Consider the following 122,436-nt stretch of genomic DNA (forward strand, 5'->3'; position numbering starts at 1 on the left):
TCGTGTAAGGGAGTGGTGGGGAGAGTTTCATAATAAGTGGAGTGTGTGTCCGTGAGTTAGTGTTGCAAGGTGTAGGGTTTTAGCACACTAAATACTAATTAACTTACTAACTAGGATTAGGCCTATTAAGCCAATCAAATTAGGCACATTAGTCTTAATTAGTATTTAATTAAATCATAAAAAATGGTTTTGATAAAATAAGTTTGTGAATTTAATAGTCGGGTTACTGAAAAGTTCATATTTTTGTTGAAAAACCAACACCGCTACAATTTACGTCTTGACGTATAAAATAATCTCAAAACCCCATGTTTTCAAAAATATGAAAAAGCAACAATCATATTTTAAATAATTAAAAACAATTATTTAATAAAAATATTTTACGTTTTTCAACCTTCAGTCCCCATTCCTCGATCGTCACTTGAATAATCCTTAAAAATACAGTTTTATGCATGATGATAATAAAATCATATTTAACATATAAAGATGCATATCACACAATCAATTAGAAAATAAAATCAATTAATTACTCATTTTTCATAATTCCTAGATTTGCATGCAGTTGAGATTACGTCGTCTTAATTTTGGATCTTACAATTCCTCCCTCCCTCCCCCCCTAAATAAAATTTCGTCATCGAAATTAGAACTTACCGAATAGTTCTGGATAGCGGCTCTTCAATCCCTCTCGGTTTCCCAAGTAGCTTCCTCCTCAGAGTGATTTAGCCACTTGACCTTGACCATTGGAATGACTTTGTTCCGCAATCTTCTTTCTTGCCTTGTTAAGATCTGGACAGGTCTTTCTTCATATGTCATATTTGGAGTTAGTTGAAGTGGTTCGTAATTTAGTACATGTGATGGGTTCGACATGTACCTCCGCAGCATCGAAACATGGAACACATTGTGAACTCCCGCAAGCGTCGGTGGCAATGCCACTCTATAAGCTAGTGTCCGTGAAACGTCCTCATCTCTTATTGCTTTAAAAGTACAAGAAATTTTTTTTTTTAAATCACTTACATTTTCGGTCATTGCATGCACATGCACATAAAAATAATCTTGCACCATTTTAAAGTAAATCATCCAACTAGTATTTGAAAATTGAAAGGAATAGTCAAACCAGAAATCGTAAAACGTTTTACCAAACCTAAAAAGCAATAAATATTGAAAAGTGTAGCCCATAGTAAACTCTCCAAAAACCTCTCAAAAGCATAAATAAATGGTCTTAAAATCTTTTAAAAGAAATCATAAAGCGTAATGCGGAAAATAATGCGCTGGTCCTCGGGTTGTGTGCGCCATCAGTCCAGTAGTATCACTCATCAAGTCCTTCCTCAGAACCACCTGCATCCATCACACCTAGTGAGTCTAAAGACTCAACACACCATAATATTTATAACGAGTAATACATAATACAGTTAACATATAACGGTGAAAATTACTTGTAGTTAAAATATCGTTTTCATGAAGATGCATAAACGTTACACCTACACATTTTCGTAAACATTTTCATGATGCATAAAAACATTTTCATAAAAACATAAACATATTCATATTCGTATTCATATTCATATTCGTATTCATGTTCGTATTCGTGTCTGTTGAATTCAGATCGTTGATTGTGACTTTCATATACGTGTTAGGCGATGGATTCATCTACATGTAACTACAGTACTGGGCGGCGGGGGACACCATCAACACTCTCACCGGTCAACTGGGCCCTGGCCTTACGTAATATCATATCATCATATACATATACATATCCGTGTCCGAGGAAATACGATCGTCGGGCTCCCACTGGGACCATAACCCTCACGATATCTCCAACATATCATCGTGTTAGTCACAATCCATTCACATCATTCAACATGTTATCATCACTTAATAAAAATCATGCTTCTAACATTTTTCATTTTAAACCACGCATGCAGCATGTCTTATACGTTAACGTTTCATCATTAAAAAAAATCCATTGACATTTAAAATTCCATAATCCTTTAAAAATAGCATTTTTGCATATGCCATCATAAAAACATCCATATACATTTAAAATTCCATGTTAACATATAAAACAGCAAATAGGGCACTGCCATGACCTTTACTAATTTCCCGGTGTAAAAAGACCGTTTTACCCCTGGACTCGACTTTTTACGAATTCGACATTTTTCTTGATCTCATGACTCTAAAATGTCCCAAATAATTATTTAAGCTTACATGAATTTTTCCGTAATTTTATTTGGCTTAAGACTTAGACCTTTTTCAATTATCTTTTCTTAATTGTTTTAACGGTGTTTTAATCCCGAAAAATACCAAACTTTAATATAAAATTCCTAAATTCTAGATTTAGTCTTTTTATATTAATTTAGCACTTATGGACCACGACTCGACCCCCGTGAGTCGTTTTCCAAATTTTTCTTATTTTAAAACTCGTTTTGACACCTAAACTTCAACCCCGAGCCATCTCTTAATTTTATCGAGTTACCCCCGAACCATATCGAGCCAAAAGGTGCCCAACACGTTAAAGTTACCTACTGGACTCTAAGTTTGACAAGGAAACCACCCAAAACCCAAAAACGAGTCGCCCCTAATCTGGCCGAGAACTCCTAGTGTGGTAGGACTCTATGATTTGCTTCCCAACCCTTACCAACGAGCCCAGCCCATGAACCAACCACCCGTGCACTTCCATAAGACCCTTAGGACTCGCCCTAGCCCAGCCCCTGAGCCTTGGACCGAGCCCTTCCCTCTCAGCGAACAGCACACTCCCGCACAGATTCTGTGCATGCGCGGGTAGGAGTCCTTGTGTAACAGGACTCCTCCCAACCCTCCAACTCGAAACCTAGCTTGTTTAGGACTCTCGTCTAGACTCCCACAAGTCCCTAGCCAGCCCAAACGCGCGCCCAGGCCGGCCCCTCCCTGGCGAAGCCTGCGGAATCACCGCCCCGCCACATGACAGCAACTCGCGGCTGTTCTCTCTTTTTTTTTCTTTTGATGGTTTCGGATAAGTGTTTGAGTCACTCTTACATGCAAAACCCTCCCTTAATTAAACCTATGTCATGACAGTCCCTAAGAATCAAAAATACAGTTTATATGAATCAAGAAAACAAGTTGCTTCAAGAACCCATGCAATATTACGAAAATCTGGAAACAAAGTCTTCTTTTTCTTTTCATGCATTCAATAATTCAATCATAATATGATATAATGGATGAGCAAGGGATATTAGGGTGTGCCTTTGCGTAGTTTACGCTCGAATATCCGTTGACGACGAAGAATGGGAGGGACAACTTTGGCTAGAACCCGCTAGAACCCTACGAAAATCTCCTTCCAATTGTTAGGGTGCTGCCGTGAGGGTTTGTGAGTTGTGTGGGGTTTGAGAGAGTTTTCAAAATCTTAAAAGTGGGTGGCCGATTATGTTTCTAGAATTGTGTAGGTTTTTTGTAAATTTTATACTTTAAATACTAATTACCCCTTAATCTAAACATTAGGCCTATTAAGCCAAAATTAAAGCCCAATTAATTAAATTAGGATTTAATTAAAAAGATAGTAAAGTTTTCTTTTGAATAAAAATGTGAATTAAATAGCCGGGATGCTCGAAAGCTCGAATTTTATTTGAAAAGTCAATACCGATAAAAATTACGCTCCGGCGTATAAAATCACCTCACAACCCTATATTTTCGAAAATACTAAAAAGTATCGACCATATTTTAAATAATTAAAAATAATCATTTAATAAAAATATTTTACATTTTCTTCAGCCCTCGTCCTCGTTCCTCGATCGTCGCTTGAATAATCATTAAAGATACAGTTTTATGCATGATGGCAATTAAATCTCATTTAGCAAATAAACATGTATGTCACATAATTAATTAGCAATTGAAATAAATTAATTACTCATTTTCCATAGTTTCTTAGATTCGCATGCAGTTGGATTACGTCGTCTAATTTTGGACCTTACAATTCCTCCCCCCTTAAATAAAATTTCGTCCTCGAAATTAGAACTTACCAAATAAATCTGGATAGCGACCCTTCAAGTCCCTCTCGGTTTCCCAAGTAGCTTCCTCTTCCGAGTGATTCAGCCACTTGACCTTGACCATTGGAATGACTTTGTTTCGCAATCGTCTATCTTGTCTAGCTAGAATCTGGACAGGTCTTTCCTCATAAGTCATATTTGGAGTTAGTTGGAGAGGTTCATAATTATGCACATGCGATGGATTCGACATGTACTTCCGCAGCATCGAAATGTGGAACACATTGTGAACTCCAGAAAGTGCGGGTGGCAGTGCCACTCTATAAGCTAGTGACCCAATCCTCTCCAAAATCTCGAACGGACCAATAAATCTCGGACTAAGCTTGCCTTTCTTGCCAAAGCGCATAACACCCTTCATGGGTGCTATTTTCACAAATACGTGGTCGCCCACTGCAAACTCTAAGTCCCTACGCCTCTTGTCCGCATAGCTCTTTTGTCGGCTTTGTGCAGTCTTCATTCTATCACGAATTTTGACTACTAGCTCAGCCGTCTCTTCAATCACATCTGGACCACTATCTCTTCTTTCCCCGACCTCATCCCAATGAATAGGAGATCTACATTTTCTTCCATAGAGTGCCTCAAAATGAGCCATCCCAATTGATGATTGGAAACTGTTATTGTAGGTGAACTCCACTAGAGGTTACTTTGGTTCCCAACTGCCTAGGAAATCAATAACGCATGCTCGCAGTAGATCTTCCAAAATCTGAATAACTCTCTCTGACTGGCCATCGGTCTGAGGATGGAATGCTGTACTGAATAGTAACTTGGTCCCCATCGCTGCATGCAGACTCTTCCAAAAAGATGACGTGAATCTCGGATCTCTGTCAGAAACAATGGATACCAGAATCCCATGCAGCCGAACTATCTCTCGAACATACAAGTCGGCATACTGAACCATGGTGAATGTCGTCTTAATAGGTAGAAAATGCGCTGATTTCGTAAGACGATCAACTATCACCCAAATGGCATTAAATCCCTTAACAGTCTTAGGCAATCCTACAACAAAGTCCATGGTGATATTTTCCCATTTCCACTCGGGAATAGGGAGTGGCTTCAATTTTCCTGCTGGTCTCTGATGCTCTGCCTTGACTTGCTGACAAGTCAAACACTCGGATACATACCTCAAGATGTCTCTCTTCATGCCTGGCCACCAATACAACAACTGCAAATCCCTATACATCTTTGTACTGCCCGGATGAATGTAATATGGTGTGTCATGGGCTTCCTTCATAATGAGATGTCTCAAAGAATCGTCACTAGGAACCCATAGACGGTCTCGATAACGGACTAAACCATCCACCACTGAATATAAATTCCGGCCCTTGGCTTCATCTCTAGCCCTCCACTTTTGCAACTTCTCATCAGTGGACTGCCCATCACGGATCTTATCTCTCAATATCGACTGGACTGATAATGTGGCAAGAGTAGGGGCCTCGCCCTTAGCATACACTGCAAGCTCAAACCGCTGTATCTCGGACTGCAACGGTCTTTGTAGTGATAATTGCGTGACGACTGCTGCTTTTCTGCTCAATGCGTCTGCCACTACATTAGTTTTCCCCGGATGGTAGCTAATGTCGCAATCATAGTCCTTTACCAATTCAAGCCATCTACGCTGTCTCATATTCAATTCCTTTTGGGTGAAGAAGTATTTCAAACTTTTATGATCGGTGAATATCTTGCACTTCTCCCCATAAAGGTAGTGTCTCCAAATTTTCAGTGCGAAGACTACTGCTGCAAGCTCAAGATCATGAGTGGGGTAGTTCTTTTCATGAATTTTCAACTGTCTTGACGCATAGGCGATAACTCGGTCGTTTTGCATAAGAACTGCGCCCAAACCAAGCTTAGAAGCGTCGGTATAAAGAACATAATCCCCTTGCCCTGATGGCATAGATAGCATTGGCGCTGATATCAAGGCTTGCTTCAATTTGTCAAAACTGTCTTGGCACTCGGGTTCCCAAATAAATTTTGCATTTTTCTTTGTCAAGGCGGTCATGGGCACCGCTATAGATGAAAACCCCTGAATAAACTTGCGATAGTAGCCAGCTAGTCCCAAGAAACTGCGAATCTCGGTGACGCTCTTCGGTACTGGCCACTCTCTCACTGCTTCCACTTTACTTGGATCTACCTCCACTCCACTACTAGAGATGATGTGGCCTAAAAACGCCACTCTATCAAGCCAAAACTCGCACTTACTGAATTTTGCATAAAGTTTTCTATCTTGCAGTACTTGCAGTGCGGTTTTCAAATGGCGGCTATGCTCCTCTCTGCTCTTGGAATAGATCAAAATGTCATCAATGAAGACAATAATAAACTGATCCAGGTACGGCTGAAAGACGCGATTCATGAGATCCATGAAGATCGCTGGCGCATTGGTCAACCCGAATGGCATGACCATAAACTCATAGTGCCCATATCTTGTGCGAAATGTCGTCTTGTGCACATCAGACTCCTTAACTTTCAATTGATGGTATCCCGATCGCAGATCAATTTTTGAAAATATCGAAGCTCCTTGCAATTGGTCAAATAAATCCTCAATTCTTGGTAATGGATATTTATTTTTTATGGTGACCCTGTTGATCTCCCGATAATCAATGCATAGACGCATGCTACCATCCTTCTTTTTCACAAATAGTACCGGAGCGCCCCATGGAGAGTAACTAGGGCGAATAAAACCTTTGTCTAGCAGTTCTTGAATTTGATCTTTCAATTCTTTCATTTCAGCGGGTGCTAGACAATTTGGTGCTTTAGATATAGGAACAGTGCCCGGCATGAGATCAATGGAGAACTCCATCTCACGATCGGGTGGTATGCCAGAAACGTCTTCGGGAAAGACGCTAGGAAAGTCTCTCGCAACATCAACATCCTCTAACTTCTGGCTGATAGACTCATGTGCAGTAGTGACACAAGCTAGATAAGCTGGACATCCACGCTTAATAAGCTTCCTCGCACATAGACAAGAGATAACGTGCGGCATTTGCTTGTTCCTTGCTGCCTCGAAAACGAAGGATTTACCACTGGGTGGCCTAATAGATATTGATCGCTGCCGAAAATCAATCGAAGCTCCATTCGCTGATACCCAATCCATCCCAAGTATAATATCAAATTCGGGCATAGGAAGCACGATAAGATCTGCCCGAACAACCTCTCTGAATAAACGAAGCTCCAGATTCTTAACAATCTTAGATGTGAGCATCTGATCACCGGAAGGAATCGAAACCTTGAAACCCAAACCCATATCTTGAGGAGTAATATTCAGTCTTTTGATGAAGGTTTCTGATATGAAAGAATGTGTAGCTCCGGAATCTAGCAAAGCATATGTAGCTACACCTAGAATGATAATCCTCCCTGCGGTGAAAACGTCTTTTAAATCTTTTCGTGTTGAAACTTAAGAATTTACTATCATTAATTCCCAAGGTTGGACGAAGATTTCGTGTTGAACTTAAACATTTCTAGGAAGATTTGCACTTTAGTCCCTTAACTTTTGAAATTTGCAGAATTGACCCATAATTTCGAATTATTGCAATTAAGTCCTTATATTGTTCGAAGTTCTGATTTAATCCTTGATGTTTCGAGAATTTCATTTTTGGTCTTTAAGAATTCAGAAATTGTACTTAGGTCCATTAATTTCGAGTTATTGCATCTTAGACCCTTAAATTTCGAAAATTTGCAAAATGGCCCCCCAATAATTCAAAACCCCTTTATTATGATTTTCTTTACTTTTGGCCCTAAAACTTTTTATTTGGAATCGTAACATCCTTCACATAAAATTAGGCACAAAATTTAAATCATTCCTTATGGCTTCTAGAATCATAACTTGAATTCAACTAAGTAGAACATGCAACCTAATTTTTTCTAGGTTAAGTCTTGTTCTCGATTCAATTCTAATAACCAATTCAACATTTCATGCAGTAGTAAGCAATATAAAAATGTTAAATGACTAGGTTACCCGTGATGAGCGTAGTGTCTGCCTCTTCCTCAGCTTCCTCGGCGTGCATCACATAAGCTCTTCCAACCGTAGGTGCCTTCTTCTTCGGGCAATCGGAAGCTTTGTGCCCTTCTTCCTTACAGATGAAGCATTTATAAGATCCCCACATGCACTTGCCAAAATAAAAACGGTTGCACTCCTTGCAAGGTTGCTTATCAGCAGGCTTTGGCGCTGCAGGTGGTGGCTTTTGCGGTGCTGGTTTCTTGACTTGACCTTGGGGCTTTTGAGGCCCTTGAGGTCTAGGGGGTCCCGTATATGGCTTCTTGGCAGACTGATTATTATTCTGATGTTGTTGCCTCTTCCGCTGTAGCTCAAAGTCAATATCCCTCAAGGACTGCTCAGCCTGATATGCATAAGTAACTGCCATAGCGTAATTTTCCGGACGCATCATCATAACCTTGTCCCGAACTGTAGGTCGTAGGCCATCTATGAAATGCCTAAGTTTTTCCTCCGCATCTCCAGCAATAAGGGGCACAAAGTGGCAACCCCTATCAAACTTCTTCACAAAGTCGGCAACAGATACGTCTCCCTGACGGAGAGTCATGAATTCCCTCTTTATCCGACTTCGGACATCAGCAGTAAAGTATTTCTCGTAGAATTTCGTCTTGAACTGTGCCCAAGTGAGTGTAGCAAGGTTAACACCATGCTCGGCTCCTTCCCACCATAAAGAAGCATCATCCCTAAGCAGATAAGTAGTGCACCTCACACGGTGGGCGTCTCCCATGTCTAGATAGCGAAAATGCACCTCAAGCGAACGGATCCAACCCTCAGCAGCGAACGGATCGGTGGTGCCAGAAAATTCCTTTGGCCCTAGCCTCCGGAACTGCTCATAAATATCCTGCTGTGGCCTAGGTGGCGGCTGCTGCTGCTGCATCTGCTGTAACTGCTGCTGTTGCAACTGTTGCTGCTGTATCTGTTGCTCAAAAAGACGAGTCATGCCTTCTAATGCACGAGTAGCAGGATCCCCTGGTGGGGGTGGTAGTGCAGTTCTTAGACTATTCCCTCGACGATTGACACTGTTCTCTTCCTGACTCTCACGAAAGGGTATACGTCTAGGAGGCATTATATCTGAATGTTTTCCAAATTCTAACGTAACCAACATATGTTTAAATCTAAGTTTTCTAATCATGCGACAATTCCTAGCTTAAGTAGCAATTAAGCATGCAACACATAAATACTCAAAAAGCTAATAAACATGCATCATAAACATAAGATCCATAACTTCATGCAGGATACATCATAAAATCACATAAAGATGTAAAACTTACGACTTAGAGGCTTGACGACTGATCTTCCCGGCGCTGATGGTGGCACAACCCTTTACAGGAACCACCGCTCTGATACCAACTGAAACGTCCTCATCTCTTATTGCTTTAAAATTACTAGAATTTTTTTTTTAAATCACTCACATTTTCGGTCATTGCATGCACATGCACATAAAATAATCTTGCACCATTTTAAAGTAAACCATCCAACTAGTATTTGAAAATTGAAAGGAATAGTCAAACCAGAAATCGTAAAACGTTTTACCAAACCTAAAAAGCAATAAATATTGAAAAGTGTAGCTCATACTAAACTCTCCAAAAACCTCTCAAAAGCATAAATAAATGGTCTTAAAATCTTTTAAAAGAAATCATAAAGCGTAATGCGGAAAATAATGCGCTGGTCCTCGGGTTGTGTGCGCCATCAGTCCAGTAGTATCACTCATCAAGACCTTCCTCAGAACCACCTGCATCCATCACACCTAGTGAGTCTAAAGACTCAACACACCATAATATTTATAACGAGTAATACATAATACAGTTAACATATAACGGTGAAAATTACTTGTAGTTAAAATATCGTTTTCATGAAGATGCATAAACGTTACACCTACACATTTTCGTAAACATTTTCAGGATGCATAAAAACATTTTCATAAAAACATAAACATATTCATATTCATATTCGTATTCATATTCAGATTCGTATTAATGTTCGTATTTGTGTCTGTTGAATTCAGATCGTTGATTGTGACTTTCATATACGTGTTAGGCGATGGATCCATCTACATGTAACCACAGTACTGGGCGGCGGGGGACACCAGCAGCACTCTCACCGGTCAACTGGGCCCTGGCCTTACGTAATATCATATCATCATATACATATACATATCCGTGTCCGAGGAAATACGATCGTCGGGCTCCCACTGGGACCATAACCCTCACGATATCCCCAACATATCATCGTGTTAGTCACAATCCATTCACATCATTCAACATGTTATCATCACTTAATAAAAATCATGCTTCTAACATTTTTCATTTTAAACCACGCATGCAGCATGTCTTTTACGTTAACGTTTCATCATTAAAAAAAATCCATTGACATTTAAAATTCCATAATCCTTTAAAAAATGCATTTTGGCATATGCCATCATAAAAACATCCATATACATTTAAAATTCCATGTTAACATATAAAACAGCAAATAGGGCACTGCCATGACCTTTACTAATTTCTCGGTGTAAAAAGACCGTTTTACCCCTGGACTCGACTTTTTACGAATTCGACAATTTTCTTGATCTCATGACTCTAAAATGTCCCAAATAATTATTTAAGCTTACATGAATTTTTCCGTAATTTTATTTGGCTTAAGACTTAAAACTTTTTCAATTATCTTTTCTTAATTGTTTTAACGGTGTTTTAATCCCGAAAAATACCAAACTTTAATATAAAATTCCTAAATTCTAGATTTAGTCTTTTTATATTAATTTAGCCCTTATGGACCACGACTCGACCCCCGTGAGTCGTTTTCCAAATTTTCCTTATTTTAAAACTCGTTTTGACACCTAAACTTCAACCCCGAGCCATCTCTTAATTTTATCGAGTTACCCCCGAACCATATCGAGCCAAAAGGTGCCCAACACGTTAAAGTTACCTACTGGACTCTAAGTTTGACAAGGAAACCACCCAAAACCCAAAAACGAGTCGCCCCTAATCTGGCCGAGAACTCCTAGTGTGGTAGGACTCTATGATTTGCTTCCCAACCCTTACCAACGAGCCCAGCCCATGAACCAACCACCCGTGCACTTCCCTAAGACCCTTAGGACTCGCCCTAGCCCAGCCCCTGAGCCTTGGACCAAGCCCTTCCCTCTCAGCGAACAGCGCACCCCCCCCCCCCCCCCCCACAGATTCTGTGCATGCGCGAGTAGGAGTCCTTGTGTAACAGGACTCCTCCCAACCCTCCAACTCGAAACCTAGCTTGTTTAGGACTCTCGTCTAGACTCCCACAAGTCCCTAGCCAGCCCAAACGCGCGCCCAGGTCGGCCCCTCCCTGGCGAAGCCTGCAGAATCACCGCCCCGCCACATGACAGCAACTCGCGGCTGTTCTCTCTTTTTTTTTTCTTTTGATGGTTTCGGATAAGTGTTTGAGTCACTCTTACATGCAAAACCCTCCCTTAATTAAAACTATGTCATGACAGTCCCTAAGAATCAAAAATACAGTTTATATGAATCAAGAAAATAAGTTGCTTCAAGAACCCATGCAATAATACGAAAATCTGGAAACAAAGTCTTCTTTTTCTTTTCATGCATTCAATAATTCAATCATAATATGATATAATGGATGAGCAAGGGATATTAGGGTGTGCCTTTGCGTAGTTTACTCTCGAATATCCGTTGACGACGAAGAACGGGAGGGACGACTTTGGCTAGAACCCGCTAGAACCCTACGAAAATCTCCTTCCAATTGTTAGGGTGCTGTCGTGAGGGTTTGTGAGTTGTGTGGGGTTTGAGAGAGTTTTCAAAATCTTAAAAGTGGGTGGCCGATTATGTTTCTAGAATTGTGTAGGTTTTTTGTAAATTTTATACTTTAAATACTAATTACCCCTTAATCTAAACATTAGGCCTATTAAGCCAAAATTAAAGCCCAATTAATTAAATTAGGATTTAATTAAAAAGATAGTAAAGTTTTCTTTTGAATAAAAATGTGCATTTAATGGCCGGGATGCTCGAAAGCTCGAATTTTATTTGAAAAGTCAATACCGATAAAAATTACGTTCCGGCGTATAAAATCACCTCACAACCCTATATTTTCGAAAATACTAAAAAGAATCGACCATATTTTAAATAATTAAAAATAATCATTTAATAAAAATATTTTACATTTTCTTCAGCCCTCGTCCCCGTTCCTCGATCGTCGCTTGAATAATCATTAAAGATACAGTTTTATGCATGATGGCAATTAAATCTCATTTAGCAAATAAACATGTATGTCACATAATTAATTAGCAATTGAAATAAATTAATTACTCATTTTCCATAGTTTCTTAGATTCGCATGCAGTTGGATTACGTCGTCTAATTTTGGACCTTACAGTCCGAATCCTCTCCAATATCTCTAACGGACCAATAAATCCGGACTAAGCTTGCCTTTTCTTGCCGAAACGCATAACACCCTTCATAGGTGCTATTTTCACAAATAATGGTTGTCCATTGCAAACTCTAAGTCCCTTTGTCTTTTGTCTACATAACTCTTTTGTCGGCTTTGTGCAGTTTTCATTCTCTCACAAATTTTGACTACAAGCTCGGCAGTCTTTTCAATCACATTCGACCAATATATCTTCTTTCCCCAACCTCGTCCCAATGAATAGGTGATCTACATTTCATTCCATAAAGTGCCTCAAAAGGAGTCTTCCCGATTGATGATTGAAAACTATTATTGTAGGTGAACTCCATTAGAGGTAACTTTGGTTCCCAACTAACTTGGAAATCAATAACACATGCTCGCAGTAGATCTTCCAAAATCAGTATAACTCTTTCTGACTGGCCATCGGCTTGAGGATGGAAAGCTTTACTGAGCAATAACTTGGTCCCCATCGCTGCATGCAGACTTTTCCAAAAAGAAGACGTGAATCTTGTATCTCTGTCAGAAAAAAAAATAGACACCGGAATCCCATGCAAACGAACTATCTCCTGAATATTTAACTCTGCATATTGAATCATGGTGAATGTCGTCTTAATAGGTATAAAATGCGCTGATTTCGTAAGACGATCCACTATCACCCAAATGGCATTCAATACCTTAACATTCTTTGGCAATCCCACAACAAAGTCCATAGTGATATTTTCCCATGTTCACTCGGGAATAGGGAGTGGCTTCAATTTTCCAGCTGGTCTTTGATGATCTGCTTTAACTTGTTGACAAGTCAAACACTCAGATACAAATCTCAGAATGTTCCTCTTCATGCTTGGCCACCAATATAACAATTGCAAATCTTTGTACATCTTCGTGCTTCCCGGATGGATGGAGTAAGGTGTGTCATGGGCTTCCTTCATAATAAGATCTCTCAAAGAATCGTCACTAGGAACCCATAGTCGATCTCGATAACGAACTAATTCATCCACCACTGCATATAAATTCCGGCCCTTGGCTTCATCTCTAGCTCTCCACTTTTTCAACTGCTCAACAGTGGACTGTCCATCCAGAATTCTATCTCTCAAAGTCGACTGTACTGATAATGTGGCAAGATTAGGGGCCTCGCCCCTAGCATACACTGTAAGCTCAAACCGCTATATCTCGGACTGCAACGGTCTTTGGAGTGATAATTGAGTGATAACTGATGCTTTTCTAATCAATGCGTCTGCCACTACATTAGCTTTTCCCGAATGATAGCTAATGTCACAATCATAGTCCTTTACCAATTCAAGCCATCTGCACTGTCTCATATTCAACTCCTTTTGGGTGAAGAATATGAGACAGCGCATGTTGATAATAAAATCATATTTAACATATAAAGATGCATATCACACAATCAATTAGCAATTAAAATCGATTAATTACTCATTTTTCATAATTCCTAGATTTGCATATAATTTGAATTACGTCGTCTTAATTTTGGACCTTAACAACTTGCATATGAATTAATAATAATTTACAATATTCAATAAAAAATAAAAATATCAATTTTACAAATTCAAACTAAAAATAAGATCATTTATACTTTCAGATGTTAAATTTGTAATTTGTCACTTAATCGTAATTTCAGTCACAAAACTAATAAATTAAAGTAAACATGTTATTTCTCATTCATACTTTATTTCACGTCCTATAAAATTATTTTAACAGTTAAAATATGATTTATTCACATATAATCTCATCTAATATTCTAAAATTCGTAAGGCTTTACATGTAACGTCCGAAAAATCAGTCCACGTAAACCACATGCATGCAAAAATATTTTAATGTCTTAATTGTTTTATTTAATTGCTTTTAAATGGTAGCATGATGTTTTATATGATTAAATATAGGATTGCATGATTAAATGATTATGTGACATGTTTTCATGAAATTAAGGATTTTTACCCGAATATTCGATAATAGGCAGGGAAAAGGAGACCAGAGACGACCAAGACAAGAATATGTAATTTTAAATAGTGGCAAAGCTTCCTAGTATGATTTAAAATGATTTAATTTTTCTAAAAATGTTGGAGTTCGAATTATTTTACGAATCGAGCTCGATTTTTCCCGGGAAGCCGGTTTTGGGCAAACAGTGAGTTTTAAAAGATCAAAATTATTATTTTATGGAAACTAATTTTATAAATTTTTATATTTTAATTAATTAAGTGTTATTGAGCTCAATTTAATTAATTTAAGTAGGCTCAATTACCCTTAAGCAAGCAAGCCCAAAACCAAAGCCCATTAATAGGTAATTAAGTTTATAAATAACTAAACCTAGTCTTCAAACCCTCATATTTCAGCCTCCATCAGCCGAGAACACCTTGCACACACTCACATAATTCGAAAATATAAGGAGAAGGAAAGCTTGTGTTCTTCGTCGCCCGTTCGTCCTTCCTCGCCAACGATCATATATTCGATCGTTATAAACGCAAAGGCATGTTTCCTAAACTCTTTTAACATCATACAAATCATAATATGCTTGATTTAATTGTTTATGCATGGAAAATATGATGGTAGAATTATTTTTACGGTAGAACGTTTATTTTAAAAAATACGACGCTTTTACGTTTATTTGAAAAACGTTTTGAATCCAACGGACATGCTGCCAATACATGATGAAAATATGAATATATTAGGGACAAAACATGATAAATCAATCAAGAGAAGAAGCTGGAACCGTAAGATTTATTTTGAAAAGAAGGGACCGAGAATTGCATGGCTTGTGGTGTCTTCAAGTTTTAGATACTGTGCATGGGGGGGCTGGGCTCGGCCATGGATGGTTGGGCCTTGGCTAGGGTCGTGGTTAGGTCCTAGGAAGAGTCCTAGGAGGGCTAGGGCTCAAGCCAGGGGCTGGGGAAGAGTCCACGTGAAGTGGGACTCTCCCCCAAGCCACGCGCAGGTTTCAGGAGGGGGCCGAGAGTTCCAGGGGCTATGGCTCGGGTTGGGGCTGGGCTAAGTGGTCCATCAGGGTCCTATGGTGATGGGCAGGGGTCGGTCCAGGGTTTGGGGTTGCTGGGCGAGCTGTGACTCGAGCTAACGCAGATCACGTGAGGGAAGCACCAAATGATCGCGCGCGGCTACTTTTGGTGCAGGGCTTCGTGCACGCGGTCAGGGGCTGGGCTAGGCTTGGGTATGGTATGGGCGTGGTCCAGGGATGGTGAGGGTCGGGTGGGCTCGGTGGTGGCTTGGTTGGGAGAGTCCTAGACTAGTTAGGAGTCCTATTGCACCAAGGAACTCACACACACGTGCAGATTATGGGGTCAAGTTGCAGCATGGTTTGGGCAACCTAGGGCTAGGTTTAGGGGCTTGGGCTTGGTCAGTAGGGTGCCTAGATGAGTTGGCTAGGGTTTGGCTCGAGGTGGCTTGGGCGTGGCTCGAGTAAATCGGGAGATGGCTCGGGTTGATCGGTTAAGGGTCAATTTCGAAAATTAAACAACTAAAATTGAATCCATGGGTCCACGGGTGTGACTCATGACTTGGAAGGGTAGAATAAATATTAAATCGTTATGTTTAAAATTTGGGATTAAAATAACGAGTTAGTAATTTTCCGAGATTTAATCGCCACACAAAACGTTAATTAACGAATTAATTGAAACGTCTAGTTTTAAGCTTTATAAAATTATGAAAAATTAGGTTTAAGCTTAAATAATTATTAAAAGTATAATTTTTTAATTTGGGAATTTACATAAAGGTTTGGCTTAATTCGGGATTAAAACACGTTAATATGTCTTATTTTAAGAGTAATTTAAAAGTCATCGAGTTAGGTCAAATAAAATTATGAGAAAATTTATGTAAGCTTAATTAATTATTTAGAATAACCCCATGTCTTTAAAAGTGAGAAAAAGATAAATTTGAGAATTTTTACGTGTAGGGGCAAAACGATCTTTTTACACTTAAGAAAATACTAAAATGCTTGGCAGCGTCCCGAAGGATCATAACGCATGTTAAATAATATTATATGATTTAAAATGATGATTTTGATGATAATATGTATTTTTATGATTTATGATGAAGCTGTGCAATTTTTACTGTTTAAAATGCTATTTTTGGAAAGCTGTCTTATTATATGATTTTTAAAGAAAAGGAAAAAATATTTTGATGGATGTGAATTGACTGTGACAAAAGATATGATTTATGATATATGAATTTGGGGGGATAACGTGAGGGGAAAAGGTCCCAGAGGGAACCCATATACGGGAAAAGGCTCCCGATGGAACCCATTAATGGGAAAAGGTCCCAGAGGGAACCTGTCTATGGGAAAAGGCCCCCCCAGGGAACCCCGACGATCGTATTTCCATGGTGGAGCCTAGTGCACACCCCATGGGCAATGTGGAGCTAAGACTGCAGTCGACCAAAGGATAAAAGTTAGTCACTTTTAAGGATCAAACTTCACCCAAATGATATATGATTGAAAGCTTTACTATTTTAATGATTTTATGATATATGATTCGTGATGGTGATTTAAGCTATATTTTTAAAATGCTTTATTTAAATGATTTTTAATGGTTCATTTAATTTCAAAAGATTATTTTAAATAAAAATATGATTTTTAAATGTATTTGAATGTATATGTATTATTTGTTATCCATGTTTAGAACGTGTTGAGTCTTTAGACTCACTAGGTTTGTATGATGCAGGATTTGATGATTTTGGAGGCGGTGACGATTGAGCCGATCGAGTGCAGCTGTACACACCCGAGGGCCTTTATGTTTCCGCATTATCTAGATAGATTTATGATTTAAAGATTTTGCCAAGGATTTTTATTGTTAGCCGATATTTTTAAAGGACGATTTAGGAATTTTTAGTTAGCCGATGATTTAGGATTTTATTTCATGCACTTGGGATTTAAATTGTTAAATTACTATGATTCATGATTATGTTAAATTATTTTATTTAGTTTAGTAATTAGAATTTATGATTAGAACAAAATCCAGGTCGTTTTAGTTGGTATCAGAGCCAGGTTTTCCCCAAAGGGTTGTGTACTGTCACTTCGAGAAGCTCAAAAGTCACGCCTCAAATATGTGAGTTTTTACTGCTTTATATTTATATGCTTAAAATTCTTTCAATGATTGGACGACGTATACAGAGATGCCTCTTAGAAGGAATGTGCTTAGGACTGATGAGGTTAGACAGGAGGAGAATATTCCACAGCCTCCACCTGTTCAGGATGCTAGTGCCCGTGTACTAGTCGGTATGACTCGTTTCTTTGAGCAGCACGTAGGGAATGGAGCAATGGGTAGGCCAGAGCCAGTATATGAGCGTTTCAGGAGGATGCACCCCGATGAGTTCCATGACACTACTGATCCATTCGTGGCTGAGGGATGGATTAGATCATTGGAGGTAATCTTTCGTTATATGGACATGGCGGACGCCGACCGCGTTCGATGTACTATCTATCTGTTGAAAGGCGACGCTTCCTTATGGTGGGAGAGAGCGGAGCGAGGGGTGAATATGGCGACTTTGACTTGGGAAGAATTCAAGAGAATGTTCTATGACAAGTACTTCACATCCGATGTTCGTTCTAGGCTTAAGAGAGAGAGTTTATGAGTCTCCGTCAGGGGGATTGGACTGTTGCGGAGTTTGTGCAGAAGTTTGATAGGGGCTGTCACTTTGTGCCCTTGATTTCCAATGATGCTGTTGAAAAATTACGACATTTTCTAGATGGTTTGAGGCCGACTATCCGACGCGATGTGATGCTTGTCGATCCTGCTGATTATACTACTGCTGTGGCCAGATCTTTTAGAGCCGAGCAGTCATTGAAGGATATCGATTGGGAGATGCAGCGAAAGAGGAACCGTGCTCAGCAAGCTAATCAGAGTAATATGAAGCCTTATACAGGACCTTCTAAGCAACCAGAACCACCAAAACCACAAGGGCAACCACCTAAAGGAAATGTTTCGAAGACTGATAACAAACCGCTGTGCAAGGAGTGCAATCGCCCACATAGTGGCAAGTGCATGTGGGGTGCCTACAAGTGCTTCAATTGCGGAGAGTTGGGACACAAGATGGTGGAATGCACTACGCCTAGGCAACCCATGACTGGAAGAGTCTATGTGATGCAAGCTGCAGAGGATGAGACAGAGCTGGCACTACACTGATTTCAAGGTAACCTAGCTGTTTAACATTTTTCGATGCTCTTCTTGCATGAAAGGTTAAATTAGGTGATGGGATTTGATTGGGATATTGAAGAACTTAGAGGAAAATAGGATGCATGCACTACTTGAGCTGGATTTAGGAGTTGACTTTGGAAATATTTTTGAATTATAATTGTAATTTTCAAGATTTTGAGGACCGAATTGTAGAGTTAGAGGTTAAGTTTGAGATGAATAAGGGAATCTAAGCTTTGCAATCATCAAGTCAAGGAAAATTTCGAGGACGAAATTCAACTGAAGGGGAGGAGAATTGTAACGTCCGAAAAATCAGTCCACGTAAACCACATGCATGCAAAAATATTTTAATGTCTTAATTGTTTTATTTAATTGCTTTTAAATGGTAGCATGATGTTTTATATGACTAAATATAGGATTGCATGATTAAATGATTACGTGACATGTTTTCATGAAATTAAGGATTTTTTACCGGAATATTCGATAATAGGCAGGGAAAAAGAGACCGGGGACGACCAAGACAAGAATATGTAATTTTAGTTAAATCGTGGCAAGGCTTCTTAGTATGATTTAAATTATTTAATTTTTCTAAAAATGTTGGAGATCGAATTATTTTACGAATCGAGCTCGATTTTTCCCGGGAAGTCGGTTTTGGGCAAACAGTGAGTTTTAAAAGATCAAAAATATTATTTTATGGAAACTAATTTTATAAATTTTTATATTTTAATTAATTAACTGTTATTGGGCTCAATTTAATTAATTTAAGTAGGTCCAATTACCCTTAAGCAAGCAAGCCCAAAACCAAAGCCCATTAATAGGTAATTAAGTTTATAAATAACTAAACCTAGTCTTCAAACCCTCATATTTCAGCCTCCATCAGCCGAGAACACCTTGCACACACTCACATAATTTCGAAAATATAAGGAGAAGGAAAGCTTGTGTCCTTCGTCGCCCGTTCGTCCTTCCTCGCCAACGATCGTGTATTCGAGCGTTATAAACGCAAAGGCACGTTTCCTAAACTCTTTTAACATCATACAAATCATAATATGCTTGATTTAATTGTTTATGCATAGAAAATATGATGGTAGAATTATTTTTACGATAGAACGTTATTTTCAAAAATACGACGATTTTACGTTTATTTGAAAAACGTTTTGAATCCAACGGACATTCTGCCAATACATGATGAAAATATGAATATATTAGGGACAAAACATGATAAATCAATCAAGAGAACAAGCTGGAACCGTAAGATTTATTTTGAAAAGAAGGGACCGAGAATTGCATGGCTTGTGGTGTCTTCAAGTTTTAGATACTGTGCATGGGGGGCTGGGCTCGGTTAGGGATGGTTGGGCCTTGGCTAGGGTCATGGTTAGGTCCTAGGAAGAGTCCTAGGAGGGCTAGGGCTCGAGCCAGGGGCTGGATCAGAGTCCACATGAAGTGGGACTCTCCCCCAAGCCACGCGCAGGTTTTAGGAAGGGGCCGAGAGTTTCAGGGGCTATGGCTCGGGTTGGGGCTGGGCTAAGTTGTCCATCAGGGTCCTATGGTGATGGGCAGGGGTTGGTCCAGGGTTTGGGGTTGCTGGGCGAGCTGTGACTCGAGCTAACGCAGATCACGTGAGGGAAGCACTAGGTGATCGCGCGCGGCTACTTCTGGTGCAGGGCTTTGTGCGCGCGGTCAGGGGCTGGGCTAGGCTTGGGTATGGTATGGGCGTGGTCCAGGGATGGTGAGGGTCGTGTGGGCTTGGTGTTGGCTCGGTTGGGATAGTTCTAGACTAGTTAGGAGTCCTATTGCACCAAGGAACTCACATAGACACACACGTGCATATTATGGGGTCAAGTTGCAGCATGGTTTGGGCAAGCTAGGGCTAGGTTCAGGGGCTTGGGCTTGGTCAGGAGGGTGCCTAGATGAGTTGTCTAGGGTTTGGCTCGAGGTGGCTCGGGCGTAGCTCGAGTAAATCGGGAGATGGCTCGGGTTGATCGGTTAAGGGTCAATTTCGAAAATTAAACAACTAAAATTGAATCCATGGGCCCACGAGGGTGACTCATGACTTGGAAGGGTAGAATAAATACTAAAAATGTTATGTTTAAAATTTGGGATTAAAATAAGGATTTTAGTAATTTTCCGGGATTTAATCGCCGCACAAAACGTTAATTAACGAATTAATTGAAACGCCTAGTTTTAAGCTTTATAAAATTATGAAAAATTAGGTTTAAGCTTAAATAATTATTAAAAGTCTAAGTTTTTAATTTGGGAATCTTATGTAAAGATTTGGCTTAATTCGGGATTAAAACACGTTAACATGTTTTATTTAAAGAGTAATTTAAAAGTCATCGAGTTATGTCAAATAAAATTATGAGAAAATTTATGTAAGCTTAATTAATTATTTAGAATAACCCCATGTCTTTAAAAGTGAGAAAAAGATAAATTTGAGAATTTTTACGTCTAGGGGCAAACCGGTCTTTTTACACTTAGGAAAATACTAAAATGCTTGGCAGCGTCCCGAAGGATCATAACGCATGTTAAATAATATTATATGATTTAAAATGATGATTTTAATGATAATATGTATTTTTATGATTTATGGTAAAGCTGTGCAATTTTTACTATTTAAAATGCTATTTTTGGAAAGCTGTCTTATTATATGATTTTTAAAGAAAAGGAAAATGTATTTTGAGGGATGTGAATTGACTGTGACAAAAGATATGATTTATGATGTATGATTTTGTGGGGATAACGTGAGGGGAAAAGGCCCCAGAGAGAACCTATCTACGGGAAAAGGCCCCCGAGGGAACCCATTTATGGGAAAAGGTCCCAGAGGGAACTTGTCTATGGGAAAAGGCCCCCGAGGGAACCCCGACGATCGTATTTCCATAGTGGAGCCTAGTGCACACCCCCATGGGCTATGTGGAGCTAAGACTGCAGTCGACCAAAGGATAAAAGCTAGTCACTTTCAAGGATCAAACTTCACCCAAAATGATATATGATTGAAAGCTTTACTATTTTAATGATTTTATGATATATGATAAATCGGGAGATGGCTCGGGTTGATCGGTTAAGGGTCAATTTCGAAAATTAAACAACTAAAATTGAATCCATGGGTCCACGGGTGTGACTCATGACTTGGAAGGGTAGAATAAATACTAAAAATGTTATGTTTAAAATTTGGGATTAAAATAACGATTTTAGTAATTTTCCGGGATTTAATCACCGCACAAAACGTTAATTAACGAATTAATTGAAACGCCTAGTTTTAAGCTTTATAAAATTATGAAAAATTAGGTTTAAGCTTAAATAATTATTAAAAGTCTAAGTTTTTAATTTGGGAATCTTATGTAAAGATTTGGCTTAATTCGGGATTAAAACACGTTAATATGTTTTATTTAAAGAGTAATTTAAAAGTCATCGAGTTAGGTCAAATAAAATTATGAGAAAATTTATGTAAGCTTAATTAATTATTTAGAATAACCCCATGTCTTTAAAAGTGAGAAAAAGATAAATTTGAGAATTTTTACGTCTAGGGGCAAACCGGTCTTTTTACACTTAGAAAAATACTAAAATGCTTGGCAGCGTCCCTAAGGATCATAACGCATGTTAAATAATATTATATGATTTAAAATGATGATTTTAATGATAATATGTATTTTTATTATTTATGGTAAAGCTGTGCAATTTTTACTGTTTAAAATGCTATTTTTGGAAAGCTGTCTTATTATATGATTTTTAAAGAAAAGGAAAATGTATTTTGAGGGTTGTGAATTGACTGTGACAAAAGATATGATTTATGACATATGATTTTGTGGGGATAACGTGAGGGGAAAAGGCCCCAGAGAGAACCTATCTACGGGAAAAGGCCCCCGAGGGAACCCATTTATGGGAAAAGGCCCCAGAGGGAACTTGTCTATGGGAAAAGGCCCCCGAGGGAACCCCGACGATCGTATTTCCATAGTGGAGCCTAGTGCACACTCCCATGGGCTATGTGGAGCTAAGACTGCAGTCGACCAAAGGATAAAAGCTAGTCACTTTCAAGGATCAAACTTCACCTAAAATGATATATGATTGAAAGCTTTACTATTTTAATGATTTTATGATATATGACTCGTAATGGTGATTAAACTATTTTTTTAAATTGATTTTTAAAATGCTTTATTTAAATGATTTTTAATGGTTCATTTATGTTCAAAAGATTATTTTAAATAAAAATATGATTTTTATATGTATGTGAATGTATATGTATTATTTGTTATCCATGTTTAGAACGTGTTGAGTCTTTAGACTCACTAAGTTTGTATGATGCGTGATTTGATGATTTTGGAGGCGGTGACGATTGAGTCGATCGAGTGCAGCAGTACACACTCGAGGGCTTTTATGTTTCCGCATTAGCTAGATAGATTTATGATTTAAAGATTTTGCCAAGGATTTTTATTGTTAGCCGATCTTTTTAAAGGTCGCTTTAGGAATTTTTGGTTAGCCGATGATTTATGATTTTATTTCATGCACTTGGGATTTAAATTGTTAAATTATTATGATTCATGATTATGTTAAATTATTTTATTTAGTTTAATAATTAGAATTTATGATTAAAAAAAATCGAGGTCGTTTCATTACTGCATTTTCCTAGGTGCTGCTAGGGTTTTAAAAAATAAGAGTAATTTTTGAAATTTTAGTTATTATATAGACCGTTTTAGTTAAGATGCTCATTTAGTCAAAAGACTCATTTTCAAGTCAATAGACTAGGCACATTTTAAAGTCAATGAGATTGTTCATATACAAGCCCATTAACCGACCCTTTATACATTAGTATTTTCAAACCTAGATGACATCTTCCCTCAAATCTCATAATGCTTAGAATATTCACTATTCTCCATACCGTTAAAGTCTTGGAAACTTTGGGATACCATCGTTATAAAAGATAAAAATGCACATACTATTTTAATGGATCAATGTCTTTTTTTTTTAATGTTCATTACACATACTATTTAGATGCATACCTCAATAATATGAGACTTATAATTATTATTTTTTAGGCCCTTGTGAGGGCCGAGCCTGAGGCGAGGCCTCTCTTGCCTCAGAGGAGGTACAGCCTGGCCCTGACAAAGACTACATCAAAATTTATTCTGTTGATCATTTAAATAATTTCGTCCTCATTATCCACGCATAAAGTGCGATAAACTTTATGTTGGGTCAACAAATAGATAAATAGATTTTAAAAATACATTAAAAATAATAGATTGCGTTTCTCACTTATTTCCAATCACCCTGATTTATAAGAATAACCTTCTTTTTCTGAAAAGATAATTACTTTTTTTTTTTAAAAAAAATATCGATAACAAAAAGATTGTTAAATATTAATATATGGATAAAAACAACAACCGAATCATGGTCTAAAAAATATTACCCAAATAATTTTTTTAATTATAAATTGTATATAAAAGATATAAGAAGAAACCAAAGTTCCGTAGCGAAAAAAAAAAAAACTCATCCATCTCACAACCCAGGAAGCCGAGAGATTTCTGCGAAGATCTTCGTTACGTTTTCGTGGAAAAACCAAAACAGAAAAATCAGAGAAAAAATACATGACAATATAAATGTGAAATATACGTACAAATACTTCGAACGTGATTGATATATTTGATACAAATAAATTTATCTTAATCTTTTCTACTTTTAAATCATCATATCACTTATCATAAACAACATAATTTTTATAAAAATAATCTTTACGTATTTTATTTTTAACATAATCTCTAAATTTTATATCATATCTATGTATATAAAGTACGTAATCATTCACATAAGTATACATTATTATTTCTTAAAAGCAATAGCCATGCATGCAGCATGATTAAGGTTTAATGTTCTCAGTAGAAGTTTGATAACAAATCAAACCTGACGAATGAAGCCCTCGATAGTTCCCAACTTTCCCATGGCCATGGCCATTTGACCCATGTAGTTGGCAACATTTCCGGATAAACTCGATGGGCAGAGAGAACCAGCTAACGTCTCTGCCAAGGACTGCTGCAATGCCTCCATTCTCTGTGACAATGCATCTTCTGCCTGCTGAGAAAACTGTTGCAAATTGTTCATGACCAATAATGGTTCCAAAATGATTTATAAGAAGCTGCAACCAGGAAGGCCAATACTCATAATCTAGAACGACCTATAAGTAAAATCTACAAATGGAGAAGGGCGTTTAATTTTATGAAACATGGTGATAGAACATCACATTGTCACGCGGTTCACACACAAGACAAAAATAGAAAATGAAAAATAAAGGTAGCATATATTCAAGAAAATTATAACCTCCTGATTTGAGTCAATTGTGCTACATTGATTTAGAAAAATTTAGTGTCTTGTGGGGAAAAAAATTTCTGTGTTCTGACTTAATTTGTCTCATTTCTATTCAAGCATACTTATCTTCTTCTTATTAGTAGACACTCTTCTTTTTATGTTCTTAAAGTTAAGTTTTTAAGCAAATGTACATTCGTCTTTTTTGAAATTTTAGTCATTTTTTCAATTTGATGTTGATTTGACATCAATGTCACGCTGACTTGCACAGTTCCACGTCAGCACTCCAGATGAAAATGAAAAATATAGGATTAAGACCAAAATTTGACAATGTAGATGACCAAAATGTTTTAATTATTCATAGAGTAGATGGTATCTTTAGCTTTTTAATATGCCAACTGCTGTATCAAAATGCAACAAAAGAATGCTAAACTGACAATATTGTTTCATTAATATGTACAAACTGACTACCAAATCTGGAAATTACATACCAAAATGCCACGAGAATCCAAGTAATTACATCTGACAACACTACAGAGAGGAGTCATTTACCACTTGTAATTTAAAATTTTACGAGAAGACAACCCAATTATATGCAGCTTATGACCAGAGGTTAGTAATAGAAGAGAACTACATAAGACACAAGGAACATTTGAAGCAAAAAATGAGACGCACATGATTCGCTTACTAAAAATCTAACCATCTTTCTCAAGCGGATTTTTCTTGCAGCTTCACGATTTTGAGCAAATTCTGCATGAGGTAGTTGAGATCGCACATCTAAATTAAATTAACTACAAGCATGTTAAATTAGGAATTCAAAAACTGAATTCCTACCGTTTATTAATATTTCAAACTTAAACAAGTGCACGATTCCACTTCCTTGAGGAAATAGTGAATCAGAATCCAATTTCAAGCATATGGTCCAAACTGCAGGAACTTCTGCTGCAAAAGCAAATTTACATGATGAAATAAAACTCCATCATTCCAAATACATATTAGATGCAATTCATTCGAATTGTAACAAAATTGGGAGTCAAAATCAAGCTGTACGTAAGCATGCACCTAAGCTGTTTTGATCCGAATCATTTAAAAAAAATAGAATTCTTGAATTGATTTTATGGATATCTCAAAATAGCAAATATTTAGTGGGATTGGGTCATAACTCATAATGATTGATGGCTTTAATGGCAAACCTAGAGTTGGGCTTTTATATTTATGCTCATTGGACCTACATTTTGGGCTTATTATCTTTTCCCAGAAGTCATTAGTTTTGACAATAACAAGCAGAGACCGGTTGTATTGTTGATGGATTGGGTGACCTATAACAAGACTTTTTCCACCTACTAATCAACCATTCAGAGTAATTTTGGTAATGAGTTCAAATAAAGACTTATGTTTAATTATAGTTATTTTTGTTCTCATGAGAGTTGATTTGTAAAAAAAATGGTGCATGCTGCTTTTGTATCTCATGAGAATATGAATTGTTATATGGTCTTTCGACAACGACAAAAATTGAAAAAATATATAAATCAACGACGAATAAAATCGGTGCATTCCACGTTGTTGTCATCATTAAAATCTTAAGGCCGAAAAAAATATGAAACATGTATGCCTAGTACTCTAGGTTGGGTTACGTAGTTAGAGAAGAAATACAAATGCTTTATGGTCGGATGTTTATGACAAATTATTGTATTCTTTTATGTTTTTAATTACATAATTTTATTTAAAATATTAATGCGGAAGAAAAGTACTGAGCAATGATAAATACAAAAAAAAAAAATTGCATAAGATATCGATATTATATAAGAAACAATTGAAACTAAATCAAGTTCTATAATATTTTACATTTTTTTTAAACAAATTTGTTTCCTCTGATGATAGAAGCTTCGAGGATCATGATAGATGATTGTTTCCATGATACAACGACTAAACATGTAGTAACTTAGCACAAAATTACTACGTCTATGAACTGAAGGCTGAACGATGATATTTTTTACTTTGATTATTTTTTATTTTTTAAATTTATGCATAAATATATATAATCAACGTACAACAAATTTTTTTAAAATTTTAAGTACAAATTTAATTTTTTTAAAAAAAATCCCCAGTTTTTAAATTAAAAATTATATTGCAGGAAAGGAACGGAATAAGCACATTCTTGACATCTTATCTTCCACAAGAAATTCCTCCCTTTCTTGACAACGCACAAATCGTTTCCCACCAATGAGAGCAAAAGCCTAGAATGGAAAATCTTGCACTTTTAATCCAATTCCGCTGAACCCAGAAACCATTTTCATCGCTATTGTGGAGAGGTGCGAGTCAAAGGATATTTTTTCAATCGGCGAGCTTTAATTGATATCTAAAAGCTCCCCGATATGCAGTTGTTCGCCGAAACATCTTACTCGGTTTTCTTCCTCGTTGTTCTTCTCGCCACCCTTCTCGCTCCCACTGTCCGATCAGACGCTGATGTCATCAAACAGCTACCTCCCGATCCACAGGAAAATGACCTCTGCCCGTCGAATACGGACCAAAATTCCTGCCCGGTGAAATGTTTCCGGCCTGATCCGGTTTGCGGGGATGACGGCGTCACCTATTGGTGTGGATGCCCCGATGCTCACTGCGCCGGAGCACGCGTCAAGAAATTGGGAGTTTGTGAGGTTGGCAATGGCGGATCGGGCACAGCGGGACAGGCCCTTTTGTTGGTTCACATTGTTTGGCTCATACTACTCGGGGTGTTTGTATTGTTTGGGCTTCTTTGATTTCAGGGCTTCTCTGAATGCGTTGTGTTGGACTATTTTGTGATATTTGAGGTTAGAATTCAATTTGATTTTTTGATGTACTTAATCTGAGTAGATAATTCTTTTTCTGACATTCAGAGGATATTTCTTTCTACTTGTATGGTTTTTTATGTGGTGACGAATGATTCAGATTCTTTTTCTGTATGTATTTGTATTGGTCTAAAGATATTTCTGTCTGTCCAATTGCATCAACTAATGGCTATTTCTAATTTACTTTCTAAGTAACTTGAAAGTGCTTTGGCTTTGGAACTGTGAGCTGTTCAATTTGTCTTGGAAAGAAAGCTTTAGTGCCATTTTTTAAGCCAAAAGACTGAGATTATGATTTATAAGGTCTTCAGACGGAATGCTATCAAATAGAAAATTGTCCCAAATGTTAAATATGTTTCCATTTTGATGTTTGAAAGATCCACCTTGGATTTGAAGAACTGGGTTCAACTATGCTCTCAGAGAGAAAATAGATAACTTTTTAGTAATATTCATTCGGTTGGAACGGTTATAAGCGAGATAAAGCGATTTCTTGCTTTAGATCAACGCCATTTGAATGCAACATCCTAAATAGAATACCTATAAGTGGAAAAGGGACATCTTAAATTTTTTGGTTGTTAGGTAGTGAAAGAGCAAAGATTTTGCGTGGAATGGTTCTATGTTTCAAAAGTTTGTGCAGTAGTTTAGTCAGCTCCCTCTTTGTCATTTCCGTTTCTGAAGTGTAAACCATGTTGGCGTAATTGTGAGCCAAACCCTCGTTTAAAATTCACTTCCTTGCTACTGTGTTCTCTTCTATTGCTCTTGCAATATCAAGATCGTGTTTTGGAAGCACTGAATAAGAAAGGTTACAAAGAGATTTAATGTTATTGTTGAATGAGGGACAAAATGATCTTGTGTAGATTTCAGGCTAAGTGGCTAACCAATGAATAAGCTGTTTGACAAAAACACCGCTTTGCTTTTAATCCTGTTACTACGTTGTAATTATTCGATGTACATTGTCATTGAAGGTATATAACTGATGTATCATTTTTGATACTCTACGAGTAATCTAGTGGATCCAGCCAAAGATTTTGAGATTATATATAGTTACAATGTCAATATCCCGCTGCTGAATAACATTAGTATTTCTTGCATATCGGATAAAAGTTCCATGATTTAGCCAGATATTTAAGCATTTCCACTGCCTGTAGGCTGCCTGTTTATGTGCTAAACATAACGTCTTCTTTGATCCGGCTAAACTGTTTTAAGGTTTGGCCATAACAAACTTGATCGTACCCATCTTTTTATGAGCGTACTCTGGCACCCGCAATGTTGTATGAGAAAGACATGTGAAGGAAGGCAATGTCTGCGCCGTCTCGCCGTTAAAGTCTTCTGAAAATCTTTGTGATTTTGTGTATTACTTTGTGAGATGATGGATCTTGGAGAACGTAGGTGAGTGAAGTTGGTTAAATTGTAACTTTTCCCCATGCTTTGCAGAAGAAAACACAAAATTTTAATGGATTTATTTATTATGAGGGTTCTTTACAGACAAAAACTCATTGCATGCATTTGTGGTTAATTTATTAGTTTCTCCTTCTGATGTTAATAAATAATACAACAGTAATGGCAGCATTTTATTACAGCATAAATGCGCATCCAATTAATGAACATTTGGTGAAGTTCAGCTGCAACACATAAATAGAATGCCTATTTTGAGTTAGCTGATCCTCCAATTTGGCCATGTTATTTATTCATCAAGCTGTTACATCAAAAATAAAAGAACAAAAAAGAAAGTGAAAGCATGAAATTATTGTGTGAAACACTAGGGTTGCTGTTTGCTTTTAAGAGGATTGGAATTTTTTTTTGGTGGGTTAGCAATGGTGAATTCAAGGACCACACACCATCAATTTCTGAAATGACAAATGAATTCAATTAATTTTTTTTAAAAAATAATTATTGCACATTAAGCTTAATTCTTGATTCAGTTCAATAACTCTATGATCTATTTTCCCAAAATATTCATAATATTGGTACACGGCTTAAATTTTATCTTTACACAAAATTGATCATAAATATTTACTTATATAATATATAAATGTATCTTAGTGGTTATTAGTCCTTATGATTATCGATGTTATAATATTAAGTAAGAAACCCTTGCTTAAAAATATCATTTTATATATCCAATAGAACCATACAACAAAATCGAATCAAAACGCCTAAAAGATCAATATAAAACGGCGCATCACAAATGGTGACGTTATATCACTGATGGTAACGAGATCTTAAATTTTTAAGATCTGGGTCATTTCTAATTCTTGTTTTTAAAGTAATATATCATCGATAGGGATATTTAATATTTAAAACACACTAAATTTCTTTTACAAAACACTATTTTACTCAAATACATTTGTTTTATAAGAGAAGAAAACATTAAAATAAATAAAAACTTAAACACAAGTAATTCGATTAAAAAAAATTAATCCAATACATATAACATATATATTGATGCCCCTAAAATAATCGCTTGTCAAATCATTATAGTGTAATATCACTGTATTTTTCATGGAAGTAAAACTAATCTATTCGGACTAATAAAAAAAAGGGATTTGCTCATGAATTTCACTTGGATTTTGGCTAAACGCCATCGTATATATCACACAAACCATATAAGTTAATTATAGCGTGTGTGCCTATATATATATATATATATATATATATATATATATATATATATATATATATATATATATATGGAAAATTGGTTTTAAATCCTCAAACCTAAACTAAACTTTACCCAAACTCCTTACACCTCAAAAACTTTGTCCAAACTCCCTAAAAAGTTTGAAGTTGACAAAAATACCTTTACATATTTTAATGATCGATTTCCTGGAGAAATGGTATCAGAGCCAAGGTAAAATTATTTCAAACATATAGATTTATTATTACAGTGTAATTAAATGTTTGAGGAGGAGAATTTTCTCAAATTACATGAATCCGAACCCAGGTTCGAGATTATTTATTTACAGGAATGATTCCAGGACTCTGGAATATTTGAAACAGGAAGATCTAACCAAGGTTAGATATGAAGAAGGAACTTATAGGATCCTAAGGTAAACTTATGATTCAAAATAACATGTTATTAGAAATAGTACCGGATTCATCTAAACTCTTGGGAGATCTTAGAGAAATTCAAAAAAAGTACAAAATTATGGCAATATGTTGTATTATGTACCACAAAATGTGGAAAAAATCCTTGAAAACCATGAAGAAATTCTTAGAATATTAAAGGATATTCGAACAAGAATTCAAATTCTAAAACAACAACCAAGTTCTAGTAAAAGAACTTCAGAAGGAAGGATACCACCATCTTTGGGACTGAATCCTTGTTACATCAACAAGCAAATACCAAAGTAGTTTAAAAACTTTGACTGAAGAAGAAAAAATGATCAATCTAATTAAATCTATCTCAGAAAAGAAATTAATCTGATGAAAACTTTAGAATGGTCTAGAGGATCTACAAGAGCTTGCAGAATATTTTGCAAATCTCAAGATCGTAGATCTAAAGATGAACACAACGGGAGGTGAACCACCTTCTATAACATGGTCATCTTCTCAGGAACCTACCAAGGCAAAGTGTGGGATCTCAGAATATAAATATGAGATAATCTCAACCCGACTTCCATACTGGTGGAGAATCACACTCAGCGGGAACAAGGATAAGGAGAAATCAAATTCCATTGCACCAAACACCCTATGGGTTATGCTTAACCTTGATGTATTATATTTCAAAAACATAGGAGATCTTATAGATGACTGGACATCTGCTATGAGAATCACTGCAGGAACACTTGATCTCAACAGAGAATGATTCATTAACTTTTAAAAATGAGTATTATGTGATCAGTTAAAATTGCTTGGGACATGACTTCATTGGAAACCAAAGAGTCAGTCCTAGATGGAGAATCTTTTAGTGAGATAGCTGGAAAAATGGCTACCCTATTTAAAGCACAATTTATAGGGGTAGACTATTTTAACAGTCAAGATACAGAGAAGATGAATAAATATACTCAAACTCTGTACAGCCTTGAGTTACACGACATATGTTTGTGGATGAATATATTATGTTATTGACTAAATATAGATGGAATTCAGGGGTTGAAGAAAATATAGCTATGCAGCTTTTCTTCGCTAAAATGCCGAGTCCCTGGAGAGAAACATTTATAAGGGAATATGTCCCTAGCAATCAAGATACGTTGGTACTAAGAGCATCTTTTCTCAAAGAAAAATTGGCAGAATGATGTCATATGGCATCATTACAGAAGAATTACAAACGCTTAAGGGGTATCAACAAAAGAACTCATCTGTATTGTAAAGAAAATGATTTTCCAACAATTATTGGAAGTATACCACAAAAGTATAAGAGGAAAAGTTTTAGAATCCACCCTTATGATAGAGGTGGAAGAAGTTCTTGGAAACCAAGAACAGTATGGTCTAGACAGAAAGCCAGATCTTACATATCTGGACAAAGAAGCAGACCATCAAGAAGTAAGATATCATCCCAAACATCGAGTATATCTCGAAGCACAGCAAAAACACCTCACCTACGAAGAAAATTTTCAGAAGAGCTCATACTCGAGCTAATGAAAGTTCGAAGGATTGTAATTACTAGACATGTGGAGCAAGATGACTATCTCGACCAATTGTCCAGAAAATGAAAAGAGAGGTATTAAACGCTTCCGGATATTGAAGAAGCAGTTTATTACCAAGATCTTATTCAAGTATACCGATTTGAGGATATCGCCTCAGAGGAAAGTATATATGAGGAAGAAGAAGTCTTGAGTCAGGAAGAATCTGATGGAACTGAATCGGAATCTGACTGAAGACGAGGTTTTTTGACAAGAAACACATGAATATTTTTCTGGTTTCTTTAGCCAGACAATAATATCTCATAACATGATCCAAAGGATCATGAGAGAAAATCCTAGTCTTCAGAGATATCAAGGATTCTCTGCAGTTAATGTAGAAAAATTCTTTGGAAGTCTTGGCCTAAGAAACAGAAAAATTATTAGGAAGTCTTGGCCTAATCTATAAAGTTTTCAGAAGAGAAATGACAATTCCTATGGAACTTATAGGAAATAGAATGGAGATGCAACTAATTCCTTCCGAAGAAAGTAGCAAGGACTATGTCTTGAATTCATATCGGAGAAATCCATATTATGATAAAAGCTACTTTCAAAGAAGGAATAGATTCACCCATTGATATTGTTATATGCGATAAAAGAATGGGGAACCTTCAAGATTCAGTACTGGGAACTATCTTAGGAAATCTCTGCGCATGAAATATTGTAGGAGTAATCTATCCAAGAATAGCCTACAACCTGGCAGATCGATATTTCAGCCGAGCCTTGACACTACATCAAAATTTCAAGGAAAAAAGACTGATAAAAGAATGTAATAGACTATATTCTATTACCTATTAAATTTCATATGTTCTATCTAATACACATCATTCAGAATTTTTATTAAAAATGAGTTCATTGAAATACCCAAGATATTTGGAAAAGTTGCCCAGACAATTTATCCAGAAAGAGTTGAGTTTCTTTTAATACAGGAAACAGACATCCAAATATAAAAGAGGAGTTTTTCCAAATAATTTGGAAGAAGAAATTACCAAAGATTGCTGGAAGAGATTTTTCTAGAAGAATTTTAATCTTATGCAAAGGGATTGAGATTATTGAAATCGTGATTGGCAATGCTGGACAAACGCCTTGGTATAAGGTAAAAACACCACCGATTTATTTTTATGATACATGAGCTGACATTTTACTAGGAAATAATTCCTACAAATGTTTAAATCATATACGCAATAAAATGAGACTAGCAGATTAGTGTTTACAATACCCTGTGATCACAAAATCATAGTACAGAAACTAATAGAGACATTTTACAGAAAATTGTCAATCTAGTTTCGCAGCAAGCGTGGTGATGAAGGAAAAATTCTGAACCCAAAAATGAAGGATTCTAGATGGTTTGGAGAAACAATGCTCGAGTTAAAAGCAGATAAAAAAACTCCAATCAGAAGAAATAGAATGCCTTAAGATCGCTAGACATAAGAATGAGGTAGAGTTTTAATTTAAGGTATCATTGGAAGATGTCAAGAAAAGGATCAAAGAAAATTACAATGTAGATCCCTTGGCATGGTGAGACAAGACAAATAATATGAATTTGTCCGTTGCAAGCTTATCCCAATGAACATAATTGATCAAAGGGATATGCAGATTATAATCAAGGAACATTTGGACATTTGTTTAATCAAATCAGGAATTTCACCATACAGTAGCCCAGGATTTCTGGTAAGAAATCATGGTGAAATAAAAAAGAACAAACCGAGACTAGTTATTAATTATTAAGATATTAATAAGATTCTGGATTTTGATGGGTATTTTATACCTAGTAGAGAACATCTAATCAGTTTCATACGCAATGCAAAGATATTCTCTAAGTTTAATTGTAAGTCCGGATTTTATCAGATTCAGATGGAGAAAGAAAGCAAGAAGTTCACAGCTTTCTCCACACCACAAGGACACTATATGTGGGAGATATTACCAATGAGATTGGCTAATTCACCACAGATATTTCAAATAAAAATGGATAATCTATTTAAAGATTATTTTAAATTTATGTTTGTCTATATTGACGATGTGTTGATTGCATCTAAAAATATGGAAGACATATTAAGCATTTAGAGATTTTCTCTGATGTTTGTAAAAAGGAATACTGGTTTTATCAGAAAAAAAAGCAGTCATTACCACAAGAAAGATTGAATTTTTAGGAATAGAAATCGATGAGTTTGGAATAATTTTGCAGGATCATATAGTAGAAAATGTACAAAATTTTCCAAACGAACTAAAAGAAAATAAACAACTTCAGAGTTTTTTAGGAGTTATTAATTTTGCTAGGATGTTTATTAAAAACCTAATAAAACACAAGAAAGTGTTCAGTCCATTATTGAAAACAAATGCAAAATTTATATAGACAAAATAACACACACAAGGACTTAGTCAACTAAAGGAGATTTGTAAAAATCTTCCAAAAATGGTTATTCCTCAAGATGAAGATGATCTGGTATTATATACAAATGTCAGTGATCATTGGTGGGTGGCAGTCTTAACAAAACTCACTCCAGAGGGAGAACAGCCATTCAGATATTGTAGTGGACTATTCTCAGATTCATAAGCCATAAGATGACATATCAACGAAAAAGAATTCTATACAGTAAAGAGGGATTTTGAAAAATGGCCATTATTTTTACTTGCAAAGAAATTCATCTTGAAAGTTGATAATACACAAGTAAAAGCTTTCTTAAGGAATAGAATTGAGTCTAAACCTGAGAAGGCTAGATTATTAAGATGACAAGCACTATGTTAGAATTATATTTTTGATATTGTGATAATTAAATCTCACGAAAATATTCTTGCAGATTTTTTAACAAGAGATGGACATCAGTGATATCGATGTCATCATCAAGATACAGAGGAATTTGATAGAACACTTTAAATGCTTCAAAACAAGTTTAACAAGCTGGTCTTAAACGCAGAAGTTGCTGGGAGACTACAACAAGCCGATAAGAGAATTGTCTCTGATCAAATCATAGGATGTTTACAGGCTTATACTCAGTTATGGTATGTAATTCAAAGGCCTATCCTCCAAGACATTGAGAAGCCATTGGTTTCCCAAATAGGAGAATTTTCAAGTACAGGACTTTATACCTAGAGCAGTTGATTCAAATACCCCTAGAACAAGTGTTAAGTCGGGATCATCTCCAGATGAGTCGGCTGAAACAAAAATTGAGACTCTAGATCCTTATCTCGAGTCCTCAAGTCAACCTTCACCTCGGGGATTGAAGAGGGAAAGATCAACCTTAGACCTAATACTGACAAGGGTAAATCTAAGGTTGATACTAATGAAGCTACAATTTCTCCATTATAGGTGTATCAACAAAATTGGGAGAAATTGAAGACCATAGTAGGCATTAACCCAGCCACTATCAGGGTTGATGTTGTAGGAAAATATCTTAGGATATGGATGAAACCAAATTCATCTCCAAAAGAGGTCAAAGCTGGTATGAATTCGGGGCTCTTGCCTCAGTTTATACCACAGCACCTAGCTTTCCAGAAATTTCAGGACTACCTAAATGGATCCAGGAAGATGTTCATAAAATTTGGGCGAATAACGATTATTTGTCCAGAGGAGATATTCTGGAGTTGTATTTTCTCATTCCAGCACCAGAACCAAGCAGGAAAGGCTCATACGAATCTTTTCATTTCATCAAGCTAAGGAGGCCAGATATGAATGCCCAAAAATTCATCAAGGATCCTCCTACAAACGAAACATTCCTGGTTTCTTTACTTAATGAAGATGACATCTCTACCAGGAGAGTATGTAGATTTTGTGTCTGTCTAACAGAGATGGACAAAGTTAAGTATCCATTTAAGTTTTATTAAAATTCTGTAAATGGATCTTTCCTATTAAACACAATGATAGGAAAACCAACAAGTTTTACAGAAGATATATTTGAAAAGAAAAGAAATCTTCTGGGGAACAGCAAGCTGTCCGGGAAGCAAAGAAACTCTTCGGAAATTCTGCAATATGGCACATGTGGGAAGATGGTCGGAGAACATCTGCCCAGAATGTCAGAACCAGAAAGAACCGGAGTTTAGTAAAGGATTCAATCAGAGATCTGATCGAAAACACTTTATCGATATCAGTACAAGTAGGGAAGGACCACAAGCATGTTTTCCTCGGAGATACAAAAAGCCAAAGATTCCCCGACAAAGCTAAAGTGGACATGTGACCATCTCACTAACAAAAGAAAGGACCACCATGTGAGTGGAATACAAGGACCATCGATAATTGGTGGTAAAGGACAAAAGAACATTGGATTCCCTATTTTTCAATATAAAGAAAATCCAATAAACAGACAAGAAACTTTAACCAGAAAATCATTTATAAAAAGAAGATAAAACGGGGAAAAAGAAACACACAAGAAACAATAAGAAACTCGAAAAATGCCAATATTCTTTGAATATCTTAGGGCAGTCAAGAGACGTATCAAAAGGAAAAGAGAAGAGCTGAGATTTTTCTGAGCCTATCATAAACGATTAAACGATGAAGGCAAAGAAATTTGTGCAGAAATAATTCAAATCAATATCGATCGAATATGCTGGAAGATAAAACGAGAAGAAAAAGCTCTGTCTAGATTCTTACTCTAGACGAAACCAGGGACCACCTATATGGTAAAGTAAATGGACCACTCAACCACTACAGAAAGTGGTCCATATGAAAGCTGTAAAGGCTCATCAAGAGTTGAAGTGCGAGTTTCAAATCAGGAGAGCCTTCTATAAATAAGCAAGAAGAAGGAAGTTGAGATCATCGAATATTTTCTCAATTTCTTTCAGAAATAAATTATAATATTTCTCTTTCTAGTTTATGTGTTTTGTAAGTTCAGCTACTATCAGTAGGTAAACAAGTTTATTGTAGAACCCGTAAATTAGACTACGTATAAATCATGCATAATTTCTAGCATTTAAAGTAAAACGATTTTTTTATTATTATTGCTTGAGTATTTAAATTTTTTCCTTTAAATTTAATTATTTTATGCAGTAGTTTAATTTTTATCTTTTCAGTTAATTCAGTGAGGCCGGACTGGAGTTGGAGTTTTGAGATAAAATTTAATAGTAAAAAAACATTCTCAGAGTTTATTTTAGCTAACTAGTAAGTTAATTTAAGTTAAAAGGAGGTTTAAGGAATTATTTAAGTAACTTGAGGTAAGTAGGAAATAAGTTCATTTAGGTTCCATAGGTGTTAATTGACTAAATTATTTAAAGGATAGGTAAGGCTCTAAAGGTTTAAAATACACTAACTAAGCATTATTTCCCCTCCATTTTTATACCAAATTTCGGCCACCCCCTAGTTGTTAGAACATTCTTTGACAACTCACACATTTGACCTTTTCCTTGTCATTTCTTAGCTTGTTAATCCTTTCATTTATTAATCACCATTAATTATTGATAATAAATCATTATCCTAGCATTGAGATGACATGAAGAATCGGTCATGCCTCCTTAATCCCTCCAAATCATTTTGATATCAAGCCATTTCAAAATTCAAAAAGAAGAGCAAGACTTGGTCTTGCCATCTCCTTTTATATTGCAACCCCTTCCCCCTCACTCTCCTAACCACCATTCCCCCTTCCTCATCACCGAATTCAGATAGAATTGAGATAAAAATCGTGAGCCTCATAGCTAGAAACAAGAGGAAATCGAGTAGCAAGCAAGATAGAAAACGCTCCGTCTCCTCCGCGCCGCATCGTTGCGTTTCGTTCGTTGTTCGTTTTCCTTTTCAAACGAAACCAGGCATGTATATGTTCTTCTTTGCTCTTCAATCAAGTCATATTATGATTTTTAAACACTACATGATCATGATATTTCAACCAAAACCGAAATACATGACCACTTTTTCAAAAAAATGAAGTGCAGATTTTCGGCCCTTCTATTTCATGCTTCACGGTTCACTTGTTTTTGTGAGTACAGGTGGATGGTTCGATTCCAAGCTCCCAAGGCTACACCTATACATGTACTAGGACATGTTAGGATCATATTGGTCCATTCGTTCAAGCCCCATACCCGCTGGAAACCGGAAATGACAGCAACTCCCCAAACATGTCCCAATTGCATTCGATTTTCTTGATTGATGTCAAAGGTTGATGGATCTGATCTTGGATGCCCTAAGGGCTATAGCCATAGTTAGAACATCACCTGGTGATGTCTAAGACGTGATCAAGTCTCCCTTTCGAGGCCTGGTCCATGGTGGAATCGGTTTTCAAATCAAAGAAACAAGAACAGCCCCATCCCCCCCCCCCCCCCCCCCTTCGACCCTTATTTGAAATCTGCATGTGTCATCTTGATTTTGTTGGTTTGGGGTGGACCTTGGTTAGCCTCTGGCCCTTAGCTCTGGTTCACACCCTACCTCTGGATATCTAGATCATGCCATGGTCAACCAAATGGCAACTGGAATGGTCCATGACAGCAAGAACCACAGCAACATCCCACGCGCAGAATTAGTGCTCAGTTGGGAAGTATGGTTTGTTTCTGGTGTGATTCGAATTGTGGCTAGCCTAGGGCCCTTAGCCATGGTTCAAATCATTCCTTATGATTTTGCTAAGAGGTTCTGGTTGGTGGTTCAAGCCCCAATGGCCATTAGCCTCGCAAACGATGCAAGGAAACCAAAGCGCAGCTGCTGGAATTTCTGGACAGCAACTTGCTGCATCGGTTCAGTGGCTCGTTCGGGTTCTTGGTTGGCTCTTAGCCTATGGCCTTGGACTGGACAGTGCATCATGAAGTTATGAAGGTCATGTTTTTGGCCGTTTGTGATTCGGATCATTTTAGAGGTCGTACGAGAAATTACGGTGCGATGTGCCAAATTGACTCTCGAAAGAGCGTTTCATGTTTTGGCCTCCATTCACCAAAATTTCGGCCCTCACCATTTTAGGAGCATTATTTAATCATTTTAAGTGTATTTTAATCATGACTAAATGATGGTTCGATGTTGGTTCGGGTTGGCACGGAGTCATGATTAAATACAAAGTCGTTGAGCGTAATTGTCTCGTTTTTGGATTCAATTACAAAGTTTAGTCAAGAAATCATTTGCATATTTTTAATGATAAATTTAGGTCGCAGCGAACCTGGGAACGTTCCAATCCATGTGGTGAAATAATACAGGATATTTCATTATGCCATTTAATTATATTACGTGCATAAAATTATAAAATATTCATTTTTGAGATTTATACGATATTGCTTGTGGCCATTTCACTATCATGGGATCATTGTATCATCCGGTCGCCAGTTACCAGTCAGTTCAGTTCAGTTCCACCCAGTATACTGTGGCATTAGTCTGATCAGACGTTCATTACTTCACCTGGTCGTCAGTTACCGGTCAGTTCAGTTCAGTCAGTGCAGGGGCCACTTGCGTAGACCATAATCTCAACAGAAAATTTATGACATGCTATTTTTTGACAGGGCTCGATTGAGAAAACATTTCACTTATGATTTTCAGTCAGTTATGCACGTATTATAATTGCTCATGATAAGTTATTTTCACGTTATGCCTCATGACATGATATTTTTATCCCATGCAATTTTACTATATTATTTACTCGTTATTTACAATATATTCATGCTGAGTCTTTAGACTCACTAGACTTGATTGTTGTAGGTACTGATGATGTCGGGACGGAGGGCGGGGACCAGTGAGCTAGCTTGGGTCGGCAGTAGTGGAACCCGAGGACCTTATTTTAGCATTTACCATTTCTATGCTCAAACATTTTATTTTTTGTTGGATTATTGTAAAATTGTTATTTTGTAAACAAATATTTACTTCCGCTACTATTTTGAATATTAAACTTTATCTATCAGTTGAACTTTGAATGAGACATTTAATTATTTAAAGAAAATTTAATTTCCGCAAATTTTCAAACACGAATTTTCGGGCCATTATATTTCTACTCCTCTACAGGAGGTTACTATGTAATAATAATTTGTTATGTTTGAATAAAAAAACCAAGGTTTTTGCTCCTCTCATTTGTTGTTTCAAAATTGAGAATTTTATTATATACCATGATATAGGAAACGAAACAAGGGTTGTGGCAATTATTGTTGAAGGAATCTGCATCAGGAACCATGTGTTGCGACTACGTGATTAGGCTATGAGGAGCAGTCTGTAAATGTCGGTGGATATAACCCGACTATACTCCAGTCAAAGAGGTAAACAGTTGAATTCATTATACGGAAGCATGATGGACTTTTTATAAAAAATAAAATAAAATAAATCGTTAATTTAAGTATGATATATAAGCTGGAAACCTTGTGTAGTTATATGTCTTGAGGCTATATAACTTTAAGAACATGTTTGATATGTATAATAATGTCACGTAACAAAATCAAAGAATTAAGGATGTTTTTGAAAATTTTAGAAAAATGGGAAGTTTAAATAAAGAAATAAGGAGATGGGGAGTGAGGAAAAAGTAGAGAACGAGAAAAGAAAGTAATTGCAAATTTGCCTATATACACCGATACCGAAAGTGTGCAATGATAACTCAGATATATTTATTTAATTATTAAATAAGGTGTTAGTGGTAAGTGGAGTTAAATGCAAGGTTGTGTGTGAGCTCTGTTGTCTATATTATTTTAATTTAATGTGGCAACAATCATTCATTTTGTAACAGCTCCGCCACAAAGCAATAGCTAGTAACTGCTACTACAGTTATGGACCATTTACAAGAACCACTTTCATCTATGAAAGTTCATTGATTTTGTTATTGTTATTGTTATTATTATTATTATGAATCTGATCATCATCTATCAAAGTTTTACCAATTATTTATAGTTATATTGTTAACAGTATCGACGATGTTTTTCATTGAAGATCCAATTATAATAAACATCTCTCTTAACATGCATTTTGATGACATATATGCTATAAGACATCAACTATAGGGTCAAATTTTACTCGTATTAAAGATTGAATTTGTTTGTTAAATTTGATAATTGATTAATATAAGAGCGAGTTTTAATACAAAAGTTATAGCTTAAAAACACTTGGATAAGTCCAACAATTTTTCTTAAAAAAATAAGTGCATTTAGTCTGTTGATTTCTTCAACTAAACACACTCTAATTTATGTTTCAATTATCTAAATATTGAGTGAATCTCGTGTGAGACCGTCTCAAGGATCATAATCTGTGAGACGGGTCAATCCTACCCATATTCACAATAAAAAGTAATTCTCTTATATAAAAAGTAATACTTTTTCATGGGTGACCCAAATAAGAGACTCGTCTCACAAATACGACCCGTAAGACCGTCTCACACAAGTTTTTGCCGTAAATATTATCAATATGCGGGGACATAGAACATAAAGGAGCATGTCTAGTTAAGTGGTAAAATTTCAACACCATTTGAAATATATAAATTGTATATAAATCATCTACCATTCTTTACTTTATTATTGACCACTACCACCAACTGTTATTACATTAAATTAAATTAATTGAATGCGGTTGAATTAATTATATAAATCATTTAAACTCGAATATAATATTTAAATATTTCATTAAATTTATTAACTTATGGGTGAATGTTAGTTTTTGTAGACTAAATTTTGAAAAAAATTGATTTTGAAATGTGTTTTATGTTTACAGCAGTATAAACTCGATGCTCGAAGACGACGTTAAAAAGTATTAGGACATTGCAAATATAAATTATATATTTATATTATATTTTTTTTATCGTATTTAAAAGGATATGGGTATATATTTAATTTTATTGTTATTTATTACATCTAAAAAAATTATGTAAGTCGGGGAAAATTTGCATATTTTTTTTGTGCACTAAATTGTCGGAGTTCATTTTAAAGTAGTCACGTCCTCCGAAGAGAAAGGACATCGAAGCTTCAATCGAGAATGAGAAATCAAGAAAATTAGACGACCCAGAGTCAAAACTGGTTAGCAATTTTGTTCCATTTTTAAGCCTTCGTATGTTCTCTTTGGGCAAGAGAAAATTTATGCGAAGACCGCAAACTTAAGAGGTCAAGAAAAGAGGTGAAGTTTGAACTTTTAGCTTATTTGGGTATTGTTTATTTTCCGGATTTATTGCTGGAATTCGTTAATCCTTTTCTGATTTTGGTGTCATGAAGGGAAACGCTTTGTAAGAGAAGAAAAGAGAGCGAACTTAAGCTTGTAAGGTTTTCGTTTGAAGGATGATTGTTTTCTTGTGATAGGATTATGAGTGTTGTATGAGATCTAACCGAATTTTTTTTTAATGAATTCAAGTGTATGTAATCTAAAATGCTATCACACGCGACTAGTTTTCTTTTTTCATGTGTGGAAAATATTTAGTGTCAATGCCGTAGAGGACTTTACACACTATGGTAAAAGTGGTAGGATAGGTGGTAGTTTTTCCTGCACAATTGTGGCTGAAGTGGGATATTATATATTTAGTTCCAGCTTAATGATCTTAGGTGGGAGATGCCTTTTTGTTGATTATATTACCTCTCGTAAGTCCGAGCTTTCAAGATTAGCAATTTAAACGTGCCATCAGAGCTAGGTCCTTTTAGTTGTGTGGTATCAACATGGTGTCAGAATTAGGAGGTAGAACCTACCCCGTATATTTTATTAGATTGATCTTGCTTAATGCCAGATCAATATGCGTTGGGTGTGCTTTGGATACGAAATTGTGAGTGTATATTCTCCATTTTTCGGAGTACATAAGGGTGTTAAAATTATGATTATACAATTATTGATGACTTCCATGAGCTCAAGCTTTTGGGACAAGCGGTATTAACACTTTATTATCTAACAAGGGACTCATAAGAGTAATGCATTTGACCGCTCTACAATTACCTGTTGACATTTGCATTTTTCTTGAACTGCTTGCTCAAAAATGTTTTATTTCATCATGTAACTTCGCTTTTGCAGTACAAGTTCCTGCAGTTTGGACCATTTGCTTGAAATTGGATTCTGATTCACGTTTTCCTCAGGGGAGTGGAATCGTGTTCTCGTTTCAGTTTGAAATATTAGTAGAGGAGATTTTGGGGTTTAAAAATGGCAGATGCCAGTACTATGACTGATTCTTCTACAGATGATGGTGCTGACGATCAGAATATGAGGGTAACCTCCGAAGCGCTTTTATACTGAGATATGCAAAAAAAAAAAAAACTTTTTTACTGATGTTCTTTTATGGCACATGACAAAGAGATGTACATAGGTTTTCTCCATAAATCCACGAGTATTCATATTTCAAAATGGATCTTTGTAAAGTAAGAACAGTGGCTTGTTATCAAACTGACGATGTAATTTGTTTCTTCCACAGTTTGAAAGCAATATTTTGTTGACATCGGTGGCTTCCAATGGCAATGATAAGTCCAGAGATCAAAAGGTTTTTGAATTCCTAATTTAACACTGCTTGTAATTAATTTAATTTAGATGTGCGATCTCAACCACCTTGTGCAGAATTTACGGAGGCTTGCTCAAAATCGTGAAGCTGCAAGAAAAAGCCGCTTGAGAAAGAAGGTTAGATTTTTCATAAGCGAATCATGTGCGTCTCATTTTTTGCTTCAAATGTTCCTTCTGTCTTATGTAGTTCTCTTCTATTACTAACCTCTGGTCATAAGCTGCATAACTGGGTTGTCTTCTCGTAAAATTTTAAATTACAAGTGGTAAATGACTCCTCTCTGTAGTGTTGTCAGATGTAATTACTTGGATTCTCGTGGCATTTTGGTATGTAATTTCCAGATTTGGTGGTCAGTTTGTACATATTAATGAACCAATATTTTGTCTATTTAGTATCCTTTTGTTGCATTTTGATACAACAGTTGGAATATTAAAAAGTTAAAGATTTGTTCTTCGTATTAGCATATGAGTGCCATTCTCTGCTGATGTAATATGATCGATATGTTTCACATGTCGACTTTAACATTATCTTACATCTGTTTGTCTCATTTTTCTTTATATTGGCATGTAGGCCTATGTTCAACAACTAGAGAGCAGCAGAATGAAATTGACGCAACTTGAGCAAGAGCTCCAGCGAGCTAGGCAGCAGGTTTTTCCTGTCTTCTTTTGTTCATTTTATAAATGTTTTCAGTTTTTTCTAGGTCGCCTTTTTTTACTTAGTGAATGAGTTTTCGTTTGTTGAAGGGGGTATTTATTTCAAGTTCAGGAGATCAAGCTCAATCAATTGGAGGAAACGGTGTGATTATCTCATATTGATCCTCTGATGCTTAGGGAGGTGTTTCATTCAAATCTATCGAAGTGTTTTCTGCTAAATTCGTTCATGTTGCTGAAGAAGAAAAAGGAAATAACTCAAGAGGGTTGTATCATATTTTTTTAAAAGGGGAAGTGGGTATATCATCACTAAAAATGTGGAAAATGAGTATTGACATTGGAGAATGGTCAAAAGGTTTGAGATTATAAATACCAAAAGAAAAGCAATTTAATCAAAGCAACAAAGATATGGAATTCTACCACCTTTTAATTTAATAGATGGAGTGAAAAAAATGTGATTGCTTGCTCAGTGGCTGGATTCAGAACATATTAGATTGAATCTTTGTTCTGTGTTTTTTCTGTCTTATTCTTTGAGCAACTTTTAGTCTCGTGAAAATATTAATCTCATGTTCATAGGTGCATTGACCTTTGATGTTGAATATGCACGGTGGCTGGAGGACCACAACCGGCGTATTATTGAGCTTAGAGGTGCTGTCAATTCACATGCTGGTGATGGTGAACTTCGCATAATAGTGGAGGGAATCACTACACAATATGATGACATTTTTAGGTTAAAAGGGGATGCTGCAAAGACCGACGTCTTTCATATTTTGTCAGGCATGTGGAAGACACCTGCTGAAAGGTGTTTCCTTTGGCTTGGTGGTTTCCGTTCATCTGAACTTCTTAAGGTGTCACATCGATTTATTTTAGTTTTTTGCTAATCCCCCCAGTTTCATCATTAAGCTGAATTTCATTTGTACTGAATCCCTCCTTGTAAATGCCTGGAGCTTCAATTCATTTTGGTGTGTTTTCCCGAAAAATATATAAATACATCTCCATTCAGTATTTGCTTAATACCTGGTTGGTAGGATATCTGTTCAGGGAGAAAGAATTGCCCGCTTCTCCTATCTTACTGTCTATGTGGAACATCAATTAAGAAGAGTCTGTGGACCATTGTCTGGTTTAGAAGATTTAGTTTGTATGTTACCATCTACTGTATCTTTAACTAAAATGATAAGCATTTGGTTCTATACCATAACTATGTAGATTATCGGGCTTTATCAGTAAAATGAAATTTTAGTCGTCTATATTTGTTTATTTGCGGTTTTGGTCATCTAAGTTGTCAAATTTCAGTCTCAGTCCTATATTTTTCTTTTCATCTGGAGTATTGAGTGGAATTGTACAAGTCAGTGTGACATTGGTGTCATCAGTTTCGCATAAAAAAAAATGACTAAAATTTCAAAAAAAAAAACGAATATACATTTACTTAAAAGCACAATTTTAAGAACATAAGAAGAAGAGTGTCAACTAATAAGAAGATAAAGTATGCCTGAATAGAAATGAGACAAATTAAGTCAGAACACAGAATTTTTTTTCCCACAGGATACTAAATTTTTCTAAATCAATGTTGCACAATTGACTCAAATCAGGAGGTTATAATTTTCTTGAATATATGTTACCTTTATTTTTTATATTTTGTTTTTGTCTTGTATGTGAACTGCGTGATAATGTGATATTCTATCAACATCTTTCATAAAGTTGAACGCCCTTCTCCATTTGTAGATTTTACTTATTGGTCGGTCTACATTATGAGTATTGGCCTTCCTGGTTGCAGCTTCTTATAAATCATTTGGAACCATTAACTGAGCAGCAGTTGTTGGCCGTGAACAATTTGCAACAGTCTTCTCAACAAGCAGAAGATGCATTGTCACAGGGAATGGAGGCATTGCAGCAGTCCTTGGCAGAGACGTTAGCTGGTTCTCTCTGCCAATCGAGTTCATCTGGAAATGTTGCCAACTACATGGGTCAAATGGCCATGGCAATGGGAAAGTTGGGAACTCTCGAGGGCTTCATTCGTCAGGTTTGATTTGTTATCAAACTTCTACCGAGAACAATAAACCTTTATCATGGTGCATGCATGGGTATTGTTTTTGCAATCTTATTATGTAAATAGGGAATGTGTAGGACAAAAATACAGTATAGTTTGTAAAACCTATCTTTGGATCTATTATATATTTGTTGACCCAACATAAAGTTTATCGCACTTTATGTGTGGATAATGAAGACGAAATTATTTAAATGACTAGTACAATAAGTTTATTTTAAATGACCAGCAAAATAAATTAGTTATTTCGTTGTAGTCTTTGTGCAATATGCTTGTAAGGTGATAGTCTTCAACAGCTTAGCGTTTAAGCAATGTGATTGTTTGTTTCAGGCTGACAATTTGCGGCAACAGACTCTCCAACAAATGCATCGTATACTGACAACTCGTCAGTCAGCTCGTGCCCTCCTTGCTATTAGCGACTATTTCTCTCGGCTTAGAGCCCTTAGCTCTCTTTGGCTTGCTCGCCCTCGAGAGTAACATCGTTTTCTAATTGCTGCCGTGTTACCAACACGCGGTGTTGGAATTTTCCAATGCAGTGTTCTTCAGTGAATTAATGTAGGAGACTGCTTTGTGCAACTCCGATGTGGTGTATGTGTAATTTCTAATTTATTAGTTGTATTGATTGTTTTACAGTCTAGTTTGATATGAGTACAGAGGTCCTTTGAATGTATTCTCATTGGAAATGATGATTCAAATGTAATTTTGTGCTTGAATTTTGAATGAGAAGAAAAAAGGTGGCGTAAATGGCAGACTGATTATTAATATGTCTAGACTCCTGTATTTTGTGAAGTGGGTCATTTTGATATTGTTTTCTTTATACTGCAATCCATTTATATACTGGAAAAAAACATCTACATGTTTATCGGTTGAACCTCCACGGAAGGAACAAAATAAAGAGAATCTTCAGTTGCCCACATCTGATTTACCTTTTTTTGGTTTCCCTTGTGTTGCAGGTCAAGGAGGAACCACATAATCTATTTCTTTTTAGTTTTATTTATTTCTTTAATTATTTATAATTTTTCTCCGCTTGTATTCTTAAATTATGTTGTTTTTGCAGGAGCTAAAACATGTACCACACAGGAGAGTTTCATATATAATTTCCGTCTTGATGAATGATTAAATATGAGTAATGTGCTTCATATCTTGAGAAGGTTCTAATTCATTTCCCTTTTTTTGTCGTGCAGGAGAAACAATATTCTCTTCCATGAATTGCAGTTCAGCATGTGGGGCTTTGCCGGTCAATCTATTACTCCAAGCAAGAGCTGGCTTTTCAGCTTGTGGATCCATTCAAGGACTTTACTAACATATAGAGTTTCATTTACTTTGAGGCCTCACTTCCAGGGGCGGATTTAGTGTAGGGCGAACGGGGGCCACGACCCCCCCCTCCCCCCCCCAAAAAATTTAAAAAAAAATTTTAGTATATATTAATTTTTTGTTCAGACCCGCGCGTACAGACCCGAGAAATTCATGCGCACCCGCGCGTACAGACCCGAGAGCAACGCGCGCCAGCGCGACTTCATGCGCGACCGCGCGCATACATGCACGGGCAGATGAACAGCAACTCGCGCGCCACCGCGTCATTTCATGCGCCACCGCGCGCGCACCGCGTCCAGAATATTATAAATTGCGCGAACTAGGTCAAACGCGAGGTTAGCAGCCGTCACTGGAGAAACACAGGAGATTTTCAGCCGTCCAGGGAGAAAAAGACGCAAGAAACGGAGCGCCTACACAAGATAGAGATTCAGAGTGCGAAGAACCATCGCAAATACGAAGAACGACGGATCTGGGGACAGAGACGACACTTTGAATTTGTTATCTTTTCCTTTGTTTCTTTATTTTATTGCGTAGCAATGTCTAGAATCACAAACAAGTCTTGTTTTCTCTTGGATTTCGTGATGAACTAACTTTCCAGTCTAGAGAATGACGTAGCTTTGTGGACACGATGATTTGACGTGGTTATTTTATAAGATTGAATTCCATTCCATGTTTACTTGTGTTTCTATGTGTTTATTGCACTACAATTTAGTGGCCATAAATTGTTGTTGTTTGATTAATTCCACAACTCGGGAGAGGGACTAGGATTATAGATCATTAGAACACATCGTTAAATGTTTATAGCGTTCGGAAGGCGTATGACTTTAGCGAGGCTTAGTAAGAACATTGTTTGCATTTATCTATGAAATTTAGATTCTAATTAGGAATAATTGAATCGAAGTTGATAGATACAGTTATTCGTCACTTGGGAAAGAGGGAATAAAATAATCTAAGTGTTCTTGGTCATTAAATAATTGGAATTCAGGAAAATAAACTCAACTATGAATAATTATCGTGGAAACTTTGTGAAATCATTTCTCTAGACACTTTCTCTCATTGATATTTCTCAATTCGGTGATCTAATTAATTCATTATTTTCAATTAATTCGTTTAAACAAACAAATCTGATTATTGATTTTTCTAGATAAAGTCTTGGCTATTTTAATTACAAGAATTGATATACATTTTTATACACACTCCTCGTGGGATCGACACTTGTACTCAAAAGTACATTTTACTATAACTTGACATCGTGCGCTTGCGAGCAGTTAAAAAAAGACGCAACGAGTTTTTGGCGCCGTTGCCGGGGAGTGTCAAATTTGAATTTATATCAGTATTGTTACCAAGTAGACTTGACTTTAATTTAGAGTTTATTTTTATTGTTTTACTTTGTTATTTTATAATCTTCTCTGTTTTTACAGTGCATGCGAAAATATACAAATCCCGACTTGCTGGTTTTTGATCCTGAAATCGAAAGAACTGCCAGGAGATTAAGGAAAGCAAGACGAGAGGAGATTAAAGAAATGGCTGAAAACAGAGATCATCAGAACGAGCTCCCACGAGAGGTGCCAATCCGAGAACATTTCCGTCCAGTCATTAACGCTCACTATTCTGGAATAGCTCGTGGAACCATTGCTGCTAATAACTTCGAGCTAAAGCCCGCACTGATCAACATGGTTCAACAGAACCAATTTGGAGGTGCAGCCACAGCAGATCCCCATCTTCATCTCAGGACTTTTCTAGAGATCACGGACACGGTAAAAATTAATGATGTTTCTGACGAAATTATTCGATTGCGTTTGTTTCCGTTTTCTCTCAGGGATCAGGCAAGGAGCTGGCTCCAATCTCTGCCACTAGGGAGTATTACTACATGGGCAGATTTGGTCACAAAATTTCTGTCAAAGTATTTTCCTCCTGCCAAGTCTGCTCAGCTGAAAATAGACATCACTAACTTCAGGCAGAGGGAATTTGAAGTGTTATATGAGGCTTGGGAGAGATACAAAGAACTGCTCAGAAAATGTCCGAATCATGGATATGCAGAATGGGTTCAGATTGAGCTCTTTTACAATGGTCTGGATGGGCCAACTAGAGGCAATGTGGATGCAGCCGCCGGAGGTACTATTTTTTCTAAAACACCTGATGAAGCTTATGAATTACTTGAACAGATGACCATCAACAGTTATCAGTGGCCAAGTGAGAGATCAGGAGTACAGAGAACAGCTGGAGTGTATGCCGTAGACCCGATCACATCACTGACTGCACAGGTTTCGGCATTGACAGCACAAATTGCAGCGATGAACAAGCCAGGCCAATCTACGTCTGATGTAGCTTTGGTAACTGCTGCGGAAGAGCCAGTTGTGGAAGAAGCTCAGTACCTTAACAATCGTGGCTATGGAGGCTACAGAGGTAACCCTCCCCCTAACACTTATCACCCTGGTTTGAGAAACCATGAAAACCTTTCTTATGCAAACAATAAGAATGTGTTGAATCCCCCACCGGGGTTCAATACATCAAATGGGGAAGGAAAGCCATCATTTGAAGATTTAGTGGGGACGTTTGTTGTTGAATTTGGTAAGAGGATGTTTAAGACTGAATCTAGACTTGACAACCTTGAGACACACATGGCGAGTATCGGTGCTACCCTGAAAATCCTTGAGTCGCAAGTTGGGCAGATAACCAAGCAACTCACGTCGCAACCATCAGGTGCAGTACAAAAGACTGCAGATCCACATCTGAGGGAAGTAAATGCTATCTTTATACATCATGAGGAAATTGAGATGATAGAAGGAGAAAAGAAAAAAATTGATTGCACACCCAGCCGGGAGGATAAGAAGACTCCAAGCAAAGGAAACCGAGGTAAGAAAGGTATGAGTTCTGATTTTGATCAATGCATCGATATTTCTTTACTTCCCTATCCCCAAAGATTTTTACAATTAAAGGCTGAATTTCAAAAGAAAAAAAGTTTTGAAGAACTCAAGACCTTACACACTAACAGTCAGTCTGCAGAGCAGGAAGAGTTGGCATCCCTAAGAAACCTTCCGAAGAAGATGCAAGGCCCCGGAGAATTTATCGTACCATGTGAAATAGGGGGTCAATCAGTGGAAAAAGCTATCTGTGACTCAGGAGCGAGCATAAATATAATGCCAAATTCTCTTTACGAGAAACTTGGACTGAGCAGGATGAAACCCACAGGACTAAGCTTACAGATGGCAGATAGATCGATCAGGACACCGCTGGGTATTGTGGAAGATGTTGAACTTAAGATTGATAAAATAAGGCTTCTAGCAGATTTTGTGGTGCTTGACATGGGGAACAGTCAGAATGTTCGTACTATTTTCGGGCGACCATTTTTGGCTACTGCTGGAGCCATCATTGATTTGAGACAAGGAAAACTGACCTTGGAGGTTGATGGTAAAAATGTAGAACTCAGGGCTTCCACGAAATCATACGACCCACCATGAACATGATTAGTGAGCGTCGGGCTGATGACGTTAAACCAAGCGCTGTGTGGGAGGCAACCCGCATTTATTTATTTTTGCATTCGTTCTGCTTTATTATTTTAATTCTATTTCTTAGTTAATATTTTTAATTTCTTCTATTTATGTATTAATTTGAATCGTTTTATTTTTGCAGGTTAATCATTTATATATATAAATAAAAAAAGTGGTAAGAACAGATGCATGCACGCCACCGCGCAACTTCTCGCGCAGCAGCGCGCGTGGAACCAGGGGCATGACCAGAAGCATGCGCGTGGCAGTGCAACATCTCGCGCCGGCGCGCGCCCTCATCAACCATAAAGAACAGAAGCCATCGCGCCCCAGCGCGAGTTCTCGCGCGACCGCGCGCACCTGATTATCGAAGACATCCAGTAGCCAGCGCGCGGCCGCGCCACTTTACGCGCGCGCGCTCAATTATTGGCAGCAGACAGTAGCCAGTGCGCGGCCGCGCCACATCACGCGCGACCGCGCGCACCGCGAACTAGCCCCCCTTTATAACCCTATCTCACAATTTCATTCACACAAAACTCTCCTCTCCACAAGAACCGCCGCCTCCTCAAGATTTCCCTCTCCAAAACCCCTCTCCTCCATAAAATCTTCACCTCTCCTTCACAATCAAACCATCCTCTCCTCCACAAAAATCCTTAAACTCCTCAAATCATCCCTCCACCAAGCTCCACACCACCGTCTCCTACAACATCATCATACCTCATCCTCACCCACCACCATCACAGCCGCCGCAAACCACCGCCGCTCAGGCACACCGCCGCCGCCGCCCTTCGCCGCCGGTTGTCATCCCAAGCTATTGTCTTCAAGGGTACCTTTCTTCCTCATTATTATTGTTTGGGGACAATTTTCAGAATTCAAGCTTTGTTGGTGGCTTTGTGCTCTTTAATTGTTGATTATTGGTGGGGATAGTGTTGATCATTATGCCTCCGAGAAAAAGATCAAAAGATGGGGCTTCCTCGTCTCGTTCCTACGATGCTCACAAATTTTGGAACGAGGAAGCCTTTCGGGTATATGAGAGCACCATGTCTAGGTCGATTATTCCAGAAAGAGGGCTAGATATGACATACCCCGATTGTGCATTCATTAGAGAGGTCGGGCGACGAGGGTGGATGGATATAGCCCAGTCTCCGCCAGACGCTGTGATATCCGTAATCCGTGAATTTTATGCGAATTTGAGAATCAAACATGAAGAATACGGAGTTTTGGTGCGAGGGCAACTCGTCTATTTTGATTCGGCCACTATTAATGCAATCTACAATATGCCGGATTTTGAAAATGACGGGTACACTGAGTTGATCACGGGGGATGTGAACTACGATGAGATTATCAGGACCTTAGGCATCGAGGGTGCAGAGTGGCGATTGAATCAGGGCTCCCCAGTCACTTTGAAGAAATCTGATTTACGCCGTAAACCACGTTGTTGGGCATCTTTTATTCTCTAACGGATCATGCCCTCCTCCCATCAGACTGAAATTACAAAAGACAAAGTGACGTTAATTTACGCCATCATGACTGGGCGGACCGTGGATTTGGGGAAGCTTATTAACAGTTATATCATGTGTGCTGGTACAGGACTTATGACCGTCAGCCTCCCTTGCCAACATACTATCACTGCATTATGTCTTTATGCCGGTGTGCAATGGGGCGCCGATGAACAGGTCTTGAAATCCAAGAGCCCAATCACAGTATTTGAAGTAGAGCGTTCGCGCTTTGGAGACGAAATAGAACGGCAACAGGCTAGGACAGCTTATAATCAGAGTGCCAGAGAACGTCAACCACCACCACCACCATCGATTCCTCGTTCTAGTTTGCGAGATAGGATGTTCCGACTGGAACAAGAGTCGCGGGCTGAGCGCCGACAGCAGGCCGAACACCGACAGACTACTAGTACTTTCATGTCCTACATGATGGATTTCACATCGGCACTTGCCCAGCGGTTCCCACCTGGACCCGAGGATGTTCCTTACCCACCACAACCAGCCTGGCCACCACAGTACCCACAGCCGATGGACGATGATGATGAAGGATCTGGGGATGATGATTCGAGCCCCGAGTTCTGACACTCGGGTGCGAGGTATGTGTTGTCATGTTCTTTATTTCCATACATTGCGGACAATTCATACTTTAAGTTTGGGGGGTAACAAATTGCTTGTTGGAACTTTTCTGAATTTTTATTTTGCACAGTAGTAGTTTGATTTTTTTTATTTATTGCATTCTGTTGCGCGTTTTCTTAACTGCTCGCAAGCGCACGATGTCAAGTTATAGTAAAATGTACTTTTGAGTACAAGTATCGATCCCACGAGGAGTGTGTATAAAAATGTATATCAATTCTTGTAATTAAAATAGCCAAGACTTTATCTAGAAAAATCAGTACTCAGATTTGTTTGTTTAAACGAATTAATTGAAAACAATGAATTAATTAGATAGCCGAATTGAGAAATATCAATGAGAGAAAATATCTAGAGAAATGATTTCACAAAGTTTCCACGATAATTTATTCACAGTTTAATTTATATTCCTGAATTTCAATCAATTAATGACCAAGAACACTTAGATTGTTTTATTCACCCTTTCCCAAGTGACGAATAAAGTGTATCTATCAACTTCGATTCAATTATTCCTAATTAGAATCTAAGTTTCATAGATAAATGCTAACAATGTTCTTACTAAGCCTCGCTAAAGTTATACGCCTTCCGAACGCTATAAACATTTAACGATGTGTCTCTAATGATCTATAATCCTAGTTCCTCTCTCGAGTTATAAGATTAATCAAACAACAAACAATTTATGGCCAGTAAATTGCAGTGCAGTAAACGCAGAAAACACAATTAAACGAAAGCGGAATTCAATCACATAAACAACGGTGTCAAATCATCGTATCAACAGAGTTACGTCATTCTCTAGAATGGGAATTTAGTTCATCACGAAATCCAAAAGAAACCAATACGTATTTGTAGTTCTAGGCATCGACACGCAATAAAATAAAGAGACAAAAGAAAAGATAACAAATCCAAAGCGTCGTCTCTGTTCCCAGATCCGTCGTTCTTCGTAGTTGTAATCGATCTTCGCCTCTCAGTACTTTCCTCTTGCCTTCTTTTTCTTCCCAAGATGGTGTCTTTTCTCCTCACGGCGGCTCTTTTCTTTTCTGACCTAGCGATCGCGCATTATATATGTTTTTGGACGCGGCGTGCGCGCGGTGGCGCGAGTTCTGGCGCTGCTGCGCGTGCCGTGCTGCTCATCTGCCTGTGTATGTGTGCGCGCGGGTGTGCATGATCTTGCGCGGGTGCGCGCGAGGTTCTGGTCATTTGCTTCATCTGTGCGCGCGCGGTTGCGCGTGAAGTGGCGCTGGCGCGCGCGTCTCTCGGGTCTGCTGCTGCTGCCTTGGGCGCGCGGCTGCGTGTGATCTCGCGCGGGCGCGCACGAGGTTCTGTCGATCCTCTAGCTTTCATGCGCGCGCGGTAGCGCGCAAAGTCGCGCGGCTGCGCGCGTACTTCTGTTCTTGGCAGTAGCTAAACTCGCGGCTCGGTTCTGTTTTCTCGGTTCACTTGGTTGCGTATCCACTATTATCTCCATTCCTGTAATGACAACATAAACAAACCAAAAACGCGTAATTCTGTTCGAAACAAGCATAATTCAAAATGGATTTAAATGTAAATTAAGTGCAAATCTTGCACTTATCAAACCCCCCAAACTTGAATTTTTGCTAGTCCCGAGCAAAATATAAGAAAAGCTAATAAAAAAGAAATAAAAATACGCAAACTACTAAAGTCATGGATGTGCAAAAAGTGATAATGACCTCCGATTCATCTAATTTCATGTAATTCACGATTTCCCAAGAGTCACGTGTGTGTGTGTTATGTCAATGTTTGTTTACCCCATCGAATGCTCAAATAAAGTTGTAATGCACCTTTGCCTTACAGAATCAAGAAATCTTCAGTTCAGTTCAACTTTCACATCATCAACATAAACATTTGCATTCACAGATCACATAGGACTTTTTCGGTGATTATTTGGCTCGAAAGATGATCAACACAAGTATGCCAAAGATGAAATCACAAAATGAGATGCTTGCAAGCAAGTGATTAAGGTCTATACTTGTTGACAATGAGTTTCAGGTATCCATAGGCTTGACTTGAACAACTTTTCTCCACTAGTATATTGGATAAATGTGACAAGGTTAATAGGTCTTGTAGGCTTGTAACGTTAGGCCACGGCTCACGGCTACAATAAAAGGTATGGAATTCAAAATTTGAGAGAAATAATCAACTCTTCATCAATTTCACTCTTTTTCATTTTCTTTTTCATTCACCATCCACTTATTGTTTTCTTTTCATTCATATCCTTCATCTCCCTTATATTTTCTTTGATTGAACTTTTTCTCTTTCTTTTTGTCTATTTTCAACTCCCTCTTTGCTCACTTCAATTTTTCTTTTTCTTTTCAAGGAGCTTTTGAATCACTACACCACCAATGAATTTCTTTCTCTCAAAATCAGGTAGGAAAATAAGTGTATCGGCTTCATTAGGTAGTTGTTGTGGAATGTAGAATAGATACAAGTGGGGGTTGATTGTATGTCATTGACACACACCACTTGATTTTTAGTAAGCTCAAAATGGGACACTAAGGATATTTCATGTTCATTTGGTAGGCTCGAAGGCTCAACGGTTTCAAAGATCGCCTAAATCATTCATATGTCACATATTATCCGTATTTCGCCTCGAAAAGTGTTCAAACAAGTTCTAGACTTCCGTCAATCCATTAGTCAACTCATACAAACCAATCACATGCAATTTTCAATAGAAATGATATATGAAATAGGTGCACGAAAAAAAAGTAAGCATCTCAATTAACTTTGAAGCTCAAAGGGCTACAATTGACAGTAAACAAAGAACACAGGCCCAAGGATTTTGTGAAAGACTGCCTAGATCATTTCTAAGTCTGCAAAAGTGTCAATCGATGTCATGCAAGTTTTACCAAGAATCGTATCTCCCTCATCTATTTAGCATCATAGGCATGCAACTTGTCTCTAAGCAACAATAGTATCAAGAAACACGACAGTGCAAAATATTTGTGACTCCTAGGTTCTCATGAACACATATATATTTCAAGATCGCAATTCAGTTTTCATCATTGGTCACACATTTTGCTTATCCATGACGCTACCTAACAAGTTCTAACATGCAAAAAAAAAAAATTCAAATTAACTAATACTGAACGATAAAATAAAAAAAAATTTGCAGAAAAATTCTAACAAGCAACGCAATTTTACTCTCCCCCCAAACTTAAATTATGCATTGTCCTCAATGTATAGAAATAAAGAACACGACAGCACATACCTTGCGCACGAGTGTCAAAACTCGGGCGCTCGAGTTGTTGTCCGCAGCATCTGTGTCATCCATGTCCATGGGCTGCGGCGGTGATAGATCTGGTGGTGGGTAAAATTAACAACTAAGGACGTAAAATAAAATAAAATAATAAAAACAAAATGAATGCTAAAGAAAATAAATTGTGGGTTGCCTCCCACACAACGCTTGGTTTAACGTCATCAGCCCGACTATACCAATCTTGTTCATGGTGGATCGTATGATATCTTGGATGCCTTTATTTCCACCATTTGACCTTCAACTTCCATGTTCATCTTTCCTCGTTTCACGTCAATAATAGCTCCAACAGCAGCCAATAATGGTCGTCCTAGAATGACATGAACGTTCTGACTGTTCTCACTATCAAGTACCACAAAATCTGCTAGAAGCCTTATTTTATCAATCTTAAGTTCAACATCTTCCACAACACCCAGCGGTGTCCTGACCGATTTATCTGCCATTTGCAAGCTTAGTCCTGTGGGCTTTATCCTGCTCAATCCAAGTTTCTCGTAAAGGAAACTTGGCATTATATTCACGCTCGCTCCTGAATCACAGATAGCATTTTCCTCTGATTGACTTCCAATTTCACATGGTACAACAAATTCCCGGGGGTCTTGTAGCTTCTGAGGAAGATTTCCTTTCCTGCTCTTATCATCTCCTCCAGTAAATGCCACCTCTTCCTGCTCTGCAAACTGAGTGTTAGAGTGTAGGTTCTTGAGATCTTCAAGACCTTTTTTCTTTTGAAACTCAGCCTTCAATTGTAAAAATCTTTGGGGGTAGGGAAGTAAAGAAATATCAACGCATTGATCAAAATCATAACTCTTACCTTTCTTACCTCGGCTCCTTTTGCTTGGAGGCGGCTGATCAACTTTCTTTTCTTTGCCTACCACTCCAATCTCCTCATGCTGCATAAAAATAGCATTCACCTCTCTCAGATTTGGGTCTGCATTCTTTTGCACTGCACCTGATGGTTGAGATGTGAGTTGCTTCGTTATTTGCCCAACTTGCGACTCCAGGATTTTCAAAGTAGCACCAATACTCGCCATATGTGTCTCAAGGTTGTCGAGTCTAGACTCAGTTCTAGACATCCTCTTACCAGATTCAACAACAAATGTCCCCACTAGATCCTCAAATGATGGCTTCCCTTCCCCATTTGATGTATTGAACCCCGGTGGAGGGTTCAACACATTTTTATTGTTTGCATAAGAAAAATTTTCATGGTTTCTCAACACAGGATGATAAGTATTAGGGGGAGGGTTACCTCGATATCCGCCAAAGCCTCCAAAGTTCTTGTTGTTGATGTATTGGACTTCTTCAATAAACTGTGATTCTTCAACAACAACCGGTGGTCCTTCGGTGTTTGATGTACCCACCTTATTCATCGCGGCTATTTGAGTGGTCAATGCAGATACCTGCGCAGTGAGTGACGTAATAGGATCCACCGCATAAACTGCAGCTGTCCTTTTTACTCCTGCCCTTTCCGACGGCCACTGGTAGCTGTTTATCGTCATCTGTTCGAGCAAGTCATAAGCTTGCTCAGGAGATTTGGCAAAGATCGTGCCACCAGCTGCAGCATCCACTGTTCCTCTTGTTTGCCCATTTAGACCGTTGTAGAATAACTCAATCTGCACCCAGTCTTCGAAGCCATGGTTTGGGCACTTTCTTAACAGCTCCTTGTATCTTTCCCATGCTTCATACAATTGCTCGAATTCAGTCTGCCTAAACGTGCTTATCTCAATCTTGAACTGGGCAGATTTTGCAGGGGGAAAGTATTTCGCTAAAAATTTCGTGGCTAGCTCATGCCATGTCGTGATGCTTCCCAAGGGAAGCGATTGTAGCCATCCTCGTGCTTGATCCCTGAGAGAAAACGGAAACAAACGCAGTCTAATAATATCATCAGAAACATTATTAATCTTTACCGTGTCCGTTATCTCCAAGAAAGTTCTCAGGTGAACATGAGGATCAGATGTGGCTGTTCCAGCAAACTGGTTTTGCTGAACCATATTGATTAGAGCGGGCTTCAATTCGAAATTATTGGCGTTGATTGTTCCTCTTGCAATCCCAGAGTAATGATTGCCGATCACTGGTCGGAAGTGATCTCTTATAGGAATCGCCTCTGGTTGGTCGCGTATGTCATTTTCTCTGTTCTCAGCCATTGCTTGAATCTCCTCTCTTCTTGCTTTTCTTAATCTTCTCGCAGTCTTTTCGATCTCCGGATAAAAAATAAGCAAGTCTGAGTTTTGCGATCTTAGCATACACTGTCAAACAGGAAGAAAAAAATAAAACGCTTAATCAATATAAGATAAAAGAAAGATAAAAGCTCTAAATTAAAATCTAGACTAATTGGTAACAATACTGATATAAATTCAAATTTGACACTCCCCGGCAACGGCGCCAAAAACTTGTTGCGCGTTTTCTTAACTGCTCGCAAGCGCACGATGTCAAGTTATAGTAAAATGTACTTTTGAGTACAAGTATCGATCCCACGAGGAGTGTGTATAAAAATGTATATCAATTCTTGTAATTAAAATAGCCAAGACTTTATCTAGAAAAATCAGTACTCAGATTTGTTTGTTTAAACGAATTAATTGAAAACAATGAATTAATTAGATCGCCGAATTGAGAAATATCAATGAGAGAAAATATCTAGAGAAATGATTTCACAAAGTTTCCACGATAATTTATTCACAGTTTAATTTATATTCCTGAATTTCAATCAATTAATGGCCAAGAACACTTAGATTGTTTTATTCACCCTTTCCCAAGTGACGAATAAAGTGTATCTATCAACTTCGATTCAATTATTCCTAATTAGAATCTAAGTTTCATAGATAAATGCTAACAATGTTCTTACTAAGCCTCGCTAAAGTTATACGCCTTCCGAACGCTATAAACATTTAACGATGTGTCTCTAATGATCTATAATCCTAGTTCCTCTCCCGAGTTATAAGATTAATCAAACAACAAACAATTTATGGCCAGTAAATTGCAGTGCAGTAAACGCAGAAAACACAATTAAACGAAAGCGGAATTCAATCACATAAACAACGGTGTCAAATCATCGTATCAACAGAGTTACGTCATTCTCTAGAATGGGAATTTAGTTCATCACGAAATCCAAAAGAAACCAATACGTATTTGTAGTTCTAGGCATCGACACGCAATAAAATAAAGAGACAAAAGAAAATATAACAAATCCAAAGCGTCGTCTCTGTTCCCAGATCCGTCGTTCTTCGTAGTTGTAATCGATCTTCGCCTCTCAGTAATTTCCTCTTGCCTTCTTTTTCTTCCCAAGATGGTGTCTTTTCTCCTCACGGCGGCTCTTTTCTTTTCTGACCTAGCGATCGCGCATTATATATGTTTCTGGACGCGGCGTGCGCACGGTGGCGCGAGTTCTGGCGCTGCTGCGCGTGCCGTGCTGCTCATCTGCCCGTGTATGTGTGCGCGCGGGTGCGCGCGAGGTTCTGGTCATTTGCTTCATCTGTGCGCGCGCGGTTGCGCGTGAAGTGGCGCTGGCGCGCGCGTCTCTCGGGTCTGCTGCTGCTGCCTTGGGCGCGCGGCTGCGCGTGATCTCGCGCGGGCGCGCACGAGGTTCTGTCGATCCTCTAGCTTTCATGCGCGCGCGGTATCGCGCAAAGTCGCGCGGCTGCGCGCGTACTTCTGTTCTTGGCAGTAGCTAAACTCGTGGCTCGGTTCTGTTTTCTCGGTTCACTTGGTTGCGTATCCACTATTATCTCCATTCCTGTAATGACAACATAAACAAACCAAAAACGCGTAATTCTGTTCGAAACAAGCATAATTCAAAATGGATTTAAATGTAAATTAAGTGCAAATCTTGCACTTATCACATTCTATATTTGTTAGGTAGAGTCATGGATAAGTAAAATGTGTGACCGATGATGAAAACTGAATTGCGATCCTGAAATTTATATGTGTTCATGATAACTTAGGAGTCACAATTATTTTGCACTATCATGTTTGTTGATATTATCGTTGCTTAAAGACTAGTTGCATGCCTGTGATGCTAAACAGATGAGGGAGATCTGATTATTGGTAATTCTTGCATGACATTGACTGACACTTTTGCAGACATAGAAATGATCTAGGCATTGTTTTCACAACATCTTTGGGCCTGTGTTCTTTGTTTACTGTCAATTGTAGCCCTTTGAGCTTAAAAGTTAATGGAGATGCTTACTTTTTCTTCGTGCATTTATTTCATCTATCATTTTTATTGAAAAGTGCATGTGACTGGTTTGTATGAGTTGACTAATGGATTGACGGTAATCTAGAACTTGTTTGAGCACTTTTCGAGGCGAAATACGGATAACATGTGACATAGGAATGATTTAGGCGATCTTTGAAACCTTTGAGCCTTCGAGCCTACCAAATGAACATGAAATATCCTTAGTGTCCCATTTTGAGCCTACTAAAAATCAAGTGGTGTGTGTCAATGACATACAATTAGCCCCCACTTGTATCTATTCTATATTCCCACAGCAACTACCAAATGAAGCTAATACACTTATTTTCCTACCTGATTTTGAGAGAAATAAATTCATTGGTGTTGTAATGATTCAAATGCTCCTTAAAAAAAATAAAAAAAATGAATGTACAGAAAGGAGTTCAAAGAGAAGGAAAACAATGAAAGAATGAATCAAAAGTGGTAGAAAGAAAGCATTTGGGAAATGAAGGATATGAATGAAAAGAAAACAATAAGTGGGTGGTGGTTGAAAAGAAAATGAAAATGGGTGAAGTTGATGAAGTTCAAATATTTCTCTCAAATTTTGATCTCCATGCCTTTATTGTAGCCATGAGCCGTAGCCTAACATTACAAGCCTACAAGACTTATTAACCTTGTCACATTTATCCAATATACTAGTGGAGAAAAGTTGCTCAAGTCAAGCCTATGGATACCAGAAAAACACTGTCATCAAGTATAAACTTTAATCACTTGCATGCAAGCATCTCACGGTGTGATTTCATCTTTGGTATATTTCTGTTGAATATTTATTGAGCCAATTAAACACCGATAAAGTCCTATGTGATCTGTGAATGCAAATTTATATTTTGATGAAGTGTGAGTTGAACTGAACTGATGATGTCTTGATCCTGTAAGGCGAATGGGCATTACAACTCTATTTGAGCATTTGATGGGGTAAACGAACATTGACTTATTACACACACACGTGACTCTTGGGAAATCGTGAATTACATGAAATTAGATGAGTCGGAGGTCAATATCACTTTTCGTATATCCATGACTTTAGTAGTGTCGTTAATCTTTTCCTTAGTTATTAGTTTTTATTCTATTTTGCTCGGGACTAGAAAAAGTTCAATTTGGGGGGTTTGATAAGTGCAAGATTTGCACTTAATCTATATTAGAATCCATTTTGAATCATGCCTGTTTCGAACAGAATTATGCGTTTTTTGGTTTGTTTTGATTGTCATTTTAGGAATGGAGAAGATAGCGGACACGATGCCAAGTGGACAAGAAATACACGACCACGAGCACGCCATGGGACAGAAGTGCGCGCGCCATCGCGGCACTTCACGCGCAGTCGCACGCACATTCACTCAATCCCTCGGACAGAGCCTCGCGCGCGCCCGCGCGAGATCACGCGCAGCCGCGCGCAATGATGTGCAGAATGATCGACAGTGGCATGCGCGCCATCGCGCCAGTTCATGCGCACCCGCGCGTACAGACCCGAGAGCAACGCGCGCCAGCGCGACTTCATGCGCGACCGCGCGCATACATGCACAGGCAGATGAACAGCAACTCGCGCGCCACCGCGCGCGCACCGCGTCCAGAATATTATAAATTGCGCGAACTAGGTCAAACGCGAGGTTAGCAGCCGTCACTGGAAAAACACAGGAGATTTTCAGCCGTCCAGGGAGAAAAAGACGCAAGAAACGGAGCGCCTACACAAGATAGAGATTCAGAGTGCGAAGAACCATCGCAAATACGAAGAACGACGGATCTGGGGACAGAGACGACACTTCGAATTTGTTATCTTTTCCTTTGTTTCTTTATTTTATTGCGTAGCAATGTCTAGAATCACAAACATGTCTTGTTTTCTCTTGGATTTCGTGATGAACTAACTTTCCAGTCTAGAGAATGACGTAACTTTGTGGACACGATGATTTGACGTGGTTATTTTATAAGATTGAATTCCATTCCATGTTTACTTGTGTTTCTATGTGTTTATTGCACTGCAATTTACTGGCCATAAATTGTTGTTGTTTGATTAATTTCGCAACTCGGGAGAGGGACTAGGATTATAGATCATTAGAACACATCGTTAAATGTTTATAGCGTTCGGAAGGCGTATGACTTTAGCGAGGCTTAGTAAGAACATTGTTTGCATTTATCTATGAAATTTTGATTCTAATTAGGAATAATTGAATCGAAGTTGATAGATACAGTTATTCGTCACTTGGGAAAGAAGGAATAAAATAATCTAAGTGTTCTTGGTCATTAAATAATTGGAATTCAGGAAAATAAACTCAACAATGAATAATTATCGTGGAAACTTTGTGAAATCATTTCTCTAGACACTTTCTCTCATTGATATTTCTCAATTCGGTGATCTAATTAATTCATTGTTTTCAATTAATTCGTTTAAACAAACAAATCTGATTATTGATTTTTCTAGATAAAGTCTTGGCTATTTTAATTACAAGAATTGATATACATTTTTATACACACTCCTCGTGGGATCGACACTTGTACTCAAAAGTACATTTTACTATAACTTGACATCGTGCGCTTGCGAGCAGTTAAGAAAAGACGCAACAATTCCAGTTTGTGCGACCGTAGGTGCGCTTCGGTAGTGACCGCGGGTGCGGTGCGCCTTCTATTTTGTAGTGCGGGTGCGGTGTTGTAATGTACCGCGGGTGCGGTGGTGTTTCGTCATTTCTTGCATTATTCAACATGGCAAAACCGCGGGTGCGGTGTTGCTTCGGCACACGTAGCGCGGGTGCGGTGTCCACAAGACCGCGGGTGCGCTCCTGCTTCGAATTTTCTTGTATTTTGAATGCACCACAAGCGCGGGTGCGGTGCACATGAGACCGCGGGTGCACTCCTGTTTCGTCAAAATTATTTTTTTTCTCAAATTTTCAGTCCTGAAAAGAAAACAATTGGGATTCATTAAATTTGGGAAGATATAAGCACACACTATATTAAAAATACACAACCAAAAATAATCATGATACAAAAAAATAAAATCAAAACCGAAATCAAAATGCAAAAGAGAAACAAAGTTGCCTCCCAATAAGCGCTTGGTTTAACGTCTTCAGCCCGACTACCATCAGTCTATATCAAGTTGATCCGCCCAAAGGAATGTTGTCAAGGTGCCTTACTTCATTTCCATAGTATGGCTTAACTCGCTGCCCGTTCACCTTGAAATTCCTCCTCATCACTGCATTTTAGCTCAATCGCCCCATGAGGGTACACTTTCTCCACCAAAAATGGTCCTGACCAACGCGATTTCAATTTACCAGGAAACAACTTCAGACGGGAGTTGAACAAGAGTACTTGTTGTCCTGGTTGTAGCTCCTTTCATACAATGAGTTTATCGTGCCACTTTTTGGTATGTTCTTTATAAATCTTGGCATTTTCGTATGCATCATTGCGGAACTCCTCCATTTCATTTAACTGTAGTTTTCTGCCATTGCCAGATGCTTTCAAATCAAAATTCAACTTCTTAACTGCCCAAAATGCTCGATGCTCCAATTCCAGCGGTAAGTGACAGGCTTTACCAAAAACCAACCTATAGGGAGACATCCCAATAGGCGTCTTGAACGCGGTCCTATAAGCCCACAATGCATCATCCAACTTTATAGCCCAATCCTTCCGGTTTGTATTGACAGTCTTTTCTAATATTTGCTTGATTTCCCGGTTGGATATTTCAGCTTGTTCGTTCGACTGAGGATGATATGCTAATGCCACTCTGTGCTTCACATTGTATTTAGCCATCGGTGAGTTGAAAATTTTAAAGTGCGTACCTTCGTCACTTATGATGCTCTCGGTGTTCCAAACCTGGTGAAAATGTTCTTGTGCATGAACTTAACTACAACACGAGCATCGTTAGTACTGGTGGCGATTGCTTCCACCCATTTCGAAACATAATCTACAGCTAATAATATATAAGATTGACCAAAAGAAGGCGGAAGGTCCCATGAAATCTATGCCCCAGACATCAAAAAGTTCCACTTCCAAAATATTTGTCAGTGGCAATTCGTGACGCCTAGAAATGTTTCCTAATCTTTGGCACCTATCACATGATTTCACTAAGGTATAGCTATCCTTAAACAAAGTAGGCCAGAAAAAACCCGATTGCAATACCTTAGCTGCTGTTCGTGTTGCTCCAAATGTCCACCATAAGGTGATGAATGACATTGTTCCAGAATTTTGTTTGCATCTTCGCCATCAACACATCTCCCTAATCACTTGGTCAGCACATCTTTTATATATACAAGGATCATCCCAAAAGAAAAATTTGATATCATGGAAGAACTACTTTTTCTGATGGTGATTTAGATCTGGAGGAAGAGTACCACAAGACAAGAAGTTAGCTATATCAGCAAACCAAGGGAGTTTAGAACTTACCTCAAACAGTTGTTCGTCTGGAAACGACTCATTGATAACTCCACCGTCAGTTCGTTCTTCCAGCTCTAGTCGTGACAAGTGATCTGCCACCTGGTTTTCACAACCTTTCTTGTCTTTTACTTCAAAGTCAAATTCTATAAGTAGAAGTATCCATCGTATCAACCTGGGCTTGGCATCCTTTTTGGCAAACAAGTAACGAAGAGCTGCATGGTCAGTGAAAACAGTTACCTTGGTGCCAATAAGATAGGTTCTGAACTTGTCAAATGCAAACACCACTGCTAGCATCTCTTTCTCAGTAGTTGTATATTTCTGTTGGGCTGCATTAAGTGTACGACTTGCATAGTATATAGCCTTGAACATCTTGTCTCGCCTCTGTCCCAATGCTGCTCCCACAGCATAGTCGCTAGCATCGCACATGAGCTCAAATGGCTCCTTCCAATCAGGCACTATCATAATGGGAGCAGAAATCAGTGCTTTCTTGATCCTGTTAAATGCCTGCAAACAATCATCGTCAAAAATAAATGTCGAATCTTTTTCTAACAAATTACATAAAGGTCTAGTAATTTTAGAAAAATATTTGATATAACGACGATAGAACCCGGCATGTCCCAAGAAACTTCTGATCCCTTTCACATTCTTTGGTGGTGGAAGATTTTCAATTGCCACAACTTTGGCTCTGTCAACTTCTATTCCTTTAGCCGAAATTTTATGCCCAAGCACAATACCTTCTGGAACCATGAAGTGACATTTTTCCCAATTCAAAACTAAATTCTTCGCCTGACATCTCTGCAAAACAAGCATTAGATTTTGCAAACAGTGATCAAAAGATGAACCAAACACAGAGATATCATCCATAAAAACCTCCATTATTTCCTCGACCATGTCAGAAAATATGGCCATCATACACCTCTGAAAAGTAGCAGGTGCATTGCACAGACCAAATGGCATTCTCCTGAAAGCAAATGTACCATAGGGGCAAGTGAAGGTAGTCTTCTCCTGATCCTCCGGTGCTATGACAATCTGATTGTAACCTGAATAACCATCTAGAAAGCAATAATAATGATAACCACCCACTCTATCAAGCATCTGGTCAATAAAGGGAAGAGGGAAGTGATCTTTCCTAGTAGCATCATTCAATTTCCTGTAGTCTATGCATACTCGCCAACCAGTCACTGGACGAGTTGAAATCAATTCATTATTCTCATTTCTCACTACAGTTATTCCCCTTTCTTAGGCACTACTTGTACTGGTGAAACCCACGAGCTATCAGATATAGAATAAATAACACCAGAATTTAACAGTTTTAATACCTCAGCCCTCACAACCTCTTTCATTGCTGGATTAAGTCTTCTCTGATGATCAACATAGGGTGAATATGATTCCTGCATCAAGATTGTATGCATACAAACAGTAGGGCTAATCCCCTTTATATCAGCAATTGTCCATCCCAAAGTAGATTTAAATTTCCTCAACACTCTCAACAATTTCTCTTTTTCAACACAAGTAAGAAAGGAAGAGATAATTACCGGATATGTCGAATTTTCACCTAAAAATGCATAACAAAGGTGACTTGGCAATTCCTTCAATTCAGGAGATGCTTTTGGTATCTCTTTACTTGCATCTTCAAGTAGCTCTACATGATGCACATCACTCTTTTCTTTAGGCAGTGTATTGAGAGCTAGTATCTCATCTTGCACATCCCTATCACTTTCATCCAGTGCAGACGCCGATTCCAACAAACATCTTTCTAAGGAATCTTTCGTCATCCTACCTGCACCAACATGAGATACACATGAATCAATTACATCAATACTATTACAAGTACTTACCTCATTTGGTTCTTTGATTGTGTTGTAGATGTTGAACATGACTTCTTCTCCACCTACTCTCAATGTGAGCTCGCCCTTGTACACATCAATCAAAGCTTTTCCGATGGCCAAGAACGGCCTTCCAAAGATAAGCGGAGTCTCCTGATCTTCTTCCATATCTAGAATGACAAAATCAGCAGGAAATATAAATTTGTCTACCTTTACCAGAACATCCTCCACTATCCCCCGTGGATATGTAAGTGATCTGTCCGCCAGCTGCAGGGTAATAGTGCTAGGCTTCACCTCGCCAAGCTCCAAAGTCCTGTAAATAGAAAAAGGCATTAAATTAATACTGGCACCTAAATCACATAAAGCTTTATTGATTCTAGAACCACCAATAACACAAGGAATAGTAAAACTCCCTGGATCTTTGAGTTTCTGTGGTAGTTTCCTTTGGAGTATGGCACTACACTCTTCGGTCAACTTAACTGTCTCTGTGGGGACCCGGACGCTAATCATCTTTTTTATCATGATTGGGACTAATTAATCAAGTATAATAAACAGGGTCTAAATTTTTTTTTAAAATGCGGAAGGTAATTGAATCAAACTCCTATACATATCAGTATAAAAGCGTAAATCTGATAAAATATACAAACATACATACTCAGGTTCAACAACTACTATCAAGTGTTTAAACCCTAGCTCTAGTCCAAGTCCGGTATCACCACTCTAATCTCGATCTGTCCTCATCTCTGTGACCCTGTACCTGTCCCACCTGTTGCCATGCACACATACAAACAAGACAACAGCCGGATAACTCCGGTGAGATATAAATATCCCAGTATAAACAATGTATTAAATGCAATCATATAAAACATATATAAAAGCATAAACAAACATCAAAACATGTATCTAATCCGATTACATGAATTAATGACTCGTGATCTAATCTTATCTTATCTCAAATCTAGGGATCCCAATCTAATTTAGACTTTGGTATGCTGTATCGAGTGTGTCTGAGATAGACGTCGATCTACATCTGAAGCTCGTCGATACACCGTAAGTCTAGAGTCTTATCGGTTCTGAGAAAGACTCGGCGGTTCTGCCCTAGCTAGGCTGTCTGCCCTAGACTCGGACTCTGACCCTGTTCTAAGTCAATACATGCACATATCAATCTGATAATCTGCAAATATCAATGCAATAAAATAAAGTATGTGATTTAGGGAAACTCAAGTCAAACCTAACTCGAGTTGTGCAATCCCGAATCAACATTTATTTATACCTTTCTTGCTGTAAATCTGATACAATCGAAGGCTCGATTCAAAGTCTGTCAATACTCAATCTGGCAATGACAATATCAATATTTTGTATCAATATTCAAATCAAATCACGACATCTCTGTTTTATTAAATTCTGACAGTACAACAGTACAATCTTGCGATACTGATAATACTATATCAGTCTATATCAATTCCAAATGTTTACAATCAACCACCAGATAAATCTGATATCAATTCTAGTCAATTTCCTTCTGAAATCCATAACAATTCCATATTCAGTCCGTTTCTTAATCTGACTTCGATTCTACGCTGTCTAACATGTCAAGAATAACATATATGACGTGTATTCAATTATAACAACATCATAATTTCAAAACATGTCAAAACGTAGTAAAACTTACGTCCAGTTGTAGCCTACGTCGATAGGAACTCGGTACCGAAGTCGGATTTAAATTTGGACGGACGGATTTTCGCAAAATCTCAATTTAAGATCAAAATACGAGGTTGGCTTTGATTTCTCGATTTCCTTTCATTTTCTCGTTTCTGAAGCAAAGATATACATATATATATATATATACCTTGCATGCATTACACGACGTGGCCCATTCTTTCACCGAACACGTCTCTCGCTCGGGCGGACATAAGTTTCCGCCCGGGCGAGTAACTCTCGGCCCTCGCAAATTCAAGCAGTCTCGCTCGGGCGAGCACAAACTTCCGCCCGGGCGAGTAACTCTCGGCCCTCTTCCACTAGGCACTCGCGCTCGGGCGGTTAAAAACTTCCGCCCGGGCGCGCCATCTTCGCCCAACAATTTAGTCTTCTCAAATTAATCTCAAAATGGTCCGGGTTATAATCGTGTCCACTACTAATCGATAATCTCAGATTAACATGATATAAAATCTTGGGCATTACATTTCTCCCCTCCTAAGATATGATTTCGTCCTCGAAATCACAGGCATTCAATCATATCAACAAGGAGTATACACAGAACTGTATTAGAAATTTACATCATCGAAATAACTCTGGGAATTCTTGTCTCATATCTGATTCTGTTTCCCAGGTTGCTTCTTCTACACCATGACGAGTCCATTGCACTTTCACAAGTGGAATCATCTTCGTTCTGAGTTGCTTTTCATTACGATCGATAATTTGAATCGGTTTTTCAATATAGCTCAACGTCTCATCTAGTTCGGCCTCGTCTGGTTGAATAGCATGTGAAGCATCAGGAAGGTACTTCCTTAATAACGATACATGAAAGACATCATGTATCCCAGATAATGAAGGCGGTAAAGCGAGTCGATAGGCACGATCTCCTATCTTTTCAAGAATCTCATAAGGCCCAATATATCGTGGAGACAATTTCCCTTTCTTGCCAAATCTGACAACTCCTCTGAAAGGTGAAATCTTTAAGAAAACTCGGTCTCCTGCCTCAAATACCAACGGTCTACGTCGAACATTGGCATATTTGGCCTGTCTGTCTTGTGCTGCCTTCATCTTCTTTTGAATTAGCTTCACTTTTTCGGTCATATCTCTGATCATATCTGGTCCAATCTCAGGAACTTCAGAGATATCATCCCAATAAAGAGTGGATCGACATTTCTTTCCGTACAACACTTCAAATGGTGCCATCTCAATACTCGTCTGATAGCTGTTGTTGTACGAAAACTCACAAAGAGGCAATGCATCTTGCCAAGTAGTGCTAAAATCTAGCACCACTGCTCTCAGCATATCTTCCAGTGTCTGGATAGTCCGCTCTGACTGCCCGTCGGTCTGTGGATGATATGCGGTACTCAGATGTAACTTCGTACCGAGAGCCTGCTGCAAACTCTGCCAGAAGTGCGAAGTAAATCGAGGATCACGATCTGATACAATCGACTTCGGCACTCCATGCAATCTGACCACTTCTCTGATATAGATCTCTGCCATCTGGTCAAATCTGTACGTCATCTTGTACGGTATAAAACATGCGGATTTGGTCAATCTGTCAATCACGACCCAAATCGCATCACAACCTTTGGAGGAACGCGGCAACTGCGTCACAAAATCCATGGAAATGTGATCCCATTTCCACTCAAGAATGGACAAACTTTGTAATAAACCTCCTGGTTTCTTTCTTTCTGCTTTCACCTGTTGGCAATTTAGACATTTGGAAACAAATTCGGCGATGTCGGTCTTCATTTGTTTCCACCAGAACTTGTCTTTTCAAATCGTTATACATCTTTCTGCAACCAGGATGAATGCTGAATCGACTGTTGTGCGCTTCTGACAATATCCGTCGTCTCAAATCTGAAACATTCGGCACAACCAGACGATTATTCACATACAAAACATTATCACGTACCTGATACTCTGATCGATGTCCTGCTCTAACCATCGATACTGATTTCTGTACATTCTGATCAACTTTCTGAGCTACCTTAATTCTCATAATCAGCTCTGGTTCTACTTGTACCGTATAAAGTCTCAACGGTCTATAATCTGTTTCAAATTCTAATCCAGACAAACAGCAGTCTTCTATCAAATTTGAAACACCAATCGTCGACAAGGATAAAGAACATACCTTTCGACTTAGTGCATCAGCTGCTGCATTAGATTTCCCTGGATAGTATTTGATTTCACAATCAAAATCTTTAAGCAAATCTAGCCATCTTCGCTGTCTCATATTCAATTCAGATTGTGAAAACAGATATTTCAAACTCTTATGATCAGAATATATCTCAAACTTCTCACCATAAAGGTAGTGTCGCCATATCTTTAATGCAAAGACAATGGCTGCCAATTCTAGATCATGAATTGGATAACGAGTCTCATGTGGTTTAAGCTGTCTTGAAGCATAGGCAATAACATGCCCTCGTTGCATCAGTACACATCCCAACCCTCTGTGAGAAGCGTCGCAATAAACCACAAATCACCAGTACCGGATGGAATAGTCAACACCGGTGCACTGGTCAACCTCTTCTTCAACTCCAGAAAACTGGTCTCACATTCTTCAGACCAAACAAATGGAGCATTCTTCTGAGTTAGCTGAGTAATTGGTTTAGCTATGCTCGAGAAATCTTTAATGAAACGACGGTAGTATCCTGCTAAACCCATGAAACTGCGAATTTCAGGTACTGACGTCGGTCTTGGCCAAGAAATCACGGCTTCCACTTTACTGGGATCAAATGATATACCATCTCCAGATATAATATGACCCAAAAATACTACCTGTCTTAGCCAAAACTCACACTTCGACAGTTTAGCATATAATTTCTCAGCTCTTAAAATTCGCAACACAATTCTTAAATGTTCTGCATGCTCACTTATATTCTTTGAATAAATCAAAATATCATCGATGAAAATAATCACAAAATCATCGAGATATTTCTGGAATATACGATTCATCAATCCCATGAATACAGCTGGAGCATTCGTCAGACCAAAAGGCATGACAATAAATTCATAGTGTCCATACCTGGTTCTGAATGCTGTCTTTGAGATATCAGAATCTCTGACTCTCAGCTGATGGTATCCCGATCTTAAATCAATCTTGGAATATACTGAAGAACCCTGCAACTGATCGAATAAGTCATCTATACGAGGCAAAGGATATTTATTCTTTACCGTTGCCTTGTTCAGTTGCCGATAGTCGATGCAGAGTCTCATCGAACCATCTTTCTTTCTTACGAATAGTACTGGAGCACCCCAAGGAGAAACACTGGGTCTAATGTACCCCTTGGCCAGTAAATCTTCCAGCTGATCTTTTAATTCTTTCAATTCAACTGGTGCCATTCTGTACGGAGCTCTAGAAATGGGTACTGTACCGGGCATCAGTTCAATGCTGAAGTCTATCTCTCTAACTGGAGGTAATCCCGGAATCTCATCTGGGAAGACGTCAGCAAACTCACGCACCACTGGCAGATCTGCCAATGCTGGACTCGACTTCAGTAAATCTACTGAATATACAAGGAACCCTTCTGCTCCTTTCTGTAATAATCGAGTCATAGATAATATGGATATTAAAGGAATTCTCGATCTAGAACCCTTACCGTAAAATTTCCACTCCTCAGCCATATCTGGTCTGAATCTCACTATCTTGTGGAAACAATCAACTGTCGCTCTGTACTTGGTTAGCATATCAATACCGATAATACAGTCAAAGTCAGACAAGCCAAGTACAATGCAATCTAACTCAATCTTATGCCCGTCATACTGTAGTACACAAAGCTTAACAGAATTTACGGATATCAAACCTATCCCCAAAGGCGAAGATACAGACACTACAGTAGCTAAAGACTCTACAGGCAATGCATGACTCAATGCAAATCGTTCAGAAATAAATGTGTGTGAAGCACCGGTATCAATTAATACGTAAGCAGGATAACCACATAAAGAACAGTTACCTGCCACAACGTCATCTGGTGCTTCCTGGGCCTGCTCCTCTGTCAAAGCGAAGACTCTGGCCTGCTGTCTAGGAGGCTGACCAACTGTCTGGCTTCCTCCTGGCCTCTGCTGTGACTGAGCTGGCGCTGGCTGAAATGTATGGACAGCAGCGGATCGTCTCTCAGTCTGTGCTGCTGATCCCGATGACTCGGCCCCCTGAGCTCTTTGGGAACCTCTCTGGGGACACACTTTAGCAAAGTGTCCCGGCTGTTTACAGACATTGCAACTACCAGTCACTCCCTGGCATTGCTCAGTAGCATGTCTTCCTCCGCAAGTCATGCAATAAACTCCAGTATAACTCTGGCTCAATCTGGAACCACCGGAGCTGGAAGAACTACTGCCAGATTTCTTGAATTGCTTTCCCCTGGCTTTCAGAAATTTTTTCTTTCCTCCACTACTGCTGCCACTCTCAAATCTGGGAGGTGGTTGATGTGGTCTCGGTGCTGGAGGCACAAATGAAGCTCCTTTCTGTCTCATCAGACCGGCTTCTGCTCCCTTAGCTCTGTTCAGGGCATCAGTAAAATTATCCGGTCGCCCGGTGTTCACCAATGTGAAAATGTCGGGGTTCAGGCCATTGATGAACTGGTCAGCAGTAGCTTCTTCGCTGTCAGCCACATGTGGAGCAAATTTCAGCAAGGAGGAGAACTTGGACACGTATTCTTCTATGTTCATCGGTCCTTGCTTTAGATTGGCAAATTCCGCCCCCTTATCCTTCCGGTACGACACTGGAAAGAATCGTTGATAAAATTCAGTTCTAAATATATTCCAGGTAATATTCGTACCTCTATGCTCCATGGCTCTCTTCCTCGTAATCCACCAGTCCTTGGCCACATCGTGCAGCTGGTGTCCGATCAATTTCACCCTCTTCTCATCGGTATACTCCAAGGATTCGAACAACATCTCTATATCATCGAGCCAACTCTCGCATTCCACAGCGTTCTCTGTGCCTTTCAAGGTCGGCGGATGAAATGACTGAAATCGTTTCAATAACGTTTCCATTGGAGTTGGAGTGACATCCATTGGAGGATTTGATGTACTTCCCTGTTCTGGTACTCGTCTCGGAGGCATATCTGAGAATCAAATAGATTAACACAAATACTACAATTCTGTTGCAATCCTCCTCTGCTCATCTTACTGCTGATCTAGAATCAGTACTGATCCAATTTCAATAAAACATATTACTATATCAATCAGATAAACAAGTAACATGTAATAAAGCAGTAAGACATGCTAGCATTCAAAAGCAGGAAAGAAAATCTCAATCTACCCCGCTCACTAGCCTCTTCTATCTTAATCTAAAGGATCTATCGCTCTGATACCACCTGTTGTGGGGACCCGGACGCTAATCATCTTTTTTATCATGATTGGGACTAATTAATCAAGTATAATAAACAGGGTCTAAATTTTTTTTTAAAATGCGGAAGGTAATGGAATCAAACTCCTATACATATCAGTATAAAAGCGTAAATCTGATAAAATATACAAACATACATACTCAGGTTCAACAACTACTATCAAGTGTTTAAACCCTAGCTCTAGTCCAAGTCCGGTATCACCACTCTAATCTCGATCTGTCCTCATCTCTGTGACCCTGTACCTGTCCCACCTGTTGCCATGCACACATACAAACAAGACAACAGCCGGATAACTCCGGTGAGATATAAATATCCCAGTATAAACAATGTATTAAATGCAATCATATAAAACATATATAAAAGCATAAACAAACATCAAAACATGTATCTAATCCGATTACATGAATTAATGACTCGTGATCTAATCTTATCTTATCTCAAATCTAGGGATCCCAATCTAATTTAGACTTTGGTATGCTGTATCGAGTGTGTCTGAGATAGACGTCGATCTACATCTGAAGCTCGTCGATACACCGTAAGTCTAGAGTCTTATCGGTTCTGAGAAAGACTCGGCGGTTCTGCCCTAGCTAGGCTGTCTGCCCTAGACTCGGACTCTGACCCTGTTCTAAGTCAATACATGCACATATCAATCTGATAATCTGCAAATATCAATGCAATAAAGTAAAGTATGTGATTTAGGGAAACTCAAGTCAAACCTAACTCGAGTTGTGCAATCCCGAATCAACATTTATTTATACCTTTCTTGCTGTAAATCTGATACAATCGAAGGCTCGATTCAAAGTCTGTCAATACTCAATCTGGCAATGACAATATCAATATTCTGTATCAATATTCAAATCAAATCACGACATCTTTGTTTTATTAAATTCTGACAGTACAACAGTACAATCTTGCGATACTGATAATACTATATCAGTCTATATCAATTCCAAATGTTTACAATAAACCACCAGATAAATCTGATATCAATTCTAGTCAATTTCCTTCTGAAATCCATAACAATTCCATATTCAGTCCGTTTCTTAATCTGACTTCGATTCTACGCTGTCTAACATGTCAAGAATAACATATATGACGTGTATTCAATTCTAACAACATCATAATTTCAAAACATGTCAAAACGTAGTAAAACTTACGTCCAGTTGTAGCCTACGTCGATAGGAACTCGGTACCGAAGTCGGATTTAAATTTGGACGGACGGATTTTCGCAAAATCTCAATTTAAGATCAAAATACGAGGTTGGCTTTGATTTCTCGATTTCCTTTCATTTTCTCGTTTCTGAAGCAAAGATATACATATATATATATATATACCTTGCATGCATTACACGACGTGACCCATTCTTTCACCGAACACGTCTCTCGCTCGGGCGGACATAAGTTTCCGCCCGGGCGAGTAACTCTCGGCCCTCGCAAATTCAAGCAGTCTCGCTCGGGCGAGCACAAACTTCCGCCCGGGCGAGTAACTCTCGGCCCTCTTCCACTAGGCACTCGCGCTCGGGCGGTTAAAAACTTCCGCCCGGGCGCGCCATCTTCGCCCAACAATTTAGTCTTCTCAAATTAATCTCAAAATGGTCCGGGTTATAATCGTGTCCACTACTAATCGATAATCTTAGATTAACATGATATAAAATCTTGGGCATTACAGTCTCGAACTCATGCAACTTCCTTTTCTTTGACATCACATCTTTGATGAACTTTGCATAGTTTGGCATTTGCTCTAAAGCATCAGAAAATGGAATGTTGATGTGAATCTTCTTGAAAATCTCCAAAAATTTTGCAAATTGATCATCCAATTTCTTCTTTTTGAACCTCTGCGGATATGGAAGAACTGGCTTAAATACCGGAGGTTGTTCAGCTTCAACTTCAGCTTTGGATCCCTCAGTTTCAACTTCTTCAACTGTTATCTCATTTTCATCCTTCTCTTTGGAATTTTTAACCTCAAATTTTCTTCCACTTCTCAAAGTTACAGCTTTGCATTGCTCCTTTGGATTCACTTCAGTGTTACTTGGGAATTGACCTTTATTTTGATCTCTCAATGCATTAGCCAATTGACCAATCTGTGTCTCCAATGATTTCATTGTGGCACCCATATTTCCCATGTGAGTTTCCATGCCATCAAGACGAGATTCAGTCCTAGCCATTCTTTTACTAGATTCAACAACAAATGTCCCAACTAGATCCTCAAGTGAAGGTTTTCCTTCCCCCTTTGATGTATTGAACCCCGGTGGAGGATTCAATACATTCTTGTTATTAGCATATGAAAAATTTTCATGATTTCTCAAACCAGGATGATAAGTGTTAGGGAGAGGGTTACCTCGATATCCTCCGTAGCCACCAAAATTCTATTGTTGATATAATGAGCCTCATCAGGAATATGTGGTTCTTCAGTAACAACCGATGCATTTTCAACCTCTGATGTACTAGCCTTATTCATTGCTGCAATTTGAGTTGTTAAAGCTGAAACTTGAGCGGTGAGTGATGTAATAGGATCTATGGCATAAATTCCAGCTTGCTTCTTTACTCCTGACCTCTCGGACAGCCACTGATAGCTGTTAATAGTCATCTGTTCAAGCAAATCATACGCTTGATCAGGTGCTTTTGCAAATATCGTGCCACCAGCTGCTGCATCCACAGTGCCTCTTGTTTGTCCATTCAAACCATTATAAAACAATTCAATCTGTACCCAATCTTCAAAAACATGGTTTGGACATCTCCTCAACAACTCCTTATACCGTTACCATGCCTCATATAATTGCTCAAAGTCAGTCTGCCTAAAAGTACTTATCTCTGTCTTCAACTGTGCAGACTTCGCAGGTGGAAAATATTTAGCAAGGAACTTGGTTGCTAACTCCTGCCATGTAGTGATACTCCCCAAAAGAAGCGATTGGAGCCATCCTCTTGCTTGGTCCCTAAGAGAAAAAGGAAACAAACGCAATCGAATTATATCATCAGAAACACCATTTATTTTTACCGTGTCAGTAATTTCAAGGAATGTTCCGAGATGTAAATGAGGATCTGCAGCAGCGGCTCCCCCAAACTGATTCTGTTGAACCATGTTTATCAATGCAGTCTTGAGCTCAAAGTTGTTTGCATTAATAGTTCCTCGTGCTATGCCCGAGTAATGAGCATTCAATACCGGCCTAAAATGATCTCTGATGGTATTGCAGTGGGTGGATTTTCATTATCTCTGTTTTCAGCCATTTCTCGAATCTCTTCTCTTCTTGCCTTTCTTAATCTTCTTGCGGTTCTTTCGATTTCAGGATCAAAGATAAGCAAGTCAAGATTTTGCGATCTTCGCATGCACTGTCAAACGAAGATAAGACACAAATCAATGTTTAATGTATTACAATAAAAATAGCTCTAAATTAAAATAAAGACTAATTGGTAACAATACTAATATAAATTTAAAATATATATTCCCCGGCAACGGCGCCAAAAACTTGTTGCGTGTTTTCTTAATTGCTTGCAAGTGCACAACGTCAAGTTTGTAATAAAATGTATTTTTGAGTACAAGTGTCGATCCCACGAGGAGTATGTATTTAAATGTATATTAATGCTTGCAATTAAAATAGTCTCAATTTTATTTAGAAAAATCAATTAACAGATTTGTTTTCACCAATAACTAAATTGAAAATAAATTTAATTATATTATAACACCAAACTTTTTATAACAAATAACTATGGAATAAAAGATCTAGAGGTCCGATTTCACCCAACTATCCACCATGTGTTATTTTGTGTAGCTATATTATAAATGTCCTTATTATACCTTAGCCAAGAATTCTAAATTATCTACTCCCTCTCCCGAGTGCTAAGTAGATACTAATTATCTAACAACAGATTGTAACGTCCTCATCAACAATCTATAATTAAATAACACAATAAGCACTAAATTCTTTTAATGGCTTCAATAGCAATATATGTCCTCCCGAACTATATAAATACTATCGATGTGTAACGTACCGTACTTTTATCATTCAAAAATTGTGGAAAAATTTAAAATTTTCTTTATTAAATGTAAACATCCATACGGTAGTCACTCAACGTTCATAAATAGTTTTGAAATCATTCGCCATCAAATAAATTTGTTTAAAGAAAGGTTATCTCGAAATGTCTCACATCCAATCATAAAAATTCAGAGTATTTTAAACTGTGCTTAAAACATAAACTTGCGGTCTTCGGGTTTAGCTTGCCGCTCAATCCAAGCCTGCCCCTTGGTCGCCACCTCCTGTCTCCTCCTCAACGTACTCACTTGCATCGATCAAGTCTAGTGAGTCTAAAGACTCAACACGTATAAACTGGAATAACGAATACTACAATAATAAAATCGCATGCATCTTTAAAATAAAACGTACATAACTTGAAACTTGAACTTTGCGTAATAAATTTAAACTTGAATTAAACTTGAACTTGAACTTACATACTATGACGTGCTAAGAACATAAACTTCTCTTAAACATACTCTCATACTTCAACATACTAAACTTCATCATTTTGCGTAGAGGATGTTTCAAAGCAAGTGACCTTTAACTTTAATAAACGCCTGATCAGACACACCACAGTACTGGGTTGACAGGGACGTATCCACTGCCACATACATGAGATCCTCGTTCATCATTTAACGGGCCGGTTGGTCCCCGTTCATCATTTAACGGTTTCCAACCACGATCTAACCCGTTCATCATTTAACGGGGTGGAGAGGTCCTCGGCCACGTTCACCGACTTCCAAACCCATTCACTTTTTGGTCACGAGACATTTAGCATACCTCAAAAACTTCAAATATTTTATTTGCACGTCATGCATACTTACTTGGCGTTGAGGGATTCGTTGGACTTCGATCGGAGTCGTTGCTGCGCATACTAACGAATTCATAACTTAACTTACATAACTTAGACGTATCAATCATGCTTACTTCGAGTTCGTTCACTTCCCTAGGACATTCTAAAATTTCCCATAACACGACCTTAATAATCCTTGCACTAAACCATAACATCAAACTTAAAAATCACCAAATTACTTTTCCCCAAACAGTGTGTACACGGACCCCGAGCCCGGGTCCGTGTACAGGTCCGTCTACCTACGGTGACATACGTGCTGTGAAAAGGAAGGGGCACGGACCCCGTGTGAGGCTCCGGGTACGGGTCCGTGTCCGTGCGCAAGGAATTGTCTCGAAGAAAAGGGAAGGCACGGACCCCGTGCCTACATCCGTGTGGGGGTCCGTGTCCGCTCGCGACGCTGACACTCGTGATAAAACAAGGGCACGGACCCCGTGCCCGGGTCCGTGTGCCTACTGTATGTTGATACCTGCGAGAAAACTTATGCACGTGCCTATCCTCCCAATTGCAACTTGATAAGCACGAATTATATAGCATTTTAGGGATTTTATTTTGTCGTATTCGTGCTTATTTGGCATTTTTATTCCGAGTTTTGCGCTTATTTCATTTTATTATGGCTGTTTGCAGGTTTGACCAAAAACGGGTGAAAACCAAAGAAATAAAAGAAAAGTCAAGCCTCGCAACGCCACATCAGAAATACCCGGAAAAATAGGAGAAAACACAAAAGTGTTGGAAACAAAGGCCCCAAACACGGACCCCCGAGGCGGGTCCGTGTCATTCAACAATAAGAGAAGAATTCAGCCGAGGAAGCACGGACCCAAACACGGACCCCGGAGGCAGGTCCGTGCCTTTCAATATTCGAGACACAAATAATAGAGTCTACACGGACCTCTTGCCAGACCTATATCCGGGGTCCGTGCTCGTCATCATCCAGAGAAGAAAAATCCAGAGTCTACACGGACCCCTGGACGGACCCAAGCACGGGGTCCATGTCCACCATTCCGGAAGAATTTTGAGGCAGAGTCTACACGGACCCTTTCCCGGATGCAAGCACGGGGTCCGTGTACGCAATATCAGATCGAGAATTTGGCAAAGATTTTGTTCGCGATTTGGGAGATATAAAAAGAAAATAACCTAACACCAAGAGGGTTGTTGAATTTCGGGAGATAGGAGCCGACTTTGAGAGAAAAAAGGAGCGCAAGCTTTGAACTTTTTGAAGACGGCGGCGACTTGGGCGAAAATAGCGCAATTTACACGCAAGATCCGCGCACCGTCATTGAGATTTCTCTTCTCTTTTATTTTCTTATTTTCTTAGACATGAATTCAAACATTGAATTTGATTTTTTGAATTTATGGAGTAGTTCTTCTTGTGATCGGGACCACGATAGGGACAAACGCCTGATTTTGTTTATTCGTTGGATCGTTCAATTCATAATTATTTCTTGTTATTTATTAATGTTTGCGTAATTTTCGTGCTTTTGATTTGGCCAATTAAATTGCATGTTTGTTGTTCGATCTTGACTCGAAAGGGAATAGATTGAAATTTAGCTTCAAAAATATTAATCAACACACGGTTAAACCGACTAGAAATAGTATTCGGTTTCAGTGTGCGATTTTAGGCGACAGCTGTAATTCTATCGTTGATGCATGCGTTTTTGTTTAATTAAATTCAATTAGAAATAATTGGACTGTTAAATGAAAATAGGATTATAAATTCTAGAAATAGATTTATAATTAAATTAGAGGATTACATCGTGACTTCGAATAATTGTTAGTCGAATAATTTCAGTGCTTGAATTTACTCAGAGTTTGTTACCGTTGTGTGTTCCCGGTCATTCTATTTAAATTTGAAAATTCCACGTCCAAGCTTCTCTGATATTTAATTTAGTTATTAAATTAGAATAAATTCGTTAAAAATTCACTTAGTTGAAATAATAATCAATCGCTCACTTTTGTTTGCCTAGATTAAATAAAATAATCGAATCTTAGTAATTAAATAATAGTCTCTGTGGGATCGATACTTGGACAGTACGTCCATTTACTATAACTTGACCTAGTCCGCTTGCTAGAATTATTCCCAACCGAAATCTTCGGTCAAGTTTTTGGCGCCGTTGCCGGGGACTATTTATTTGATATTAGGATAAATTATTTGTTTGAGACTAGGCTTTTACTCTTAGTTTAAAATTGTTTTTATTCTTTCTTTAGTATTTTAATTACCTTTGTTTATTCTACTTATTCTCTCTTGGAGCTTAAATCGTGCACTTAAATTTTTGATTTCAGGGGTTAGCTCGTGTTATATGAGCCGTGCTCAAGACGTCAGGAATCTAGTGCCACTTGATCTTGAGATTGAAAGCACTCTCCGCAGTATCCGCAGAGCCCGAAGGAACAACAACTTGACTCTGGAATTCGAATCTAAAGCAGAATCCGAAATAGACCGTAAACCAGAAGTTGAGGAAATGGCCGGAGAAGAGGATAACCGTACATTGATGGAGCTTCATCGACCAGCATTCGAAGGTTATGGGTCTAGTATAATCCGCCCTACGATTCAGGCAAATACATTCGAGCTGAAGCCAGGCATCATCCAGATGATCCAAATGCAAGTAAAGTTTGGTGGAACACCATCTGAAGACCCCAATGCACATCTGGAGAATTTTCTGTCAATCTGTGATACGATTAAGTGCAATGGGGTGAGTACTGATGCCATTCGACTCAGACTATTTCCATTCTCTTTGCAAGGAGAAGCTATGGAGTGGCTTCGCGACCTTCCAGCTGGTTCTATCACTACTTGGGATGGGCTAGTTGAGTTCTTCATGCACAGGTATTTTCCCCCTACTAAGATTACACAACTGCGAAATGAAATCACTTCATTTAGACAGAGAGATGGGGAATCACTGAATTCAGCGTGGGCAAGGTTTAAAAAGATGTTGAGGATGTGCCCCAGACATGGTTTTTCGGTAGGCCAGCAGGTTGAGACGTTTTACTACGGGGTGGATCCTTCTGTGAGATCTATGCTTGATGCGGCGGCAAATGGGAGTTTATACAGGAAAACGCCAACCGCAGCGCTCGAAATCATATCTAATATGGCCGAGAGCAATGTGGGTTGGCAAGACAACCGCAGGGAGAAGAAAGTAGGATTCCTTGAGATGGATGCTTTGACAGCGATTACAGCGAAACTTGATGGATTGACACATCAGATGTCACAGTTACAAGCGCAGAAGTCAATACCAGTCAAGTAAGTGAATCAGATCCAAGGAAATGCTGAAATAGTTCGTGGTCCATCTTGTGACATGCCATTCATGCCGGATATGCCTTGTGAGGAAATACAGTGTTTTGGAGGGGATTCAGTAAATTATTTGGGAAACCAGGGGCGTCAGCAAAACAATCCATACAGTTTCTCGTATAATCCAGGCTGGAGGAATCATCCAAATTTCGGGTGGAGACAGTCAGAAAATGCTGTTGTGCCATTACAGTTTAATCCTCCACAACATCCTATGCAGCAAAAGCCTCCTCAACAACCACATAAGCCTCCACAAGGTATTGGACCCTCTATGCCACCCGGTTTCAAGCCGCAGGATAGTAAGTCGAACCTTGAAGACATGCTTGCCAAATACATCGCTGGAAATGAAATGAGATGGCAAAACCATGATGCCATGATGCAAAGAGTGGAGACGCAACTAGGGCAGTTAGCGACACAAATGGCTACACGAGCTCCGGGTACACTACCTAGTGACACGGAAAAGAATCCAAAAGGTGTCAATGCAGTCACGGTGACGTCTCCCATAAAGCAGGAAGTGATCGATGTCGAAAGTGATGTGAAGGAGACGAGGCCATTAAATAAAGGATCCAACGACGCAAGGGAGAAAGGTAAGTCTCTAAACTCGAACTCTCATATTGATATAAATTCACTCCCTTTTCCCCAAAGAGCTAAGCAACTGCAATTGGATACTCAATTTTCAAAATTCCTTGAGATTTTCAAAAAGCTGCACATAAATATCACATTTGCAGAAGCTTTAGCTCAAATGCCCTCATATGCAAAATTTCTTAAAGAAATCTTATCAAACAAGAGGAAATTGGTAGACTTTGAGACAGTTAAGCTTTCGGAGGAATGTTCTGCTATTTTACAAAATAAATTACCTCCAAAGCTTAAGGATCCAGGTAGTTTCTCGATTCCCTGTACCATAGGAACTTCATTTTTTGCTAAAGCCTTGTGTGATTTAGGTGCAAGCATTAATTTGATGCCTTATTCATGTTTTGAGAAACTAGGAATAGGTGAAGTGAAACCAACTACAATTTCTCTACAGTTAGCTGATAGATCAATTAAATTTCCTAGGGGAGTTGTAGAGGATGTGTTGGTGAAAGTCGACAAGTTTATCTTTCCAGTAGATTTTGTTGTGTTAGACATGGAAGAGGATCGTGAGATTCCTCTTATTTTGGGAAGACCATTTTTAGCTACTGGGAAAGCTCTGATAGATGTACAAAAGGGTGATTTGGTGTTGAGACTGAATGATGAGAGTGTGGTGTTTAACGTTTTTCAGTCCATCAAATATCCTAATGATAAATCTGATTGTTTTAGAATTGATGCTACTGACGAGCTTGTTGAGTGCAGTTTGCAGGAATTGATCGGTGAAGATCCTTTGGAGGTTTGTTTGACTGATTCATGTTCAGGAGAGTTGGAGAATGAGGATGTTAAGGAATACATGCTTTATCTGGAAGCAGGCAGACCGATCTCGAGAACGGTAAACTCTAGGATTGGGGAGCTTGGGCATGTCCCAAGACCTTTAAGGTCATCCATTGAAGAAGCCCCAATCTTAGAGATGAAACCTCTTCCTTCTCATTTGAAATATTTATTTTTGCTTGACAATGATAAACTTCCAGTAATTGTCTCATCTATTTTGACAGGTTTGGAGGAAGAAAAGCTACTGCGAGTTCTGAGGGATAATATCAAAGCAATAGGTTGGAGCATTGCAGACATCAAGGGGATCAGTTCATCCATGTGCATGCACAAAATTCTGATGGAGGCTGACCACAAGACTTCTACCCAACCTCAAAGACGACTGAACCCAGCTATGCAAGAGGTGGTAAAGAAAGAGGTGATTAAGCTACTGGACGCAGGTATTATTTACCCGATTTCTGATAGTAGGTGGGTTAGTCCAGTGCAAGTAGTTCTGAAAAAGGGTGGGATCACTGTTGTCAAGAATGAGAATAATGAATTGATCCCTACTAGAACTGTTACAGGGTGGCGTGTTTGCATTGATTATAGAAAACTTAATGACGCCACCCGTAAAGATCACTTCCCCCTCCCTTTTATTGATCAAATGTTGGAAAGGTTAGCTGGGCATCCTTTTTACTGTTTCCTGGATGGTTATTCAGGTTATATGCAAATTCCTATTGACCCTGAAGATCAGGAGAAAACCACTTTTACTTGTCCTTATGGGACATTTGCATATAAACGAATGCCATTCGGTCTATGTAATGCACCAGCAACCTTCCAACGATGCATGATGGCAATTTTCCATGATATGATTGAGGATTTCATTGAAATATTTATGGACGATTTTTCTGTATTTGGCTCTTCATTCGATACTTGTTTGATTAATTTGTCTAAAGTTTTGGAGAGATGTGAGGAGTCAAATTTGGTGCTGAACTGGGAAAAATGCCACTTTATGGTGAGAGAGGGGATAGTGTTGGGGCACAAAATTTCTGAAAAGGGGATTGAGGTCGATAAGGCTAAAATTGAAGTGATAGAGAAACTCCCTGCCCCAACAAACATCCGAGGAGTGCGTAGTTTTTTAGGACATGCAGGGTTTTATAGACGTTTTATCAAAAATTTTTCCTGCATTTCTAAGCCACTGACCAATTTACTGATAAAAGATGTGAAATTTGATTTTTCTGATGAGTGTGTGCAGGCATTTCAGGTCCTGAAGGAGAAGTTGATCACCGCACCAGTGATGATAGCACCTGATTGGGGGTCACCATTTGAGGTGATGTGTGACGCAAGCGACACCGCTCTAGGGGCAGTGTTGGGACAAAAGAGAGAAAAATGCATTCATGTCATCTACTATGCTAGTATGACACTATCAGCTGCCCAACTGAACTATGCCACTACAGAAAAGGAGCTTCTTGCCGTGGTTTTTGCTCTTGATAAGTTTAGATCGTATCTGATAGGGAGCAAAGTTGTCGTGCATACTGATCATTCAGCCTTAAAATATTTGATGGCTAAAAAGGACGCAAAGCCAAGACTGATTCGTTGGGTCCTTCTGTTGCAGGAATTTGATTTGAAGATAATCGATAGAAAGGGGACAGAGAACCAAGTTGCAGACCATCTCTCGCGATTGGAGAATCCAAGTACAGGTAATGAAATTATTCGCGATGATTTCCCAGACGAGCAACTGTTTGCGATCAACAGTCTACCATGGTATGCCGATTTTGTTAATTATCTATCAAGTAAGTTCATTCCTCCCCATTTTACATACCAGCAAAAGAAGAAATTCTTCTCAGATTTGAAGTATTATTTGTGGGAGGATCCTTATTTGTTTAGAATATGTGCAGACGGTATAATCCGTAGATGTGTTCCCCAAGAAGAGGTAAGCGAAATTTTGTTTCATTGTCATGCTGGTCCGGCTGGAGGCCACTTTGGGGCAACTAGAACTGCGTCCAAAGTCCTCCAGTCTTGTTTTTATTGGCCTACTTTGTTTAAGGATGCGCATGAGTATGTTACAAAATGTTCAAATTGTCAGCGCACAGGTAATATCTCTAGAAGACATGAAATGCCTCTTAATAATATTTTGGTATGTGAGATATTTGATGTTTGGGGTATAGATTTCATGGGTCCGTTCCCGGTTTCTTTTGGGAACAAGTATATATTGGTGGCTGTAGACTATGTATCTAAGTGGGTGGAAGCACTTGCATGCAAAACTAATGACTCTAAGGTGGTTGTTCAATTTTTAAAGAAAAACATTTTTTCACGTTTTGGAACACCTAGAGCCATTATTAGCGATGGGGGTACTCATTTCTGCAATCGTCAATTCGACAGTCTGTTGGCAAAGTATGGGGTCTGACATAAGGTGGCTACACCTTACCATCCCCAGACTAGTGGCCAAGTCGAGGTATCAAATCGAGAGATTAAGCGCATTCTTGAGAAGACTGTCGGTGCTTCAAGGAAAGAATGGTCTAGCAAACTTGATGATGCACTGTGGGCGTACCGCACTGCTTTCAAAACCCCCATTGGCATGTCTCCTTTTAAACTGTTGTATGGGAAATCTTGTCACCTACCTGTTGAACTTGAACACAAGGCTTACTGGGCGACTAAATTTTTGAATTTTGATGATAAAGCCACAGGTGATGATAGAGTGCTGCAGTTGAATGAATTGGATGAGTTTCGGTTGGAGGCTTATGAGAATGCCAAGCTTTACAAAGAGAAAACCAAACGCTGGCATGATCAGAACATTGTCGGTCGAGAATTTGCGGTGGGACAACATGTTCTATTATACAATTCTCGACTGAAGTTGATGCCAGGTAAGTTGCGTTCACGGTGGTCCGGTCCTTACACCATCACGCAAGTTTTTCCATATGGGACAGTGGAGATCGCTAGTGAGGCAACTGGAGCTTTCAAGGTGAATGGACATAGGCTGAAGGTCTATCATGGTGGTGCCATACCCGATGAGCCGACCACAGTGGATCTGCAGGATCCCAACTGAATCAAGGGAGTACAGTCAGGCTATCGACTCTAAATTTAGCGCTTACTGGGAGGCAACCCAGTGTTTAGTTTTATTTTTTCTTTCATGCTTTAGTTTATTTTATTTGTTCTAATTTACTTTCTTTTTGTTTCTCCGGCATTATTCGTAAGCTAATCTCAGTGAATGGTGGTGCAGGTAATTTATCTACTGGCGGTGGAATTTATCAGGTGTGGGAGAATTTATCAAGACGATCGATTTTTAAAATCTCGAACAGATCAGGATTGGCTGATCTCTACCTCTTTCCACCACGTGCGCGACATCTAACCAGGGAAGTATTTTTGCTTTCACATTCATGCTAGTCCAAATTATATTGTTTTACACTGAGGGCAGTGTCGAGTTCAAAGTGTGGGGGTGAGTCAGTTTTGTTACACATCGTTGCACAACACTTAAAAGCACTTTTCACGTAGGATGGAACTATTTGTAGACTAAGAACTCGTGTTTCACTTGATAATCGGATTAATTTGTTAGATTTTGGATCACCCGGAAAATTGCTTCATGCCTAGTATTGAGTGAGAGGAGTTGTAGTTTCAAGGAGAGAGTCTAACATGAACCAGTTATGTATCAACATTTTGTTCAATGCACGTGGTCACACTTTTACTCATCGATAGTGAATTGGTGAATTGTAAAAAAAAAAAAAAAAAAAGAGATATATCGAACAACGATCCCTAGAACTTGTCTGATTAGCCCTCGAAGCGAAAATACGAACGATGGTGACTTAGGGATGATTTAGGCGATCTTTGGACCGTTTGAGCCTTTTAAGCCTAACCGATACATCATTTATTGTCTCTAGTAACCCATTTTGAGCCTACAAAAATCGAATGGTGTGTGTCTATGACACACGATTAGCCCCCATTCGTAATTTATTCAATGTCCCACATCAACTACCTGAAGTTTAGCCTATACACTTTTCCCTACCCACTTGTGAGAGAAATAAACTTCCTGTACACATTGAAATGGTTGAAATACCCCAATGATTTGAAGAAATATGTGTGGAGGAGTCAATGAATCTTTATTCATGAAAAAGATTGAAAAAAAAAAAAAAAAAAGAGAAACAAAAAGAAAAGAAAAGGGAAGAAAGTGTGTAGTATTGAAAACACCCGAAAAATCTGTGGGTGACGTTGAGGGACAATGAGAAAGAAAGGAAACGACAGGGCTCTAAAAATGATGAAAATGCAGTAGTTGGTGATGAGTCAAAAGTTAAGTGAATGTGCAACCGGATTAATTTTTTCTATCTTCTCTCACTTTTGATTCCCACGCCTTCTTTTGTAGCCGTGAACCGTGGCCTTACGTTATAAGCTTAAAAAGACCTATTAACCTAGTCATCATCGTTCAACATTTAGTAGAGAGGGGTATGAAAGTCAAGCATATGGGGCGTTTCGATAACGAAAAAAATAAAAATAAAAAAAAATAAGTGATCATGAAACCAAGTAGCTGGAGATGACTACGAGTCTGACCTACACACTATACACATTTTGTTCTGTTGAACTTGACTGGGTAAATGTTTGAATCTTAAATTGCGACGAAAGCGAATCTTGTGATATGCGAAGCGTGATCTTTCGACTGGGGTGAAAGAGTTTGACAAATTGAGAAGTTTTGATAGTGGTACTTGAGTTCTGAATCTGAGATATTTCTCATCTTTATTTTTATCTGATTTGTTCGAGGACGAACAAGGGTTAAGTGTGGGGGAGTTGATAAGCACGAATTATATAGCATTTTAGGGATTTTATTTTGTCGTATTCGTGCTTATTTGGCATTTTTATTCCGAGTTTTGCGCTTATTTCGTTTCATTATGGCTGTTTGCAGGTTTGACCAAAAACGGGTGAAAACCAAAGAAATAAAAGAAAAGTCAAGCCTCGCAACGCCACATCAGAAATACCCGGAAAAATAGGAGAAAACACAAAAGTGTTGGAGACAAAGGCCCCAAACACGGACCCCCGAGGCGGGTCCGTGTCATTCAACAATAAGAGAAGAATTCAGCCGAGGAAGCACGGACCCAAACACGGACCCCGGAGGCAGGTCCGTGCCTTTCAATATTCGAGACACAAATAACAGAGTCTACACGGACCTCTTGCCAGACCTATATCCGGGGTCCGTGCTCGTCATCATCCAGAGAAGAAAAATCCAGAGTCTACACGGACCCCTGGACGGACCCAAGCACGGGGTCCGTGTCCACCATTCCGGAAGAATTTTGAGGCAGAGTCTACACGGACCCTTTCCCGGATGCAAGCACGGGGTCCGTGTACGCAATATCAGATCGAGAATTCGGCAAAGATTTTGTTCGCGATTTTGGAGATATAAAAAGAAAATAACCTAACACGAAGAGGGTTGTTGAATTTCGGGAGATAGGAGCCGACTTTGAGAGAAAAAAGGAGCGCAAGCTTTGAACTTTTGAAGACGGCGGCGACTTGGGCGAAAATAGCGCAATTTACACGCAAGATCCGCGCACCGTCATTGAGATTTCTCTTCTCTTTTATTTTCTTATTTTCTTAGACATGAATTCAAACATTGAATTTGATTTAGTTTTGAATTTATGGAGTAGTTCTTCTTGTGATCGGGACCACGATAGGGACAAACGCCTGATTTTGTTTATTCGTTGGATCGTTCAATTCATAATTATTTCTTGTTATTGATTAATGTTTGCGTAATTTTCGTGCTTTTGATTTGGCCAATTAAATTGCATGTTTGTTGTTCGATCTTGACTCGAAAGGGAATAGATTGAAATTTAGCTTCAAAAATATTAATCAACACACGGTTAAACCGACTAGAAATAGTATTCGGTTTCAGTGTGCGATTTTAGGCGACAGCTGTAATTCTATCGTTGATGCATGCGTTTTTGTTTAATTCAATTCAATTAGAAATAATTGGACTGTTAAATGAAAATAGGATTATAAATTCTAGAAATAGATTTATAATTAAATTAGAGGATTGCATCGTGACTTCGAATAATTGTTAGTCGAATAATTCCAGTGCTTGAATTTACTCAGAGTTTGTTACCGTTGTGTGTTCTCGGTCATTCTATTTAAATTTGAAATCCCACGTCCAAGCTTCTCTGATATTTAATTTAGTTATTAAATTAGAATAAATTCGTTAAAAATTCACTTAGTTGAAATAATAATCAATCGCTCACTTTTGTTTGCCTAGATTAAATAAAATAATCGAATCTTAGTAATTAAATAATAGTCTCTGTGGGATCGATACTTGGACAGTACGTCCATTTACTATAACTTGACCTAGTCCGCTTGCTAGAATTATTCCCAACCGAAATCTTCGGTCACAACTCAATGGCACAAAGTTTAACACCTTATGACCCTTCTTAGGACACCATAATCTTGCATCAAAACTTATACAAACACCTCAAACACTGTAGTGACCCGTTCCAGAATCACCTACTAATCAGAACTTAAGCATGCAAAATTAACATTTAAAACTGAATCAGGTAATACAGCGGAAAAACATTAATACAATCCAATCGAATCTGTAAGTACAAAATACTTAAACAACCAGATCGAACTAAATACCAAGAACGAATACCAATAACTACAAGTCAACCTCTGCCAGCTCCCTGTCCACTCCCTCCTGGACCGTCCAACCTGAGACCTGTCCCATCGAATAGGGTGTCCAAAACAGAGATAAACCGAGGACGTGAGCATAAAACGCTCAGCACCGAAAGCATGAGTATACAAGACTATGACATGCATGTATGCAAAATGTACTGGATACCAGGATCTGGGTATAACGAAATAATGCTCAGGTAAATGACGTCAAGGTATGTAGCACTCTGCGCCGTCGCACCAGGAGGTGGCTCCCATACCAAAATAAACCTGTGGATATACCGGTGACCTGACCACCGTCGGCCAACGGGGTCCAACCATCCACAACAAACGAGGGCTGAGCACCCTCTCAACAGGCTATCTCAAAGATAATCAGGCTCAACATGATTATGCAAATGCCGCATAATAAACCATGCATCATATGACAGATAATAATGCAACATATAAACATGCAACACATAGCAAAGTATACTCAATCCTGCTATCTCGGATAGTACTTTCGTACCTCAAACCAGTAGATCCTAGCAATCAGCCCTAGAATCAAGCCTGCGTCCGTAGTCAGCCCACTGATGCCGCTAGCTCCCAACTAGAGCACAACTCCGCTACAAAACCAGTAGCTCCCCGCTAGTGCCTAAACCTCGGGAAAAGACTAGAAACCCATCAGAAACGACTAAAACGCTCTGGAACACTCGGAATTGGCGAGTAACAAATGAAGCCTCGCGCCTCTATTTATAGACAACGATCGGTAGATCCGATCCACTTCGGACGATCCGATCCGGCACACTTCGGACGATCCGAACCCTGATCGGACGATCCGAATCCTGCATGTCTTCCACGTGTCCAGCCACCTGTCTTCGGACGATCCGAACCCTGATCGGACGATCCGAACCTTGCATGTCTTCCACGTGTCCAGCCACCTGTCTTCGGACGATCCGAACCCTTTTCGGTCCTTCCGATCCCACCGAAATAATATTTAATCCAATAATTAACTCAAATTAGGCATCGGGATACTACATTCTCCCCCCCTAAAAAGGATTTCGTCCGCGAAATCGAGTCTGAAAAATGACAATTCTGAACAACAATACATTCAACTTAAGAATGAATTACAACTGAAAGTACAACTGAAATTACAATCATAACTGAAAATACTACAACTAGAACAACTCTGGATGCTCTGACCGCATGCGACTCTCTAGTTCCCAAGTAGCTTCTTCAGTACCTCGGCGCTGCCACTGCACTAAGACAAGAGGAATAGTTTTATTCCGCAGTACCTTATCCTTCCGGTCTAAGATCGAAACCGGTCTTTCCACAAAAGACAAATCCGGATTCAGCTGAACTTCTGTCGGATGCAAAACATGAGACTCATCAGCTACGTATCGTCTCAACAAAGACACATGAAACACATTGTGAACACTAGACAGATACGGTGGCAAAGCTAATCTGTAGGCCAAATCTCCCACACATTCTAAGATCTCAAAAGGACCAATGAATCTCGGAGATAGCTTACCCTTGAGTCCAAATCTCAGAATCCTCCGAAAAGGTGATACCTTGAGAAACACTTTCTCGCCTGCATCAAAATGAAGAGGTCTGCGCTTGGTGTTCGCATAACTCGCTTGTCGATCCTGAGCAGTCTTAATCCGCTGTTTGATCACAAGAACTTTGTCCATGGCCTGCTGAATCAATTCTGGACCCTCGACCTGTCGTTCTCCGACTTCCTCCCAGAACAGAGGAGTACGACAACGTCGACCATATAATGCTTCAAACGGAGACATACCAATACTCCTATGAAAACTGTTGTTGTATGCAAACTCTATCAGTGGCAGATGATCCTGCCAAGCTGGCCCGAAATCCATCACACAAGATCTCAACATATCCTCAAAAGTACGAATAGTCCTCTCTGACTGACCGTCAGTCTCTGGGTGATATGCAGTACTCAAACTCAAGGTAGTGCCCAAGGCTTGCTGAAAGCTGCCCCAAAATCTAGATGTAAATCGAGGATCTCTGTCACTAACGATACTCACGGGCACACCATGAAACCGTACAATCTCTTGAATGTACAACCGTGCCATCCGATCGAAAGTGAAATCTCTGTTATACGGAAGAAAATGGGCAGACTTAGTAAGCCGATCCACTACCACCCAGATAGCATCTCTATTCCCCACAGACATAGGCAAGTGAGTCATGAAGTCCATCGTGATATGCTCCCACTTCCACTCTGGAATAGGAAGATTCTGCAACAAACCTCCAGGTCGTCGATACTCAGCCTTCACCTGCTGACAGACTAGGCACTTGGAGACATATTGATAAACATTACGTTTCATACCTTTCCATCAAAATCGAGTCCTCAAATCCTTATACATCTTGTTGCTCCCCGGATGAATACTCAACTTGCTACGATGAGCCTGGGATAAAATCTCCTCCCTCAAAGTGTCATCTTCCGGTACAACAACACGACCAGATAAGCACAAAAGACCCTTGGACTGATAGTGGAATCCAGAAGTATTATCTCCATCAGCCAACCGAGCTAATTTCTGAATCTTAGAATCAGACATCTGAGCATCTCTAATCCGAGAATACAAAACTGGCTCAGACAAAATAGTAGCTACACGGATACTCTCCGTTCCCTTCCGATGTTTACAATTGAATCCCATCGAACAGAAATCCTGAATAATCTCAGATACAGCACAAGTCTGAAGAGCAGACAATCTCACCTTGCGACTAAGAGCATCGGCCGTGAGATTCGTAGATCCTGGATGATACTTGATCTCACAATCATAATCCTTGAGTAGATCCATCCAACGACGCTGACGCATGTTCAACTCAGCCTGAGTGAACAGATACTTCAAACTCTTATGATCAGTGAAAATCTCAAATCGCTCACCATACAGATAATGGCGCCAGATTTTCAAAGCAAAAACGATCGCTGCTAATTCCAGATCATGAACAGGATAGTTTTCCTCATGAGGCTTCAACTGTCTCGACGCATAAGCAATCACATGCTCATTCTGCATCAGAACACACCCTAGTCCCTGTAAAGAGGCATCGGTGTAAACACTGAAACCACCAGATCCAGACGGTAAAGCCAAAATAGGCGCAGATGTCAAACGTCTGCGAAGTTCCAAGAAACTCTCTTCGCACTCTGATGTCCACTCAAATGAAACATCTTTCCGAGTGAGCTGAGTGAGTGGCTTAGCAACCTGAGAGAAGTTGACAATGAAACGGCGATAATACCCAGCCAATCTCAGAAAACTGCGGATCTCGGCTACTGTCGTCGGACGCGACCAGTTCAATACCGCTTCCACCTTGCTCGGGTCAACTGAAACTCCCTTGCTAGAAATGACATGACCAAGGAATACAACCCTGTCAATCCAAAACTCACATTTACTCAACTTCGCATAAAGCTGATTCTCGCGAAGTGTCTGTAAAATAATCCTTAAGTGTTGTACGTGTTCTTGCTGATCATGCGAATAGATTAAGATATCATCTATAAACACCACAACAAACTTATCCAAGAATTCCCGAAAAATCCGATTCATCAGATCCATAAAAACTGCTGGTGCATTCGTCACCCCAAAAGGCATAACCAGAAACTCATAATGCCCATACCGGGTCCTGAATGCAGTCTTCGATATATCTCCCTGATGAACCCGAAGCTGATGATAACCAGACCTTAAATCAATCTTGGAATACACAGAGGTACCTTGCAGTTGATCAAATAAATCATCAATCCGTGGCAACGGATACTTATTCTTTATCGTAGCACGATTCAACTGCCGATAATCTATGCAGAGCCGCATAGAACCATCCTTCTTTTTGACAAAAAGAACTGGTGCTCCCCACGGGGACACACTGGGTCGAATATACCCCTTGTCAAGAAGATCCTGCAACTGCTGACACGGGCCCTTCTTCTTCCCAAAATGGTGAACTCCTCCAGATCCAGAGGAAGAAGAAGTAGATCCAGCCTTCTTGAATGCTTGGGCGCGGGGACCCAAAGAACTAGTAGGACGAGCAGACAGCATGGCTCGACCTCTCAGCAAACTGCCCTCAGCCTGGCGACAACGGTTCACAAGGCCCTCATACGATGTCGGATCATCGCAGACAACAACCCGATCATAAATCTCCTGATTGAGGCCCTGGAGAAAATGGTTATACTTGGCCCTAGCATTGTCACTGACATGTGGAACATACGGAAGCAACTCAAAGAACTTCTGCTGATACTCATCAACAGACAAACTTCCCTGCTTCAGATTGATCAACTCAATCGCCTTGGTCTGCAGAAGGGCTGGCGGAAAGTAAAGCAGCATGAAAGCGGCTCGGAAATCGGCCCAAAGAACTCGACCCTGTCGCTGAACTATTGGTGCAGAGGTAGACCTCCACCACTTGCGCGCACCACCCTCCAGCAAGAAATCAAGGGTATCAATCTGCTGCTCCGCCGAGCACTGAAAAGTCTTGAAGCAGCTCTCCATCCCCTCAAGCCAGTTCTCCGCAACATCCGGAGTCTCACCGCCCGAAAGAGGTTTCGGCCCCATCTGCAAGAACCGATGCATACTAAAACTCCGAGGCTCATCACGACGGTGTTGACGACGTTCTCGATGCTCTCGACGACGCTCCCGATCGTCGCGGTCTCCCCAGCGTCCAATGCTGCCATGACTACTAGCATCGTCGTCAAAACCAGACATCTCTTAGCTACAAAAGTTACCAGAGATTAAATCCAAAAGAACAGTTCTAATCCCAAAATCTTAATGCATGCTCTGATACCATAAATGTAGTGATCCGTTCCAGAATCACCTACTAATCAGAACTTAAGCATGCAAAATTAACATTTAAAACTGAATCAGGTAATACAGCGGAAAAACAGTAATACAATCCAATCGAATCTGTAAGTACAAAATACTTAAACAACCAGATCGAACTAAATACCAAGAACGAATACCAATAACTACAAGTCAACCTCTGCCAGCCCCCTGTCCACTCCCTCCTGGACCGTCCAACCTGAGACCTGTCCCATCGAATAGGGTGTCCAAAACAGAGATAAACCGAGGACGTGAGCATAAAACGCTCAGCACCGAAAGCATGAGTATACAAGACTATGACATGCATGTATGCAAAATGTACTGGATACCAGGATCTGGGTATAACGAAATACTGCTCAGGTAAATGACGTCAAGGTATGTAGCACTCTGCGCCGTCGCACCAGGAGGTGGCTCCCATACCAAAATAAACCTGTGGATATACCGGTGACCTGACCACCGTCGGCCAACGGGGTCCAACCATCCACAACAAACGAGGGCTGAGCACTCTCTCAACAGGCTATCTCAAAGATAATCAGGCTCAACATGATTATGCAAATGCCGCATAATAAACCATGCATCATATGACAGATAATAATGCAACATATAAACATGCAACACATAGCAAAGTATACTCAATCCTGCTATCTCGGATAGTACTTTCGTACCTCAAACCAGTAGATCCTAGCAATCAGCCCTAGAATCAAGCCTGCGTCCGTAGTCAGCCCACTGATGCCGCTAGCTCCCAACTAGAGCACAACTCCGCTACAAAACCAGTAGCTCCCCGCTAGTGCCTAAACCTCGGGAAAAGACTAGAAACCCATCAGAAACGACTAAAACGCTCTGGAACACTCGGAATTGGCGAGTAACAAATGAAGCCTCGCGCCTCTATTTATAGACAACGATCGGTAGATCCGATCCACTTCGGACGATCCGATCCGGCACACTTCGGACGATCCGAACCCTGATCGGACGATCCGAATCCTGCATGTCTTCCACGTGTCCAGCCACCTGTCTTCGGACGATCCGAACCCTGATCGGACGATCCGAACCTTGCATGTCTTCCACGTGTCCAGCCACCTGTCTTCGAACGATCCGAACCCTGTTCGGTCCTTCCGATCCCACCGAAATAATATTTAATCCAATAATTAACTCAAATTAGGCATCGGGATACTACAAATACAACGTGCACTATGCTACACAATGCAACACCAATTATGCAATTAACATCAATCACTTTCCTACAACTTTAACTAATTCGAACGCCTAACACAAACGTCAAAACCTTAAAGAAATACACCAAACCTCAATACTAACATACCTATACGCAGCAACGATCGCCCGTCGGTTTCCAACGAAGCCTGCAACATAAAACTCCAAGAATACAATGATATCAAACTTTTCTTAAAATTACAGTTTGAGCAGTCTCACGAAAAACATCATAACTCTCTCATTTTTCGTCCAAAACTCTCGAATGTTATATCAAATCGAAGGCGTCAAAAAGTTCTACAATTTTCTAGTTGAAAGTTTTCTCAAATTGTGAACCGAAAAATCGCAGTTTTCGCCAGAACAGTAAAAACGAGTTTTAGATCTAACATTTTTCCTTCGAAATTGATCCGATCTAGGATCCGCTCAAACTACTAACATCATACATAACTTTTACGCATAAAAACAACGCAATACAATATATAACTTGATCGACACAGCAAGAACAGATTATACGTGCCTTAATGATGATAACGTTACCGAAAGACGACACCGAAGCGGAGATGGGAGCGAGGTTGATCCGGGACGAACGTGGCACCGTTTTCTTGCAATAATAATCACGAAAATACTGAAAGGTTTTGGAGGGTGTAGGGGCGGCTACTAGCAAATGAAGAACCCTAGGTTTCTTCTCTCCAAAATAATAAAAACTAGATTGAAAATTGTGTGTGTGTTTAGGCGCAATTCGGTGTGTGTAAAAATGTGTTTGTGTGTGCGCGTGTGTTTTAATAAAATTAAGAGACTAACTTTTGTTTAATTAAAATAATTGTCTACTAATTAAAACACTAACTCACACTTAACTTTTAAATAAAACTCTTTAATTAAAATATAACACACCATACTAGACTTTAAAAGTTCTAAAATCATAAACTCACAAAATAGTTATTTTAGGATTCAAAATGCTAACATCTCATCAAATACTAAATTTTAAAAGTTTTAAACTCTTAATTTAATAAATAAAGATTTAGGCTCTAGAATGGTAAAACTCACTAAATTATTTAAAATACCCCCAAAGTCAACTAAAAATAAAATACCATCCTTAAAATTGTCAAAAATCGTCACCGGGTCTTTTCCTCAATCCCGCATCGAATGAACGCCTGAAACATGAAACTCGAAAGACGTTTAACGTGCATCACGTAACATGATTTAATTTAAAAATAGTGTATTTAAATAAATTATGCATGACTAAACGCCTTTAAAAATAAATTAAATGCTTTAATAATTTAATTAAATGCATGGGTTTTACGAGTATGAAATTGGGCTCTACACGATGTATTTTTCCCTTTCTTGTTTATAAATTTCCTTTTCCAAGTGATAAATTATAAACATAAGAATCATTCAAGATATGACCAATAAAATGAAAACATTAAGATTGAAAAAATACAAATGAACAATAAGGAACTTATATAGCATAAATCATAAATCCCAACACATGGTTTCTAGTTTTCTTCCATCATTCCTCTAGAAATAAAAATTAGTTCATAATAAAAATAACACTACAACACATAAATCTTAAACAAGACATATCAAATAAAAGTAAAAATAAAGAAAGAAGAACTTAGAACAAGAGCTTGGAGTGCAATGAAATTCCTTTCCAAAAGTATGCAAGAGAATTCTCAAGAACTTGATGAACTTGATCTTCAATCTTTTTTTTTAGCCTCCAATCCTTCCCTTGGCTCCTCAATGACCTAAATGATGAATAATAGAGGCCTTTTATAGTCCTAGACAAGTCTTATACGCAAAACATCAAAGTCAGCAACTCCCATGCGCAGCACACCAAAGTTTCAGAATTTCCGGACTCTGTCTGTGCATGACCGCGGGTGCGGTGTATGTAGGACCGCGGGTGCGGCCGTGCTTCGCAACAAAAATCATTTTTCACAAAACTAAGACCGCGGGTGCGGTGCTGACAAGACCGCGGGTGCGGTCTTGCTTCGACACAAATTGTCCTTTGCACTTTCTAATTCATCGATTTATTACTCCAAATTCTCATTCTAAGCTTCCAAACTTCAATAACAAAAATAACAACAAATCACATAAAGCCTGCTCAAGAATCACAAAATTCCAAGTTAAAAACAAATAATAAAAGTACAATAAATTGCACTTATAAGGAGGTGTTGATTTTATTTTCCTGCTAAGGCGTCACCTAGCAGAGGAGTAAGAGGGTGAGGATGTTGAATTTTTATTTTCCTGCTAAGGCCCGGCTTGGCAGAGGAGTTAGAGGGTGGGGGTGTTGATTTTATTTTCCTGCTAAGACGTCACCTAGCAGAGGAGTTAGATGGAGGAGTTGAATTTTATTCTCCTGCTAAGGCATCGCCTAGCAGAGGAGTTAGAGGGTGGGCGCGTTGAATTTTATCTTCCTGCTATGGCGTCACCTAGCAGAGGAGTTAGAGGGTGGAGATGTTGAGTTTTTATTTTCCTGCTAAGACCCGGCTTAGCAGAGGAGTTAGAGGGTGGAGGTGGTGAATTGTTATTTTCCTGCTATGGCGTCGCCTAGCAGAGGAGCAGAGTGGAGGAGGAGAATTAAATTTTCCTGCTAAGGCATCGCCTAGCAGAGGAGCAGAGTTTGGGAGGAAAAAAATTTATTTGGTTAGTCGATAACGAAAGATGTTGGGGAGCACAGTTTACTGGGATCGACCTGAAATCACACAACCATCCGCAAGGGAATATATCAAATTTCTCAACGTATTGGACGAGGTGCAGGCGTGGCCGAAGGTTTGAGGGCGAGCTTGTGGCGCTCGGGCGAGCTGGAGTGGCAGGCGAGCTACGGGGCGCGGGCGAGCTGGCGTGGCGAAGGCGATGGGGCGAGCTGGTGTCGGGAGCTGGGCGAGCGTGTGGCGCTCGGGCGCGCGGCGAGCAGACGCTCGGCGGGCGAGGGCGAGGGCGAGGGCGAGAGCGACAGGCGAGGGGCGAGCCGGAGCGGCGGGTGAGGGCGAGGGCGAGGGCGAGAGCGACAGGCGAGGGGCGAGCTGGTGCTCGGGCGAGCCGGCGCTCGGGCGAGCGAGAGCGCGGGCGAGGGCGAGAGCGGCAGGCGAGGGGGCGAGCAGGTGCTCGGGCGAGCTGGAGTGGCGGGCGAGCTGCGGGGCGCGGGCAAGCTGGCATGGCGAAGGCGATGGGGCGAGCGTGTGGCGCTCGGGCACGCGGCGAGCAGACGCTCGGCGGGCGAGGGCGTGGCGCGCAAGGGCGGACGCACGCTGTTGGGGCTGGCGTGCAGGCGGCGAGAGCTATGCTTGAGCGAGGTGATGGTGAGGTGATGATGAAGCGGTGCTAGGATTACGATTTGATTTGTTTCCAAATTTTTGGGGACTGACGAACGGCTGGAAGATAATGCAAAACTCGCACTCGGTAACCCGAGGACAGCACGACTAATCGAACTTCGAACCTGCGATTCAGTTCGACTCGGGAGGGGGAGACTGGTGATACCCCGTGGATGGGCCCGCTACCCCTGGCCCATCCCAAGCCCAAATGAAAGACAAGCCCATCAAGGGCCCAGGTATTCTCCTATAAATACCAGGTTTGAGTTTTCAGTTCAGGCATTCAATTCATTATATTGTTTTCAGCAGCACCCTTAGCTGCTCCCCCTTATATCCTCAGTCACTGACACCCTCCTGGCCCCCTCTTAACGATCTTATTTGTGATTTCAGGCTCAGGATCATTTCAAAACCCTGCGTCTGTACTAGTGACACTTGCTGGGAGCGGACCCTAAATTTCCCCTGAGTATCACCCATTGTAAATATTTTTAAAAAAGTGATTAGTAAATAATAAAATAATTTAAATTAATATATATTATATGTTTTATCAAAATATTGTAGTGGAGAATATAAATATAAATATGAGGCAAAAACTTATGTGAGACGGTTTCACGGGTCGTATTTGTAAGACATGTCTCTTATTTGGCTCATCCATGAAAAGTACTATTTTTTATGCTAAGAGGATTACTTCTTATTGTGATTATGGGTAAGGTTGACTCGTCTCACATATTAAGATCCGTGAGACGGTCCCATTATAAATATAAATATGAACACGAAGAAAATATGGGAGTGGTGTGTGACCGTGCGCACTCGGATGACATGTAATTTCATTTGAATTTCGTCCAGATTCCACCTAACTGATAGATATCAATTTTGACTAATTAAATATTTAATTTAATTTAATAAAAAGACAAAATTATATTTATTTCGCTAACGTGAGAATCGGATCACCTCAAATTTCCTCTATAAATACTCTCCCGTTTTCTCCTACCTCCGACTCCAAACTTTGCTAGGCGAGTGTGTGAGAGAGCTGTAGTTTACGTAAGTGTGTGCGTGTGTGTGAGAGAGATATAGAGGGAGAAGCGGCTGCAGTTTGGTTTTCCGATAACCGGAGTAAGTGCTCTTTTACTTTGATTTCTCCGATTTTTCGTTTTCTGGTATGGGGATTTTGAGCTGATTTTGTTTTGGAAATGACTGTGATGTGAATTTTACGCGTGACTGGTGTGTTTACTCCTGTCTGAATGGAGATTTTGTGTATTTTTTTTTTTTGGCGTGCTCTTTTCCCGTAGATCTGACTCCCAGTGTTTGAGTTTTTTTACTCTCTGTTTATTATTGATGTTTCTTTTTGGGGGAGTGGCTATATTTAATTGATTTGTGTTTTTTTTTTGTTCGATTTGGATAAGGTCTTCAATTTATTTTACCACGTTACAAGTTAGATTTTTATACTTATAAATAAATAAATTTTTAGATTAGTACAAGTTTGGCACTTTTAACAATTTTCTTAGAAAAAAATGTGGCAGTGCGGACCTTAATTCTTTACAGATCCACAAATTTGGGAAAATATGGATTATTTTTCTTTACGATGATTAAAAAATATTGAAGAAATGGAAATTGAGGTCTGAGTGCAGAGTGTTTATGTACTTGATGGAAGAAAGAGGGGACAAAATTCACTTGGCTTTACTTATGTTGTGTTTTAAACTTGTGTTTTAGAGTTTTTTTTATCCTACAGCTTAGTATCTTCATTGTCATAAAAGGAGACTCGTGGAGTTTAAGTTTAGATGTTCCAGAGTCTCTCTGCGTTTCTCAATCCAATTTGACACGTCGTCTTGTTTTGGATATGCAGAACTCTTATAAATCGGGTTCGGAGGAACTAACAATTTGCATTAACTAAAGCAATGGAGGTATTTGGCAAATCTATGGTTGCTGTTCCTACAAATGTTATTTATTTGTCGAGTATTCTTGGCCAAGATGGGCCAAATCCTGTTCACAAGTGTGACTGGAAATGTGAAAATGAACATGTTTGTGGGAACATTTACCGCTGCAGAATAACTGGGTTGACCCATATTTGCGACAAAAACTGTAACCAAAGAATTTTGTATGATAACCATAGCTCCCTCTGCAGAGTGAGCAAGCAGATTTTTCCTTTGACTCCAGTTGAGCAACAGGCTGTGAAAGGTGTTCGGAGGAAGCTCGATGCTGAGAATGGTCCCACAGAGAGCTGCACTTTTAAGCGCAGAAGGGATGCACAGTGTCATCCCTCCCCTTTTGAGAGATCATTTTCTGCTGTTAGTCCCATCTGCAGCCAGATTGGTGATGGCATGGATATGAGCTAGATGTTACAACTTATAGTTTGAATCAGTCGTCATTTTTACCCTTCAAGTTTAGTTCCTCTAGGACAAGTTATGAACCAAGGAACTCATTGAGTACTTCAGTGGCAGAACTTACTGTCTGTCCTACTTTATGTTGGAAAACTTTAATGTTTATTTCCTCATTTGAGTTGTAGCTGTTCCAATTTCATAAGACTCGGTATCCTAGGAAATTATTGATCCTATATCCATGTGGACTTAGTTTGGCGTTTGAGCTGCATTTATTGTGTATCACAGCTTGCAGTTTGACGAGAATGATTTCTATTAGTCTTCTTAGCATTTCTATTTGATCCTGCACCACTAACTGTGATTATAATTGCTCATCTTTCTTTCTCTTACTTGTGCCGCATTGCAAGTACTGTGTTTTGTTTCTTTCTTTCCCAGTTCATTTATTTCCTTAATAATATTCAGATGCATATTCTTATATATGTTTTATCTGCTGTTTGTTTTTAAATTGTTTTGCATTTTAGCTTTACGACGAACTTATTATTTCGAATTCACTGTGGATCATTGATATTTTCTACACAGGTTGATTTCTTTTCAGAGGGACATCTGATTTAACTTTTTTTGGTTTTCCCTTGTATTGCAGGTCAAGGAGGAACCACATAATCTATTTCTGTTATAGTTTTATTTTTTTCTTTAATTATTTATTATTTTTCTCCAGTTGCTCGACACTTGTATTCTTAAATTTATGTTGTTTTTGCAGGAGCTAAAACATGCCACACAGGAGAGTTTCATATATAATTTCCGTCTTGATGAATGATTAAATATGAGTAATGTGCTTCATATCTTGAGAAGGTTCTAATTCATTTCCCTTTCTTTTGCCGTGCAGGAGAAACAATATTTCTCTTCCATGAATTGCAGTTCAGGAGCATGTGGGGCTTTGCCGGTCAATCTATTACTCCAAGCAAGAGCTGGCTTTTCAGCTTGCGGATCCATTCAAGGACTTTACTAACATATAGAGTTTCATTTACTTTGAGGCCTCACTTCATACATTCCAACATGATGGCAAGTACTCCCATTATATGATGATGCTCATATGTCCGAGCTATGCCATTCACCTGTGACAAACATTCCAACATGGAAAGTACATGTGCTCCCCAATATATGATGAAGATGTTCATCTGTCGGAGCCATGCCACTCATGACTCACCTGTCACAAACATTCCAACATGGCAAGTGCGTGTGCTCCCCTGGCCAAGCTATGTCATTCACCTGTCATAAACATTCCAACATGGCAAGTACATGTGCTCTCCCATTATATGATGACCGAGCTATGCCATTCAGATGTCACAAAACTGTGAAAGGAATTTCAGCTCCAGAGTCATATGCTTCTGTTTGCCTCGAAGCCATCCTTTAGCTTTGCAATGTGACTGATTTGGTTGCTATCCTGTTACCACCTCTTTCTTTGTGAACCCCTATCCAGCCTCCAGACACTGGCTTTTTTATGGCTCTGGAAAAGACACTGGCTTTTTTATGGCGCTGGAAATTAAATGGGGATGATGCTTCGATCACGTCTCAGGAAGCCAATGCAATAACAACTCTGTAGCTCTAGAATGGTCTAGGATTACATGTGATGACTGATACTGGTTACCTTGATTACATATCTAAACTTCGTAAATTTAGCTGAGTAGCCATATTTGTCTCTCATGATCTTGACAAGGAAATGTTAATCATCTTTTTTTTTCTAGGCTGTCGCGTACGTTTTCTGAATTTGAATTTTGAATCTGTCCTCATCTTTGGTTCCCTGCATCTTATTAAAAAGTGTATCTTTATCCGAATCTATTGGACATTTCTCAAGTTGGCTAAATTTTAATACGTTGCGTTCTGCACTGATTTAGTTTGTGATCTCTGTAGCATTAAACAATCAATGAAGTTTAGCTTTTTCCAGTTGATTACAAAATTGATGCCAGTACCTAAATTCACCAAATAAGGGCTACATAAAGATCATAACTTGCCTTGCATTAAAATCAAAGGGGTATGGAAGAACCTAAACGTAAGGAACAAATAAAGAGAATCTTCGGTTGCCAACACTCGAGTGTCAGTGCTCCAAAACTCTGATTTTCTCCAGGCAGTTTTGCATATGTTGGTGGACATCAGCAGTCACGCGATCACCGGCCGATAATTTATGTTGTTCAAACTTCAATTCATCGCACTTTAAAGCAATGTTTTTGCAGGCCCTGATGCTTCCTAATGGAGAAGAAAATTGAATTAAGGTTTATGCAAGTATAATATGGTGCATTCGGATCGACCCTACTCTTCTAATCACAAAATTAACATATTTTGAATACCACCAGACATTATATATTGCCGTTAGATTCAAAAGATAATGGATTCACAACTTACCACTTAAATCAAGCAAGTTGAAAACCACCGGACAGTTTCCTATACTCCTAACCATCGACGTCGCAGCCCAAACCTTCTGGTACTCCTCTCTGGAAGTTCTAAAAATGCAGACTTTTGTAATTGGATTCACATACTTCACTGCAGAATAACAAAAACATATCAGGCTTGAAGATGGCAAGTCACAGGCACATAAACTAAATATATAATAATCACAACTACTGTTCATTCAAGAACTAAAAAAAAAACAAAAGAGCAGACACCTTGAAAAGAATTTTGAGACAATGCTAGACCACATTCGCCAAAGTTTGCTTGAATGCTATCTTTGATTGCTTTTGATAGATTGAATTGAGTGATTATAATGGGTTCATCCAACGTAAGATCTTTATTAGGATCAAGAAACACCTCTATCAACATGTATCTATTCTTAAACCCCACCATGACGATCCACCTTCATGCAAAAGGATAAGTGTTAAACTTAAGATACAACTCAATAAGAACCCTCCGTAGATTTAGATTCCTCTTTGTGAGGCCACTTACTCTAATCACATTTAATTAACATGCAATTTAAATTTATTATCAAAAGCAACGTAAAAAGGGTTAAAAATATACCTAAAAACTCAGACAGTAATTTATATAAAAATAAGTCAAATTAGGATCTCAACAAACTCAAATACACACAAACAAGTAGCGGCCAAGCAGAATTGTGCTAGGGTCGGCGGCTTTGGCAAGATTGGGCTAGGGTTGGTCGGCGCCCACTAAATATTTTCCACACATGAAAAAAGAAAACCAGTCGCGTGTGATAGCATTTTAGATTACATACACTGGAAAGAAACAAAATTCATAAAAAAAAAAGAAATCGGTTAGATCTCATACAACACTCATAATCCTATCACAAGAAACAATCATCCTTCAAACGAAAACCTTACAAGCTTAAGTTCGCTCTCTTTTCTTCTCTTACAAAGCGTTTCCCTTCATCACACCAAAATCAGAAAAGGATTAACGAATTCCAGCAATAAATCCGGAAAATAAATTTAAAATGAGCTCCGACAATTTAGTGCACAAAAAAATGCAAATTTTTCCCAAAAATAAACGAAAAAAAAAAGAAGAAAAATCAGAGATTGATAGTGTTTCGGACGAAGCATATTGCAAAAATTGGATACAAATATACCTGAGACACCAAATTACTTGATTTTTTTGGATGTTATTATTTAATAAATAACAATAAATTTAAATATATACCCATACCCTTTTAAATACGATAAAATATATAAATATATAATTTTGCAATGTCATAATACTTTCTAATGTCGTTTTCGAGCATCGATTTTGTGGGGACCCGGACGCTAATCAAGTTCTTAATCATCATTGGGACTAATTAATCAATTATAAAACAGGGTCTAAAAATTTTTCTTTTTAAAGTGCGGAACGTAGTGAAATTAAAACATATATACATATCAGTATATAAAATACAAGTCCTGTATTACAACACATTTATTCACCCTAGGGTTTGACAACTACTATCAAGTGTTCAACCCTATCTTTACTCCAAGTCCGGTGCCACCACTCTAATCACGATCTCTCTCTTCATCTCCTGGACCCTGAACCTGTCCCACCTGTTGTCAAGTACACATACAGACAACACAACAGCCGGATAAACCGGTGAGAATATACTCCCAGTATAAACCAACGAAACATGCAATCATATAAACAATATAAAGCATGTAATCAGGTAACAGATATATGTAACAAAATCTGAAACATAATCAATATCAACTGTCGACAATACTCGTAGCTACATCATTCAGACTAGACTCAGTCCTAGTCTAGGGATCCCGATTCCAGAAGTTGGCATGCATATATCGACTAACAGTAATAGAAAAGACTCCAGTTCTATCCACGCCGATACGGTATCGATCAACAGTAATAGAAAAGACTCCAGTTCTATTCACATCGATATGGTAATGATTACAAGTAATAGAGGAAGCTATTATTCTATCCACATCAATATAGTACCGATTAACAGTAATAGAAGCAACTCTAATTCTATCCACATCGATATGACATCGATTAACAGTAATAGAAGAGCTACTAATCTATTCACATCGATACAATACTGATTAACAGTAATAGAAAAAGACACCATCCTATCCACATCGATAGCCAAACATCCAGTGACAATCTTTGGCACATCCGCCAATACACAATCTTATGACATCGTGCAATGTGCCCGTGGTGATTCCACCACTAACGGCACTTCTGTCATAAGACTACTCGTCTAATACCTGCTGTCTAAAATCAAGAGAACAAGTATATCAATCAACTCAATGCAAATATCAATGCAATAAAGTAAAGTATGTGATTTAGAGAAACTCAAGTCTAACCGACTCAAGTCGATCTCCCAATACCACATTGACTTATACCTTTCGTTCGTCGGTTTTTGGCTCAGTCAAAGTCCTGAACTCATAATCTGTCTGGTACTGACAATATCAATAATCTCATATCAATATACTAGTCAATTCTATAACAATCTGATCAATCTGAATTTAATTCAAAATCAAACGGTACAATTTTAATATCCCCGTCAATACCAATTCACCAGATAACAGTTACAATCTATAACTCATATCCAATACAATCCGTAATCCCGCCACAATTCAAATATGTCCGGTATCAACCGATTATAATCAGAAATTCATAACAATTCCATAATCAGTCTATTTCTTAATCTGACTTCGATTCTACGATGTCTAACATGTCAAGAACATCATATATGAGTTCCATTCAATTCTGACAATATCATAATTTTAAATGATACCAGAAATCAATAAAACTTACGTCCAGTAATAGCTGTCGACTAGAGGAATACCGTACTACGTCCGGATTTAATTTCTGATAACCAAATCAAATTTTCGATCGAAATGAAGTTGGGAGAATTTGCAGAGGAATTTCGTGTCTTTGTCTCTGAATTCGAAGTCAAATACATAAATATATATATCAACTTTGCATGAGAATCAACGTGGCAACCTCTCAAAATTTTTGCCCAATTTCCTCAAAATTTACGAAAATGCCATCCAATATTTACGAAAATGCCATTGCCTTCCCATAATTACGAAAATGCCATTGCCATCCCATAATTACGAAAATGCCATCCATAATTACGAAAATGCCATCCAGCAATGTCATTCAATAATTACCGATTACTGGGATTAAAATTCCGGGCATTACATTTCTCCCCCCCTAAGATACGATTTCGTCCTCGAATTCACAGGCAATTCATCATATCCATAAGGAGTATATACAAAACTGTATAAGAAATTTTCATTAGTGAAATAATGCTGGGAATTCTTGTCTCATATCTGATTCAGTCTCCCAAGTGGCCTCTTCGACGCCATGACGAGTCCATTGAACTTTCACAAGAGGAATCCTCTTTGTTCTGAGCTGTTTCTCTTTACGATCGATAATCCGGATCGGTTTCTCGACATAACCCAATGTCTCATCCAGCTCAGTCTCGTCTGGCTGAATAACGTGAGAATCATCAGGGAGATACTTCCGCAGCATCGATACATGAAAGACATCATGTATCTCAGACAATGAAGGCGGCAATGTTAATCGATAGGCACGATCTCCTATCTTTTCAAGAATCTCATAAGGACCGACGTATCGTGGAGACAACTTCCCTTTCTTGCCAAATCTGACAACTCCTCTGAAAGGTGAAATTTTTAAGAATACTCGGTCTCCAGCCTCAAATACCAACGGTCGTCGTCTGAGGTTGGCATATTTGGCTTGTCTGTCCTGAGCTGCCTTCATTTTCTTCTGAATCAGCTTTACCTTTTCAGTCATATCTCCGATCATGTCAGGTCCAATCTCAGGAACTTCAGAGATATCATCCCAGTACAGAGGGGATCGACACTTCTTTCCGTACAACGCTTCAAATGGTGCCATCTCAATACTCGTTTGATAGCTATTGTTGTACGAAAATTCACAAAGAGGCAATGTATCTTGCCATCCAGTGCTAAAATCAATTACTACAGCTCTCAGCATATCTTCCAATGTCTGTATCGTACGCTCTGACTGTCCGTCAGTCTGTGGATGATATGCGGTACTAAGATGTAACTTCGTACCAAGAGCTTGTTGCAGGCTCTGCCAGAAGTGCGAAGTAAATCGAGGATCTCGGTCTGAAACAATCGATTTCGGCACTCCGTGCAATCTAACAACTTCTGTTGGAAACTAAATTCTGGAGTTTGACAAAAAAATAAATCAATCGATCAAATCAACTAATACATGAAAGCAAATTCGGCAGCTGGACATTCAACTGAAATCAGTTGACACAAACTGATCAGTTGAAAACTGATCAGTTAAAACATTAAAGCTTCTCAACTGAAGATACCTCGGGAAAGATCATTCAACAGACAAAAAGACATATCAGACAGCAACTGAATATGGAAAGCCGCACTGCATAGAACAACGTATTTCGGCTATTGAGATTTATACGCCGTCTTACAATAAATGATGAAGCGGCAATCAAGAACATTGTCCAAGAAATGATAAGGTGGCAATCAATGGATACGAGAATTCAAAATTACCGTTGAAAGATAAGTCTATAAATATGACTAAAGAGCAGTTGACAGGAGATACGATTGACCAATCTCAAACTTGCCATTACTCTGTTAAAATCTCAGCTCACACTTACCAGATCTATTCGTAGCAATCAAGGCTACACATTGAGCAAACTAGCACTCTGAAATATTGATAATTCGATAAGTGCTAAGTTCAGTTACTTACAGAGATCATTGTATTATACTAAGAGTTTCAGTTCAGGCAATAGATAAGTCCTAACTGAAGTGGGTCTGTACAAGCGTTGTACTCGATCAAAGTCTTTTAGTGAATATCCTATCCTTGTGATAGAAGGGGTGACGTAGGAGTTATTCAATTCTCCGAACATCCAGAAACATATTTTGTTGTCTTTACTTCAGCTTTTTATTTCCAGTTAGATATTCTATCTTTAAATCAGTTTATTTTCCGCAACTGCTTATTCAGTTTAACTGATTGATATTGACCGACGGGATACTTAGTTCAGTTTGTAACAAAACTGAACTACCTTTTTCGAAAAACATTTAAATTCCTAGAAGTGTTTATTCAACCCCCCCTTCTAAACACTCCTTAGTCAATAACCGATCCTAACAAGTGGTATCAGAGCAAGGCATATCCTGTCAAAGATTATCTATCCTCAATCTAATCACTATGTCTTCATTCAATAAGATTCCAATGTTCTCCAGGGAAGATTTTGATGATTGGAAAATAAGAATGCAGGCTCATCTAGCTGCACAAGACGATGACATGTGGTACGTCATAACTGATGGACCCATGAAAATTTTGAAAGCAAACACAGCTGTTGCTATTACTGAAGGGGCACCTCACCGAATTGAAAAGCCTCGAGATGAGTGGACTACAGAGGACAAGAGAAAGGCAAATCTAGACAACGTTGCAAAAGACAAATTGTATAAGACACTGGACAAAGTAACGTTCAGTAAGATCAAAATGTGCAAAACCGCCAAAGAAATTTGGGAGAAGTTAATTCAACTTTGCGAAGGAAATGATCAAACTAAAGAAAACAAACTCTCAGTTGCTGTGCAGAAGTTCGACAACATCAGAATGAAGATGGGAGAAACAATGGATGAGTATGATGAAAGAACAAGCTGTATCATCAACGAACTAAATGCACTTGGAAAAGTGTATACAAATAAAGAAGTAGCGTTGAAAGTAATCAGAGGACTTTCCAAAGAATGGGATGTCAAAACTATGGCAATGAGGGAATCCAAAGATCTTAACAAAGTTGAACTTCATGATTTATTTGCAGATCTAAAAGCATATGAGTTTGAACTTCAAACTCGAGAAGGAGAACCATCTAATCCAGCAGCAACTACTGCCTTGACTGCTGTTAGAAATGAATCAACTGGTTCAGTTGAGAAAACTGCTGATCAGCTGAGCAATGATGCCATGTCTCTATTCATTAAGAAATTTGGAAGATTCATGAGGAAAAATCAAGGAAATTTTCAGAAGAACTATCAAAGAAACAACTCCAGAGAAGAGTCTAATGTATGTTTCAACTGTGGCAAATCCGGTCACTTTATTGCCAACTGTCCAAAGCCTAAAAAGGACAATCAAACCTCAACTGAAAGAAAGAAGAAAATGTATGAGCACAAAAGGAGATCTAAGGACGAAAAGAAACCTTACAAGAAGAAACATGAAGTACTCCTAGCTGAAGATAGCAAAGCCAAATGGGCAGAAACTGACAGCGAAGAGTCAGATCCAGAAAGCTCTTGTAGTTCAAGTGAGGATGAGGAAGAAGTAACATGTCTAATGGCAGATAACATAGAAGATCAATCAAGCTGCGAGCAGGTATTTGATTTTAGTTCTATTAATTTTACACGAGAAGAACTCATCTCAACTCTTCATGACATGGTCAGTGAGTATCAAAAGCTTGCTTTATCATTTGAAAAACTCAGAGCAAAGCAAGATGATCCCAAAGACGATAAAACAAAAACTGATGAATCAGTTGAAATGTTGAGTCTGAGAAGGGAAATTGCTGAACTCACTGATGAAAGAAGCAGGAATCAATCAATGATTCAAAAATTGTCGCTTGAAAATACAAAGCTCAATGAGCTCATTCAAGTTTGGAACAAATCATCTAAAGCTTTAACTAATATACAGAATTCTCAGAAATCAGTTGATGATAAAACTGGTTTAGGATTATGTAGTAAAGATGATTTGTCTTCCCAAGATACTCAATCAAAACTGAATATGAACAAAGGGAAATATATTCACTTTGTAAAATCAGTTATGGTACAAAATCAAGAAGAGTCGAGCAAACTGATTGAACAGCCATCTCAGAATATGAATAAAGGCATGTGATGTGGAATTGGATATAATCCAAAGGGTAAGACTGACTCATGGAATCAGCAACCAAAAACTCTCAGCAGAAAACATTCATATGGCTACTCAAACTACTACAACAGTAAGCCAGTTCATAAAAGATATCGGCTGAACAATCAGTTGAAAAAGGACAAAACACATGTTGTATCATCCACACACCAGACACCAAGCACACACAAACAGAGAAGGACCATATGGAATACAGCAACAGGACGGTCAGTTAGACTGATTCAAGTCTGGATTCCTAAAGGACTAATCAACTTTGGACCCAAATAGAAAAGGGTACCAGAATCTTATTTTGTGTTTAATTGCAGACAATAGGAACAAGCATTGGATCAATATGGTATCTGTACAGTGGATGTTCACGACACATGACAGGAGATTCAAACTTATTGTCTCAATTGGTCACAATGGTCCAAACATCAGTTTTGGGGATAATTCCAAAGGTAAAACTGTGGGTAAGGGTAAGCTTATCCATGGTAACTTCACCATTAATGATATTTTATTAGTCGAGAATCTTAAGTATAATCTGATAAGCATTAGTCAGTTATGCGATAATGAATTCTCAGTTCAGTTTGACAAACACTCTTGTTCAGTCAAAAACTCAACTGAAGAGATTATTCTAACTGGCAAAAGGTGTGGAAACACTTACAAAGTCAGCTGGAATGATCAACCTTATACACCAGTATGCCTTATTGCGTCTAAATCATCTCAAAACTGGTTGTGGCATAAACGGTTAAATCATTTAAATTTTAAATCTCTTGCCTATCTGAGTAAGCATTAACTTGTAACTGGTTTGCCCAAAATAAACTTTTCAAAAGAAAAACTTTGTTCAGCATGTCAGTATGGAAAACAAGTTCGATCCTCTTTCAAAAACAAAGGCTGTAAATCTTCATCCCGATGCTTAGAATTATTGCACATGGATCTCTTTGGTCCAATACCAGTCATGAGCTTAGGGGGAATGAAATACACCTTGGTGGTCGTAGATGACTTTTCAAGATTTACTTGGGTTATATTTCTCAAATCCAAAGACCATACTGCTGCACAACTGATTAAACTCTTCAAAAGACTTTTAAATGAAAAATCAGTTGGGATTGATCGAATCAGATCTGATCGAGGAACTGAATTCATCAATCAAACACTTTCAAACTTTTTAGAAAATACTGGAATCAAGCATGAGTTCTCAGCAGCAAGAACACCTCAGCAAAACGGTGTAGCTGAGAGAAGGAATCGGACTCTTAAGGAAGCTGCTAGAACGATGCTTGCTGATTCAGGTATCTCTCAAAGATTTTAGGCAGAAGCAGTAAACACTGCATGCTACACTCAGAACAGATCAATGATTAATAAAAATCACATGAAAACACCATATGAGATCTGGCATGGAAGAAAAAGCATAATCACTTACTTCAAAATATTTGGCTGTAGATGTTTTATTCATAACAATGGTAAAAATTATCTAAAAGCATTCGATGTCAAATCAGCTGAAGGAATATTACTTGGATATTCATCAGTTAGCATAGCTTACAGAGTATTTAATAAGAAAACCTTGAATGTTGAAGAATCTGCACATGTTGATTTTGATGAAACTGCACTAATCGATAAGCCAACTGATCAAGTTGAGCTAGCTGATCGATTTACAGATATCAGTCTGGAAGATGATGACTCAGACGAAAGTCGTAATAATCAGAATATCTTTCATACACCTGAACCTGAGATATTGGATCAACCAGCTGAATTGGAAGCAAATCTTGACAATCAGTTAATGGAGCAAACTAATGGAAATCAATTATCAACTGAATCAGCTCCAACTGAAACTGAGAACATTCAGTTACCCAATGAAGAATTTGCTGGCTGTGAAGCACCCAATGCTGAATTTAGATGGAAGAAATCACATCCTCCAGAACTGGTAATAGGTAACCCATCTGATCCAGTAAGAACAAGAAATCAGATGCTCAATTTATTTATTCATTCAGCTTTTGTATCTCAAATCGAACCAACAAAAACTGCCGAAGCTCTTGCTGATCCTAATTGGATTAATGCAATGCAAGAAGAGCTAAATCAGTTTGTTCATAACAATGTCTGGAACTTAGTTCCAAGACCAGTTTCTAAAACTGTTATAGGTACAAAATGGGTGTACAGAAACAAACTGAACAAAGATGGTTCAGTTGTGCGCAACAAAGCAAGGTTAGTGGCACAAGGGTATAGACAAGAAGAAGGAATTGATTATGATGAAACATATGCACCAGTTGCAAGACTGGAGGCAATCAGAATATTTCTTGTCTATGCATCCTTCAAAAACTTTAAAGTCTATCAAATGGATGTGAAAAGTGCATTCCTAAATGGCCAATTGCAAGAAGAAGTCTACGTTGAACAACCTCCAGGTTTTGTCAATCATAATTTTCCTGATCACGTTTATCATTTGAACAAAGCATTATATGGTCTCAAACAAGCTCCACGGGCTTGGTATGAAACCCTCTCAAAATTCCTAACTGATCATGATTTTTCTGTTGGATCAGTTGATAAGACTTTGTTTAAATTCTCGAAAAATGATCATATCTTGCTTGTTCAAATTTACGTTGATGATATTATTTTTGGGTCAACTAACCCCAAATTATGCAAGAAATTTTCCAAGCTGATGCAGGATAAATTCGAGATGAGCATGATGGGTGAGCTGACATTCTTTCTTGGTTTACAAGTGAAGCAACTGGATTCAGGAACATTTATTAGTCAAAACAAATATACCAAGGAATTGCTAAGAAAATTTGGCATGGAATCTTGTTCAGCAGCAAGCACTCCAATGAGTTCATCAGTTAAATTAGACACTGATCAAGGGGGAATATCAGTTGAGACGACACTATACAGAGGTTTAATAGGTTCTTTATTGTACCTAACTGCTAGTCGCCCTGATATTATGTTTGCTGTATGTATATGTGCAAGATTTCAAGCTAACCCCAAGCAATCACATTTTTCTGCGGCCAAACGTATCTTGAGATATCTTAAAGGCACGGAAAATGTTGGTTTATGGTACTCTAAAGACTCATCTTTCAATTTAGTTGGCTATTCAGATGCAGATTATGCAGGATGCAAGCTTGATCGTAAAAGTACAAGTGGATCATGTCAGTTTCTTGGAGACAGACTGATCTCTTGGTTCAGTAAGAAGCAAACATCCATAGCAACTTCCACAACTGAAGCAGAATATCTTGCTGCTGGAAGCTGCTGTGCCCAACTACTCTGGATTCAGCAACAACTGAAAGATTATGGTGTTGATGCAAAAGAATCACCAATATTCTGTGACAACACTAGTACAATAGCTATTGCATACAATCCAGTTCTTCACTCCAGGACTAAGCATATAGATGTCAGACATCATTTCATCAGAGATCATGCACTAAAGAAGAACATCAGATCAGAATACGTCTCAACGGAACAACAAGCAGCAGACATCTTCACAAAACCGTTACCAGAGGCTAAGTTTTCTTATTTCCGAAATATTCTTGGTTTAATTGATATAACTTCACTAACAGAATTAAGTGCAGAAAATAAGAATACAACAAATTGATAATAATATTTCATTAAGAATACCAACGTTCCCAATTTACAGAAGAAATCATAGATCCAACTGTATCTAGCCATGCCCTAACCCAGTCATTCAACTCATAAATTCGAACTCCAGCAAATGCCCTTGACTTTGAAATCTTATCAACAACATGCCACTCCTTCCATAGCATTGCTCCTAAAAGACATTTGTCTTCAACCAAATCATTAACGTGGCTAACCTCAAAACGAGCAAGGTATTTCAGTGCTCTTCTCTCCTGAGCACGAGTAGGAATGACACCACTGTCACTCACCATCTTCAACTCATCAATCTTTTCCCAGGTTGTCAATACCTTCTGAAAAACATATTTCTCCATCTTTCTTTTAATCTCAGCTAAACGAGGGGCTGACTGATCAGTCACATGAACGTGCGTGCTACTGCATGCATCAGAATCAGACATGTTGAAATAGTTTTGAACTGATCACATTATCACCACTATCATCTCATTTATAAGAAAAAGGTGTTGAAGAAGTTGAAGAATCACAAGTCAATTAAATCGACTCTCACATTTACCGAGGACATTTAAGATATCAGTTAATAACAGTTTGAATTTTATTAGTTATTTACTTATTTATCAATTTATAAAAATTAGTATTTCATCAGTTCATTTGATTACTCATCAAAACTGATGACTGTTAGCATGTCATTAGATCATATAACAGGATTACATGATCATTGGTCGTAATTTGTTGTTAACCTTTATTGCTGTTTTACTGAATATATAAGTGAGTTGCTTATTCTTATGAGTTCTTAACTGATGTCAGCAAGTGTTTGTGATTATATCTCTTCCAGATCATTGCAGGCAGAAATAAAAGAACAAAGACGATAAAACATAATAAATATTTTATTAAGAAGAGGAGCCGGTTACAATTTCATATTCTTTTTCCACAGCAATTATCCACAAACTCATCCATCCAGCTAGTGCTGAGGAAGAGGTTTTGCAGAAATTGTGGGAGGCAGCGATGCGGCGGAGGATCTCTAGCTCCTTCAGAAGAAAGAGCTTGTAGAGATAACCCTCTTTAAAAAGGTCCACCCCCGCAGGAACCTCTAGGAAGGCTAGCGTAGAAGACTTCATCTTCTATGAACTGCTTCCTGGCCTGCAGTGTAAACTGAGCGCCGCTTGAGCTTCCAGCCTCTGCCATTTTCGTTATCTTTGAAACTTACTTGCTGAAATAATTTTGGCTTACCCCTTCACTCTTATTTATAGGCCAAAATGGAAACGAAAGGACACTTCACTCTGTGACGTTTGCTATGCCGAGTACTATACTCATCTTTAATCATTACTGACTATTGCCGTAATTTTGCGTTAATGCATTTATTAAGGGGGAATAATGGTTCAAGAAGTTAACTGAGAAGACAGTTGTTAGTGAACTCTCGACTGAAAGAACCCAGTCTTATCAACTGACCTATCAGTCGAATTTTCCACTAATCTTCTCATATAAGTTAACTAATTAGCCAATTATATTCCAAATCAAATGATGTGACTGTCTGCTAAACTAATGATGAATTTTAATTTATGACGTGGAATCAATTTTAACCGCTCATTATTTTACACACACGATTATAGCACACGTACACATATTGTTACTCAAAATTTTTACTGGACTGACACGTGTCCAAAAATTCAAACAGTCACAAACATTAGTACAATTACCCGCTTCATTTCAGTTTTACTTTTCGACTACTTCAAAACATCTTTAGAGCAAGAACTACCTCATCATTCGAATTTTCTTTCAAGAAATTTTTCAGTTTTCAATGGCGACTCAAATTCCCGCTTTCATGCTAAATGCTATGGCCATCAATTTTGGATCAATCCTATCCTTCGGCGATGCTGAAGTCCAGAAAGTATTTCAGAAACTCGAAGCTGCTGGTCTAAGAACATTTTTGGGACAATCCTCTCAGGATATCTATCCCAAAGAACTTCAGGATTTCTACTCTACTGGCGTGATTGATTCTGAGGGAAATATCAATTCTACTATCAATGGTCAGTTACTGATCATCTCTGAAGATTCTCTTGGTGATTTATTTCTCTTACCTTCTGAAGGAATGGCACAACTTTCGGACGTCAAAGCATCTGATATTGAGGAAATGCAAACCCTTCTCTCTGCTGATGGACAGAAGATTAAAGTTTCTGATCCTAAAAAGGAACTCAAGCATGAAGTTCAATTGCTGGCTGATGTAATTGCTAAAGGGCTTTTGGCAAAAGCTGGATCATTTGCTGCCCTAACTTTGGAGAAATTTCAGGCCATTACTGTAATAATGGCTAATCACAAATTTAACTGGAAGCATCTCATATTTAATGTTTTGAAGAATATGTTTCTGTCTTCTAAACAATCCAAGGGTTTTGCCGTTCAAATCAGTTATCTGCTGAAAGCAAAAGGTTTAGTGGCCGAGGAATCTGAGAAGACGTCGAAATTTAAGGTGTTCAATGCAAAGAACACGATGCCAATCAAATCCAAAATGGACATATCTCCTACTCAGTTTGTGCGAATCAAACAGGAAATTGGGACTCAGTTAGCTGCTCCCAAATCAGTCAAGAAAACCAAAACGTTGGCTCAACTGAAGGTTGCCAAAAGGAAGTTGATTTTGAGTACATCAGAGTCAGAAAAGACTTCATCACCTCAAATTGCGAAGAAGCCAAGAACTCAAAGGGTTAAAACTACTTCTGAGGTATCCATTCCTACTGACAAAATGATTTCTTTTACTGATCAGCAGCCTATAGAAGCAGTTCCTCTACAGATTATTCCACAAGCTGATTCAGTAAGTACCATAAAGAAATCAGTTAGGACCCAAGCTCCTGTTACTCAAATATCTCGACCAATTGGTGTAGCACCTGCCAGACCCAAAGGAATAAAGTTTGTAGAACAAATTGAATCAACTCGAACCGGACTGGAAATTCCTCATATCATGAGTACTGATAAAGGGAAAGGGAAATTGATTGTAGAACCCAGACCCTCCAACCCGATTCAGACTCATATTGATCTTGTATGGGGAAAAGTGAACAGTTTTGCTGCTGCAAAAACTAAGTCCTATGATGCTTGGGTAGCCTATCGTACTGAGGTTTTTGCCAAGCAATTGAAGGAAACGTCCGAGCTCAGAAAATTCATCAAGCTGGAGGCCTTTTTTCTTCGAACTGTCAAAGCTGCCTCTATTGCTCAAGCCTTGGAGAGGAAAAGTTATTTCTTTGATCAGATGAGAGCGAAGAAGTTGGCTCAATTTGTAGCTAAGCTTAAAAACAACTACTTGCCAACTGGTCCTACTGCATATGCTGATCAAGCTGTAATTACTCAGCTTGACACTGACCTTATAGGGCTACTTTCTCGAATCAAATTTTGGGAATTGGATCAAGAACTAGTAGTCTACCAAGAAGATTCAGATGATGATGATGTGGATCTAGTTGAAGAAGCACCCTCTAACACAACAGAACCATCATCAGCTTTAGTTCTTGTTCCAACTGAAGAGCCAGTTTCTGATAAGCTTTCTTCACCACCTGTTGAACAACAACTATATACTGAAGCTGAGCTGTCTTTCGCTCATATTGATGAAGTAATTCAAGCCGTGGTAGAGGAATCCCACCTTAGTGCACCAGTGAATGATAAAGTTGATCACTCTGTTGATCAAACCAATCCAGAGGTCACTATTCCTTCAGTGGAAATTGTTCCACCAGATCAATCTGCTGATCAGGTCATACCAACTGATATGCCAGATGACTCAATCGATCATTCCCTAGAGACATCAGTTCAGGTTGTGTCACTATCAACTGAACAAAATCCTTCCTCACCACCTCGGGATCAAGCAGAAATCCCTGCTGATGATATTTCAGTTCGAAATGTTACTGAAACAATTTCAACTGATCAAGCCTTGATCGTTTCTGAACTTGATACAAGTAAACCAAGCACTTCTCGACAATCCAATCCTCCATCTTCAGCAGATTTTGATCTCATTTTTGAAGAAGTCCAACATATGCAGGACAGTATGAGTCAAATAATTACTGCCATCTCCAAAATTCAAAATACACAACTTTCGCACAGTCTGAAGTTGGATGATAATCAGGAATCCTTGAAAAGACTGAAGGATATTCAATCTGCTGTTACCGCTCTCTCTTTTGCAGTTGGTGATATTCAGAAAAATAGAGGTATCATGTCCAGTCTGACTGCAACTCAAGAATTAATTACCCAACGCGTCGACAATGTGGAATCGCTTGTGTCTCGGAAAATTGAACTACTGCAAGTCACAATGACTACTGCTATTGAAAATATGTCATCCTCTGTCACAGTTCTTTCTTCTCACGTTCGCAAGCTATCTGACAAGATGGATGTATTTGACAAAAAGGGGGAAAGCAGCTGAAGCAACTGATATCATTTGACCAGTTATTTTATGATTCAGTTATGCTAAAGAATTAATCAAGCTATCAACTGATATCATTTTCTCAGACTTCTATATTATCTACAAGAAACCCAGATATTCTATGATTCAGTTGCGTAATCTATTATCAACAAAGAGCTGAGTTAAATCTCTTGGTTTTGTCAAACATCATAAAGGGGGAAATTGTTGGAAACTAAATTCTGGAGTTTGACAAAAAAATAAATCAATCGATCAAATCAACTAATACATGAAAGCAAATTCGGCAGCTGGACATTCAACTGAAATCAGTTGACACAAACTGATCAGTTGAAAACTGATCAGTTAAAACATTAAAGCTTCTCAACTGAAGATACCTCGGGAAAGATCATTCAATAGACAAAAAGACATATCAGACAGCAACTGAATATGGAAAGCCGCACTGCATAGAACATTGTATTTCGGCTATTGAGATTTATACGCCGTCTTACAATAAATGATGAAGCGGCAATCAAGAACATTGTCCAAGAAATGATAAGGTGGCAATCAATGGATACGAGAATTCAAAATTACCGTTGAAAGATAAGTCTATAAATATGACTAAAGAGCAGTTGACAGGAGATACGATTGACCAATCTCAAACTTGCCATTACTCTGTTAAAATCTCAGCTCACACTTATCAGATCTATTCGTAGCAATCAAGGCTACACATTGAGCAAACTAGCACTCTGAAATATTGATAATTCGATAAGTGCTAAGTTCAGTTACTTACAGAGATCATTGTATTATACTAAGAGTTTCAGTTCAGGCAATAGATAAGTCCTAACTGAAGTGGGTCTGTACAAGCGTTGTACTCGATCAAAGTCTTTTAGTGAATATCCTATCCTTGTGATAGAAGGGGTGACGTAGGAGTTATTCAATTCTCCGAACATCCAGAAACATATTTTGTTGTCTTTACTTCAGCTTTTTATTTCCAGTTAGATATTCTATCTTTCAATCAGTTTATTTTCCGCAACTGCTTATTCAGTTTAACTGATTGATATTGACCGACGGGATACTTAGTTCAGTTTGTAACAAAACTGAGATACCTTTTTCGAAAAACATTTAAATTCCTAGAAGTGTTTATTCAACCCCCCCTTCTAAACACTCCTTAGTCAATAACCGATCCTAACAACTTCCTTGACATAAATATCGGCCATCTGGTCATATCGGTATGTCATCTTGTATGGAATAAAACATGCGGATTTGGTCAATCGATCAATCACGACCCAAATCGCATCACAACCTCGGGAGGATCTCGGTAACTGTGTCACAAAATCCATGGAAATGTGATCTCATTTCCATTCAGGAATGGACAAACTCTGTAACAATCCTCCTGGTTTCTTCCTTTCAGCTTTCACCTGTTGGCAATTTAGACACTTGGCTACAAATTTAGTCACATCAGACTTCATTTGTTTCCACCAATACTGTGTCTTTAAATCATTATACATTTTCCTGCCACCAGGATGAATGCTAAAACGACTGTTGTGCGCCTCTATCAATATCCGCTGTTTCAACTCTGAAACATTTGGCACAACAATATGATTATTCACATATAAAACACCATTTCGAACCTGATATTCCGATCGATGTCCAGCTCTGACCATTGCAATCGAATTCTGTACATTCTGATCAACTTTCTGAGCTTCGTTAATTTTCAAAAGCAGCTCTGGTTCAGCTCGAATAGCACATAATCTCAGAGTTTGACGATCTGTCTGAAATACTAATTCAGACAAACAGCAGTCTTTTATCAAATTTGAGACACCTATCGTCGATAAGGATAGTGCACATACCTTTCGACTTAGTGCATATGCTGCTGCATTGGACTTTCCCGGATAATATTTGATTTCACAATCGAAGTCTTTCAATAAATCCAGCCATCTTCGCTGTCTCATATTCAATTCAGATTGTGAAAACAGATATTTCAAGCTTTTATGATCAAAATATATTTCGAATTTCTCACCGTATAGATAATTTCGCCATATCTTCAAGGCAAAGACCATTCTGCCAATTCAAGATCATGAATTGGGTATCGAGTTTCATGAGGTTTCAGCTGTCTCGAGGCATAAGCAATCACATGCCCCCGCTGCATCAAAACACAACCAATCCTCGGTGAGATGCATCACAATAAACGACAAAGTCACCAGTACCTGAAGGAATCGTTAATACAGGCGCACTGGTTAATCTCTTCTTCAATTCCAGAAAACTGGATTCACAGTCTTCTGACCAAATAAACGGAGCATTCTTCTGAGTTAGCTGAGTAATTGGTTTGGCAATACTCGAGAAATCTTGAATAAATCGGCGATAATATCCCGCCAAACCCATAAAACTACGAATTTCTGGCACAGATGTAGGTCTTGGCCAAGAAATCACGGCTTCAACCTTACTAGGATCAACAGATATACCATCTCCTGATATAATGTGACCCAAAAACACTACCTGTTTCAACCAAAATTCACATTTTGACAGTTTCGCATACAACTTCTCAGTTCTCAGAATTCTCAACACAGTCCTCAGATGATTAGCATGTTCAATCATATTCTTTGAATAAATCAATATATCATCAATGAATATGATAACAAAATCATCCAAATATTTCTGAAATACGCGGTTCATTAATCCCATAAATACCGCTGGTGCATTCGTCAACCCAAATGGCATGACAATAAATTCATAGTGTCCATACCTGGTTCTGAATGCCGTCTTAGATATATCAGAATCCCTGACTCTCAATTGATGGTATCCCGATCTCAAATCGATCTTGGAATACACAGATGAACCTTGCAACTGATCAAACAAATCATCAATACGAGGCAATGGATATTTATTCTTTACCGTTGCCTTATTCAGTTGCCTGTAGTCGATACAAAGTCTCATTGACCCATCTTTCTTCCTCACGAACAGTACTGGAGCACCCCAAGGAGATACACTAGGTCTAATGTAACCCTTAGCCAGTAAATCCTCCAACTGTTCTTTCAACTCTTTTAACTCGATCGGTGCCATCCGGTAAGGAGCTCTCGAAATCGGTACTGTTCCTGGCATTAACTCAATGCTGAAGTCTATCTCTCGAATCGGAGGGAGTCCAGGAATCTCATCCGGGAAGACATCAGCAAATTCACACACCACCGGCAAGTCCGCCAATGATGGGCTCGATTTCAGTAAATCAACTGAATATACCAGGAATCCCTCCGCTCCTTTCTGCAATAATCGAGTCATATTCATTGCAGATATCAAAGGAATTCTAGAACGAGAACCCTTACCATAAAACTTCCACTCCTCAGCCATTTCAGGTCTGAATCGAACAATCTTGTGGAAACAATCGACTGTAGCTCGGTACTTGGCCAACATATCGATACCGATAATGCAATCAAAATCAGATAAACCAAGCACAATACAGTATAGCTCAATCGTATGTCC

At 38.7% G+C, this 122,436-nt stretch overlaps 7 protein-coding genes across 18 annotated transcripts; 5 read left to right on the forward strand and 2 right to left on the reverse strand.

Annotated features, from left to right (window-relative positions):
- Positions 1-26,982: 26,982 nt before the first annotated feature.
- LOC140817460 (uncharacterized) lies at positions 26,983-39,892 on the forward strand. Of its 3 annotated transcripts, none has more exons than XR_012114773.1 (2): positions 26,983-27,642; positions 39,874-39,892. XR_012114773.1 is itself a non-coding variant. In XM_073177153.1 (1 exon), the coding sequence occupies exon 1, from the start codon at positions 27,208-27,210 to the stop codon at positions 27,589-27,591; it is 384 nt and encodes a 127-aa protein (XP_073033254.1). In that variant the 5' UTR covers positions 26,983-27,207; the 3' UTR covers positions 27,592-27,822. The 3 variants fall into 3 exon arrangements, 1 of the variants encoding a protein (XP_073033254.1); XR_012114772.1 differs by lacking the exon at positions 39,874-39,892 and adding an exon at positions 28,864-29,103; XM_073177153.1 differs by lacking the exon at positions 39,874-39,892 and having other exon boundaries at positions 26,983-27,822.
- A 2,128-nt stretch (positions 39,893-42,020) lies between these two features.
- Positions 42,021-47,064, forward strand: LOC140816467 (transcription factor TGA2-like). Of its 8 annotated transcripts, none has more exons than XM_073175763.1 (10): positions 42,037-42,255; positions 42,351-42,393; positions 43,194-43,323; positions 43,526-43,591; positions 43,666-43,725; positions 44,177-44,254; positions 44,350-44,401; positions 44,833-45,104; positions 46,031-46,276; positions 46,631-47,064. In XM_073175763.1, exons 3-10 carry the CDS (start codon positions 43,258-43,260, stop codon positions 46,775-46,777), a joined length of 987 nt encoding a protein of 328 aa, XP_073031864.1. In that variant the 5' UTR covers positions 42,037-42,255; positions 42,351-42,393; positions 43,194-43,257; the 3' UTR covers positions 46,778-47,064. The 8 variants fall into 8 exon arrangements, with proteins under 8 accessions (XP_073031863.1, XP_073031864.1, XP_073031861.1 ...); XM_073175761.1 differs by having other exon boundaries at positions 42,038-42,255; positions 43,132-43,323; XM_073175762.1 differs by lacking the exon at positions 42,351-42,393 and having other exon boundaries at positions 42,021-42,158; positions 43,132-43,323.
- Positions 47,065-47,168: 104 nt separating this feature from the next.
- Positions 47,169-105,248, reverse strand: LOC140816471 (probable ribonuclease P/MRP protein subunit POP5). 3 transcript variants are annotated; one of them, XM_073175767.1, is made up of 4 exons: positions 104,372-105,248; positions 104,112-104,249; positions 103,800-103,955; positions 47,169-47,217 (listed from the first exon to the last, which is right to left on the reverse strand). In XM_073175767.1, exons 1-3 carry the CDS (start codon positions 104,547-104,549, stop codon positions 103,807-103,809), a joined length of 465 nt encoding a protein of 154 aa, XP_073031868.1. In that variant the 5' UTR covers positions 104,550-105,248; the 3' UTR covers positions 47,169-47,217; positions 103,800-103,806. The 3 variants fall into 3 exon arrangements, with proteins under 3 accessions (XP_073031868.1, XP_073031870.1, XP_073031869.1); XM_073175769.1 differs by lacking the exon at positions 47,169-47,217 and having other exon boundaries at positions 103,625-103,955; positions 104,372-104,559; positions 104,721-105,248; XM_073175768.1 differs by lacking the exon at positions 47,169-47,217 and having other exon boundaries at positions 103,625-103,955; positions 104,372-104,559; positions 105,038-105,247.
- Positions 49,039-51,075, forward strand: LOC140816058 (uncharacterized). The gene is made up of 2 exons (XM_073175126.1): positions 49,039-50,020; positions 50,138-51,075. The coding sequence occupies exons 1-2, from the start codon at positions 49,039-49,041 to the stop codon at positions 51,073-51,075; spliced, it is 1,920 nt and encodes a 639-aa protein (XP_073031227.1).
- Positions 56,688-58,637, reverse strand: LOC140816060 (uncharacterized). Its single transcript, XM_073175127.1, has 3 exons — positions 58,401-58,637; positions 57,743-58,226; positions 56,688-57,601 (listed from the first exon to the last, which is right to left on the reverse strand). The coding sequence occupies exons 1-3, from the start codon at positions 58,635-58,637 to the stop codon at positions 56,688-56,690; spliced, it is 1,635 nt and encodes a 544-aa protein (XP_073031228.1).
- Positions 82,099-86,508, forward strand: LOC140816061 (uncharacterized). The gene is made up of 2 exons (XM_073175128.1): positions 82,099-85,395; positions 85,900-86,508. The coding sequence occupies exons 1-2, from the start codon at positions 82,099-82,101 to the stop codon at positions 86,506-86,508; spliced, it is 3,906 nt and encodes a 1,301-aa protein (XP_073031229.1).
- On the forward strand, positions 100,344-103,398 carry LOC140816472 (uncharacterized). The gene is made up of 2 exons (XM_073175770.1): positions 100,344-100,512; positions 101,243-103,398. Exon 2 carries the CDS (start codon positions 101,295-101,297, stop codon positions 101,730-101,732), a length of 438 nt encoding a protein of 145 aa, XP_073031871.1. The 5' UTR covers positions 100,344-100,512; positions 101,243-101,294; the 3' UTR covers positions 101,733-103,398.
- Positions 105,249-122,436: the final 17,188 nt, after the last annotated feature.

Source organism: Primulina eburnea, chromosome 16 (assembly GCF_022965805.1).
Source record: "Primulina eburnea isolate SZY01 chromosome 16, ASM2296580v1, whole genome shotgun sequence".
In the NCBI taxonomy this organism is placed as follows: domain Eukaryota; kingdom Viridiplantae; phylum Streptophyta; class Magnoliopsida; order Lamiales; family Gesneriaceae; genus Primulina; species Primulina eburnea.

Bases quoted from the DNA above. Each gene is read 5' to 3' on its own strand.
- LOC140816058 (XM_073175126.1), top strand. From the start codon at position 49,039: ATGCGAAAATATACAAATCCCGACTTGCTGGTTTTTGATCCTGAAATC. The intron at 50,021-50,137 runs GTAACCCTCCCC...CAAATGGGGAAG, and splicing joins TGGCTATGGAGGCTACAGAG to GAAAGCCATCATTTGAAGAT.
- LOC140817460 (XM_073177153.1), top strand. From the start codon at position 27,208: ATGCAGTTGTTCGCCGAAACATCTTACTCGGTTTTCTTCCTCGTTGTT.
- LOC140816061 (XM_073175128.1), top strand. From the start codon at position 82,099: ATGCCATTCATGCCGGATATGCCTTGTGAGGAAATACAGTGTTTTGGA. The intron at 85,396-85,899 runs GTAAGCGAAATT...TACCATCCCCAG, and splicing joins GATGTGTTCCCCAAGAAGAG to ACTAGTGGCCAAGTCGAGGT.
- LOC140816472 (XM_073175770.1), top strand. From the start codon at position 101,295: ATGGAGGTATTTGGCAAATCTATGGTTGCTGTTCCTACAAATGTTATT.
- LOC140816471 (XM_073175767.1), bottom strand. From the start codon at position 104,549: ATGGTGGGGTTTAAGAATAGATACATGTTGATAGAGGTGTTTCTTGAT. The intron at 104,250-104,371 runs GTGTCTGCTCTT...GTTATTCTGCAG, and splicing joins GTCTCAAAATTCTTTTCAAG to TGAAGTATGTGAATCCAATT. The intron at 103,956-104,111 runs GTAAGTTGTGAA...CTTCTCCATTAG, and splicing joins CAACTTGCTTGATTTAAGTG to GAAGCATCAGGGCCTGCAAA.
- LOC140816467 (XM_073175762.1), top strand. From the start codon at position 43,258: ATGGCAGATGCCAGTACTATGACTGATTCTTCTACAGATGATGGTGCT. The intron at 43,324-43,525 runs GTAACCTCCGAA...TTTCTTCCACAG, and splicing joins CTGACGATCAGAATATGAGG to TTTGAAAGCAATATTTTGTT. The intron at 46,277-46,630 runs GTTTGATTTGTT...TGTTTGTTTCAG, and splicing joins TCGAGGGCTTCATTCGTCAG to GCTGACAATTTGCGGCAACA.
- LOC140816060 (XM_073175127.1), bottom strand. From the start codon at position 58,637: ATGGCTGAGAACAGAGAAAATGACATACGCGACCAACCAGAGGCGATT. The intron at 58,227-58,400 runs GTAAAGATTAAT...AAATCTGCCCAG, and splicing joins TCTTGGAGATAACGGACACG to TTCAAGATTGAGATAAGCAC. The intron at 57,602-57,742 runs GTAACCCTCCCC...TTGAGGATCTAG, and splicing joins AGGCTTTGGCGGATATCGAG to TGGGGACATTTGTTGTTGAA.